The sequence below is a fragment of the Acomys minous genome (genome assembly GCF_964271855.1).
Source record: "Acomys minous genome assembly, chromosome: 2".
In the NCBI taxonomy this organism is placed as follows: Eukaryota; Metazoa; Chordata; class Mammalia; order Rodentia; family Muridae; genus Acomys; species Acomys minous.
In genome coordinates, this window is record NC_140484.1 from 102,649,977 (window position 1) to 102,792,994 (window position 143,018).

The following is a 143,018-nucleotide window of genomic DNA, read 5'->3' on the forward strand; positions in this document are numbered from 1 at the left end:
AGCTTAAAATCTGTTACATTGGGAAAGATTAAAAACAGTTGAGAAGATCCCATATGGGCTAGAATGGGGACAAGAGAGATCCTTCCTAAGCCACTGCTGGGAGGGTGGGACACAGACCTGTTCTGGACTCGGCTCTCTGACTCAGCAATCCCACGGTTCGGAAAGCCGCGGATCTAAATCCCTTCCCATGCTTCAAGGTAGGTGTTCGGGGACAGGACATTCTCCTTGTCATTGCTAGTCATAGGTCAGCTGGGGAAGTGCGTTTGTTAGGATGAAATTGGCAACACAAACGACGATGAAGTGTGCCTACTATGAAGGGGAGGGGCAGGGCGGGGAGAACCGGAGCCTCAAAACAATGCAGCCATTACAATTCATTCCCGCAGGTGCCGGAAATGAAACTGCACATCACAAAACAAAAATCAGAATGATCTTCAGCGCATGTTCTTGTAAGAGGGATGAGCTCATGAGTGCGGCAGGGAGAGAAGATCTACAAGGAAGAACTTTTTTAAACCATTGCGATCTGTGTTGTCTTTGATTTTAAGAAACTCATACTAAGCCAAGTATGGTGGCACACCCCTGCAACCCCGGCACTCAGGGAAGCAGAGGCAGGCAGATCTCTGTGAGTTCGAGGCCAGCCCGGTCTACAAAATAAGTGCGGGCCAGCCTTGGCTACACACACACACACACACACACACACACACACACACACACACACACACACACCCTGTCTCACAAAACAAAAAACCAAACCAAAACAAAAAACTCATATTAAAAAGTTTAAATCTGGAGAGTGACAAGTAAAGAGGACTGCATTAAAAAAAAAAAAAAAACTTTAAGGAAAATTCTTAAATACATATACAGTTGCCTTAAAGTGTGAGATCATAAAAAGGTAATCTGATACTGTGAGTGGAAAGGGAGGGTCAACTCTGAATGTCGTCTCGGGAGGGAGCAAGCACTGGGTCTTGAAGACAGACTTGGTTGTTGAATGCTAATAGTGAACATCTCTTTATAAAATGGAAGAAAACCGTGCACAAGAAAGGGAACATATCGAACAAAAACGTTTTTCTAAGAACACGTTTAAACACATACAAATAAGAATATTTCATTAGAGTGTCAATTATTTTTATTAGGCTTTTAAAAATAATTATGAAGTAATACACGCCCATGACAAGGGAAACAAGCCAAAGATGATGAAGGAAACATAAGCACCCCTGGCTTCACTCTGGTCAGTGACATGCGAAGGTTTTTATGCCAATGCCATTTTTCTGTGCAGATGCCTCTTGCTGTTTTGTTAAAACAATCTTAAGGAAGCTTATGATGTTGGCTGGGGCAAACCACTCCCCTACATCATTATTTCCCCAAGTGCTCTGGGCTAGTCTCAGACTTTATTATTTTACATTACCATTAAAAGATATTTAGTTCAGCATAGGCCATTGGGATTCTGTTTAGAGTGGCATTTCACTTTTGTTTTTACACAGTTTTAAAAATATTTATCTATTTTTATGTGCCTGGGTGTTTTGTGTGTCTGTATGTCCGTGTCACATGTCTGTGCCTAGTGCCCTCAGAGACCAGAAGAGAAAGTCAGATCCCCCGAAACTGGAATTACAGCTCGTTTGAGCTGCCATATGGGTGCTGGGACTCTTACTGGGGCCGGCTGCAAGAACAGCCCATGCTCTTAAGTGCTGGGCCATCTCTCAAGCCCACTGATTTGTCTTTACATGCCTCTTCATTTTAATTTCTTTTAATAAACTTATTTGCTTTTCTCTAATGGGCACTATAATATTTTTGCTGGGTTTATGCACATGAATATTGTAGAATTATCTTCACTTACATGAGTAGGACCTTTCTGTTTTCATTTCTAAGTTTTGTTAATATAAAGAAAAGCACATCGTTTTTGTATCCTTACTTTGTGTCTAGCAAGCTGGCTAAGATTTCTTGATCAATACTAATTAGTGTTCAGTTTTTGGAGCTTTTAAGATATGCAATCAATCATGGCCATTGAATACCAAGGTAATTTTGTATTTGTTTCAAATATTTTCTATTTTTAAGTTTAATTTTTATCTTGATAATAAAAGCAAAGCTTTGAAAACAAACAGGACTAAACGACATAATTGATAACAGCAGATCTTTGCTTTGCTCACTCGTTTTTAACTGAGGATTAAGTCCAAGGACTGTACCTACAAGGCAAGTGTTCTACCACTGAGCTCCGAGCTCTACCCGAGGCAGACACTCCTGGTTTTTGTCACATTCACCTCTGACTCAAAATCCTCAGACGTAAACATTTTGATCTCTTTTGACTATATCTTCTGACCATTTATTTCACAAGGCTATTATTTCTTTTTTGTATATGTGTGAAAGTGAATGAGTGTGCAGTATATGTGCGTGCTGTATGCATGCATGCGTGCATGCATGTGTGTGTGTGTGTGTGTGTGTGTGTGTGTGTGTGTGCATGCTCCTGTGTGTGCATGCAGAGGCTAGAAGAGGACAACAGGTGTCCTCTGTGGCTCTCCAACTTATTCCTTTGAAGCAGGACCTGTCCCTGAACTTAGAGCTTACGCTTTTCAGTGGGGCTGGTGACCTGCAATCCCTGGCCATCCTCCTGTCTCCACCCCCAGCAGCACTGGGCTTACAGGTGTGCAGACCACACCCAGTTTGTTTTATCTCAGTTATCAGGGTTGGGCAGCAAATACTCCTAAGCACTGAGTTACACATCCAACCCTCAAATACTTAGCGCCTGTGTTTCATGCTTTCTAAATTTTAGGTTTAAACATTGTGTGCTGACCTCCTACAACAAGAATTTCGTTCTCTTATACTATCCCTCACCCATGTGCATATTCTATTTCCCCTAACATGGTTTTATCATGTTAAAACAATTTTTATAATCACTTAGTCATGCCTGTGTAACCAGTATCTGTAGCCAAATCATCTGCGAGATGACTAAACGTCTTTCGTTTGCTATTTAGCTTCTCCTTTTGCTGGAATTGAGAGTGGCTATAATCCTTTTGTTTGCCTTGTTCTGTATATGGGTAGATATATGTTAGTGTTGTTGTTTGGTTTTCTTATTCGTCATCATCTCGGAGAACATGCCTAAAGCATCAAAGCACAGGTACCACCTGGTGATTTTCTTTGGTTTTCTGGAGTTCCCTTTCCTGTGGCCATGCATCTTCTTGCTCCAAATGGGACCATCTGTTCTGAGGGAACAGGCTTGTTATCCTGTGCTTCTTTCCATGAGCATCCTCAGACACATCCCTATGGCCTGCATTGTGTCTTCTCATTCACTTAGTTCCTGTCCCTTATAGCCTTTCTCTTTCCTGAATTATTCCTTGCAGTAGAGGAAAGAGAAATGGTTAGAAGGAGAAGGTTATTCTCCACACTTGCTGCAGACATTTTCCAGTGGGGGAAAATAACACACAAATGATTAAACCCAGAGAGCGAGGGAGAGAAACTGTGGTCACTCAAGATGATGTGGGAGGATCCCAGAGTCAGCAGCAGCAAGGAAAGCCTGAGAGACAGTCTCCATCTCTGGACCCCAGCAGATAGACACACCATTTGGGGCAGCTGTAGGTTTACAGACAGTTAACTATGACAGATAAGGTAGAGGCTGGCTGGCTGAAGGTTTGATTTATTAGTTTTGTCTTTGTACGTTTTTTCTTAAAGGCCCATCATTAATAATTTAACTCAAGGATCTAGTAGGACAAAAAAAAAAAAGTAGGTGAAATAAGGACCCTATCCACCTTACCTGAGAGGTCAGATAAGTCCTGAGGTTGATTTTGAGGGCACTTGATCATCCAACAGATTTGCATGTTGGTCTCCAATAGGAAGAGAGTGGGCAAACATTTACAGTGGCATGCACAGTGAGTCCTACATCACACCACAAGCCTTGTTATAGTTTGGATATGAACTCTCGCCAGGAAGGTTCGTGCTGTGAAGATTTGGTCCTCAGGATCCAATGCTTGAGAGGTAAGTAGAACACGAGGGTTCTGACCTAATTTATGGATTATGGATTAATCCATTGATGGGTTGTTGGATAATATTGGACGTATTATTCATTTTCTATCTCCCTCTACTTGTCTCTCTTGGCTGTCATGAAGTGAGCAAGTCCCAGAAAAATGGAGCCCACCAACTAGGCTGTAATCTCTGAAACTATGAGCCAAAATAAGGCCTTCCTCCTTCAGCTGTTTATTCCGGATATGTTTTCACCCCTACAGTGATGACAGAGTGACTAACACAAGCCTAAGGAGCTGTGCCCTCAGAACCTGAGTGAGTAAGATGTCACCTCCCATCCAGAGCAGGAATGTAACAGAAACTTGTGTGCTGCTCTGCAGAGCAGGAACTGGGCCACGGGGCCACACTCCCACTCAGACTATGGAATGGTATTTGAAGCTCTAAAAACTAGCTCCCGTGAAGAGTAAACTATTAAAGTGGCATAGAAAGCTAGATAAAACCAAACGGAATTGCTAGGAAATAAAAATCATAACCAAAATTTGTATCTCATTCAACAAGTTTTTTAAAAAGGCAAGAAAAGGTTGAAGAAAAAGGTGGGTCCTTAGAAATCATATAGAATGAAGCAGAGATAAAAAAACAACAACAAAAACAAACAAACAAACAAACCAGCACTGGAGAGATGGCTCAGAGGTTAGGAGCACTGACTGCTCTTCAGAGGTCTTGAGTTTAATTTCCAGCAACCACATGGCGCCTCACAACCATCTACAATGAGGTCTGATGCCCTCTTCTGGCCTGCAGGTGTACATACAGGCAGAGCACTGTATACATAATAAATAAATAAATAAATACATCCAAAACAACACAACACAACAAAACAACAACAAACAAAACAAAACCAAGCAGACAGACAACAAAACCATCCAGTGTAAAAGAGCTGAAAAGCTATGGAGCATAGAGTTTGGAATGAAAACGCCCAGCACATATTTAGTGAGAGTCAGAAGAGGGGAACAGAATGGGACAAAGTCAGTATTTGAAGGGACAATGGCCAAACCTTTTCAGCACTGGTGGAAGCTTGGAATATGTTTGAGGACAGTGCTCTCTAATAAATCTATAACAAAAGTTCTGCTTTCATATCATGTGGGTGTTAGGAAGACATAAGAAATTAAAAAATTGTATTAAACAAGATCTACCCCACCCCTCCCTGGAGTGAAAATCCAATGCCAATGTGATAAGGCACTTCAAGATCAGCCTGCACTCCGGGTGGGAGGCCATAACCTGCAGCTCAGCTGACAGGGTGTGGACAGTATTCTTGAATTAGAATTCCTTCCAATCTTCCCCAAAGAGCCATAACTGGTTTCCTTCCCTCCTTCCTTCCCTTCTTCCCTCCTTCCTTCCTTCCTTCCTTCCTTTCTCTCTCTCTCATCTCATCATCATCTCTCTTCTCTCTTCTCTCTCTCTCTCTCTCTCTCTCTCTCTCTCTCTCTCTCTCTCTCATAAGGCTTTTGGTAAAAATGTGTAACTTCCTCAGAGGATGAGAAAGAAAATCCCACCCAGTCCTATATCAACAACCCCAACCAAGGCGCCAGAAAAACGTCACATACTGTGCCTCTCATGAATTACAATCATTTTTCTGGGAATTTTCTCAAGGCTTGGCTTCCTTCCTTATAAACAAAGCTACATATCACTTTTGAAGCTGTCTCATCACTGGGATCCAAGCAGTTGCAGCATTTTTTTTTCAGGCCAAAGAGTGATGACCAGTGGTCCCCAATAGATCTATCCTCATCCAAGACCCATAGAGACACAGATATTTCACATGTGGTATTCAGAGGGCTTCCTTCTCTACCCCACACTTTTGTCTGCCTAAACATATCACAACCACACAGCTAAGACTTCCACAAGCTCTTGAGTGGGGACTAAGCTCCTTGAGATGTCTGGCTCAAGGACCAATAGCTGGTACAGTATGTTCCTTGTTTGCAAGTTAGTCCTGCAATGAAGTTTACAAGATAAAGTTTAATGACCTCTTGGATAAAGAGATGGAGGCTCCAGAGGCGGATTAAACAAACTGGACTCAAAAACAAAGGAAATAATTGTTGGCAACTCTGTGAGTCATCTTGTCCCCTGCTTCCCTCCTCCCCTCCCTTCCTTGCTGTTAGTGATGGTCTCAGTGCTATGGTGGACATATATGGCTTAGGTGTGTTCCCCAGGGGCATGTGTGCTGAGAACTCATGTCTCCTCAGTGTGGGGATATTACCAGATCACTAGACAATTCAGAATTGGGGCCTAGCGGGAAGGTCTAGATCTTTGAAAGCATGCTTTGGGGGAAGGGTTGGGGGAAGGGGAGGGTAGTTACCTTGAATCCTCAGTTCTCAGTCTCTAGAACTGACCCCCCTCCTCCTTTTTGCCTTGTGATCTCTCCCTCTTTCATGAGCTCCACAATGATGCCATCTGTCATGTTGTGATATAGCCAGAGAGGCCCCGGCCAGAGCTCACACTATGCTGTTTGGACATTCAGCATGCAAAAGGAACTAAATAAACATCATTTCTTTGTATACTACAGTAACAGAAAATGGACTAAAACTGAGACCTGAGCAGAGTCCCCGGTTCTTTTAGAACTTGGTAAGGGAGTTCCATCCCCTTCTGTTTCATGACCAGTTCTGCTGCTGGTAGTGGCACTGAGTTATTTTCTCCCACGAACACAAGACTGACCACAGGAGATAAACAGTAGATGACTCACAGGGCTTCTCAGCCACCTTGAGAGTCTACTGTCTACAGTGTCTGGGCTCTCCCCTTTTCTTGCCCTTCCCACCACACACTCTGCCTTGCTCATCAACCTTCTGTGCCTTCTCATTGTTTCCAGGCCCAAGGCCAGACTTGTTTGTCTAGTTTTCAAGGCCTTTCTTAATCTAATCCCAATAACAGTCCAACTGGACTCTTCAATATTCTTTTTCTCTTTTGGTCCTGAGCCTGGGGTGCCCTAGAGGGTGTTTGGGAATGCGTGCAAGCATTTGAGTTGACACAAGGATGGAGGTGGCATCTGGCATTTAGTGGGCAGGGTCCAGGTATGAGAATTACCCTCTGGGGCCTGAGACAATCCCACACACTGAGCCATCCCATCCCAGAGCCAGCGCTACTCCTGCTGAGGAATGCTGCTTGATGCCGGCCAGTCTTGGTAACTCTTCAGCCATTTTATAAGCTTTTCGCTGCCATCCCACCCTACCTGGGAGCTCCCTCTCCCCATCCCTATTTCTCTGTGCTCCATCAATTGTAAAGATCTGGTTGCTGGGTGTGCATCCGAAACCATTTCCTTGAACCCTCAAGCCACTGTTGAGAGGCCTAGTGGGCGAACAAGAAGGCTATGGAATTACACAAACCCACGTTTGAGTCTCATACTGCCAATTTACCCATGTTATCCAGGGAGAGAGCCACTTGCTCCAGCCAATCCTCACCTTTAAAGTAGCTATGGTGACAGTACCTACCCTAGAAGATTCTGTGAGAGTTAAATGTTACGAGGTCAGGCAAAGTGTTCAGTGTTATCAGCGTGTGGTCAGGATTCCAATGAAGCCATTATCCAAAAGACTCTAGTCAAATGGGGTTCTTCATTAATAAGCCCTTGTGGAGTTGATGTTTACCCCTCTATTCTGGACAGGGACTGCACAGGCAGAGTTGTTTGCTTGTCATTGTCGTTGTTGTTTTGTTTTGTTTTGTTTGTTTCTTTTTGACCACAGAAACCGTTATCAGATATGAGCTACTGAGAAATTGTAAAAAAGAGAGTTCTCTATCAGGCATGGCCCCCTGGAATCCATCTTTTCACAGGTCCTGAAGTGCATCTTGATTATGCTCCATGTGTATACAGCTCCCAGGAGACCAAAGAGGAGAAAGGTGGCTCTTTAATATCTTCTTGAGGGCATAGACTCCCTCTGAGAAATGGTCACTGAGGTGCTGCCCTGTGACACGGAATGCCCCTGCTGAGGCACTCACAGCTTCTGTTCCCTCAGCTCTTCCCATTCCACTTCCTTGCTGATGGTGTTTTGTTTTCCTGGAGTAATGCAGGGCTTTTCTCCATGTCTTCAGAAAGGTTGCTGTCTCGGCAAGGAATGGCTCCAAGGCTATTTGGTGTCACAAATATTAGAGGATGTGTGTGAGAGTGTAAGACACGCTGGCCTGAGCCTGGCTCTCTCCCTTGAGCTGGATCTTAGCCAGTGTTGAGAGGTTGGCTGATGAAAGCGAAGGGAGTGCTCTTTCTCAGCAATCCTTAAAAGATGAAAGTTGAGGAAATCTCTAGTAAGGGATGACCAAAATTCATACAGTAAGGCAGGGGGCCCAGTAAACCCATCCTTATGGTATCCTCAAAGTCTAAGAATATCCTTAATAGATGAAAGTTGAGGAAATCCCCAGTAAGAGATGACTAAAAATGACACAGTAAGGCAGAGGGCCCAGCAAACCCATCCTTATGATATCCCTAAAGTCTAAGAAGATCCTTAATTGATGAAAATTGAGGAAATCCCCAGTAAGGGATGACCAAGAATGATACAGTAAGCAGGGGGCCCAGCAAACCCATCCTTATGATATCCCCAAAGTCTAAAAAGATCCTTAGGGAGGACATCCTACTTCAAAACTCAGGTTGAAACTGAACAGGCCCCATGACCAGACTGAGAAGCGTGTAGGTCATGTGGCCCTTCTGTCAGAGTAGAACTGTTATCACGGAGCTGGGCTAGTTAATAGAGTGAGTTATTACTTTTGTTTTCCACCATATTGTACTTTCTGCCATAAGATGAGGTAGCAACTCCCAGGACACTTTCAAAGAAAGTTTCCAATCCCAATTGGTCCAGCATTTCAGCTTCTCCCATACCCGACTCTAATTAAGCCTGGTATTTCTCACCATTTAGAACTTGGACCACAAATGCTACTTTCTCAATTTTATTTGGGCAAAGGTATTAGTCATCCCAAATCAGCCAGAAGAAACCTTAAGAGAATGACGCCCTATTTCCTTTAAGGGGGTTTGGTTAGGTTTATGGTTGCTTTCTTGGGCTATAGAGGGTTATTATCAATGGGTGTTGGTTACAAGTTGTTACTGGTCTTATTTAGAGAGAAAACAAGGTTAGACTCAGTGATGTCTCTCTTTTCCTTTATCTTATATTCTTAGGTTTGGAGATGGGGTTGAAAAGTAAGAAGGGAGAATATAGAAGTATATAGGGAAGATAGAACAAAAAGTATATTAGTGAATCTCCTTAACTTAATGCCTCAATTGTCACTCACTAGTTTATTTTTAATTCACTGGTATAGAATTTTATATAGAGACACAAAATAAGTTTAATTCTAGATACAGTGGTATAGAATTCAAATGTAAGATTATTCTTCTTACATATTATATATATATATAACATATATTATATATACATATAAATATATATTTCTACTCTAATATGAGGTCTTGTACCCATATAACTCAATTATAAATCAAAGTTTACTTCCAATATTTTGAAAGTGCTATTGCAGGCTGTTTAGGAAAAATAAGTTATACAAGTTAATTGTTAGTCGATCAAACCATGGTTATGTCAATTACTAGTCTACTTTTATTACAAGAATATACATCTTAGCTGTGGCTGATGGATATGATTCTACAGAAAGATAAGGTACCCAGCCTACCACAAAGAGAATGATGAGCATCAAAGAACTTCCTTATTGAGATGGCTTGACTGTGGCAAAGAAGCCACTGGGAAAAATTTCCTTGTTTCTACCACAGACAGAATTCTGCCTAAAAAAGGGCAAGCTTGGATACAGGCACAGTTGATGGCCAAATTCTGCCAAGACAGGGTAAGCAAGTCCTCAATAGTTCCTGCCTCACAAATATGTCTGTCAGATATATTGGGTCAGAAGGCTGAAGGTGATGCTCTAACATTATAGAGAGTTTGGGTGACTGTTCAGGCAGCAAACTGTCTCTGTCATCTTCTCATTTGGAAAGCCACTAACATGCACCCCAGAAGACTCAGATAATCAAGTTTATTCCTTCTCAAGTCTCTGACGGAGTTGAAGACCAGGTAGCTTAATTTTATACTGAAGCTTAGTTGTTTAGGAGTTAAAATGCTTTTAGGTCTAGATAGATGTTTTAAGTTGATAATGACAAGATGTGATGGAGATTGATTTATATTCAGAATTTTAGACTCACCAAGATAGGAAACATGAAGGCTGTCAAATACAAATAGCCAAAACACTAGGAATGTAACATTTATATAATCCCTGATTGTGTCATGGTTCTTCTTGCTAAAGGTAGTTTATTGTATATATGTATAATAATATAAATGTATATGTAAAAAATGTTTAATTAATTAAAAAAAAACCAGATGAGGTAGCAAAAAACCAATGAGAGCCCTTGCCAGATGCTAGTGCCTTGATCTTGGATTTTCAAATCTCTAGGACCATAGGAAAAATTTTATTTTCTTTATAAATGGCCCAGTCCTTGGTATTCTGTTAAAGTGACAGAAGAGAAACAAAGACAAGAGTACTCTAAATACCCTAGAGAAATAGCTTACAATCAAGTCATTGTGTTTCCTGTGTTAGAAGCAAAGAAGTGGCACAACCAGACTCAGGATGATGAACTGAAGGAGCATCCTGCACCATCGTGGTCCAGCTCTGGCTCTGGCACTGAGTGGCCAGAGGAGTCTGAGTGTCTCACACAGTTCTCTGGTCATCTGCCTTTTAACTTATCCATTGACTATTGGTCTATAAAAGCTAATTCAATGAGTACGATGATCCAGTTAGAAACTCAGTCGCCTTACCCAAACAATTGATAAGTATTTAAGATGTTTATGCTGTTCATTTTTCTGCTAGCCCTTTCTATGGAAGACCTTTCATCCACCACCCACAAAGTCATCTCGAGGCTATCCAGCACCCCAGGGTTACCTTAGATCCACAAAGGGCTTCCATCTGCTCAGACATTTATGGCCCTGGCCCTAGGCTCTAAGCCCTGCTCCTGACTCCTTGCCTCCTCTGGCTCATTCCAAACCCCAGAGCAGGGGCACCTCTATCAAGGCTGAGGGTCAGAGGCACTTGTGCCCCTAAGCCAGGATCATGAAGCTACAATGCTGTTTACTTCTCTCATTCCTCTAGAGAAGTGGTTCTCAACCTTCCAGTTCCTAGTGTTGTGACGACCTCCCAACCATAAAATTATTTTCATTGCTACTTCGTAATTGTCACTTTGCTAGTTATGAATTGTAATGTAAACACATCTGTGTTTTCTGATGGTCTTAGGTGAGTCCCAAGATTGAGAACCACTGGTCTGGGTAATGCCTGCTGTTCAGATGGAGAAGGAAGATGCCACTGACCAGGACCACCTGGGATTCCTCTTCTCTGGATGGGAGGTAGCTGTGATGACACTGAACCTAAGAGTTGCAAACAGACCTGCATGTGAGCCTACAGGTGGCACACCCCACAAAGCACTATCTCAATAAGAGCCCTGATCTAAGCTCATGAACACTAGGGCGAATATTCCAGAGAAAAAGGCTGCAGAGACTTCCCTCCCAAGGCCAAACTTAACCTCCCTCCCCAGAGCTAGAGAAGGCCGGCTTCAGTGAGGAACAACACATGTCCTTCCCCAGCCATGTCCAGCCCTTGAAGGTGAGAACCCCTGCCAGGCATCAGCTGGATGCTCTCTGCAAGCCATTACTCTGGTATCTTCTACTCAGAGGTTTTACTACGGCCCAAAAATCTTAACACACCAGAAAGCTGTCAAAACTTGAAATGTATTATCCAGTCATTCTAAGACCGAAACACCTAGGAATAAAAAGAAGCCACGGTAATACAACAGCCCCAATTGCCACAAATCAGTATGGCCTCCATCTCAGCACTGACAAAGAAGCAGCCTTAGGATGGTGGCCCTAAGGCCACTAATTCCCAAAGGAATCATCCTAACCACCCCCATGAAAGTGTCAGCTCTGGAGAGGTGTACTGTTTCCAAGGCAGAAGACAGACCCACTCACTGAGGATTGTAATCGATGAAGTAACTGGGAACATGTCTTCTGTCAGCCTCTGGGAAATGAGATGATGTAATTCCAACTGGTTCTTGAGCATCTTGGGCCCTGCTTGAACATTCTAGTGAAGCGACATTTGTACCACACACAAAGTATCCATGACCCTGCATCACGGCAAAACCAGACACTTCAGATCCTCTTTAGGGATGTGGTACCAGATAAAATAAAATTTGAACGAAAATCAGTAAAAATCCTTGAAATCACATGGAAAGGTAGGGTTGGGGAGACTCTTCTGTGGATGGCCCTTTGGAGGCTTGGAGCTGGCATGTGTGTTCCCAAGTCCTGGCACTGGCCACCTTCCCAAATTTGAGTGGCACCTGAAGATATTTGGAGGAAAAAGCCAGTTGGCTAGGGCAAGTGGTAATAAGGGAGGATTTGGGGCCAGGCACTCTGAGGAAAGTAACGGTAATGTTAATCAAATGACTAGAACTGGTTTCCCACAGGCTGTCACAGAAACAATTGGCAAAGATTCTCTTTCTGTTTTTAAGCCCTGTTGACCAAAATCCATCTTCCCCAGAATTCATTAACTCCTCATCTAACTTGCTCTTAAAAATCTGGAGGTTTTGGAAGGAGTAAAGCAGTATACCCTGTTTCTCTGAAATTTCCTGCAGGCACAGTTTACAACGGATTTGAAAGGAACTGAAGCCAAGCCACAGGCCCTGGCTTGGGATGTCTGTGACGGAGTGTGCTCACTGTGCTTGGTACACACACTGATGGGAACAGGTCTACACCCAATGCCAGGGGTCTGTCCACCGAAAACACTGATGGAAATAGTCTAATCATAGACTAATCAGGACACCTTCATGGTTCCCAGCTTTTCCCAGGTGAAACACCTACTCTGCAGAGACAGACAGCCTTCCCAGGGTGGACTCTCTCAAGGGTCTTCAGGCATTGGTGGGGCACATGTATAATTCGGGTCTTGGAAGGTTGAGGCAGGAAAATCTTGGGTTTAAGGCAAGCCTGTGCACTATATTGAAAGATCACATCCTCCTCTCTCCCAGCATATACATTCTATTATATCTGCTGACATGACCAGTTAGGACAATCGGCCGTGCGCAACTTAGGGACTGTCTCACTTAGGTTCCGTCCTATAACTGGTGTTTATGTCTAAGCATGAACTTGTGGGATGGGGAACCTCTAGGCTCATCTGAACCAAATCTTTATGTCCCACAATTTATTCAAAGGAAGTGGTGTGTGTGTGTGTGTGTGTGTGTGTGTGTGTGTGTGTGTGTGTATGTGTGTTGGGGGGCAACCAACAAACACTATGATGACTTCACTCAGCGGTGATCCATGCACTCTGCCCCCATGACCCCTTACCTCCTAACAGCCCTAGTGCCTCCATTAAGAAGGCAAGAAAACGCAACCTGGCGTTTGACCAAAAGAGCAGAGAGTGAATGTGCGGGGAGCTCTCTTCCACACACCACCAACACAGGTCTGAGATCAGGAGCGGTAAACGTTAGTCTGAAGGCCACAGATTAGGCAGGGCTGGGGCGAGACTCCAGCCTGGGTCTGTGGAAGTTAATGTCAGTCTCCAGGCCACGGTGAGAATAGAAGAGAGGAAAACCCATCCCTCCTGTTTCCAGTGCATGTGGGGATCACAAGGCACTGCCCGCTTACTGAGGACACTGTCCCATCTCACTCCTGGGTCGGGCATACATTCACTGCAAAGCCTTGTCTGACGTTAACAATGACGGGGGTGGGGTTTCATCTGACCTCTGACTGGGTAATTATCCTCAGCCTCCTGATGCACTTAGGTTCCTAGGGTCCCAGTGTCCCTGAAGCACAAAACAAGGTGTTTCGGCTACTCTCAAACTAGCTCTGACTCCAGACTCCCCCAGCTGGGTTTCTTTACCCACAGGAGTCAGCAGGTAAAAGGAGGCTCCATTCACTTTTCCTGTCGCCCATAGGGAGAAACCAGGAGGGCGTAAGGCAGTGGGTCTCACCCTGTGAGTTGCCACTCCTTGGGGTCAAACGGCCCCTTCCCAGGTGTCACATGGCAGATAATCTGCACATCAGATGTTTACATTACAATTCATAACAGTAGAAAAATCCCAGTTACAAAGCAGCAATAAGAATTCTTTTATGGCTGGGGGTCACCCCAACACGCGGAACTGTAGTAAAGGGTCGTAGCATTAGGAAGGTTGAGCAACTCTGCCGTGGAGGCTGGCTGAGCCCTGCGGGGAGACTTATTGCGGTTTTCTGGTCTCTGGCACAGACCCTCCTCCCTTGCTGGACGATGCCAAGGATTGCCGGGCTCTGGCTTGCTCAGCCCTCAGGCTCTGAGCCAAAGAGCAAAGTGGGGACTGTTTAGGGGCATGGAAAGGTCTACCCTTTCTTTATCAGAACCGCGGTTTGTGCCCATAGCAATAGCTGAGTTAGGCCCTGGACCCCCGAGGGGACCCCGTAGTACTAGCCCACTAAGAAGGGCTTCGGTTAGGGCTGTCTGGCTGCTCAGATTCTTGACTGCTCTTCTGTACCTGTTTTGTGGTCTGGGGTACAATAACTTGAGAAGGTCCCAGCCCCTCAACACCCTAGGGGTTTCCTTAGCTTCTCTGGTATCCCCCCTCCCCTATATAGTCTTTCTTACTACCGGTGTGATATCAACTGGACAGAACCAGCCCTGGTAAACTGGTGTCCTGGCTTGTGGGGACAGCGAGGGAGCAGGCTGAGTAAAACGCCTTTCCTGGAATCTCCTCCTCCCACTCTTGAAAGCCAGGCTGAGCGGTACGATCAGCGCCCCTGCCCACTGCGTCCGCTCAGAATTTCTTTGGCTGTCCTCACGGAAGCAGTTTCTGTTCTGTTACTTCCAGTACTCCCTTTCCATCACCCTGCCACTCCATTTCTTCTGAACTAGGGAGTTCTGCGCCGGGGCTGCCTGAGAAACTCACCCAGATGATTAGAGCGTTGCTAAACTTTTGGCAGAGCACATGTTTGCCCACTTAAGTATCATTAGTAAGTTTTTCTCCCACTCAGATTGTCAGCCTTGCATAGTATATTGTTTTTGGCTCTCTCTCGCACGTGCTCTGTCTCTCTATCTCTGTCTCTTTCTCTCTTTCTGTCTCTCTGTCTCTCTCTCTCTCTGTCTCTCTCTCTCTCTCTCTCTCTCTCTCGTAAGGAAGGGAAAATGCCATTTTCTGTGTACTTAAAATTTGAACTTTTCTTTCAAGGACAACTATCTAAGAACAACCCATAACTGTAAGTAAATGTGCCCTTTCTAAAACTGGTTTTCTGAAAAAGTCCTTTCCCTTGGTTCTGCCTTATCTTTCTCATGCTTCTGCCATTCCTTTCTTGAATTTAGATAGCTCTTTTTTATGAGTGATCTGGCATGGCTTTTGCACATTCAAGGAGCTGAATGGACCTCAGAAAGATTAACCCTCAGCTCTGCAAAGTGCCAGTCATTGGCTTTACTTCTGTAATATGGAATGGGTTGACATCTAAACCATAAATCTGAATTTCCAAAGCTCTTCTCATCCCACTTAGTTTGGCGAGTCCAGCTCTAGACCCATCTTCGCCTGCTTCATAGGAGCCATCTTTTCTTGGAGGATCTGTCTGTTCCCTTGCCAGGGAAGACAATGGAGCAACTGTGACAAGTGCTCAGGAAGAATCCCAGACCCATCTACGTCTCACCAGGCTTCACAGGCCCAGTTGTCTCCAAGAGAGGAGTCATGGAGCGACTGTTGAGGACCCTCTGAGTTCTGGGGTGCCCTGGCCTGAAAGCCTTGATGTTTCTAAGCAGAATTACACTTTATTTTCCTGTGACTACCATTCCCTAATGGCACGAGTCTCCTTAGGGGGCTGACATTTTTACTCAGCCCCCTACTCTGTTCCCTAGGACAGAGGTGTCAGCCCAGACAACTGGATCTGAGAGACAGCCTATGTGCCTCATGCGACAGAAGCCATGTTCTTGCCCACCCTGGGCTATTGCAGCTGATACATATCTCAGATTAGAATGTGATGGTCTCTTTATGCCCCAGAAAATGACCTTTGGGGAGCAGCCTTCTCTCACAGTCTTGTGCTTCCCTCTTTACCCACCCCTCCCCATGTGAGGATGGGGTACTCCCTGGAAAGCAGTCCTCCCCAAGGAGACACCCCCTCCATGGACTACATCCCCCATCTTCCTCACATTTGGCTAGAATGAGACTATCTCTTGCCAATAGGCAGACACTCTGAGTCTCACTTGGGCTGAGGACCTTAAGAAGAAGATGTGACTGACTTGTCCATTCCACTCACCAGCTGGATAAAGGGCCCATGGGATAGCAAAGATGCAAAATGGAAGAGCCAGGTTCCTTCCATGACACACATGGAAGACAGCTCTCTGTTAAGAAACCACCACTGCTTTATGCTCTGGCAAGTAACACTGGCATTCTAGAAGCAAAGAGAGAACTGGGCGTAGGGCCAAGCAATAAACTCCCAAGTCCCACCTCTACTGATGTACTTCCTCCAGGCAGGCTCCATCTCCTCAAAGTCCCACTGCCTTCTCAAACAAGCACCATTGTCTGGGGGAACCAAGTGTTCAAACTCATAAGCCAATGGGGGAACATTCTCCATTTAAATTATAGTGTAAATCAAATATCAACCAAACTAGCTTCTTCCTTGAGCTGCTTTTCTGTCAGATCTTTTGTCACAGCCACGGGGAGAGCAGCCAACACACAGACCGAACTTGTGTATTCTTATTGCTGGAATTCCAGCTGGAGCTTTCCCAAGGCTGCTGCTGCTGCTCTACCTCCCACCATGAGGAAATACTAAATCAGTTCTTGAAGGCAGAGTGGGTGTTTGAATGCCTTGAGTCAAACATAAGATTTGCACCTTAGAAAAACTCCCATTGTCTCACCCATATGTAAGATTTGTACATGTATGCCTGATCTCCCGATTTGAACATGACGTACAGAAGACATTCCGAATGGATGCAACATGCGGCTGGCATGTGAAAGGGGCTGGCATAGTGGGACATGTGTGCTGTATAAGGAGCAGTAGTTAGGAGAAAAGCACACCATTCTCTGTGCCTGGCACTCTCCTCCTGCCCACCCCCTAGGGACTCTTTTCTTCTTTTCCCCCTAACCTGTTGTGTGAGGGATTCTGGGCAACTAAACACCTTTCCCAAGTCGTAATATCAGCATCGTCCATCCTTCTAGAATGCCTACATTAAGAACTAGGTAAGGGTGGATGTGGGGATGGTTCAGTGGGTGGGAGCCCTTGTGTGGCAAAAGCACGAGGGCCTGAGTTTGAATCCTTAGTACTCACATACAAAATCCAGCCACCATCACATTTATTCATAACACCAGGATTGGGATGACGAAGTTAGCCTGGTCAGGCATGGCCACATGTGTCCAGAACCCCAGACTGGGATGGTGGTGATAGTCCAGCTGAAACAGTAAATGCATGGCTCATACATTGAGACTCTGTCTCAAATGAGTATGGTGGAGAGAGATAAAGACATCACACCTTCTGCTCTGCTTTCTCCCATGTATAAGCCACACACTACACAACATACTCACACTTACTGCAACACACACACACACACACACACACACACACACACACACACACAGAGAGAGAGAGAGAGAGAGAGAGAGAGAGAGAGAGAGAGAAGTAGAAAACTAGATGCATTAATGGTTTCTACACTAATGAAACTTGCAGTCCTGTAGGAATAGATACTTCACAAGAGATGACATAAGGCAGATGATATTGATTGCCTTGCCTAGGTGGAGTGGTCAGAGAAAGTTTCTCTCTGAGAACAGGTGAATTTCTCAGCTAAGACCTACAAGATGCCCAAGATTCAGCTACTAGGAGGGAGAGTCTAAATGAAGTGATGACCCAGGTCACACCCATGTGAGAGAGGCAGTGAATGCAGAGAAAGAGTGGGGTGAGCGAGGGTTTATGGCTGAGGAAGTAGATGAAATGTCAAGTGAAGTGAATAGGGCTTATGGGCCAACAAAGAGGTGAGCTTCACCACAGGGGCAACGTCAGGAAACAATCCTGGCATGGACCCACAGGGTGGGTTGGCCACCATACATCAGAGGCTTTAACACATTATCAAGTTTAAGCTACTACCTGTTTCAGAAATGTTAAAGTATGGAAAATCAAATATTAGACTATGAGAGATGAAAGCTCAGCCTGTTGAATTGGGGGGGGGGGAGAATCAACTCAAAGCAACAACCCCCTCAAACACCTCCCAAAGAATGAGGCAGTCCTCTAAGAGGTTCATGAAAAAATACAGCTCTCTGGGATAGCCAAGGCTACACAGAGAAACCCTGTCTCAAAACAAAACAAAACAAAACAAAACAAACAACAAAAAAAAAACCACCCAAAAAACAGCAACAAAAAAACAAACAAACTAGAGAAGAAGGAGGAGGAGGAGGAGGAGGAGGAGAAGAAGGAGAAGGAGAAGGAGAAAGCTCAAAAACCTCTGATTGAGTAAAATGGAAAACTTCTTAAAGGCAGAACAGAAAACTACAAAGGAGTTGGTGTGATCTTGAGAGTCCTTTCCTCTCAAGGACAGTGAACAACTATAGCCACACTCAAGACAGAGATCCTGATAAGATCCTCCTCCTCCTCCTCTTCCTCCTCTTCCTCTTCCTCCTCCTCCCAGTAGCAAATATTTTAAAAAGAGAAGTGGTGGGACACAGACAAAAGTTAGATGAAGTAGCATCAGGGGGGGAAAGACCCTGGGAAGACTGATTTTTGGGAACATGACTGAAACAGCAGTGACATGTCACTTTAAAAAAAACCTCTGATGACCCAGCAGATAGGTGGCTCTAAACCTTTGGTGAACCCAAAGGAAGTGTCACAGCACAGTAGTCTAAAACCTAACCAGCAGGATTCCTCTAGTCTACAGGGAAGACATTCAGTTGAGTGGAAACCTGATCAGACAGCATCAACAGTAGAACACAGATACAAGTTACAAGTGGCATAGCTGGTATCTGAAAGGATCACACATGGGTAGGCCCATCACTTGTAATTGGATCTGGAGGACCACCCAGAGGTATGACTGAATCTGAGAAGGACCACTTGTTGGTGGAACCAGCTGACCTCAGCCTTGCAAAGGACAGCCCAGAGGTGGGAAGGACATTGACAGCCCAACCTCTAAAGAACCATCAAGATGAGTCACCAGAATCCATTAACCAATCTACAAAAGGACTACCCATTGACAGGAGCAGCATCTGTGACCTGACCTTGTAAAGGAACATCCAGAGTGTGACAGGCATCAAGGAGCATGGGTAGCAACACCAAGAGAGGTGAGATGGGGCCAGCTATCAGGCAAGCTCACTCTCACACTCTACCTCTACCCAGCTCTCTCATTTCATGTGTATTCCTCCTTTATTTAATCCAGTGTCAGTTGACTAACAGGCTCTGTCCTCTTAAGTTCTCATTCTGCCTCTCTTTTTACTTAGTTTTTCCTCTATTCTTTCCATTTTCATTTATTTTAGAAGGTTTTCCCAAAGAAAAATAGGTTTGTCTAGTCTGCAGGGTCTCTATGGCTCAGCTTCCTGAGAGCTGTGACTATTTAGATTATCTGATTACCATTTATTTACCTCTCTTGTTTCATTCTACCATTATCCAAAAAGGCCCCATCCCCATCTTTGTCCCTACTATTCCTTATATTTATTTTCCTTCCTCTACTTTTTCTCTGTCAACCCAATACAAATCACTTACCTTACTTATTTTCTCCTTTCCACTCATATTCACAGTAACTAATATCTTAGTATACTCTGTATAATCGGTGTTTTTTTACTCCCTAAAATGGTTGAAGCTTAAGGGTTGGTTAGATGCCATTTCTATTTTCAAGGAAGTCATGGGGACTGAGTGTGATATTCTGTTTGATTTTTTGTTTGTTTGTTTTGTTTTGTTTGTCAAGAAAGGGTCTCTCTGTGTAGACTTGGCTGCCCTGGACTTGCTTTGTAGGCCAGGCTGGCCTCGGACTCACAGCAATCCACCTGCCTCTGCCTCCCTCCTGAGTGCTGGGATTAAAGGTGTGCACCCCATGCCCGGCTCGAGCCTGATATTCTGAACACAATCTAGCCAAAAACAAAGCAAAACAAAACAACAAAATCAAAACCCAAGACAAACAAAACAAAAAACAAACAAAACCCTACTATTTACCCTTACTTCAACCTCATGTCTTTCAGTGATAGTAAGCTGGGTGAAATTCCAGACAAAGAATTCAAAAGAAAAATTACTAAGAATGTTCATAGAAATCAAAGGGAACACAAATATACTTGTGAATCAATTACAAAAGAACATAAACGGCTAACTGAAACAAGGACATCAATATGGAATATGCAAGTGGGCTTCAGTAAAGAAAGAGAAATACTAAAGCAAATGAACTGAAATACTGAAAATAAAAAATTCAACATATCAAATACAAACTTCTGTGGATGATCTTGCCAATGAATAGACCCTGTGGAGGATAGAATATCAAAGCTTGAACATAAAGGTAGAACGTACAAACAATGGCAAAGGTAAGTTAATAAGAAGATACCAACAGAACAGTTGAGACCTATGGGGCACTATAAAAAATAACTAAAATTCATGAGCATACAAGATGGAGAAGATTTTTTATGCCAAAGACATAGAAGCATTTTCAACAAAGTCATAATAGAAACATTCTGAAGTCAGAGAAAGAGATACTCATCCAACTATGGGAAGTATTGAGAATCCCAAACATAAAATAAGAAGAAGAATGAAAAGAAGGAAAGAAGGAAGGAAGGGAAAAGGAAGATTTATGCACGATATCTAAAAATGCCACCAGAAAACTCTTAGCTTTGATAAATATTTTCAGAAAAAATGTCAATATACAAATTTAACATAAAAAATCAGCCCTCTTCCTAAGACTTCAACACCATATTGAATAAGAGCGTCTTGTTCATGGCTTCAGTGTCTTGAGTCTGTCCCACTTTACATAATGCTGGATATAAGCTTGCAACATATACCCTTTATTAAGTTGAGATATGTTTTTTCTATGCTTCTTCAGAGCTAAAACAATAAAGAGAAGAAAATGAACAAGAACAGGGAAAGAAATCAGAGTACTCCATGTACAGGTGATATGGTTCTAAACATAGGAAAACCCAAGACTGACTCCACCACAAAAACTTTCAAATCTGGTTAAACACCTTTGGCAAAAAGACAGAATGAAAATTTAGTCTGCTCTATCAATAGTCTTCTTACATGCCAATGACAAACACTGAAGAAAAATAGTAATACAAGCCCATTCAGAATTGCCTGAGAAGAAACCTAAGCAAGGAAGTCAAGAGACTTTACAATGAAAACAAAGTATTGAAGAAGGAAATCTCCCAATGTCCATGACCAATTCCCACTTCTGTGAGTATTCTAACTTAAGCACACACATTTAAAAATTCAAAGCTAATATGTACATGAGGACATGTAGTGCTTGTCTTTGTAGATCAGGCTTCCTTCACTCAGAATTATTGCTTCCAGCTCCATCTCTTTCTTTTTCCTTACAGCTAAATAATATTCTGCCTTATATAAGTACAATACTACAATATGCAAAGAGCTTTAGAAACTAAATGATAAACCAACACAGTCAGTAATTGGGCTCATGAAGTGAAGACAATTCTCAAACTATGAAACACGAATAGCCAACAAACATATGAAAGAATTCTCAACCTCCCCAGCTGCTGGAGAACTGCAACTCAAAGTCGCATTGAAGTTTGAGGCCAAGCAGAATAATTCAGTCAGAAGCTGAGAGAAGCCAGTTTGAGTCAGTCAGCTTGGAGAGGTGTTTGAGCCAGACAGCTGAGTTGAACCAGCCAACTTGAGCTCAGAAAGAATAAGAAAGAGTGAGCTTATTCAGCAGCAAGTCTCAGAGGCTGAAAACACTCTAGGCCTAGGTTAGATTGTATGGAGCCTAGAAGCTTCCAGACTAGGCCTAGGTTAGGAGACAGGCAGTAAACCTCCAAGCCTACAATTACACTAGGCAAATAAAAGTTACTTTAACACCAATGTGTTAGCATCTAAATCTGGCACTGGAGCACTGGAGGACTCCTGGGAGTCTGCTGGTCTTCAGTCTGTGATGGAATCCTGAAGAAGTTAGGCTTAATACTAGCTACAGCAACAGGATAAATGGACTTGCAAGCTAGCGTAAGGGCAAAGCTTCCTTCTTCAGTGTCCTTTTATGTAGGCTGCCACCAGAAGATGTGGCCTAGATTCAGCTTTGGGTCTTCTTGATTTAAATGATCAGGTCAAGAAAATCTCTCACAGGATTACCTGGCACCTTGGGAGTGAATTCCAGATGTAGTCTAGTTGACAACCGAGCTTAGCTCTTATGAGCTATGTATGTATTCAATGTACTGCAAGTTTTCCCTCATGAAAAGCTAGGAATTAAATGGTTCCCTGACAACCATTTCGCTGTCAAATTATAGATTTTTGAATATTCAGAAGTCAGTAATCCACATGACCATCATACTGTTGTGACTGTGACTCATTTTACACACACACACACACACACACACACACACACACACACACACAATTCTCTTAAACATCCCTCCCTTTTTGCAGATGTGCCCAATAACCACTATGAACAATTCCAACCTCCACTGGGTAATTTCTGTTAAAGGGGTAGGGGTGGGGGGCAGGACAGGGAAGGGTAAGGAGAATGTGGATGATTATGGTATCTGGAGTGACCATATGTCAGGGAGGGCCTTCTGTCGTGCAGTGTGATAGCGTACAGATGCTTCAGGGGGTCAGGGAAGGCCCCAAAGAGGAGAGGCTGATGCTTCGATGGCTGTCACTGGCTGGGCTCACCAGCTGTCACTTGACAGTGCCCATTGACACATCTCATTTTGGTAACCACCATAGAAGACCTGTGAGCACAGTCTGAATGTGGGAACTGAGACTCTGGCACATTAGTGGGCACATGTGTGGCCGTACAAGGATGTCTGTCACAATAAATTGTATCTGTTCAGCCTAGGGTGTCGATAACTGACACAAAGACACTGAAACGTAATTCAAAGCTGCAAGCACTAAGCTGGGCAGAATCTAAACTGCTACTAATCTAACAATAAATTAAGATAAACTACTCTAATCCTCATAACCTACATATATCCCAAGCACTTGCCAATCTGGTACTTCTCAGGCGGCTTCTCTCCTCCAATTCCCTCTGTCCACTGTCAACTTTCAACCTTTAACTGTCAACTCCCGGCTCCTCCCCCTCTCCAGGAAGTCCCGCTTTCCACTTCCTGTCCTTCTGCCCAGCTTATTGGCTAAACAGCACTTTATTGACAGTTGTTACACCCACTCAAGACATTCCTCCACAGATGTCAGTACTGAACACAGTTGCATCTAGTTGCACAGATCCCCAGAGACTCCCAGAGAAGAGCATGGATGGCGCCCACAGAACATAAGCCAGCACACACACCAGCTTTCTTGAGAGTTTTCTCTAGTAGAAGCCACCATGTGGGATTCAGTCCCCTGTTCCACAAACACCCTGTTTTAAAAAACGTTATTGGGAGTGAGGGGAAGGAGCCATGATACTAGCCAATCTTTCTATCTGAGGCCCAACTCTGTTGGGAATGACCCCTTGTCGAGATGGTGGCGCATGCCTTTAATCCCAGCACTTGGGAGGCAGAGGCAGGCGGATCTCTGTGAGTTCAAGGCCAGCCTGGTCTACAAATCGAGTCCAGGTCAGCCAAGGCTACACAGAGAAACAATGTCCCACTGCCCCCACAACCCCACCCCCACAAAAAAGTACTAGCTAGCAGGCTCAGAGTTTCTGGTGGATTTTCCCCCAAATTATCACTGAAATAATTTTAAAATAGTGTAGTCCAGATTGACATAACTACTTCCTCCTGCCCTGCTCACCTGGAAGCTCTCAAGGTATCTTGCAAGGAGAGGGATCCCTTTCTAACACAGAAAAACCATCCCTTCTTTTAATGTGGGCCTTAGTGCCAGATCCCAGCTGGGCACTATACAGAATGCTTAGTATGCTCTGCTGCTGTCACAGACTAGGTAATTTGTTTTAAAAAGCAATTTATGGCCCACAGATCAAAAGACTGACAAGCCCACTAAGTAGGTGTTGGTTTCTTGTAAGGACCCCCAGGCGGAGAGCATCATTAGAGAGAACGCTCATGTCCGAGCTTTATAGCAATCCCCACGCCACAGGGAATGCATTGACTCATACGTGAGGGTGAAGCCCTCAGGATCAATCAGCTCTCCAAGGTTCCACGTCCTTGAATTAACACAAGAGCAATTAAGCATTAGGAATTCTGGATCGAATATTCAAAGTGTAACATGCCCTGAACATCCTGCTACTCAGGCTGGGGTTGACTGGCTGCTTGGACATGTCTCAAACCTACTGGCTGCTGGATCACAGTGACTAGTTTTCCCTGAAGGGACAAAAGTAGGTGGAAGGGCCCCCCTCCAGGACATATGACATGGCCTTCTGGCTTCAGCCGGGTCTCTCAAGGAAAAAGAGCATGGTGGGTTTTCTTGGCTTGTGTGGCTCAAGTTAGCTTTGGCACTGGGCTTTCCAGCAGAAATCTGTCTCTTTCTTGGCACTGCTGGCAGTGACCCAAACACCACACATAGCACTGGGAGTGATGCCAGAGTTGACCAGAAGGCCCACAAGCAGATGTGGTTCAGTTCCCTCAAAATCAAACTGTGATGGTCAGCACCTTGGAATCCCATCCCTGGGTCACAGGTGAACAGCTTAGTGATGTCCAGAGACCTTAAACAGTGTTCCTCCTGCCGAGGAGCCCGAGAGTGGCTAGGACAGATGGACTGGGGCCACTGTCCCACCTCCACTGCTTCTGTGTGCCTCAGTTTCTTTTTTAGGGCTAAACAAAACAGAGTAACACTGACCGTGTTCATGGTCAACACCTCCCCTGCGCAGCACTGTAGGAGTTTTCCATAGTCAGTTTCTAGGGTCTTAGGACCAGATGAGGAAATCATGGTTGCCCCATTAAGACAGAGGCAGAACCAAAAGTGGTCTTCAGGCCTCATCACTCCCAAGAGAGCTCTGGGCATCCCCAGCCCCATGTTTCTTTCTTTTAGTATTGGAGCCTCTATAGCAGTGGTTCTCAACCTTCCTAACGCTAAGACCCTTTAATGCAGTCCCTCATGTTGTGTTGACCCCCAACCATAAAATCATTTTTGTTGGTACCTCATAACTGTAGTGCTGCTACTGCTATGAATCCCATCTGACACTTGGACCCCCCAAAAGGGGCATGACCCACAGGTTGAGAACCGCCACTCTACAGGAAGGCAACAATGTTAAAATGGCTTAGTTCCAAACTGATCATCAGTCCTCCATGTCCCAGCCGATTCTCCGTGAAGAGTGTGCATGCACGCACGTGTATATACGCTTAACACAAGCAAGGCTGTGTCACAGCTAGTAAGAGCTAAGGAAAGGAATTTTCAAGTGTGTCTCATCAGCTTCCACTTTGTCAACCAGCCAGCTTGGGCCATCTATTTATTTTGTTATTGCGTTGTTGGCCTGAGGGAAGAGGAAGAAAAGGAAGCAGAAAAGGAGGGAGGGAAGTGGGGAAAGAAAAAGAAATGAGGAAAATCCTTTTACGCAACTTCTTTGGCCTTTCCTGGAGACGCCAAGATTTCCCCTCACTGCAGCTCAAGTCCACATCAGAAGTAGGAAAAGGTGAGTCAGATAAAGTGCCACTGCACTTGGCCCCACCTTTAGTTTCTGGAAGGGACGACACATTTCCCAGCCTCTGCAAATGGGCCAGATGTTTTCCCCATTAGGGCCTTCCTGGGGCAGGCATGACCCTTGCCTGCTTAGGGTTCAATTACACTAGTAATCGTTTTGGAAGCCTGGGGCTGTCTGATTTCAATTGCCTTTTGAGACAGAGCTCTTACTATGTGTACTTGGACAATGCGTCAGCTGGGATACATAATGGCCAAGAATGTTTGACCCAACCAGCTTTGCTGCCACTAACCTCTAGTTCATAGGAAATACCGAAGGGAGAGACGCAAGCTAACTACACCAGGAATAAACACAAACCCAGAGTGGGGGACATTCTCCAACACAACTCCTCTGGACTCTTCAATGATCTCCTAAGTCTTCTGGGGCTGAGGGGGTCTTGTTATAGGACTTAAGAGATCAAAGGGGCGTAGCTATGCACAGTATATACATTGAAATGAGACCCTGGTTTGATTAATAATAACAAAGCAGTATTACTAGCATCAAAACAAAAAAATTTTAAGTCAGCTGGAGAAATCTAAATATGGGCCATATATTAGATTATGAAATTACCATTATTTTCTTAGGATTGATGTTGGTGCCATACCTAGACCGAAGGTTGTCTTTGTTCTTTGATTGCAGTGAAGTCTATGACTTTTAAATAACACAAGTAGGCTGGGGATACAGTTTGGTGGTAAAGGACTTGCCTAGAAAATGCCAAATGTGGGTTCAATCCCCAAATCTTTAGTACTGTAAACAGACAAAGTTGCCCAGAAAAGGTACATTACATACATATGGAGATGAGGCAACAATGTGAAAATCTTAGACTATTGAACTGCATGAAGGTATTTGCTGCGCATGGAGTTCATATTTAAAAGCAAGAAAAAGAAAAACAAGGGTCACAAAATGAATAGAAAGATTATAAGCTAAAGGTAACATTTCAGGATTTGGGAAAAGTTTATTCCAATCCAGGCCATTCACCTCATTACTTTGTTGTCGGAAGAAACATAATGGAGAAAAGGCCACCAGAATGCCCCTAGGAATGAGAAGAGAAAACAAGAGTGTGTCAAAGTGAAACTGCACAGTATGGCTGCCTTTCAGGAACAGGAGAAGCACACGGTGCCAATGGAGACACTCCCTGTATCCCAACTTGAGGGTTGTGTGGAAGCTTCATGCGCACAGTGCAGTATTAATAAATGAAAAAAAGTGAACAACATGTGGGCCACAAAGGGGGCTCACAAGCCAAGTAAAAGAGGAGACATCCTATTTATTGCCTATTGTTTGTGGCAATGATGTGACAGACTTCTCGTGTGAGTCATTATGGGATGTTTGTACTACCTTTTAATTCAGTCCACATATCCTTGTTGAGGGCTTGCTACAGTTTAAGCATATAAACTAGACAGATAGATGAACAGATACACATCGGGAAGTAGATGGTAGATTCAGAAACAGAGTAGACAATCGATGCTAACTTTTTATGCCAACTTGACATAGGCTAGAGTCATTTGGGAAGGGGAAACTTCAATTGAAACAAAACCTCTTTACAATTTACCTATAGGCAATTCCGTAGTGCATTTTCTTGACTAACAATTAATGTGGGAGGGTCCAGGTCACTGAGAGGGCTGCCGCCCCTGGGAACGTGGTCCTGGATGGCACAAGAAAGCGAGCTGAGAAAGTTATGCAGAACAAGCCAGTAAGTAGCCCTCCTCCATGGCTTCTGCTCAGGGCTTGACTGGAGTTTACGCCCAGACTTCCCTCAGTAGTAGAGTGTGACCTGGGAGTCGTAAAGATGAAACAAACTCTTTCTTCCCCAGACTGCTTTTGGTCCTGGTATTTTATCCCAGCAATAGAAATTCAACGAAGACATCAATGTAGATAAAGAGGTAGACAGACAATAGATACAGGTAGAAAAAAAAAATACTGATGTATGACAGAAAGTAGATACACAAAGATGAAAGGTGATGGATGAGCAAGTGGTAGCAGAGAGATGACTAACAGGCATATTTATCTTCATATAAATATATAGAACGGATACAGAAGGACAGTTTTTATTTCTGTGCTAAAACACCATGACCAAAAGTAACTCGGGGAGGAAAAAGTTAATTTCAAGCTTACAGTTCCTTATCACAGTTCATCATCAGAGGAAGTCAGGGCAGGGACTCAAGGCCGAAGCCTAGAGGGCAGGGACTAAAGCAGACTCTATGGAGGAGTGCTGCGTGATTATTGGCTCCGCTCTTCTTATAGCATACAGGACCACCAGCCCAGGGGTTGATGCCATAGTAGGCTGAGTCCTCCCACAACAATCATAAATCATGAAAATACCCTGACAGATTTGCATATAGACATTCTGATGGGAGAATTTTCTCAATCAAGATTCCTTCCCAGACAACCATAGCTTGTACCAAAGTTGATGCACAATTGACTCCTTGCCACCTTGACACACAAACACATCATGATTAAACCATAACCTTTCCTTCCTTGTTATCCCTAAGATGTCCTATTAATGTCAACATCATGATATAAAACATATTCTGAACTTTAAACGTTCCAGTCTTTAATAATTCAAATGCTTTAGCAGTTCGGCCTCTTTAAAACAGGCAAAAACATTTCAAAAGCACCAAAGTTCATTTAATACTCTAAAGTCTCCTTAAAATATCTAAAGTTTCTCTAAAATACCAGAGTCTCATAAGTGTGGGTTTTTGTAAAAATTTAAAGTAAGTTAGATGCTTTTCTACTATGAGAGGGAAGAGCCAAGGCACAGTTACAGTCACATGAGAGCAAAACCAGAGTCTAACACTGTAAGGCTCAGTGCCAGGCTTCTGGGGCCGGTGATCTTCCAAGCTCCATAGGACTTGCCATAGGGCACATATCATAGGCTCAGGCCAGCTTTGCACCACAGCCACTGCTGTTCTTGGTGATTATACATGGTCCTGTCATCCCCAGAATGCTAGGCTCTCTGTTGCAACAGGTCAGCACCTTCACCAATAACCTTTCTCACTCTCTTCAGGGACTCTCACGCTGTCACATGGTGTCAAGTCTCAACTTTTCCCATGAGCCGTCAATCCCGAGGCTTGAACTGAGTGAGGTCGCACATTCACCGGTGTACTCCTGTGGCCACTCTCAGTTTCTCTCCATGACTCCTCCGTGCCTTTGAAGCCAGGACAACTGGATGATTCTTTCACATCATCAAGTTCAGCTACCAGCATGAGAGGCAGCCTCGGCCCTCTCTGGACCACAGCTCTGTGTGCTGACTCCGAGAAAACACTTGCCAGAAGATTTAAACTCCGTGATGCGGGTCCCTTCTCAATCACCACTCGCTTTTCAACTCTAGATGATCCACACTGATTTTCCCAGGAAAACAAATGTTTTGCTGTCATGGTTTTGGTCTCATCTTAATCACAGATGATTCTTTAGCTCCAGCCCACCAGAACCACAGATTTTAAATTCAAAATATAGATGGTCCCAATAGAGTCTTTAAGTCTCTCAAACTTCCCTCTGAATTTTCACAAGCGAGGCATCCAACACCTGCACTGCTCTCAGCATAATTTTCTGAGTTTCTACAGCGGCTCAGTAAGCCCTGATCACTTCCAGACCAAAGTTCAAATGCCATCACAATACTCCCCCAAACATGATAAGCTTTGTCACATCAATACCTCCACAAACCTGGTACCAGTTTCTGTCTTAGGGTTTCTATTTCTGTGATAAGACATCATGACTGAAAGCAAGTTGGGGAGGCAAAGGTTTATTTCAAGCTATAGTTTCATATCACAGTCCTCATTAAAGGATGTCAGGACAGGAACTCAAGGCGGGAACCAGGAGGCAAGAACTGAGACAGAGACCAAGGAAGGGGTACTGTTGACTGGATTGTTCCCCATGGCTTGCTTGATCTGCTTTCATATAGCACACAGGACAACCTACAGTGAGCTGGGCTCTCCCACACCAATCATGAATAAAAAACATGCAGTACCAACTTGACCACAGGCAATCTGATAAAAGTATTTTCTCAGTTAAGATTCCTCCTTCTCAATGATCCTTGTGTCAATTCGTCATAGAACTAGCCAGCACAGTCATTTGTACAGAAGGTCTCCTACCCTCTAGGAACACGAACACCACACACACACACACACACACACACACACACACACACACACACACACACACACACACACCAAATACTGTGGGAAAATATGTAAAACATAAGGCTTGGGAGCAGAGAGTCTGACTTTAGGCCAGTGGGGCAGGGGATAATCTACCTCTCCAGTAAGGTGTCCTCAGTACCAGGGTTTTAATATCCCCTACCTGCAGCAGGTGTGTTCTTAATGAGGACCCTAAAGGCCAGTCACATCTGTCCCATTATTTTTTTTGTAAAGAGGTGAATTATCATGTACGTGATCAGTGCTCTGACAGAGAAACAAACCATGCAGAGCTTTCAAGGAAGGAGTGCACTGAGCATGTGCGAACTCATGAGCTCAGAGCACTCTAGTCACGCTATGGGTCAGAAAGAGTTTTGACACGAATGTAAACATGTCAGATTGGGTGTGTCAGGAGCATTCTGTGGGTTTTGAGTGGAGTGGTTGCATATAATACCTGTTTGTGTGTGTGTGTGTGTGTGTGTGTGTGTGTGTGTGTGTGTGTTTTATTGTCTTTTGAAACGTGGACCAGAACATGCCCATGCCTATGAAGGACAGGCACTATTCCAAACACTGAACAACTTGTGAGGCAAGGGTTGGGCCAGTCAGAACTGGTGCTGGTCCTGGAAGACAGCTAAGGAGGAGCCCAGCCCCAAAGCTGGTGAGTTTGACTAAGGTCTCTGAAGGGCAGGTGGTTGGAAGAGAGGAGGCAAGGACTGTTGGAAGGCTCAGGGCATGACTGACTTCCTTGTAAAACGAGTCCATACCGTAACAAAAATAGGTTTAGATGTCAGTCTACAGTGACCATAAGAAGAAGCCACGATTCCACCGAAGTGTCTAAATCAGTTCAGGTTGAGCTGGAAGTCTAAAGAAGCACAAGCAAGGACATCAGTGAAGACTTCTGTATCTTCCACAGCTGCTCTCATCCATGGAGGCATCTACTCATTGACCTCTCCGTCCATCCACCCCCCCCCCCCAGTCCTTCATCTGTCCATTTAGCTGGGCATAGATGAAATAGACAGCATTACTGTGTGTTTTTTAAAAGTCCTAAAAATTCGATGTGTATGAGGCTTTTGCCCACATGGATGTATGATGCCTGCTAAGGTAAAAAGGGGATCCCTTGGAACTGGAGTTGTAGATGGCTGTGAGCTGCCACGGAGGTGCTGAGAATCAAGCTCCTCTTCAAGAATGACTTTGCACTTCAAGGATGAGCTGTCCCCAGCCCATTAAAAAATCATTCTCGTTCACTTTTTAAAAATCTTTTTATTTCTTTAAAGATCCATACAATGATATACACATCTGGCAGTGTGGCCTGAGGGTGAAGCACAAGTGCTGGCCACGAAGGCTGCCCAAGACAAAGATGACACCTCAGGCGTCCAGGGACGGTCAGCTTAGGACACACAGTCCTGTCACCCAGTCTCCCAGACCCTCCTCCCGAAGCCTCCTGCATCCAAGGGAACAGCAGTACCAGGCACAGCAGACTCTAATGCAGCGGTGTTTACTTAAGTAACGCAAGGCAGAAGGCAGAGGAGAGAAGAAAGAACTGCAAGTTTCCTAACCTGAGCGTCTGGGTAGCATCATGTGGTCATTTAATAAGCCAGGTCAGTACCACAGGCGGAGGCAACTGACGCTGACCCCCGGACGCAATCCTACTATGTTCTGTGACCTCTTTACAACAAAAATAATGGGACAGATATGACTGGCCTTTGGGGGTCCTCATTAAGAAGACACCTGCTGCAGGTAGGGGATATTAAAACCCTGGGCACAGGGCGCTTTGCCGTGCCTAGAGAGGAACAAGGAGGCACGTAGAGGAGTATTGATAGCAAGCATACCTTGTAAAGTTCAAAAAAGATAGATCTTTGAAAGATTTCATCATAAAGAAATACTAAGTGTTTGGGAATATGAATATGCTAACACTGGTTAGGACCGTTAATGTATGTATGTACATATCAAAACACAGAACTTCCAATATGACTCACAGCACTTTATAAAAATTTTAAGTCAACAGGCATCAAAAAATTGTCATTTCCTCGAACCTGGAGACAATGACATTCCGAGCACATTTTTGTGAAGGTAGGAAACAAGGCATTGGCCTCCCTAAATGGTCCCAGGCCCAGGGTTCATCTAAGAACCCCCTCCAAGGGACAGTTGCACACCAAAGCTGGTGGGTGGGATGCTGGCCGGAGAGTACCGGGAAAAGCTCTGACCCCAGAGGCCAAGCAGGCAACTCAGGTGACTAGAACTCCTCAAAGGCCCTGGAATTTTCAGGTGACTAAACGGGGGTGGGGGTGGGGGTGGGGGGAGAGAGAATCAGCGTGTGAATCACCTTTCAAGTATTTAATTTAATTAGACAGGGAAAACGAGGCTCCTTGGAAATCCAGACTCGGCATTAACTCCTGTCACAAAGCAGCCCAAGGTAATTGGTGAAAGTGAAAAAGTGATTACCAAGGCTTAAGCTTATTTATCACAGCGGCTGCACTTTCACAAAGTGAGGCTTCTGGTGCTAAACCCTCTGCCAGAGCCACAGGGCACCGTCCCGTCCCGTCCCCCACCTCCCGCCCCCACCCCACCCCACCCCCCGAGCCCCCAGCGTGGATTCTACTGTTTAAACCATCTCTAATAAGCCATTGTACTAGGGAGAGCACATGGGTGGGGGGATGTGAACATGCTGACCAGATGCTCGCAGCTTGCACTTCTGTCCTGAGTAACTGTCCACCTCTCTTCTGACTCCACCCCCCCCCCCAAATGTTAGATTCATACAGTACAAGGCTGGTTGCAGAGTCCTTAGTGTCTCCTGCCTACCAATAAGCAGAAAAGCTGAATTTTAGCCCCCAAGACCTAGGCTATCCTTATCGTGGACCCTTTCTGTTTTTAGCAGAGGAACCAGGGCACGATGTGGCTCTGTGCGAATGCTGAGGCAGCCCTTCACCTGCATCCCTCGTGGAACTGGTCCTCCCCCCCCCCCTTTTTTTTTTCTCCCAAGGACTGACACTCAGAAGGCAGGCTCCTGATCACATCCCTCTCCAGGGTCAGCTGTAGCACATGGGCTACAACTGTGTGGAAAGCGGTAGGAATCTCGCCAGGTAATTAAGCAGCCTAAACAATACGCCAGAGCTTGTTTCTTTGACCGCAGCCCAGGAAACATCTAGTACAGCCTAGATATTTGCAACGTGCTGCACTCTGTGCCAGGACCAAAAACTGAAGAGAAAATACAGCCAAGTAGGTACGATGCCTGCGCTCCTGAGTATACAGTGTGCTCCCAGGGTTCATGCGTTCAATGTTTGGTTTCCAAATGATAGTGCATTTGGAAGCCTCTGGAAGTAACAGGGGGTGGGACTTAATTGGAGGAAGTAGGTCACTCAGGGTGTGTCCCCGGTCTGTATTTTTCATATATGCCAGTCTCTGCTTCCTGTTTATCATGAAGTAAATTGTTTCTGCCACACCCTCTCCTCCTCAATGGACAAGACCCCTGAAGCCATGAACAAAATACATACCTCTTCTTTTTATGCCGTTCACACTGGTATTTTATCACAGTCACACAATTTTTCATTTGGGGATGTTTTGGTTCGTTTTTTGTCGACTTGACACAAACCAGAGTCAAGAAGAGGGGCCCTCAATTGAGGAATTTGTTTCCATCAGCTTGGTCCATGGACAAGTTTGTCCGTCATTTTCTTGGTTAATGACTGAAGTGGGAGGGCCCAGTTCACTGTGGGCAGTGCCACCTCTGGGCAGGTGGTCCTGAATCCCCTAAGGGAGCAGGTTGAGCGAGCCATGGGGAGCAAGCCAGGAAGCATCGTTCCTCGCTGGTCTCTGCTTCAAGCTCCTGGCTTAACTTCCTACAACGACGGACTGTACAGTGTGAGCTGAAGTAAGTGCTCTCTTCTCTGAGTTGCTTTTGGCCATGGTGTTTATCATAGCATCAGAAATCGAACCAGGGGGCTGAAGCGATGGCTCAGAGGTTAAGAGAACTGGCTGCTCTTTCAAAGGTCCTGAGTTCAATTCCCAGCTACCGCATGGTGGCTCACAGCCATCTATAATGAGATCTGGTGCCCTCTTCTGTTGTGCATGTGTACATGCAGGCAGAACACTGTATACATAATAAATAAATCTAAATAAATAAGTAAAACCAGAGCAGCAGTGGGTAGTGTTAAAATGAATGTTCACAAGATCGCACAGACATCCACAACTTTAATTCACACACACTCAATAATGTAATAAGCCAGAAATTGTCTGTGATCCTCAACTAGCAGGTTAGGGATTTGACTATATTTCTCTTTAGGAAATTGTCTTATTATGCATGTTGGGAGATACAGGGATTAGGAGCTATGAACTGCTGAAATCCTAAAGATGCAAAGACCGTAAATATTTACTCGTGTTCAATAAAGGATATATTCTCTCTTCTCCCATCTTTCCTCACCCCACCCCCCAGCTGTCCCTGCTGTATGGGAGGAGATGGGTCTGGTGGGCCAGACACCACCCAACCTAAGAACCAGGGGTCAGCTGGCCTAGGCCCTGAGTTGTATGGGGTGGATTTTGAAGAGGGACTTTGGGCATCCTCTTTCATTCAAAGTTCTGTTTTCCCACTTCAAGAGAGAACGATCAACTCATCAACTGGCACACATTAAACATATGATTTAAAAAAACAGCCCACAGCAATTATGTCTGAATAGGGAAAGGTTCTTCATTTTAGCAGGCCGACTTCATGCAGAGGTTCCTCTGTGTTGGTGGCTCTCAACAAGGGCTTCCGCAGCTGGATGTGGTGGCGCATGCCTTTAATCCCAGCACTCATGGAGGCACAGGCAGGCGGATCACTGTGAGTTCGAGGCCAGCCTGGTCTACAAATCTAGCCCAGGACAGCCAAAGCCACACAAAGAAACTCTATCTTGGAAAAAAAATCCTCAAGAATGAGTGGCAACAGACCTCATAGCTGATATGTGTTTTAAAGCAGGAAATACCAATCTAGTCCCCACGAAGCCCAGGGTGTCAGATGCTATGATTCCCAACTGCACCGGCTTTAGCCTGATGAATGCATGCAGCAAGGTGGTTTCCATCTGCTGCCAGCACTGGGAACAATACTGACAGTTTCCCTCCTAGGGACATGCCGCTGGCAGCCTGCCTCCTGGGCAGAGCCAGAGCCCATGCTGGCTGATGAGAGTCTCCTGCCCACCAGCAGGCTAGGGCTGTCATTATTAATGCTTGGCACACATATTTATTTACAAGTGACTAAACTAGGCTAAAGAACAATAATAGCAGGATAGCAGAACTGCATGCTCCTGGTTTTGCCTGTGCCCAACTTATTAAGTAGTTGCAAAAGATAATTGCATAAAGGTCTAGACGTGGAGTCAGCTTTTAACGCAGCAGCAGAGATCTGTAGTCTTTGTTAACATAACACATAGAACTATTCCAGCCTGGCGCATAAAATAAGGAGGCTCACTTTACATGGGAGCTCTGGGCATCCCTGGAAGTATCGCTGTCCACACCTCATGGCCAAGCACGCAGATCACACCTCATGGCCAAGCACGCAGATCACACCTCATGGCCAAGCACGCAGATCACACCTCATGGCCAAGCACGCAGATCACACCTCATGGCCAAGCACGCAGATCACACCTCATGGCCAAGCACGCAGATCACACCTCATGGCCAAGCACGCAGATCACACCTCATGGCCAAGCACGCAGATCATATCTCATGGCCAAGCATGCAGATCACACCTCATGGCCAAGCATGTAGATAGACAGTTTCTCTAAGTCTTTAATAGATCACTGGACTTGACCCTTTTCTTTCCTCTTCACTATGTATGAGTACAAATGACCCAATGCACTGATTCTAAGTACAGACCCTGGGCCACTAGTATCTAGATCACCCTAAGAACTGAACTGATATGTGTCCTGTGCTATAGCCCAGTGTTCGAGCACTTGCCTAGCAAGCATAAGGCACCAAGCTTGGTTCCTGCATTGACAAAGCAAACTGGAACCCAAATCAACAAAGACTGATTACTGGGCATTGCCCAGGACTGCTGCACGATCTAGAGGTAGTCACCAGCAATATTTTCATATTTTGTCAAGGGCTCCAGGGGATTCTGTGGCTCATTCACCTGCATTCCTGTGTACAATCCACATTCTACCTGGAACTTGGAAAACAGAAGTTCCTTGGCTGGCCATGTGTGGCCCTTCCTGTCCTACGTAACAACCCAGCTCTTCTCTTGGCCATTAGTTGGGTCCCTGTGAATGCTGCTCCTATTCTGTCCTTCAGCCCTGACACTAAAAAACTACATACTGAGTGAGCAACTGGACCGTTTCTGCATCCTCTCAGGATCTGGCAAACATTGTCAGGAGAAAACACAATCTCCTACTCACCCTCGAAGTGCACCAGAGACTCCTCCGAGGCCCCCCTCTATCATTTCCAGGGGATATACTCTGATTTGAGTAGTGTGAACCCACGATCCCACAAAGACAGGCTTCTGCTCAGCAGGCATCTTGTTACTTCCCGTTAAAACAGAAGGCGATTAAAGCACTTTTTAATTTAAAACAATTATTAAATGGAGCAGGAAGCAATGGTATCAGTTAATCTCAGGGTAGAGCTCGCTCTCTCTCTCCCTCTTAAACACCCTAATAGCTTCCTAAACATCAAGCATTTCCATGAAGCTAGCCAAAGTTACTTAATTATAGGCTCTGTGAGTGTTTCTATGAATTCTCAAAGGAGTCACGAGGACCCTTGTATAATACAGGGTTTAGATGTTCCACATTGGAGCCTATATACTAGCTCTTTTATCTTACTGCAGAAAGGTGTCCAGAAGAGGTTGCAACGAGGAATTAATCACCCAGGGGAGCCAGCCTGGCTCAGGGATGAGGCAACAGCTGAACGTGTGAACTCAGTGTCAACATTCCCACCGCCTTGCCTGTCCATGCACCACTGTAGCTCCACGCTGGCTACACTACTGGCCCTCAAGGGGACCCGGTGAGCCCCTCAAAAACGACATCATCTCCTCATCTAAGATACATAGCTGTGCTATTGCATCTCCTCAGAGCCTGAATGCCTTCTGCAGAGGAAGACTATGCCACACAGGACTCCAGGAGAACAGGACAGAGAAGAACCAGAGAGCACGAGACAGATGGCACTGTGGGACTGCAGAATCTGGCCAGTTGTCATCACCAGACCTTTGCAGGGCACGTGGACAAGCCCTCTGGCCTCTTCCAGTCTCAGGGTTGTCTCCTTCCCATTAGACTTTGGGCTTTTTTGAGTTTATATACTCTTTCTGCTTCCTAAGACCTTTGTGTTTAAGAGAGGATGCATGAGGAAAACTGGGGAGATGAGAAGAAAGCTGGCTGAGCGCGATCGTTCAAGTGTGAAATGGTTCCCGTCCACCCCTGACATGGCATGCTCTGGGGAGGTAGGGTACCTGTAGGGGCTGGAGCCCAGTGAGAGGTCCTCCAGGCACTGGAAATGCACCTTCAAAGGGAATTGAAAGACCTCGGTCCCCATTTCTCTACTCCGATCCCCACGCATGGGTGAATTTTGTTCCCACTATGATGTACTTTTCCATAGGCCCATAACAGGATCAACCAATCAGGGATTGGAAACTCTATAATCAGGAGCCCAAAGAATCTTTGTTCATCTATGAGTTGGTTGTCATAGGCAAAGCCAACACCGGAGAATTGGGAAGCAAGCATGCTCTGTGTAACAGCAAGCCTGAGTGTCAACCAGGTGGGGACTCAGGAGGCCCCAGTGGCAGGAGACGATGTACAGTCCACCTTCGTCATTCAACTCAGAGTAACACAGACAGGACTAGATCCCCAAAGAGGTTGGAGAGCTACAGGGTCACTCAAATGTGCTACATCTTCACACTGCGAAGGTTCTGGACTCCTCTGAGGGCTTGGCCATGTCACAGATCCTCTACTTAGGAAAGGCCATCTGTGCACATGCACCCCCCTACCCCTCTCACCCCCCCCCCCCCGTCGCTTCCCCCTCCTCCCTGTGGTGGTGTTTAGAGTCCCTGAGGAGCACAAGCACACAAGAGCAAGGTAGTGAGGGCATGTGGAATGGAGCACATCTGTGGGAGCCCTGGTCAACGTGAACAAGGCCAGAACAGAAGTTTGCTGAAGCCTTTCTGGTAAGATGGCAGCTATGGGGAGGGGCCAGGGGTCTTGCTTCAGCTTCTTTTGTGGAGATGATAAAAACTACCTCACTGGGCAGGAGGTGGCCCTAAAAGGAATGCACAGCAGCTTTACGGGGGGAGGGGGAGGGGGGATGTGAGAAGCTCAGAGAATGAGAGAAAGAATGCAACGTGCTTTTACACAGTAGGTACTGGGGCCAGTCAAACTCTGGTTCCCTCTGGCTCTTACCTGCTCTTAACACTACAGCAGAGCCACACTCACTCCCCATTCACCAAACACCTTCTGCCACTGACAATAAATCAGGGTTGTTTAGTTGTTGGGCACAAGGTCCACAGCTGAATAGATCTTGTCTTCTAGAACCTTCTGGTGGAGATGACAGGTGGAAACAAAACAAATGGGATTTCCACTTAGATAGAAGTTCAGAGTGATCCCTCTAGCCAGACTTTCCCAAAGCCACAGCTTGGGCCCAAGAATGGGAAGCTGAAGGCCAACTGTGCTTGGAGAAACAGCCCGGGGCAGCCCTGGCTGCCATCTTGGGTAGTGGCGCTGGGTCTAGGAGGATGGGGTCTCAGAACTAGCGAGTGCCTCATGAGCAAAAGTGTGCGTACCCTCCACGATCTCCTCAGTCTTCCTTTTCTAGAATGGCTGAGCCCAAACGTCTGCAAACCTGCAGGCCTTCAGATCACACCAAATGATGGAAGGCTGGAGGTACAGCAACTTCTTAGCTGCTATGAAAGTAAAAGGGTGGGGAGGGGATAAGGGTGGACTGCACGTCACGGGGCTCTTCGTGCAAGCTCCCAGATGCCATAATCTAATCCACCTTTAAAACAGTGTACAACAGAACTACACAATGGCAGTAAGTAATCCTCACTGCCAGGCTCACTGGCTGGCAAAAGGCTGGTATAGTTGTTTCCTTCCTGCAACCCAAGATGCTTGCCGCCTCCTGCGCCCCTCCCGCCACCCCTGCTCTGGTTGAAAGTGGTGGTGACCCTTGTTATCCCTGCACCAGGGATTTATAAGACTCCATCTCAAAAATTAAAAGAATTAAAAAAAAAAAAGATAAGATCTTACTATGTAGTGCTAGCGGGCCTAGAACTTGCAATGTAGACTAGGATGGCCTTGAAATAACAGAGACCTGCCTGCTCTTCTCTCAAGTCTCTCAAGTACTGGGCTTAAAGATGCGTGTCACAACACCTGGCTAAAATAAAATCTAAAAACTTAAAAAATAGCTATGACAAAGGTCAAGACTGTCAGGATAGGCACTTTTTACGGACCTAAATCAAGGAAGTGTACTGAGGAAATGTTAAGCTCTAAACTCTTGCCAATACATACACCGTTCTATTATTGCTTTCTAGACTCTGGCTTGTTCCCTATTTCATGGCAAATAACTGGCTTCTTGGTTCTACATCCGACCAGTGATTAAAATGACAAGCCAGAGCTACAGAATTTTAACTCACAATTATTCATCTTACCAACACTGCAGAGATTGCACATACACACACACACACACACACACACACACACACACACATGTGCACACACACACACACGTGCACACACACTCATACGCACATGTGCGCACACATACACACACCACATCCCATCTATGCAATAACCAACCAAACAAAAATACAGGAAGAACTCACGAGGTGGTGATGGACAGGGCTCCACCAAAGTGCTCGTTCAGATGCCTTGAAAACTGAGAGCCCTGGGACCTGGAAGGACATCCCAGTTAACCTAAGAGCCATGAGGGTCACTCTGAGCTGGACTGTCACAGCTTGTACCCTGCATGCTCCAGAGACATAAAGTGCTAGGAAAGCTCAGAGAGGGAGATGTCCAGTACAACTCACTCACCGCAACCAGGGTTCTGTGGTCACCAGTAGGCTTACCACCTCCAACTATGACAGAGGGAAAACCAAACAAAGGCAGCAGGGGCCAGGAGGAACAAAGCCAGTATTGCAGGAGTCAGGAGGAAATCCGCATGAGATTTGGAGAGCATGTGAATGCTGTCACCTACTTGTCCTGTTTTCTTTGTAGAAATGAAGACCACACGTGGGCTAAGAGGCAGTGAATGACCACCACAGCGGAATAAAATATGGGGAAATGGAAAAACAGGCAGCTGAGACCCAGGGCCGCTCTCTCATCAGTGACTCGGAGGAAATGGCTTCATAAAAGCATCAGCAGTCAGCTAGGAAGACATGGTATCTGTTCCTCTCAAGATGGAAGACACCGCTTATTAGTCATTCTTTCCAAATAAGATTGAGCTGTATTTTTATTTTGGTAAGGGAGGGAACCAAGCAGGTTGGGACTTTACAACCGACACCTTAGCGCAGTTCGTTGAGGGTGAGTCCATCCCTTGTGGACACTGCTTCAACTCGCTGAAGGCTTAAGTGACTGGAAATGAGAAGGAAATCCTGAGGTGCTGTAGTGCAGGGGCCCTCAATCTTCTCTGCGCTGACCCTTTAAGACACATCGTCGGGTTGTGGTGACCCCCAACCCTAAAGCCACTTTCGTTGCTACTTCATAATCGTAATTTCGCTGTTATGAATCACAATGCAAATCTCTCAGGAGATAAGAGTTTGCCAAAGGGGTCGAGACCCACAGGTTGAGAACCATTGCTCTAGAGGCAGCAGTAAGAGTCATGTACAGTAAGTCAATAGTCCTCAAGTGCCCTTTGTTTGGGGGAAGAAAGAGGGAACCAAGCAACAACCTGACCCGGAACTACGAGCGAGCGGAAGGAGAGGAACATCAAGGTCAAAGGTGAGCAGCGGGACAACAAGCACACTGTTTGCCAGAGAAAACAGGAAGTGTCCAGTGTCAGTTGGGAGGTTTATTCTACTCATGACGTAGCCAGTTTCTCCACCTAAACAGACGGACTGCCACACACAGCCAGCCCACCTGATCTGTAAGACTTGATTTCACAGAGAAGTGTGTCACTTCACTGTTCTCAGCATGACTTAAACTACATGGAAATTAACTTAAAAGTTCCCTAAGAAAAAGGAAAGATAAAGAGAAAACCTACATACATACCCAGATGAGATGGCTTGCATCTGGAACCCAGCGCCGCAGAGGCAGAGACAAGTGGACCCCCGGGGCTGGATGGCTAGCCAGTCTACCCAGACTTCACCCTCAAGGTTTCATGAGAGACCCTGTCTCATAAACAAAGTAGACTGTGACGGAGGACAGCACAATGCCAATCTCTGGCCCGCATGGATGAGCATATCTGCATACACACTTACACACTTACACACACACACTCCCAATGAGATTTTTGAAGATCCTAGAACAAGCCAAGATTTTATATTATTTATAATCATTACAAATGACTACCACCACCTCCTCTTTTGTTCTTGTTTTAATATTTGGTTTTACCTAGATCCTGGGCTATCCAGTTTCAGGTTCCTGGTCACCTCTAGAGAATGAGAACTCTTCCAGAACACAGTCAATATGGAAACATCTATAGAGCGAATGCACAACAGCCTTCAGCATGGAGCCAGAGCTGCACAGAAAATCATTTGACCCAGCTGGCACCCTAACACTTACCAGGCAGGTAGGAGTTGAAGGAGTTGATGTCGGTTTGTGTGGGAGGGGGCTATGGCAGCTGCCTTGTAATCCTAGGATCTGGAAGAGGATGCTCAACATCTCGATTGCCTTTTAATGACAACACTAACACTGTAGCCAGGCATGGGAGCTCATTTCTTTAACCCTGTACTCAGCAGACTAAAGGCAGGAGCATCAAGAGTTAGGACCTGGGCCATACACTGTCTCAAAAATACCAAAATGTATAAAGTATTATTGCTCACAGAAATAGAGGGAGGTGACACCGAACCACATGCGGTGTGGAAATATTTCTTTTATCAAGCAGATGCTATGTTCTATCGCTAGCTTGTAAGCCACTTTTGTAATCTGTCTTTCAGCTGAGAAAACAATGCACTCCTTACATCGTATCTGAGAAGGGATGACCCCACGATCGCCAGGCAACGTAGCTATCTTTCAAATTCAAACTCCCCTGTTAGCCATTATAAATAATTTCAAATGTCTCACTCTTGGCTTTGATTTGCACCAAACCCTGGACAAGCATGCAGCAAAGCTGCAATTCCGGCATATCGCTGTCCCACATGAGGTACTTCAACAGTCTATCCTCCCTTTCCTTCAGGACACCATCATCCACAGGAGCTAGGTCTCCCCCAAATCAAGCTGCGTTTATGCTATGCGGAGGAAGTGCAAACTCTAGGCTATGTCACTACCTCCTGCAGGCTCTGCTGGGCCTGTGCTCAGTGATCTGCTCTGTGTGCTGTGCTCTGTAGCCAGTCTAGTGGTCTGACTGAAAAGATTTCCTCCACAGTTTATCGATTGTTTAAAGTACACCCTGTGTACCCCCGCCACCCGCCCCAATGGTGCTGTTTGGAGAAACTTGGGAGGTGAAGCGGCCTTGTTGGAAGCAGAGTGTCACTGGAGGTGGGCTTTGGGAGCTTTGGGGGTGTGTCCTACTCCCAGTTCTCTCCCTCAGCTTCCTGTTTGTGGGTCAAGGTGTGAGCTCTCAGCTTGTTGCTCCAGCCACGTACATGCCTGCCGTTTGCCCTCCCATGATGAACGCTCACCCCTCTGGAAACACAGCCTGAATAACAGTGAAGCACTGGTAAGTTGCCTTGGTCGTGTTGTTTCATCACAGCACTAGCAGAGCAGCCAAGCACCTGTCTTCTTGGTCGAGATGTGGCAGATAATGAATCTGACCCATGAAGGCTTTGCGCTGGACAGACACACTCAAGGCCTCCCCGGCTTGTATTCCCAGGGTGGACTTTAGAGTGGTGGGGCAGTGAGAGGCTCGGCACACAACCTAAGCTGTCTGTAGAAGGAGAGAATAGAGTCCTGCAGGTTGTTCTCTGATAGCTTACAAAATAAGAAGGTAAATAAGTAAATATGATTAAATAAATAAATAAGTAAATAAAAAAAAAAGGAGGAAAAGAAATGGCTTGAAATGTAGAGTTGTTTTTGAAATCATTTTCTTACTCAGTCACCACTGACCTAACATGCTGATGAAAACTACAGCTTTATTTCTTTTGACCAAACACCTGGAGTTGTTAAGAAGTTAAGGCAGAGAAGAAAGAAAACACAAATCCAATATGTTTTTTTAAACCAGATTTAAGATTTTTTTTTTTAATTCAAATTGACCCAAAGCAAAACTTACATTACAAAGAAAGAACAGAATATGATACAACACACTGGGAGTTACATGAAAGCTAAATTTGTGGGCAAACAGACTCATCCCAATCCCACCCTGGGCTAATGAGTGCTTCAGTAGGGAAGTTAGGAACTTTCACATGGTCCACTCTGGTCATTAAGCCACGCGTTTCTGGTGTCTTATGAGGGTGTGAGTCTGACAGGTCATGCTAGACTCATCCCGCCGCCCCCCATGCTCCAAAAAGTGCCTCTTGCCACTGCCAGGATGCTGACTTCTCCAGAGGAAACACTGTTCCAAGCATGACTGATGGAGAATTAAAAACAAAAAATGAAAAAGCAAAAAGCCCAAACAATCAAGTCATCCAGACTAATGAGTGGGGGTTGTTCTGCAGTAAATAGTTTAGAAATATGGGAATTAAATAATCTAACAAGACATTCTTCCTCTGCTGTACATTTATAAACACAAATATTTACAAAGAAACACCCTTGTTTTCAAAAGATGAGGTTTGCAGTTCATTAATGATCATAATCTTTTATGACGGGTTTCTTTGGTGTAGTTGCCAAATGCATTTTATAAAGTTTTAGTGATAGGCTTAAATTAAAAAAAAAAAAAACCCACAAAAGAATCAATGGCGAATTCTGAGTCAAGATTCTGGAAAAGCCAATAGGCTAAGTTTTTGAAAACCTTGTTTTTCTCTTCTCATGGGCACAAAATGCTTCTCTGATAATCAAAGTCAAGCGGAGACCTGCATGTTCATCATGATCACATTAGCGGCTGTACAGCATTTCAGTTACCACTAGATACAGTATATGACTGGGGCTCAATTAATAAACAAAGGACATTCATGTAAGCTTCCAGATAAATCAAACCTCAAACAATAAATAATGGAATTATACACGTCTTCATTAAATAGAATTTTCAATTCCAGGAAGAGCGCTCATAATTCTTTTTTTCCCCCCTCTGAAGTCACAGCAGCACACAGCACAAAAAATTTGCCTTAATATGATCTTTTTACTTGGAATTCCCTGATTCAATTTCAGTGGCTTAGTTCAGAACCCTCTGAATGGCTGGGGAATGAATGTCGTTTTAAACTTACTAAATAAATTAATACACACACATGAGTCCTGTGCAATTGGACACTAACATGGCAGCTCAGAGTGCAGGCTCCAGGCTCCTTCCCACCACGTCCCATGCTGGGCTTGGGGTTCCCACAGAAGTTATACTTAAGTAATTTCTGGTCACTTTTGTATCCTTAAGGCTGTTAAGGAGTCTCCAGCCTTGACCTGGGTCCTGAATAAAGAATGAGAGCACAGCTCTGCAGCTGTTTTCCCAGGGCACTCTCCATGGAGATTACCTTTCAGACAAGGTCACCACACCCATCCCCGTCATCTGGGCTCCCGGCTGCTCCGGGATCAGGGGGAGGCCTGGCTACATGCTCCCATGCTTGCTGAAGGAGTCTATGGGCCGCATCAGTGAGTCCCTGAATCATCCCTCTTGCTGAAGTCGCCTGTTTCGGAATCCATCCATGTGCCAGGTAGGCACATACAGATCCCATGCTCTCATGTCACAGCGACTCTGCAGCCAAGAGGACAAACTCTGGGCTTAAGAAAACATTACTGCTGGCTTGAACTTGGTGAGCCTAATTCTGCTTAATTACGCTTTGAGGTAAAAGCGTTTATGCACTATGCCCTCAAACTGACAATTCTGACAAGAAAGGAGAAGGAAGCCCTTACCTTGCAAACTTCTGGTAGCAAATTTAGTAACAGTTTATAAATGTTTAAAGATTTTGTTGTAGCACTAAGGATGGCATTGGGGCACCTGAAAAGGCTCTCCTCAAACTAACCAGATGACGAAGGGAGCAGTGATCCTAGTGCCTACGGACCTTCCCCCTTGCTCCGCACACCAACCTCACCACAGCCGGGCCTATCTTGCACATACTTGTCAAATCAACTCAGAAAATAAAATATTTGTCTTGAAGAGCTTTACTACCCTTCAAAATAGACAGGAGATATTTAATTAGCATATTAGCAATTAGCCAGGCTCACGAAAGAGTGCCCATTAGAAACTTTACCCTTTAAAATATATATATATTAATTATCAGGAAGGAAAAAACCCACCATGAGACTACCCCAAATCAATCATTAAAATCAAATGCTTTAGCAAGAATGTGGGCTATTCCTAGGGAACACTGTATCACCAGGGTATGAAATTTGTTCTTTAAAGTGAAATAAAGTACAAAGCTTAAAACGGAAGTTGAGGTGACACACCGTTTGTCTGCAGTGGCAGTTACTGCTCTGAGGGGCATGAGGAAGCTGGCTGAGGAATGCGAAGAGTGAACCATTGAGAGACTACACCAAGAGGGAGTTGCACAAGAGGCACTGTTTTAAAAAACATATTACACTGGCTTTAAGAAGTTCATTCCCTTCCCCATTAATTTTGTTTTAAAATCACAATTCAATGAGAGAGAGAGAGAGAGAGAGAGAGAAAGAGAGAGAGAGAGAGAGAGAGAGGAGTTGAAACACAATGTCTCAGGGTAGTGTCCTACAGTTGTTAACAAAAATAATTTAAAAATAAGTGCACACCAAAAGGAAGCAGAGGTACTGGGTTTTTCTTCATTGGAAAGCTACATTAATTAGAAGGGAAAAAGAATTTTTAAACAGCTAATCTGTACTCATTAAAAATGAATGAGGTGACAGCATTACCATACATTTCTTCACAGGGAATTTTCCAGCGCCACCTGGGGTCTACTAGGGGAGCCTGAGACCGCCAAACGTCAACAAGTGTTCGTCCTACTGGTTTCTAGTACCTTGTTCACCAATGAAACCGGAGCATCAAAAGGGAAAATTCTCTGCTTCATACCTGCCTGTGTTTATGCATTTAGGAAAAACAATTTTTCTAAATGCAGTATTGTATAGAAAGGCTTGGACCTCATAGACTTGGACCAAGAAACCAAATTAAGACCTTCAAGCATGTGGTGTGTGTGTCTGTGTGTGTGTGTGTGTCTGTGTGTGTGTGTTCATATACATATATATATATATACTTATATATATATAAAATCCCTCCCTTAAAATGAAAACCAAACAAACAAAAAACCTAAAAGTGTATACCTGCTTTCTGACTTGACCACAAATCAGAAATTGCATAGGATATACTTTGGGCAAGGCCCGAAGCCTTTTAAGTATCTGGAATAACTCTTAATCGTGCTCACGGTCCAGGCGCATCAGATATCATCAAATCTGTGTTTTAAGTAGTCCTTCATGACCTTGGCAATCGGCAGTTCATCAAGCAGCTTCAGGTTTTGAAGGCCTATACATTGTCGAATTTTAATTCGGCACAGGTCCTGGAGGGTTCTGGGTTGTCCTAAAATGATAGGGGGGAAAAAGAAAGAAAGAAAAGGTTACAAAAGTGCAAAGTATTGAAGAGGGAGGGCCTTTGATGTCAAGGAAAACATTGTTTTCCGAGGAAGTGCCTGCTGTGGATTTGAACGTTGAACTGACTGAAACTCAAGCGTCCTTGGTATCTCGCTGTGGTGCCTCACCCACTCGGCCTTTTCCAAAGCCCTTGGCAAGGTGGTAGTGTAACGGTCTGCGTAGGGAGTGACCCTGTGAGGCACATGGTTAGGATGCTTCCTGCCTAGATGATGGTTCTGGTTTGGCTTTGGTGAATGCTGTGGCGGCTCCAGGAGGGGCCTAGCTACAAGTCAACAGCAGCAGGGCCTTGGGAGTTTATTATTCCTGGATCACTTCCTGTTTGCTCCTTATCTATGGTGATAGGAACAGCCTCCGCTGCCACAACTTGGCTTCCTGTCTTGTTTCCTCTTCTCTATCTACTACGACAGGAACAGCCTCCACTGCCATGACACTTGGGGCCAGTCAACTGTGGATGGAACCCTCTGAGACCATGGCCCAAAAGGATCTCTCTTCTTTTAAGTCATCTATGCCGGGTAATTGGGTCGCTCTGACAGACAAGCAACTAGATGCCTCCATCTCTGCTTTACAGATAATAAGGTCCTCAGGAGGAGAGGCGTAAGTATAGTGGCAGCTGTTGGGCAACCACTTGTTGCTTAGGATAAGACTAAAGAGTCTCTCTGATTCCAAGCCTGGATATTCTTTTCTACTATGAATCAACAAAGAACTGTGGGTCTGTCCTGATGACACTCTAACACAAAGGCCTGCTTCTATGAGCAAATGGTTTCTCTAGGCCTCAGTTTCTCTACAAAAGCAGCATGGACTGCATGAGATACTATCTATGGCAGACTGTTTTGACTCTGAGGCTGGGATACTGGAGCCCTGACACTTAGCGCCATTTCTACAGAGCTTTGCAAATGATGTCTGCTTGCCTAGTCATTGTTATTAACATTAACTGGCAGCCTCAGAGAGATTAAGTAAATGCTCCAACAGCCAAGGAGATAGCATAGTCCAGGGGCTAGCAAACATTTAGTTTCAAATCCTATAATGTTTTTAAAAATTACTGATATGAAAAAACGTTGATGTTGGAAGTATCTATGGTGATAAGCATATTAAACATTACAACAGAAACTTCATTTAAAAGTAATTAAAGCAGACCAATTACATACTAAGATGGACAACATACAACAGAAACTATGTTTTCCAAAATGAAGAAAGAAGGCGGGAGGGGACTAGTACCCCGCAACTGTTGGCCGCTCTCTCCCTGCACAGCTTTACAGAGGAGGGCTTTACAGTTGCATTCAGTCTGCTGAAATCAGAACCACACCACGTAGTCTTAAGAGAGAAGGAAAGGGAAGAGGGCTGATAACACCACACGCTATGAGATGACTCGAACCTCACAGCGTCCCTGGGAGGGCCGCAGGCTGACTTTGGATAAGCACTGCTGTCCCGAGTACTTTATCTCTTACTTGCGCTGTTTTCTTATAGTGATAATGCAAAATTAAGTAATTTTTCCTAAGTGAAAAGAGCATCATAAGACTTAGACCTCCTGGTCTAGCAATGGCATTCAGCAGTACACCATTTCCCTAGTGAGCGCAAGGCCTCCAGCTTCAATTCCCAGCGCTCCAAAATAGGAAGGAAAAATAAGACTTGAGACTTGCTGTGGAAGGCCTGGCTGAACACACGCTTTCCAAGGGTAGCGGCACAGCACACCAGTGGTTGGAGATGCCCTGATCGTTAGTACTGAACTGAGCTCCCCTAACATTTAACCATTTAAGACAACACTCCACTAAGTTATTTGTTTTCTCCACACTGTTTCTGGAGCAGTTTGACTGGGCATCACTTGCAGAACAGCTCATTAACTCAGTGGCTAGTGAGTTAGCATTGTGGGCACCAGGAGCTCAGTCAGGACCATCCAGGCCTAAGTAAATTGGAATGCTTTTCTGTTTGTTTTCTTCTTCTTCTTCTTCTTAAGCAATATGCCACACATGGAATCCTTTAATATTTTGGAAGAATGTGGTCTTTAAAAAAAAAATTTTTTTTTTAACCACATGTAACTCCTGACTACAAAATTACCTTGAGCGATAAGAGCATATTGAGGTGGTTAAAAATCAACGATCCTGGAGGCAGACTGTACAGGCCACTCACCACCCACACGGTCTATGGCAAGGTGTTTAGCCTGCTGCCTTAGTTTCCTCTTAAAAGAACCTGCCTAAAAGGTCTTATAAGAATTAAAAATATTCACTGTGGCAAAGTGTTGAGAAGAGTGCTAAGCAACATGGAAATAACTGGAAAGTAAATTCTAAACACTTGTAGGGATAATATTTCTTCTCATTTCCAGGAAACTAGAAGGCCATCTTTGGAATGTGGTCTTCATCTTCCTGGTGTGAAGATGGTAAAACCAAACCAAACCAAAAAATCCAAGATGGCTGGATAGGAACAAGCAGTGCCACTAGCAGGGGACAGTTGAGCTGATTGCTGGAGGTCACTGTATGACTTTAAAGGGCTTGACTACAGACTTTTACTGTGGAAATACATGTGTATGGGGGGGAGGTGCTCACACTAAGAAACGAACTTGGCTGGCTCACCAGCGTAGGGCGCCAACAGCAGGCTGCTACTGAAGCCGGCAGGGGCGGCTCAGGGTTACTGTTGCTCCACAGACATCTTGGGAGTCACTCTTCAGGAGCATCATCTTGGGACTAGGGGACTATGACTACAAGATGAATTCTTATTTCTTGTCCATGGCCCACATTAAAGCACCTAAGCATCCTGAGCACCTAAGGTATACTTAGCAACGCAGGGTCCAAAGACTAGAGGGACAAAGAAGAGAAGGAAGGAAGAGCAGAGGGAAAAAGGGAAGAAAAGAGCTGGGGTGGGGTGGGGGGAATCAACAGAAATGCACACACACCAGGCACAGCAGGAAATGAGTAAGTGCTGCTCTGCTCCGCTGCTGGGTTGTTTTTTTTTTTTTTTTTTTTTTTTTCCTATTGTAATAAATAAATATTTTATTTTTTTTTTAATTAATTTATTCATATTACATCTTGATTGTTAGCCCTTCCCCTGTTTCCTTCCATTCCTCCCTCCCTCCCACTTCCCCCCTTCTCCCCTCCCCTATGTCTGTGATTGAGGGAGACTTCTTCCCCCTATGTATACTCTAAGATTATTGAGTCTCTTCTTGGTAACTTGCTATCCTTCTTCTGAGTGCCACCAGGCCTCCCCATCCAGGGGACATGGTCAGAAAAGGGGCACCAGAGTTCACGTGAGAATCAGATCTCACTCTCCACTCAACAGTGGAGAATATCGTGTTCGTCGGCTAGGTCTTGGTAGGGGTTCGAAGTTTACTGCCTATTTCTCCTTGGCTGGTGCTTTAGTTTGAGGAGGACCCCAGGACCCAGATCTGCCTGTCATAAAGTTCTTCTTGTAGGTTTCCAGGACCCTGTGGGTCCTGTTATTTCCCCATTCTTCCATGCTACTCTCGCCTAAAGTCTCAATAGGATGTCCTCTCCTCTGACCCACTTTCTTGGTAAGTAAGGTTTTTCATGGGACGTATCCCTTGGACTAGTGTTTTGATATAAGTGAGTATATACTGTTTGTCTCTTTTTGCTTCTGGGTGAACTCATTCATTATGATGACACCACATGTTGGCGAGGATGTGGAGAGAGAGGAACACTCCTTCACTGCTGGTGGGAATGCAAACTAGTACAACCACTTTGGAAAGCTATCTGGCGTTTTCTCAGAAAAATGGGAATAGGGCTTCCTCAAGACCCAGCTATCCCACTCCTTGGAATATACCCAGAAAATGCTCGAACACACAACAGGGACATATGCTCAACCATGTTCATAGCTGCTTTATACACAATAGCCAGAACATGGAAACAGCCTAAGTGTCCCTCAGTAGAAGAATGGACTAAGAAACTATGGTACATTTACACTATGGAGTATTACTCAGCTATTAAAAACGAGGAATTCCCGAAATTTGTGGACAAATGGATTGACCGCTGCTGGGTTGTAACAGGGAGGCTGGAAGGACAGCTCCCCACAGACTGCCAGGTATGGAGTTATAGACCCTGGTCGATGCAGCCAGAACTTCGAGGGGCTCGGGCTAACACACTACAATGGGATTACTCAATAGTTCAAAGGGTCAATCTTTCCAGGCTATGGAGAAGCCTATCATTACTAATAACTGGGTTGGCACAAAATAGGAAATCTGCATAAATAAAAAGCCCTGGCAAAGGTGTAACTTAGAAAATTTACTGTCCCAAAGCACCCCTCCTCTCTTGTGCCTTTTGTGAGGGGGGCCTAATTAATTTCTTGGGATAAAGATATCTGGACTTGGGGACAAGAGAGGTGGTTCTGCTGTTAAAAAGCATGAAATAGTCTTCCTGAAGACCTGAGTTCAACTCCTAGCACCTGTATCGGCTGCTCACATCCATCTGCCACCCTCCAGAGTTCCTGACGACGCCTACACTCGTGGTAGACAGACACCCATACATCATTATGAATAAATCTTTAAAGTGTACTCATAAAGTCAGACACAGACCAAACAACCGACAGCCATAGCTAACCACACAGAAGATGAAGTCTAAGGCTTCTCTGTAGTGGCAGGCACAGTGGCATGGAGGGGAGTGGGCCAAGAGATAAAGAGGGTGTCCTCCTCCTCAGGACTGCTACACTGTCATTTCCTGACGAGCCTCTCCATTTCTGTTATAAAACTCTACCATAAGCATTTTAAAATTTTGCCTCATTATGTAGCCCCATCTGGCCTGGTACTTACTCTATGTACCAGGCTGCTCTAGAATTCAGAGAGATCCGCTTGCCTTTGCCTCCTGAGTACTCAGATTAAAGGTGTGTACCACCATGTCTGGCCAGTCATATATTACTCTTTTGCTCATGCGTCTAAGGTCCTCTGACTGGGACTAAGCATAAAGTGGGATGAAACCCCCTTGCTTTCCAGGCTGAGGCTGGCTCACAGGAGTCACTTACAGTTCAAGTGTACAGAGTAGCACCCTTCTGACAGAAGGCTATTGGCTTCATGTTTCCTTAAGCCACTGAGCCTTGGTGGTCTGAAGGAGTGCCCTCCATAATCTTGGGCATATCAATGCTTGGTCTCCAGTTGGGAGTACTCTTTGGGGTGGCTTACGAGGGGTGGCCTTGCTGGAGGAACTGAGAGCTTACAGACTGTTACCACTGCTAGTTCACTGTCTGGTGCTTGTGGCTGCCCCTTGCTGCTACCATCCCCTTGTCCTGCCATCATAGACGCTAATCTTCTGGAACTGTAAGCCCAAGCAACAAGCTCTGTCTTCTATCAGCTGCCTTGGTCACAGTATTCTATCACAGTGACAGAGAAGTAACAAAGTCAAGCAAAGTGACACACGGTTTGCTTACAAATATTAAGACATCTGTAGGTGCCAATGCTAACAGTTAAGGATTATAAAAGCACTACAAAAAGTATGGAATAAAATATTTTCTAGTTAGTTAGAAGACAGTGATTTATTTAAAAAGATGCTCTCTGTATTAAAGAATCTAAAATGTGGTGTTAGCTGAATGACAATAGTGCATTGTTCATTTCTGAAAAGGATTTTTAATAAAACTAGCTAAGACTCTAATGTAAATGGTCTAGTAAAAAATCTCTAATTCATTAGAAAAAAATTAAAAACCCTTAGTTAAAATGTGTGACATGAATTTCTCTATGGGCAGAAGTCACCTGACAGAATAACAGTGGAGGCACTGCGGAGGAGCATGGTAGGTCAGGGTAGTTGACACCCAAGCTGTCCGTGGGGTCAATCTGCTCACATACCTACTCTGTGCTGGATTTAGCTCAGAAAGCCGCAGCCTGTTTGACTTCCTTAAATTAAAAACAAAAAACAAAAAATGGAAACCATGCTTTTTATTAGCCTGTATTTTTTAAAGGGGATGTGTGTGTGTGCATACTTGCATTTGTATGATATGAGTGAGTGTGTGTGTGTGTTATGTGTATTGAGTGTGTGAGTGGTGTGTGTGTATTGGTGGTGCCAGGGATTGAATCCAGTGCTTCACACACACTAAGCATGTAGTGAATCACAACCCTCACAGGCCTCAACTTGTTGTTTTTTCTTCCTTTTTACTTTTACTCTCAACTTTTATTTCTGTAAATTTTGTGTGTGTGTGTGTGTGTGTTTTAATAACCTAGTACTTGGCTATTACTGAAATCTAAACAGAAACATATTTCTGGTTACTTCGATATTTATAAAACAGTATTTTTGAACATCTGTGATTAATGTTCCAGCAAGCAACTATCTTAAGTACTTGACGGATTAAGTCTCCTGTGAAATAGTTTACACAACGTGCTTCCCAGCCACTTCAATTCTTCCTCTTAGCATTATGAGCTATTTAATTCCTTAAACACACAGATCAAACCCCACCCCAGGCCTACCTTTTACACAGCACTGAAAGCACACTGATGGCCGAGCCTAGTCTTTGTGTGATGTTTCTGGAACACGGTCTCTGCCTCAGTTTAGACATCTCAGGATCCTACATAGAAACTCAACCAACCCAAGAGCAGCCTAGAGCAGAGCCACAGAACAGTGGGGTGCGAATCCGCTGGAGGCAGCCCAGACCAGCAAGGTGGACTGGGCCCGGCATTTTGACATGTTCTGTGCATGACTAGCGGCTGAGAACTGCCTCCAGGATCCAAGGTTCTAAAATCCCCAACTGACCACTCATCCTGAGTCAGCAAAGCCAAAAATTTTAAAACATTGTCTAGGAATGAAGGGTCTCTCCATAGCCTACACCATAAACACATGTGCATGAGGCAAGCTTTCAGCTTACCCTTACATTAAGGATTCTTCAAATCCCAGAACACGAGGCTGCAGGATGCCCTTAAATAACAAGCATGACTATAGGGCTGGGGACGCAGCCTGGTGACAGCAGACACTGCCTGGTATGCCACGGGGAGACACTGCCTGGTATGCCACGGGCCTGGCTTCGACCCTTGGCACTGAAAATGAAGAAGTACACATTGCTAGGTTTCCACTCTTAGCTGAAGGATGCCTTTGCACCTTTAAAATGGGAGACTCTCAGAGAATTCTGGCTTATACAGATTATATTTGTCCATATTTGGAAAACTAGAAATTTCAGAAACATTTTTGACTTGTTTGAACAAAACCATGATCAATTCATCAACTGAAATATTTTTTTATGAAAACAAATAAAACCCAGAGTCACTTTCCAGAACAAGACAGCTGTGAGGAGAGTGCTGTTTCTCTTTTCCTGCAAAGGCCTCTGGATGGCTGCCTTCTGTCTGCTCTAAAGTCCAGTCACTGTGCTAGCCTATAGAAAGGACCCGGAGGACCCTATGTTACTAGGAAAGCAAGCAATACTTATAAGAGCCTTATCCAGATAACCTTGGATCCTCTATGAAACCCTCTTAAAATGAGACATGGGGTTTTTCTTTTTCTTTCTTTCCATTTCAATTCAATGTGTGTGAGTGTTGCATATAAACACAAGTGCATGTGTGTGTAGAGGCCAGTGGTAAATACTGCCTTCTTAAATTGTCCCTTCACTTATTTCGGGCCTCGCACTAAACCTGTAGCTCACCAACTGCCTGGGAGCTGGCCAGGAAGCCCCATGGGTCCTCTGGTCCCCACTCCCCCAGTGCTGGGGTTACAAAAGCATGCTACCATGCCCAGCCTTTTGTTTGTGTGCTGGTTATCTAAACTGATGTCTCCATGCTTGGCAAACACTACCAGCTGAGCCATCTCCCCAGTCCCCAACAGTGACACAGAATCTGAAATTACATTGATGAACTTTTTGTACTTTTAGATTATAGTCCATTGGAATATCTTAAACTTTCAGTGGACCTTTGCCTATACACATAATAACATAAATTAGTCAACAGGGATAAATGGCACACTAGGTTATGTATGTCTTTAAAATTTTAGCCAATTTCACCCTATGATATCCTCAAAAATTATTTTTCTTAATATTTCTACTGATCTCAGAAAAATCATTACATAGGAGGACTGTCACAATTGTAAATACAAGTTTTCAAAACCCTTCTTTTCAAAGCTCACAGTCTGACTGGTCATCAATGCTGTGGTCATTTTCCTTAAAGTGACAAGTGAACTTTGTTCGTTTCTAAGAAAATGCCTGCTAAGTACCCATGATTAAACGGTACGGTTCGGCTGTCAGTCAGTCTTTCAAGGAAAAATGGTTCTCCAGGAAAAAAGCTGCTGGTGGAGCTCAGACAAACCTGTCACGCTTCCTCCACTCAGTCATTTTCATCTACAGAACACTTAAAAGGTATGTGCACAAAGGGACAAGACTTAATTCAATTATGTTTACTGCTTTGTCGAAGACATTTGTAAATGGATTGGAATACTCCTGACTGAGACTGCCTAGCAGTGAAGAAAACAGTGATTATCAGCACCACAGTAGCCAGGCTGTGTGCCATGCTAACCTGGAAGCAGTTTTCCCTCAGAGCTTATACATCCTCGGCACAAAGGTCATCACAGTGGAAGGGGCAAGCACTTTGGCTATGCAACCAGTTTGGACCTTATGGCCACCTAAAGCAACCTGAGGACTCCTAGAAACTCCTCCTTTGGGAAAATACAACAGAGAAAGAAAAACCAGTTCTGTGTGGTGCCCCCCCATCTTCTCTTTCCATCCACCCATCCATCCATCCTTATCAAGTGACAGAAAATCATTGCCTTTAAAAGTAGCTGTTGGCAGCAATTTGGTCCAGCCCCCCTAATCCCCATTTTTTGAGGAGGGCACTGAGCTCTTGGGGTGAGCCTGGGGGCTGAAGAGCTTGCTCAAGGTTATTAGGCGACACCTCATTCTGCTGGCTTGACAGCATCTCTGATACGGGCACAGTTGAGAGCCCTGATCCCACTGTACAAAACCCTCCTCAGCTCAAAGAACCACAGAAAAGATGCTGTCACACTTTAACAACAACACAGGTAAACTAGATGGACGGCCCGTTTCAACTCTCACATGCCACATGTGTCTCTACATCACTTCTGAGTCTTTAAGGAAGAAAAACCTGCTCAACCTTAAAAACTCGTTGGAATCAGAAAGACTGATGCTAAAGGCAGAGCACCTTTACCAACAGTTCTGGAGATTATGGCAAGCCCAGAGCGCCTAGGCTGAGGCATGCTTGCCTGAGCAGAAGCCACTGGGCCCATGAACAGAAACACTGGAGACTGTGGATGGACAGGAAATTAAAAGCCAGTTACAGGAAGCCCTGCCAGGTCCTCAGAGTGAAGACCAATAAAGCTCCCATGGCTGTAGCAGGGGAGGGTGTGTGCACATCGCACCCCAAACCTCTCTGTAACTAAGGCTGCTCTCCCCCAGGGAATGGATACCCCTCAGCCTTAGGCGCCTTAGCCTTCCTACCTCACCTTACAGAACTGGAGGGGAAAAGCTACATAAGAGAAAACATCACATGACTCTAGCCTGGGGACACCGGCCCACTTAAAAGACTAGAGACTAGAAGATCATGGGGATAGTGTCCCCCCACCCCCCCCGCACACCTAAAAACTACTCCAACAGGCCTCCAGTGTGCAGCAGCGGGTTAAAGCACACAGACCTGAGCATGAGTCAAGGGCATGAGGGGGAGAGTGGAGGAGGGGGAGACACAGGGGCACTGGAGAACTGCGCATTCCGCTAGCCGCAGTAACATTAACAGCCCCATGCCTCGCCACATGAACTAGAAGCCTGACGTGAAGACTATTAGAAGTGGGGTGTGGTGGCTCAAACCTACAATCCCAGCACAGGGGAGCCACAGGTGAAAGAATCTGCTGCAGGTTTGCAGGTAGCCTGGTCTGTACAGCAAGTCACAAGCCAGGCAGAGCTGTAGAGCCAAGACCATCTCAAAAGGGTGGAAACAGGAAGTTGGGGGTGGGGTGGGGGTGGGGGGACGACACACGCATTATTCACCTGAGTTCTTGCTGCTCTTCTCATCATGCCTAGTCTCATCTTTAAAGAATTACATGGCATGCTAGGCAAGATAAAAAGAAAAACAGCCGAAGAGATAAAGCTAGCGTCAGAACCAGACTTAGATGTGACACAGATGTTGCAATTACTGTTAAGCTAGAGAACTTACAGTAACTATGCTTGTTCATTTAAACCGAATGGAAACATCAGGGCAAGGGAAATCCTGGCTAATCCCCTGCTGAAGCAACTGATCTGCAGAGGTAAGGTTGCCACCCAGTACAGATGTGCAGGGCACTGGCAAAATGAAGACCCAGAGACCAGACGATCCAAGCATAGCCCTGACTCTGCTTCATCTTCTGGGCATGCCCCTCTCCTACCTCAGGGGAAACAGTTACAAGGCAAGGACACTTGAGGTCCCCAGCTTTGCTGTGCGCAGCTTACCAACCACATGCAGAGGTGGCATCCTTTCCAGGGCTGCAACCAGCTGGTTTCCATACTGTAAGTACAGGAGCTGCAGGCCACCAGCTATTTATTTTGCGTTTTGGAGGCGGGGTCTTGTGACTGTAGCCCATTCCTACATTGCCTGGCCTGGTCCGGAATCCCAAATCCTCCCGTCTCAGCCTCCCGAGTGCTAGGATTACAGGTGTGCACTGCCACGCTCAGCTCGCATCTTTTCAATCCTGCCTCTTTCCCCTACAGAAGTGGCTGGTGTGGCACAGGGCTGCCTTACCTAGTCATCGGGTCTATAACCCGAGCTTGAGCATTTCTAGATGGGTCACTGGCTGAAACTACAACTTCTCTGTGAATAAAATTCCAGGCATGAATTCATAAACATCTCATTTTTGAAATATCAAAGTCCTTGTTAGTCACTACCTGAGGTTAAGCTCTCTCATGACAGTTCTGTCATTCTGGGAGCCGGGTATGCAGCACAGATCTCGCGGGAGACCCAGGTTCAGTTCCCAGCATCCACATGACAGCCACCAACCCCTGTTAACGCTAGTTCCAGAGGACCCAATGCCTCTGGCTTCCTTGGATACTATACACACATGGGGCCCAGACATAGACAGGCAAAACACCCAAACACACTGAGTGAAAACAAATACGTTTCAAAAAACATATTCCAAACTCTAGTAACTTTTCAGCCTGTCACTATCGGTTAACTGGAGAACTTCACAGTGTGGTAAAGGAAGAGGCCGAGAACAAAAGTCTCAGCTGAATTATAGCCAGTTCCTCTGTGGGTTCCATTTTTAGTTAATCATCCCCTCAGGTTATGCTATACTAGATAGTCTCACAAAGTTATACAATTGTGCTCTTCAACAATATTTCTTCTGCTTTCCCTTGTTTGTTGTATAATAAGTTCCTCTTTTGGTTTAGGCAAGCATTTTCATAATTTGCTTTCTCCCTTAGACAGCTGTAACTCAACTCCAAAGGCCCTAACACCCAAGACCCTCCCGGCTCCACAGTGATCCCTGTGCGGGCACATGCACAGTCTGTCAGCCCACTCTAACGTGCTCTAGCCTGGCCACAGGGAAATGGCACTTCACCTCCTTAGGTTCTGCAGTGTCCACCCTTACTACCAAGCCAACCTGTCATTCGACACACCTCCAAGTCCTCTGGGCTCTACTGTTTTTTTTTTCCCTTGCTCTATCCCCTGACTTCCAAATTTAAAAACTCAAAACTAAAATTGGCCTTTCATAAATGCCGTATGACCAGAAGCAGGCTTTTCTTCTGTCACCAGGATCGTGTGGGGAGAGGCAGCTAGGCACTGGACAGTACAGCAGGGAGCTATCAATGGTGCTCACAGACTCCAGCTTCCTGGGTCACACATTAGCCTCTGAAACATGCACGTGGGTGGTCTCGGGAAGCGGGACAAGCGAAGGTTCCGGAGTGCACGCAAACTAACACTCCCCTAGGAAAGCAATATGGATACCGACTGCTGCCACACTAGGTGTAAATAAAGTGTCTCTCGGAAACTGGGCGGACACCGATGGAAGCCGTGTGGCCTGGGGACCTAGTGCTTAATTAGTGTTTTCTCACAACGTCTAGTATCCTTAACCTCTATTCCTGGGACATCTAAATAAGCCAGAGTGGCATTCCTTCCACGTGGAACTCAGTGAGAAAGCACAAAACTGTCCCCATAGCTAAGGAATCTAAAACTCCAATGCGCCCCTAATTCTTTCATCTGAACCCCAGTCTAAGCAGGCGCCGAGGGAACTGCCTTGCTCTAACACCTACCTCTGTTCATTCAGGAAAAACGTCTGTCATTTCCTCTAAACTACTGTCCACGCTTAGTAACACCACTGCGTTTTGGGTAATGAGTACTACTTACCGAGCAGGACTTAAAAGAATGATTAAACTTCTAGTCATCTCACATGACAAGACTATCTCAAGCCCCTCACAAAGTGCGAATTAAGAGGAAAATATGCAATAATAGTAGTAATTATATTACATACTTGTGACTTCTTGTAAGAAATCCAAACACGGCCGACTACTTCCTGAAATACTTATTGAAACGGCCAGTGGGGTCTGACCTTCATAGTTCCTTGTGTTGGTGTCAGCTCCGTAGTTATACAACATCCGTGCACACAGCACGTCATCGCGAAGGGCAGACAAGTGCAAAGGAGTCTGTCCATCTTCTAAGCGCCCCAAGTTTGTGTCTGCCCCTCTCTGAAGGAACATGCGGCAGTAAGAGTGATTGCTTTTGATCACAGCATAGCGCAACAGGAATCCATTCTGAATGTCGATGTTGGCGTTGTGGTCCAGGAGGATTTTCACACAGCTTGACCTCTCTCGGATGATGGCGAGCTGAAGTGGCGTTGTACCTTTATCACTGAGCGGGTCGACCTCAGCCTTGAACTCCAGGAGGAGCCGGACAAATGAGTCCCTACCGTAGTGGGCAGCCACGTGGAGGGGAGTCCAGCCGTCGTTGCTTTTTGCGTTAATGATGTCACTCCTGTACTCCGACTCTAACATCAGGCGTGCAATCCGGGCCCGGCCGTGCATGGCAGCGTAATGCAGAGCAGTGAAGCCTCCGATTAAATCCTTAACTGTGGGATCCGCTAGGGTTTAACCAAAACGAAAACATCAGTGGCTGTTCAGACAAAGCAACTCTATCAGGGTGGAGTGTGGCTCAGCCAGCTACCATAGATGTCGAAGGGTTAAACAAAATGCAGGACACTAAGGCCTTTCCCCAAGTTACCAAGCTCAAGTCACTGGGAGAAGAGAGAAGACCAACAATGCTTAAAGACAGACTGGGCAGCAGCTCACCCGCCCTGCTGACTGAACTGCACCTGTTCAGCCCTCTTACCTCAGCATTACTTTGCTTTCAGTTATTTGCTGTATTTTTTTTTCTTTTGCTTTTCCTTGGCCTAAAGAGAGGCATGCATGTATAGCAACCCTGTTATTCTGAATTACAGTGTCTAAGGTCAGCCAGACTTGGTTTAAAATGTACTAGGGTTGGGGGGTTGGGGGGGGGAAGGCAAAGAGGAAGGCAGTGCCTCTGTGATCCATGGAAGAGGCAGGTGAGACACAAGGTCATGAGGAAACATGTTTGCATGAGTAAGACAGGATGCAGATAGTCCTGCAAATTTCTAAGAATTAGCTAGCACTGTATTTGAAGAAATTGGGAAAAAACTCTCAGAACTATATAAACATTGATTTGCTTTTTAAAAAAGTTTTTAAAACTCTCCTAAACTAACATGTTTCTGGGGAGAAAATTTTGCAAGAATTATCTGCAGAATCCCTCTTCAAGCTAGAGACTTGCCACCTGCTTTGGCCTTTTCATGGCGCCGCAGGTAAGCACTTTCTAGCTCTTATCACACTGGTATCCCTGAGCAGTAGACAGGATAGAGAAAAGAGCTGCCGCACCACAGCATGGACGCCAACAAGGAAGCAAACCCAGGCGGACTTAATGATCAGCCTAAAACTGCTTCTTACACAACTCAGCTTTTGGTTTGTTTATAAAAGAAAAAAATTCATGTTTTTCACAGGCACAAAATGCCCTCAAAGCTATGTGATTACATACTTATGTACTATTTAATAAGATCTTCTTTAGTTCCAGACTACAACAGCTGGATTCTCTTACAAGAGGCTGTGAGGCAGAAAACGGTATGTTGAAATATTAATAATACTGTAGTGGGTGAAAATTGCAGTTAAAGAGTTGTTAGCAAATAAAACCTATACAAAGTAAACTATTATTTTAGCTCCTCATAACATCTGATGTAAAGTGACAGCTAACAACCACAGTATCACTTTGATCCGCCTACAAACAACAACAACAACAAACCAAAAAACGAAGGCATCAACAATGGCCTTAACTAAAATATTCAGTACCTAGGACTGTGCAACAGGCAAGCTAGAACACTGACACAAAGCACTCTGCTGCCATCTACTGGAAGAGCCTGGACATGCACTAGTCATCGTTCCCTTTGATAGGAGACTGATCTCTCAGACCAAACTGAGAGATGGCTCAGAGGTTAGGAGTTCTTGCTATTCTTTCAGAGAACCTGGGTTCAGTTCCCAGCACCCACAAACCCATATCAGGCAGTTCATACCTACCTGCTTTTTCAGCTTCAGGGGTTCCAACGCCCTCTTCTGGCCTCTGCAGGCACTGCATGCACACACATAATCCCAGGTTTCCCCACCTGGTCCCACTTGTGTACACACACACATACACACACACACATACACACACTATATATATATATATATAATTTAAAAACAAATAAAATAAGTAGAATAGATGAAATATAAAATAAGTAGAATAGATGAAATGAAGATAGGCAGGAAAGATAAATGTTCATATGGAAAAACATCCCTTTCTAAAACCAGTATCTCTAAACTATACCTAGCCATGAGTTTCCAGATAATCCCTCTTGATCTGTCAGTGAACACTGGGAACACCTTCCTCCACTCCTCCCGTATGTGGTCCCCCAGGGAGACCTTTGAAGATGCCAGCATCCTTACCTACACCCTGCAGTTGCCGCATTTGACAAGTCAAGTTACAATACTGCTCTGAAGTGGCTCTTGCACGTCTGGCCTTCACTGTCCATCTATGTAAAGTTCCATGTGCATTCCAATGCTACACTGAAGCAGGAAAACACAGGTTCACCGCCAGAGCAGTGGCCCGTCTCATAAGGCGCTAATCGTTCAAGTGAACTAACTGACTGCATCCTTCCAGCAAAGCCCAGGACCAAGACAGAGGGGACTGTGGCTACCGTGCCCAGGAGGTGACGGGATGAAATGGAAGAACAGAGCACAGGAAGACGTTGGTGAGACGCACTTCCGGAGCTGGGGCGGTCAACACAGTATGACTGAAGTTCCCTTGTAGTGCCAGGAAATCTACAGGACGCCGTCAAGTTTGCGGAGAAATGTGTAACACACATGCAGAACCCACTTGGCTAACTTTCCCCAACTTTTTTCACTGGCATCAGCAATGTCTCTTCATTAGATTTTAACACCCCAACAAGCCTCTTCCGCCTCCTTGCCAGAGACTCCACCTTAAACAAACTCATCTCAGCGTATGAAAACATAGTTGACCGTAAAAACAAAGGTGCATTACTATGCCGCATGCGGTTCTTTCCTAAAAGCTTTACCAAGTGGAAGTGAAGTCAGCTCAAGCGCACAGATGGATAAGCTGCAAGACTCCATACAAACAGTCACATTACCTAAAAGCACTCGGCATCCAGAACACTTTTGTCACCTCAAAGTTCCTTCATGTTTCTTTACAATCAATTTCCTACCTAGGTTCTGGGACCCAGGCAAACACAGCACTGATCAAAGCGGAAGCTTTGCTCTTCCCAGGCCTTCATGACAGTGGGGTGGCCTGCAGCTGTGTGCCTGCCTAACTCCGCCTAGCATGGCCTTCCGACTCACCTGCAACGTGAGGCTCTCTGAGCGATGCTATCGCATTTGTATTTATTTTCATTCACCTCTCTTTGGACAGGAGAGAGCTGTGGCTCTGAGGTCAGTCTCATGGCCTGCTGCCGGTGGCACCCTGCCTTCTGTCCTCACCAGCAACGCACCACAGGGAGGGCTGCTCCCATATGTGTCATCACTTTTGGTTTTCCCATAAAAAGAGTAAGTGATGACCTCCTGTCTGTCACTTTACATTTCAGAGAACCAGAGGTCTGGCTGATTTGTACACTTTCTCTATTTTTTCTCTATTTTCTCTATTTGTACAGATGTCCAGTGTTTCCTCATTTTTGCCAGGCTGCCCTATGAAGGAGTTGTAAAAGTTCCTTGCACATTCTGAGTACGGGCCACACTGGGTGTGCTTATTCACTCACTTACTTTTGCAGTGCTGGAGGCTGAACACAGAGCAAGCACTCCGCCACTGACCTGCACTCAGCTCTTTATTCTTGAGTTCATCGATGCCACTCTCTTCTTGTAAGTGTTTACAAGATGTCTGCTCTGCTGAAGAACACTTGGCCCAAGCCAACAGGACTCCTTTTCTTTTCTTCTAGATAGTTTGCACTCTAAACCCTTACATTTAGGTCCATGATCTCCTCCCAGGTCACACTTGTGTGTGTTGTACAGGAAATCAAAGCCTCATCATTTGCTATACGGCTATCTACTTTGTCTTGGTTCCGTTTGTTAAAGTAATTTCTTTGCAAAATAGACAGAGAGATGCTTCAGCAGGTAAAGGTGCTTGTCAAGAGTGCCGATGATCTGCATTCCAGTCCCAGACCCCAGTGAGGAAGAAGGAAAAAGGACACCCAGGGCTGTCCTCTCATCACACGCACACTGCCCCACATATATACACTCGCTCCTTATAAACACGCACAAGTATTTTTTCACAATGATTTATCCTACTGCCTTTGCTGAAATTCATTTTACCAGCTAAGTGTAATTTTATTTCTGAACTTTTCCATTTATCTAAAAGCACTTCCTAGCTGGTATGGTGGCACACACTCAGGAGGTGAAGACAGAAGGACGGTGAGTTTGGGGCCAGCCTGGGAACGGGTTCAAGGCCAGAATAAGCTGTGTAGCAAAAGTTTACCCAGCATACACATGGCCCTCAGTCCAACCCTAGCACCCAGAAAGCCGATGCAATAATACAACAACAACAGTTTCCCCACTTGCCAATTCCAGACTGTTTTAAATATTATAGCTTTATAGTATGTTTGACATCAGGTAGTGTCAACTCTTCCAACCTTTAAAAAAATTATTTTAGTTAATAAACTTTTAAATTAGGTTGTTAGTTTCTCCATACAAGCCTGGCCTAATTTTTTAAATGTTTTTTTATTGAAAAATAAAATCATTCATATTACATTTCAATTGCTATCCCATCCCGTGCATCCTCCCATTCCTCCCTCCCTCCCGCTTTCACCCCATTCCCCTTCCCAGTGACTGTGACTGATGGGAACTTTCTCCTCCTGAATATGATGCTAGGGTATCAAGTCTCTTCCTGGTAGTCTGCTATCTTTCCTCCGAGTGCCATCGGGCCTCCCCATCAAGGGGACATGGTCAAATAAGGGGCACCAGAGTTAGTGTGAAAGTCAGTCCCCAGTCTCCACTTAACTGTGGAGAATGTCCTGTCCCTTGGCTAGGTCTGGGTAGGGGTTTGATGATGACTACACGTATTGTCCTTGGTTGGTGCCATAGATCGAGCAGAACCCCTGGGCCCAGATCTGCCCATCATAGTGTTCTTCTTGTAGGTTTCTAGGACCCTCTGGATCCATCTATTTCCCTATCTCCTATATTTCTCCCACCTTAGGGTGTCCTCACCACTATCTCATTTTCCTGGGAAGTGAAGACTTTTATGAGATATACCTCTTGGGCTAGTGTCCAGATATAAGTGAGTATATACTATTTGAGTCTTTCTGCTTCTGGGTTAGCTCACTCATTATGATCATTTCTAGTTCAATCCATTTGTCCACAAATTTCGGGAATTCTTTGTTTGTAATAGCTGAGTAGTATTCCATAGTGTAAATGTACCACAGTTTCTTTATCCATTCTTCTACTGTGGGACATTTAGGCTGTTTCCATGTTCTGCCTATTATGAATAAGGCTGCTATGAACATGGTTGAGCAAATTTTGTGTGCTAGAGCATCTTCTGGGTATATTCCAAGGAGTGGAATAGCTGGGTCTTGAGGAAGCCCTATTCCCAGTTTCCTGAGATAGCGCCAGATAGCTTTCCAAAGTGGCTGCACTAGACTGCATTCCCACCGGAAATGAAGGAGTGTTCCTCTTTCTCCACATCCTCGCCAGCATGTGGTGTTGCTTGAATTTTTGATCTTGGCCATTTTGATGGGAGTAAGATGGAATCTCAGAGTTGTTTTGATTTGCATTTCTCTGATGACTAAAGACATTGAACATTTCTTTAAGTGTTTCTCAGCCATTTGATATTCCTCTGTTGAGAATTCTCTGTTTAATTCTGAGCCCCATTTCTCAATTGGATTATTTGGTTTGGTGGTGTTTAATTTCTTGAGTTCTTTATATATTTTGGATATTAGACCTTTGTCAGATGAAGAGTTGGTGAAGATCTTTTCCCAGTCCGTAGGCTGTCGCTTTGTTCTCTTGACAGTGTCTCCTGCCTTACAGAAGCTTCTCAGCCTCATGAGGTCCCATTTATTAATTGTTGACATTAAGGCCTGGGCTGTTGGTGTTCTGTTCAGGAAGTTGTTTCCTGTGGCCTGGCCTAATTTTTACAGTTCTAATTCCACCAACTTTACAGATGGCAAACTCCCCCCAATGATCTAAATAATACCAATTTTACCATGTAGTGAACATGGAAAACTTCTCTACCTATTTAGAATTTCATTAATCCACTCCAGCAATGTTTCAGTATACACTGTATATTTATTTAATTAAAATTATTACTAAAAAACTTTAAATTGTTGCTATTGTGAGCTACTACTTCATGCTCCAGATCTTAACTGTTAGTAGAACTTGAGTTTTGTAATAATGATCTACAATCTAGCTCAACTTGCTTTTTAGCTTTAGTCCATCTTGTTTATACATCATATATACACACACACACAAATATATACATATTTACACATATATGTACATTGAAGATAGTTGTTACTTACATTTTTGTTACTATTAGTGTGTATGATACTGAGGCAGGGCACATATGCCAAGATATGCCTATGGAGGCCAACTTTTAGGAGTCAGTTCTCTCCTTCCAGGCATCGAACTCAGGCTGTCATGCTTGTGCAGCAAGTGTTTTTTATCTGCTGCGCCATCTCACTGGCCCATAACAGTCTTACTTGTTCCTTTCCAATGGTGTACTGTTCTTTTACTCCAATGACAAGAATACAAGAGCAAGCTGTATAATATAGTGAAAGCACACACACCCTCTTATACCTGTTTGTTCAGAAGCATTCAGTTCAACACAGTGCAAATGTAGCTGCAGCTTTTCCTAGGTCTTGAGTTGCTTGGCCTTGAACTCATAGAGATTCAGCAGCCACTACCTCTTGGGTAGTAGGATTAAAGGTGTGCACCACCACACCCGGCCAGGTGATTGTTTCTCTAGCTGTGCAGAACTCTTTAGTTTTATAAAATCGCATGTACACTGTCGGCCTCTGTGGTTGGGCAAAGGGAATCCTATTCACACCATCCTCTCTTACACCTATATAATGCAGGGTAATACCAATGTTTTCTTCTAGCTGCTTCAGTGTTTAGGTCTTTGACCATTTGGAGTTAGTTTTTGTGTAGGTGACAGACACAGGTCTAAATGAATTCTTCTGCATATGGACATATAGTATCCCCAAAACTATTTGTTGAAAAGTCTTTCTCTGGTTTATGTTTTTTACATCTCTGTTAAACATTGAATGGCTGAAGTTAAATATACTAATCTTAGAGGTCTTTGATTTTGTTCCACTGGTTTTCATGTGTTTTGTCCCAATACCACATTGTTTTTATTATTATGGCTCTGTAATATAGTCTTAAGATCTGGAATGGTCATCACTTGTGCTTCCTGTCCCCAGAATTGTTTTGGCTAAATGGTTTGATATGAATTTTTTGGGTAGTTTTCCCTACTTCTGTGAAGAATGCAATGAGGATTTTGATTGAGACTACATTGAATCTGAAAATAGCTTTTGGAAAAAGTCATTTCACAGTATTAATTTTACTAATCCATGGGCATGAGGTGTCTTTCAAGTTTCTAGTCTGGTATCTCTTCAGAGCTGTAAAGTTTTCATTGTTACAGGTCCTCCACATCCTTGGTTAATTTTATTCCTAGATATTTTATTTTCTTAGAGACTATTGTGAATCAAAGTGTGTCCATGATCTCTTTATGTTTGTTGGTGGTGTATGGAAACAGCTATTCATTTGTGCAGTTTGATTCTGTATCTTATCACATTGGTGAATTTGTTCATCATTTCTAGAAGCTTTCTGGTAGAATTTTTGGGCTAATATATAGCATCATGTCATCTGCAAATTGGGATAATCAGACTACTTCTTTCCCTGTTTGTACCCCTTTAGTTTTCTTCTCTTGCCTTATTGCTTGGTACCAGCTGTAGTACTTCAAGCATAATGTTGAAGGGATTAAAGACAGGGTGCATCTGTGTCTCATTACTGATTTGGATTGCTCCAATCTTTTCTCTATTTATAATGTTGCTCACTCTAGGTTTCTCTTATATAGGTTTGTGTTGAGGCATGTTCCCTCTAGCCCTACAATCTCTATAACTTTTAACAAAAAGCATATTAGATTTTGTCAAAGACATTTCTGTCTCTTGAGATAATCATGTGATTTTTGTCTTTAAATCCGTTTATATAATTTATTACACTTACTGACTTGGCTTATGTTGAATCATCCTTGCATTTTAGGATAAATTTAGTTTTGTCAAGGCAGATAATCTTTGATGTGTGTCTGTACTCTGGTTTCAAATATTTTATTGACCTTTATTCAGCCTATGCTCATCAGGGCTTTGGGTCTGTAGTTGTTTTTGTTGCATCTTTCCCTGGTTTTGGTGTTAGAATAATACTGGCTTTATAGGAGGAGTTTGGGAGTGTTCCTTCTATTTTGAATGGTTTAAAAGGGACTGGCTGTAGATGTACTTTGAATGTCTGGTAGACTTCTGCTGTGAATCCATCTGACTCCAGATTTTATCTTTTTTTTTTATTACTATTTCAATCTCCACATCTGTTATAGGTCTGTTATAGGTTGCTGTCTTCTTGGCTTAATTTTGGTGGTTTAGTTAAATCTAGAAATCTAACTATGTCATTTAGATTTTCCAGTTTAATGGAGTCCAGTTTTAAAAAATACTCTTTTTTCTTTTGGTATATTCTGTAATGTTTCCCATTCACTTCTGACTCTGTTCATATGGTTAGCTGGGCCACGGGCTTGTCAATCTCAAAGAACCAACTCTTTGAGAAGATAAGCTGATTATCTCCATCTCATTGATTTCTGCTCTGATTACTATTATTTCTTGCCGATGACTGGGTTTCAATTTGGTTGTTTCCCTAAATTCTTGAGTTGGAACATTATTTGTGCTCAGATTATTTTGATGTAGGCACATAGAACTACAAATTTCTCTTGGAGGGCTGCTTTGAATATCCCCCAGAAGTTTTGTTGTATTGTTTCCATTTTCATTTAGTTCCAGATAGTTTTTGTTTCTCTGTGTAGCCTTCGCTGTCCTGGACTTGCTTTGTAGACCAGGCTAACTTTGAACTCACAGATCTGCTTGCCTCTGCTTCTCCGAGTGCTCAGATTACAGGCGTGTGACCAGCTTAGTTCCAGATACTTCTTAAATTGTTCTTGATTTATTTTTTGACATTCATCACTCAGTAATAAGTGGTTCAATCTCCATGACTTTGAGTATTTACAAAAGATTTATTTGCTGTCAATTTCAAGATTTATTGCATTGTGACCAGACAGGATACAAGGACTTATTTCATTCTTTTTGGATTTGTAAAGATTTGTTTTGTGTTGCAGTACATGGTCTATTTTAGGAAAGCTTCCACATGCTGTTGAGTAAAATGTGTATTCTTTGGTGTTTAGGTGGAATATCCTGTAGGTGTCTGCTAAGTTCATTTGATGTATGATGTCAATTAATTCTGATGTTTCTGTTTATTTTCTGTCCAGATGACCCACCCATTTTGTTGGTAAAAATGAGGTACTAAAATCACTATTAATGGGTTGATCTTAATTTTGGCTTTATATCTAGTAGTATTTTTAAAAAAATAAATGTGGGTACACCAGAATTTGATGCATTTATATTTACAATAGTTGACTATTCCCTTGATTAGAATGAAATATCTCTATCTCTTCTGATTCATTTTTGATTATGGACTTTTTGTCAGAGATTAGGATAACACTGCCTGTTTTGTTCCTGGTCCCCTTTGATGGAGTCCTTTTGTGTGTTCTTTTACTGTAAGGTGATGCCAATCTTAAAAGCTAAGATGTACTTTGTAGAGAATGAACTGATAGCTTTTGTTTCCAGATCCATTTCATAAGCCTGTGTCTTTTGATTGAAGAACTGAGGCCATTCATATTTAAAGTTATTATTAAAATGTGATCATTTTGGCCATTGTGTTGTTGATTTTGGTGTTGTGTTTTCATACAGTAGTGATTTATGGCTTTGTACTTCTTTCTACAATCTACTAAGCTCATCCCTCTCTTTGATCTAAAGAGTGTTTCCTGGATTTTCTTTGGTTCATTGGATATTAATTTTGGGAGATTGTTTATATTGCAGGACTTTTTCTTTCTCCTTCATTTATGGTAGATACGTGTTGCCTATTAGTCTAAATTGGCAGTCATAGTCTTTTAGGATTTGGAATACACTGCTTCAGGCTCTTTTGGCTTTTAAAGTTCCCATTGAGAAATAAGCTGTTATTCTGGGTTTTCCTTTATATATGACTTGAGTTTTAATCTTGAAGCTTTCAATATACTTTCTTTGTATATGACTTGAGTTTTCTCTTAAAGCTTTCAATACACTATCTTTGTTATGCATGCTTATTAAGTGTTTTAACTATGACATGCTATGGAAATTTTCTTTTCTGGTCTTGTTTATTTGGTCTTCTGTGTGCTTTTTGAATTTGGGTGTGTCTTTTCCTTAGTTTGGGTAAGTTTTCTTTTATGATCTTGTTGAAGGTTTTCTCTTTCATCTATGTCTACAATTCAAAGGCTTGGTCTTTGTTTTTATTTTTGTTTTTCATGGTGTTCCACATTTTCCGTAGGTTCTTTTTCTGGCTTTTGTTTGTTTTATTTTCATAACCCTTGCTTATTTGGTATAGATTCTCTACTTTACCTTCAAGTCTTGGTATTTTATCTTCTGCTTGATTCATTCTACTTGCAAGGCTTTCCTTTGAGTTTCTTAGTTTAGTCATTTGGGTTATTCAGTTTCATCATCATTTCAGCTTGAGTTCTCTTCCTATTTCCTCACTGAATTTTGTTCTCAAGTCCTGGATTATACTTGTCATTTCCATCAGTTTTATGTTGGGTTTTCTTGGGCATCACTCAGGTATTTATTTCCCTTCAGGTTTCTTCCTCCTCCTCCTCCTTCTTTTTCTTTCTCCCCCTCTTCCTCCTCCCCCTCCTCTTCTTCCTCCTTCTTCTTTGTGGCTTTTTAAAATCCTTGTATTTTTTGATGGAGGCTTTGGCTCTTAAGTTCTGTGTTCTGGTGTTCATCTAGGTAATTCTCACCGGCAAACATTTCTATAAGACTGGTAGGTTTAGGAAAGAAGACACTGGCTTGATTTTTCATTGTTGGTATTTATGAGATGAGAACTGGGCATGCAGGCTTCCAAGTTTGATATGGATAGACAAGCTGGGAAAAAGGAGAGGATGTTTGGGCCATGGGGCTGGAAATGGCTTGGGAGAAAAATAGTCAGGTGGACAGAAGAGACTGGATGGTGTTCAGGATGTACCTCCTAGTCCAGTGAGTGTGGGGGTCAATCTGCCTGGGTGGAAAGGCTGGATATGGTGTAGGAGGGGTCTGTGGGATGGGGGTTAGGTACATTAAGGTCCTAGTAGAAAACTAGACATTGGTTATGGCACACTAGGCTGTAGAACTGGATGTAAGTCCTAGGCTAGATATGACAGGTTGGTGACACAATGGAATGGATGGGAGGATGGCATAGAAGGGAAGAGGGCATGGATGGGAACGTGGCATGGATGGGAAGGGAACATGGATGGGAAGAGGGCATGGATGGCAAGGTGACATGGATGGGAAGAGGGCATGGATGGCAAGGTGACACGGATGGGAAGAGGGCATGGATGGCAAGGTGACATGGATGGGAAGAGGGCATGGATGGCAAGGTGACATGGATGGGAAGAGGGCATGGATGGGAAGGTGACATGGATGGCAAGGTGACATGGATGGGAAGAGGGCATGGATGGGAAGGTGACATGGATGGGAAGAGGGCATGGATGGGAAGGTGACATGGATGGGAAGAGGACATGGATGGCAAGGTGACATGGATGCGAAGAGGGCATGGATGGCAAGGTGGCAAGGATGAGAAGAGGGCATGGATGGGAAGAGGCCATGGATGGGAAGGTCAAAGAAAATTTCCAGGATAACCCTGGAGAAGGATGTTGCTGGATGGAGAGGTTTTGTATTTTGTTGTTCTTTTCAGTCTTACTTTCACTCTAGGTTTAATTCTAATAGCTTAAAAATTATTTTAATATAACCTCCTTCCCCCGTGCTTTGCTATCAGACAGACAGACACACTCCCCTACCCCCAGAACCAAATAGCTTCAAACATCTTGTTTTATGCCATTGCCAATGATGAAATGAGCAAAACCAAGAAAGAAAACAAAGAGTGTTGTACAACATGTTTATGTAGACAATTATTTCCTGCTTGTAAAACTCTACCCTTAGCATAAATTAATAAAGTTTAGTTATTATACAATAGAGTTTAAACCAAAAGGTTTTCTGGGCAAAAGTATCTACCACTTTTAAAGCCCTAATAGATACTACCAAGCTGCTTTTCAAAAATATCTCCACAAATTCCAATCATATGCTTATTTTTACCACACCTGGGACTACCTTGCAAACCCTCTCATTCCTACAGAGCTACAAACAGTTCTTCCCACTGTACCCTAGGTGTCCGGGAATGCTACCTCCCCTCTCATTTATAGCCAAGTGTCTATTAAGAGGATGCTGCCTGCTTTCTGAGAGGGCCTGGCAATGCCCGCTACATACTTTGACTTTAACATTAAACAATGGTTAAATGATTTACTTTAATTCACTATTAAAGGATGTCTCCTTTCCTAAAGAGCTGTCCCTCTTTTGGCTATATTTTAAGCTTACATTTGGATTGTGAGTTCTTATGGTAAACTTAAAGTTGCACTAGAATTCATTACTGTGTAACTAGCTATCACTAAGCTTGTGAGGCTGTTCTCCTCTACTTTAAAAGCTTCCCACTAGTTTGCTACAAAGTTCTACTGCTTCGGTCAAAGGCCCCAGGTCATTTCACAAAATCACTGCATCTAAACAAACGTGCGATCCAGTTTCTTCCTCATATGATTTGAAAAGTCCAACATGGTGTTGGAACTTTTAGAAAGATTTCAATAGGATACGAAGAGTGTAACAATGGCTTTCTTATAACTCTGGCCTTTCTGAGAGACTCTTAATCCAGGAGCTCACTAGCCTCAGAAGACTCCAACAATGTCTCGTTGATGGTCAGTGTGGCTGTGCACACAACACACTCCTGCCACATGGGGGAGGCATGAGAGCACAACCCTGTGGGGTCACTCCTCCTTCCACACTCACATGGGTTCTGAGGGCTAAACTCAGGCCACAGGTTTTCATGGCAAGCGCCTTTCCTGAGCTACCTCAGCGGCCCCGCTACCAGGATCTGTAAGAGGTATGCTAACATATGATCATCTGGGTTGAAAATGTCAAGGTTTCAGACACTGGAAAACCCAAAGTTTTCATTATTTTGAAGCAGTTGTGTGGGGCAACAAAATGTCATTTACCCGTACAGTGGCACTCAGCACATGTGACTACCATGCACATAAAGTGTGGCCAACCCTCACACCAAGGACCGAGTCTGCCTAGGTTCTCTGAAATGCAGTAGCTTCTCATACTATGGAAAGCACAGGCTGAGTTAAGTAAAGAGTGGGTCCCTCCACCCGACCCCATCCCACCCCAGCCCGCTTTTGTATTATACAACTCAAAACACAGTCTGTTGTTGTTTTAAGCACACTTGGATTCCCTGGTTGCAGCGCAGCTGTTTCTCAGCAGGCTCCTTCCCAGGGTCACGGCACTCCCCTCACTCTTGGTCCTGAGCTCACTAGCTCTGGGTGGCCATTCATTGGTTGGTATTAGCAACCTGTATTTTCTTTTAATTGTATCCCTCCATGTATGGAAACCTAGATAACAATTCCTGGTTGTATGAGTGGCGTAGATTCCTACATCATCCTTATACTCTGTCTGGCTACCCCTTCCGCCTGCTTCATGGTGTAGCTTTGCTGTTTCAGTGAATGGCGACAGTTCTTCCTTGTTCTCAGCCTAAGACATCAGTTGTTCTTGGTTTTTCTCACTGCACAACCCACCTGCTCTTCCTGTCTTAGGTCTTGGCCCCTTCTGATGAGCTCATAAACAATAACTAGAGAGCTTCCCTGAGCCCTATCTGCTTCTCCCTGTCTCCTCCATCAAGCCCCAACCTCCCTGAAATAAACTGCTGGGCATGAGCCAATCACACTCAACTATTCCAGGCCTTAAAAATCACACATTCTCCTCTCCTTCAACCCCACTGTCAGCGTCACATGCCACCATGTTTCCAGCCCTCCTTTCTGCTTCACAACTTTCAAAGACTCTCCCTGCGTCCTGCATTCTGGAGATCCTGGACACGCTTGCCACACCTTGCATACAAGGGGTCCTCGTTGCACATGGAACTTAGCTCTCTGGAAATGTTTTGCTTCTTGTCTGGACATTATATAGAGAGAGCAGCACAGTTTGGAGGACGGTTTGGAGCCTCGCTCCACTGTCATCGAGGTGGAAGACGTGGGGTATTTGAGTTACATTTGCTTCCGTGGCCCGTTTTCCAATGGGAAAACTAAACATCACCTTTTTGAGAGCTGTGAAGCGTTGTACACTCTCAGTCATCAGGAAACATTGCTACCAATCTAGCCATGTGGGGGGCTGTGAAATGCGAGCCCTTTACCACTGTGGCACGCTTTACCACTATGGCACTTTACCACTGTGGCTGTGCCAAAAGCAGGGCCTGGCATACACTGGGTGCTCGGCAGCATTTTCTGACTATGAATAAATAGTTTATCAGGAACCAAATAGCTACCTTATACATCTCAGTGTCCTGTCATACACACAGAGCAAGGAGAGAAAGAACCTTCAGAGAGGGGAGGGGTACAGAGCGCAACAGGAACTAACCTGTTTCTTCTAAGTTCTTTCCCTCGCTTCCCCATTTGATGATTTGGAAGTGCATCAATCATGAATTCAGGGAGCTTCTAATCCTAGCCCAATTTTTTTAATCTTTAAAGACAGTGCAGTCCTATCTCATGAGGTCAGGAAACAATCATTCTGGATGACTGGTGTTTGTTCTCTTTCTCCCTGGGAGCATGCATGTGGCTCTTCCTTCTGGTGAATGGGAGCTACAGGCACTGAAGAGGGATCTAAAATCCTTCCCCATGCTGTGATTGGTGCTGCAGTAAGGCCCAGGGGACAATATTAAACAAGGGGGTTGGGGGTGCATCATACAGGGCCCGGCAGGGGCAAAAATAAAGTTCTCACCTGACCTGGTCTAGCGGAAGGAGGCAGCAGCTCTGAGAAAGCACTAGGAAGGCTTAAAGGAGAAGCGGGCATGTGCAGGGAAAAGAAGACCATGACGGGAGGAGCTTTAGAGTGACCTCTGTGGCTCTAAGCCTCTAAGCTCAGAGGACTCAAGAAGGTGGAGAGGCTGCTGCAGGGCTGCAGCTGCAGGGGTCAGAGGGCCAGCTATTGTGCTAAGCACGTGACGGACGGAGAATATTCTGTGCAAGAAAGTAAGAAGCCCCTACTGGATCTAATTTCCATTTCTACTTGAAGTGTCACATTATTTGGAGGCCAGGTAGAGACTGGGCAATATAGCATGAGGGATGAAGGAGACGGATGCACAGTCTTGGCGGGGAAAGCAGTTTCCTGATGTGAGTGGAACGAAGAAAAGGGACAGCTAAGCAAGAGAGGAAGGATCCAGATGAAGCAACTGGTCACATCCCAGGTGAGGACAAGGGTGCCCAGCACCGTGTGCAGACGCCCTGCATGGCATTCCTAGGCCGCGGAGCCATTTACAGATATGCCAGGGCAGTATGTGGAAGACGTGCTGCAGCCTCATGCACATGGGGGTGGGGCAGGGCCAAGAGTTTCCTTCTTAACTAACCTTTGCAAACTTGTTTCACAATTTGCCACAAGGGGGATGAGGGAGCGCTTTCCCCAAATCTCTTTTCACTAGAGTAAAGCTCTCACAGAACAGTGCAGACAGCACCACACTGGTCCTGGAGCAGTGAGTGAGAGCTCAGAAGTCAAATCACAGTGGGAAAGCGGTGCATGTAACTCAGCAGCGCTCAGAGGAAAGAAGGGAACTTTAGGCGACCTTTGTGGGGAAGAGCAATGACCCCTGGGCCCTCTCACGCACAAACGCCAAGTACCATGAAATCTTGAGAAGAAAATTCAGGTAACAACCCTGCAGCATGAAATATTTACTAACCAAGACCCAACACACACAACTCAGGAGCCAAAGGCAAAATAGAATGTGCCCAGTTTACTTACAGTGAGAGCAATAGGATCCTGCAAACGAGCTAGGGGGAAGGTTTCCACCCAGAACTAACAAAGGAGGGCACTTGAACAAGCCTACAAGTGAGGAAGACAAGGACAAGCTCAGTCTTGTCATAGTTTGATACTCATGTCACTTGGGAGGGGGCAAGCACAGCACACAAGAAGAGGCAGCCACCTGGCAATATGCTGCTGGGAGAAGTGGAGGGGAGGGACCTAGGGACCCACCCAGGCCGGTCAGGGGAGGGCACAAGAGGGGACTACAGGCTCTTTGGAGGAAAATGTGTTAGCACCCATAAAATGCTGTTTGACTTGGCAAGTACTTATAGCAATTAAGAAACTCTGACAAAGGTAACAAAAGACTAGTCAAGGACACTCCCTGCTATACTGGGCCTGGCAGAAAAATGCAAACAATTTCAAATGCCCCACAATGCGAGTTGAGTGTAAATCAATTGCACCCCAACAGTGGAATCTGACACTCAACTATGTACTGATAAGGAACTACCAGGACAAAGCTGTTATGTGACGAAAGTCAAGATACTGACATTAAAGAGGAGTGGGCTAGAAGGTAGAGGCTGGAAGCCACTTAGGCCTCGGTGCACAGGCTGTTTCTGTAGCTGCAGAAGAAGCCAGTGGAAGCCAGTTTCTGTAAGGAGAGTCTAGTACTAAAGACCAGCTAGCGGCTGCCTCCCTGCACTGCCAAGAACATCTGGTGGGGCTCTTAAGCAGGTACATTCTGCAATACCTTCCCAAGAGTCTCCTGAGACAGTCCCATGCTTTCTAAAAAAACAAAAAGACACCCAAATGGTGGTTGGTATGTATCTATGTATATGTATATTTATGTATGTGTGTGTGTGTATGTGTGTGTGTGTGTGTGTGTGTGTGCGCGTGTGTGTGTGTATGAATGCATACTATACTGAAGAGAACAGGCTAAGACTGAATGAACTAACAGAACTCACTGAGGTTTCTTTCTGTAGTAACAATTACTCTAGAAATTAACTGTGGTCCTGGAACCCAACTCTACAAATGCACTAAGCTGTAATACTCTGTGCAGTGTGGGTTCATGAATCATCGTCTCCTCTCCCCTCCCCTGCCTCATCTCCCCCCATGGGGCAGAGAGAGATACTCAGGAACTGTGGCCCTCTAAGTCAAATGTGTCTCATCAATGGGTTTTCCTTTTCTTCCTCATCACTCACTGATTTATACAAAAGTCCAACAGGGGCACAGCCACAGCTGTGACCTGTATTCTATGACTGCCCACACATTCCAGCTTACAGCTAAGACAAAAATGTGTCATAAAATTGAATGAAAAGCCCACAGACTGGGAAAAGATCTTCACTAACTACCTCCAACAGAAGGCTAATATCCAAAATATATAAAGAATTCAAGAAATTAAACATCAACAAACCAAACCACCCAATTAAGGAATGGGTACAGAGCTAAACAGAGGAATACTGAATGGCCGAGAAACACCTAAAGAAATGTTCAACATCCTTAATCATGAGGGAAATGCAAATCAAAATTACTCTGAGATTCCATCTTATACCTACCAGAATGGCTAAGATCAGAAACTCAAGTGATAGCACACGCTGGCAAGGATGTGGAGAAAAGGGAACACTCCTCCATTGCTGGTGGAAGTGCAAACTTGTACGACCACTTTGGAAATCAATCTGGTGTTTTCTCAGAAAATTGGAAATAGTGCTACCTCAATACCCAGCTTGCCACTCCTGGGTATATACCAGAATGGTGCTTCAACACACAAGGACATTTGCTCAATTATGTTCATAGCAACTTTTTTCATAATAGCCACAAGCTGGAAACAACCTAGATGTCCCTCAGGCAAAGAACGGATAAAGAAACTGTGGTACATTTACACAATGAAATACTACTCAGCTATTAAAACAAGGAAATCTTGAAATTTGCAGGAAATGGATGGAATTAGAAATGATCATCCTGAGTGAGGTAACTCAGACCCAGAAAGACATAGATTGTATATACTCAGGTATGAGTGGGTATTTATTAGCTATATAATACAGGATAAACAATCCATAGGCCTAAAGAAACTAAATAATAAGGAGGACCCTAGGGAGGATGCTTAATGTTCATTCAAAAGGGCAAGTAGAATAGGCACTGGAAGCAGTTGAAGAGAGGGAACAGGACAGGAGCCTTCCATAGATGTCCTCTGAAAGACTCCACGCAGCAGGGGATCGGAGCAGATGCTGAGACTCACAAACTTTGGGGCAGAGTGCAGGGCAGGGTGACTTAGGGAAGAGTTGGGAGGTGGGGGCAGAAGGACCTGGAAGGGACAGAAGCTCCACAAGGAGAACAAGAGAGCCAACAAATCTGGGCCCAGGGAAACCTACAGAGACTGATGCACCAACCAACGACCATGCATGGAGACGATCTAGACCCCCTGCTCAGATGTAGTCCATAGGCAGCACAGTCTCCATGTGAGCCCCATAATATGGGAGTGGGGGCTGCCTCTGACATGGCTGTTGCCTGCTCATTGATCACTTCCCCCTGGTGGGGTAGCCATGCCGGCCCACAGAGGAAGAGGATGTAGGCAGCCCTGATGAGACTCAATAGGCTGGGGTCAGATGGTAGGGAGGAGGGCTCCCTTTTCTGAGGACTAGGGTAAGTGGGGGAGGAGGGGAAGAGGGAGGGAGGGTGGGTCTGGGAGGAGATAAGGGAGGAGCTAAAATTAGGATGTAAAGTGAATAAATTAAAAAAATAAACTTAAGAAAAAACAGTCCAGTGAAAAACTGCTGTGGCAGAGCCTTAAGTCAATGTGAAATGTGGTTTAAAAACTCTGTGAGGCACAATTTCTACAAGTGTGCTACAAGTGCCCAGAGGACTAAGCGCCCAGACTCTCTCATGCCCAGGGACGTGTCTCAGTAGCGGCAGGCAAGAGCTGGGCAGGATTTGGTTTCTGTCAACAAAGTATCTGAAGATGTACTTTGTTTTAAGGAGATAATATTCATGCATTAACTGAGTATCTGAACTTATTTTTTATTAAGACAGACAGAACTGGAAGGCAACAGGATTTGGTGAAATAAGCAAATACTAGTTTTGATCTTAGTCTTTTTTACCAGGGATGGACAGAATTTGTTCTGGTCCTCTTTTTCCAGGCAGTCTACTCACAGCCCCTTCATTAACTTCTGTAGGTTAGAGGGGAAATGACGTGGAAGAGAGCCAGCGGCAGGCGCAGGCCTGGGACCTTCTGGACTCTGACCACAGACATGACGAGGGGCATATAGTCCGCATTTCAGGCCACCGGGACACGATTACCCCTGGGCTTACATTCTGCCTTATCTTGGAGTCAGTCAGCCTATGCTCATAGCCTTAGCATCCATACAGTCATACAGTTTATATGGCAACCAACTCTGGCCAGTCTTTTACCAAAGGACACGCTTGGAATGAAACAATTAACTGATGAGCAAGCCAGAGCCTCGAGTGGCCCAAACAAGCTGATTTACACCCTAATACATATACCCATGTATATATGTGTATAATACATATATAGGCCACCAACATATATGTACACATATATATTATAGATATAATATAGACGTAAATGATACCTATGAACAGACATGCATATACCCACTTCCTATCTTCAGGACAAGAATGAAGTTAAAATTCACTGGAGAGAGGACTCAATTGAGAGGATTCATTTCAATGCCTTGTAGAAATGGACAGTTTGCTGAAATATGAAGTGGCAGATACAGTCACCGACCACATCTGCCCATAGACTCAGGCCGCAGAGAAGCAGCCTGCTAGCAATCCTAGACACCCTGTAAGTTCTGGCAAGAAGGGAAACCATCCAAAGGAAAAGAATGGGGCGGGGGGCTGAGATGTTTAAGGGGACCTGTGCTAGGTTCCTCTGCTCGAGCAATTTCCAAAAGGGGTGAAGCCTAGGGAACTCCTGAGTGGCAGACGCCACAACACTTCCGCTTCTGAAACCCAAGTGGCAAGCAGCCCTAATAAAGGCTTGAGAGGAGATGACCTGGGATGGCCTGACGGCCTTCAGAAGTGACACATGCCAGGGTAAAGCCCACTCAACAGCCTGGTCGGAAACACAACTGAGCGTTTTGTTCACAAAAAGAATCTTTGCAATGAGGAGAAAATAAGACACTGAATATCAATGCAAGTAGAGCACTAAAACCCACATGCAAACGTGCATGAGTGTGCTTTCCACTCCACACAATCACACAGTTCTCCTCACATCCAGGAAACTCACCTCCATGTTCTAGAAATACTCGAACACATCTCTCCTTTCCTCTTGCTGCAGAGAAATGGAGCAAAGTCCAGCCATTGGCATCTCGGCCATTTGGGGAATAACCCTGCTCCAACATCTTTCGTACTGTGTGAACATCCCCGGCGGCCACTGCAGCCTGAATCTGCAGTTCTTCCTGGAGCTCAGGGTTCCTCCGGCAGTGGTGGTGTAACATCCTAGCAGAGTCCGCTTTTCACCAACCAGACATTAGGTCACAGGAGTCAGCCTTTCGGGAAGGTAGAACACGTGCACTTTAGAATATGTGGCTCTGCACACTGTGCCCACTGACCACTACAGAACCGTTGTTTCCAAAATCAATACGGTATGTAACGGCACTTTAACAGTACTGGCTAACATGCATATGCTAAGACCAAAACTTTCAAGAGTTGCATTCAGGTTACAAATTAGTCAAAAGAGAAAGCCAGGCAGAAACCTCTGTCTTAAAAGAAAAGTCTCTTCCTGTGTCCTTTTGAAAACTACATTATATCACAATGGCTGTTTTAGGTAAAGTAAAATGAGAGGCACCACCAGAAAGCTAAGGTGGTGGCAGCAGAGGGACCAGCTTGGTACCAGCCTTGGGAAGTCTGACTTAAGTCACAAACTACTCACAGACTCTATCACAAGGCAGAGTTGATGCGACGGAGCACCAGCAAGCAGCCCATTACACTGTGGAGCCCAGAACCCGTGAGGAGGAACTGGGAAGGAAGGCTGTCTTTAGGCTGAGTCCACATCTTATTTGTAATGCACGCTAACAAAGCTTGGGGGAAGCAGGCTGAGCCAAGCAGCAGGAGTAAAATAGATATTTACGTGTGTGTGTGTGTGTGTGTGTGTGTGTGTGTGTGTGTGTGTGTGTGTGCGCGCGCGCGCGCACTTCTTTCTCTCAGTTTTCCTACCTTGGGCTATTTCACCATATTGTTGGCCCTCTTGTTTGCTGTTAATATTCTTTTTAAACATATCCCCCTTAATTTCAGTACCAGAAGTTTTATTTCATAAATACTCAAAGTGGCAGGATAAAAAACCTGTTGATTAACCACATGACGAAATGACTTCAAAGAACAACAGTGCTGAGGATTCCGCAGCCTCTGCAGGTCATGGAGAAGTGTGTCCTCAAGCCCAGCTGAGGAGCTCATGCATGCACACGGGGAAGTCTGCACTAAAACGGCTGCTTCACGTGTGTCAGTACCACCCTGCTTTGAAGCACTGAAATAGACAGAAACCTAGACTGGCAAGCTCCTAGAAGACATCCCAACTGGGCTGATTTGAAAGAAGCAATTGGCCTAATCTCCTGGTTTCTAACCTCCATTTCTGTAAGTAAATTGCTTGAAAGAAAAACAATGTGATAATGGCCTTTGAAGACATTCTGTTCTCTTATGTAGGTTAGACATTATCAGGATAATTTTGCAACCAGTACTTTTTCTTGCAAAATTTCTCATCATGGAGTGAGAATACATAGGTAAAGTAAGCCAACAGGTGAGAAACACAAACATCTGATGTGCTTTTACACATAAAAATGACATCATGACAGCCTCAGGAATATCACTAAGTGATGTAAATTTTAAAAGATCAAGCTATTACCTCAAATAGCTGTTTCCTCAGAGAAAATTGGGAAATGGGAATTTCTTGATAATTTCTCTAAATAATCAAGTTTCCTTTTGATTCTTCACTTAATTATTTCCTTGAAATTCAGTCTCTTGGCTTAGAAATTTAACATAAAAAATAGCTTTCAGAATAGGTTTCATTAGTTTCAGTGCTACAAGAGACATTATCAGAACTCATCAGAATCTATTAATGGAAGCATTCCCTGTCCACTCTGACCATCATCTTTAACAAAATGCTTTTGAAATTTTTATTTACCTTACTATTCTTTTTGAGTCAGTTTTATTTAGACAGGCTGACCTCCCAACTTGCCATGCAGCCTAGGATGCCCTTGAGCTGTTGATCCTCCAAGCTCTATGGGCCCAGTGTTGAGATTACAGGTGTGTGTCACCATATTGGCTCAGAGTGAATTTTGTGGGTATATGTGTGTGGTATATGTATATACAGATACACTTAGGGTGTCTTCCTCTACAGCTCTCACCTCTGACCCTTGACCTCACCATTTCTGCTACAGTGGCTGACCATTTAGCCCCCAGGATCCTCATTGTCTCTGTACTCTGGGGCTGGAGTTATCCATAGGTTAATGGGGACCCCAACCTCAGTCTTCATGCTTTACTCTCTAATCTCTTTGCCCGCCTCTACAGCGTGTTTTTAAATAGGAGATTATTTTGGCACTTGAAAGAGGTCTACTAAGTAGGAAAAAGATTGAAACAATGTCAAAATAAACAGGTTTTTCTTTCAGTGCCTGCCACAGTGTGAATACACTAGTTTTACCTATTCATTTCTGTTCAGCTTTATTCTGATAGTGCCAGGGACCGAACCCAGAGCCTTAAGCCTGTTAAACACATACTCTATTACTGAGCTACAGCCCCAACCAACTCATTATCAGAGCTTAAGAAGAAAGGAAAAAGTTAAAACAGCATAGGAGGCTCATGCCCTCAAGTTATCTTACCTTACAGAAGAATGTTTCTCCTCTCGGTAGACAGGCCGTCTAATAACCATTGTGTACATGCAGCATTGTGGGAAAGGGGTTCCCAGCGTGTCCAGGCCCCAGAGCAGCAGGTTTCTTCACCTACAAAGAAATCCAACCACAGTCACGGAGAGTTTCCTAAAATAACAAAGACCACAGCTGTCGCCAGTCAACTTTCTGATGACTTTAAATTTCAGGAGTTCCCAACAAATCGACAGTGATGTCAGAGCAGGATTTAGAGAAAATGATCTTGCTGCTTACAACTATCTCCAAGATGCAATCTAATATGATTTATTTTTGAGATTCTATGCCCTTCTCCCCCAGCACCATCCAAACTTTTTGAAAAGGAGTAAATAAATAAAATAACAACACATTTGGAATTTGGATACAAGCTGAGAGTCTTGTTTTTTCTATTGAGAATGCATCTTCAGGCCTGCTTGCTTTGAATTACTTTTTAAGGGCACCATCAGTCACCTGCTCTTTTTAAAGAGGACAAAAAGGACAAAATGTGTGTATTCAATACAACAGCTGCCCAGAGCCAAATGTAAACTACAGTAAGTAGAAGATTATGCCTTTCAATGGTGGCTCTTCATGTGCCTTAAAGGCATCTGGTCAATAGTATTTTCATGCACACAACAAACTAGTTCAAACATTAACTAGCCAGAGTTATTGCTACCTTCTTTACATGGATTCTTAAAAAACAAAACAGTAAAAACCCAATCTTTCTCTCTCTACAATTCAAATAAAAAAAAGCTTTTCCCATTCCAACTGAATCCCAGCTGTGTACATTCCATTCAGGTTAAGGATACAAGAGATGCCTCCTACAATACCACAAGAAGTCACTCTAGGCATTAACCTATTGGGAGACCTGCCATCCCTTCTGGAGGTGGGGGTGCTGAGCCATTAGCACTTAACCTTTCAGTCAAAGAAAGGGACAGGGGCTCTGCCAGCCTAACCTGTGGAGGGTCAGAGTGGCAGTGGTAGAGCTTCGCTAGCAACGCAAGGGGACATTCAGTTGTCTTAAGAGCGACTCATGGCTTCCTTTTTTCCTCATGTTTTATCCCCCGCCCCCCCCCCCCAAGTCTTTAAGGTAGGCAAACTGTTAGCCCGCACACGGAGCTAAAATGTGAGTGCAAACTGTGCCTATTATTTCCAAATAAATGACATAGACACGGTCAGAACAACTCCTTCAAAGCAAAGCACAAATACCACGGAAGAATCCTTGCAGAAACTCAGACTGTGGTGGGAAGTCTACAGCAGGAGCCAGGAGCATCTTACACTGCCCGAAGGCAAGGAAGTATTCAAAGAAAGCCACAACCACGGGGACAAAGGAGCCAGCTTCAGAGCTCTCAGGGATCAGAGGCCACGGACAGCTTTTCACTACGATGGCATCTACATATCAAGAATGAACAGCCCAAAATAGTTTAGTTTTACAATTAAGCTTGGTTGTTTAGGGTTAAGAAGTTTTTAGGTCTACATAGTTGTTTTAGGTTGATAACGCCAAGATATGATAGATATTGATTTACATTCAGAATTTTACATGCACCAAGACAGGAAAGACATTTTCTTCAAGGCTGCCAAATACAAATAGCCAAAACACTAAGAATGTAACTTTTATATAATTCCTGATTGTTTCATGGTTCTTCTTGCTATAGGTAGTTAATTGTATATATGTTAGTTAATTGTATATAGGTAGTTAATTGTATATATGTGTATTGTATAAATGTATGTGTAAAAATTTTTTTAAAAAATGATCAGCGTCAGTTGGTACCCAACACTAAGCCCACCCCAGTGGATTGTAATGAACCTGGCTGGGGTCACACAGACATCCCTAGGCAAAACCAGTGTGGGGGAAGAAAGTGATAGGCAGGAGCAGGAGCAGGAGGAGAATGAGGAGGAGGAGGAGGAGGAGGAGGAGGAGGAGGAGAAGAATGAATGAATGAATGAATGAACGAACGAACATTATCAAACATCTTACTTCTAAGCGTGTCTTCAGTATTCTCTGTCTCCCTACGGACATGAAAATGTCCCAATGTGGCTTCAAGCCTTTAAGAGTCCTTGCAGATTTTTAGTGGTCTCCAAATGCCCATCACCACGTCCACCACAGAGACAGCTGGGCACGACAGAGAGGAAACATGAGAGGTGGGAGTTGACAAAAACATGAGACAGTATTCAGTGATAACAGGAAAAGGCAGGGTGCTAAAAGATAGAGGGATCAAACTTTTTCTCCCTGCAAGAAAGGTGATAATGTAACAATTTTCTATGGCTTTAATGGAACAAGGAGATGGTCACCAGTGCCTGGTGTGTACGTTCAACACAGCTCAAGGCTTCCTAAAACAAACAGTGCTGTACAGTTAAAATGACATTAAAAAAATATGTATATATATTTTTTCCTTATGTGTAAGTGCCTAAGTGTAAGTGCACGCACCACATGCATGCCTGGTGCCCAAGGAAACCAGAATAAGGCTTCAGATCCCTGAAACTGGAGTTGCAGGCAGTTGTGAGTAACCCTGTGGGTGCTGGGAACTGAACCTGGGTCCTCTGCAGGAGAAAGAACTCTTAATCTCTGAAATTCTCTGAGAGCCCCTTAAAATGACACTGATAAGATCATTTTAGGATTTTTCCCCTCTTCTGATAATACCAAGGACTTACAAATAACCATCGACTTTTTTTTTTTTAATGAAAAGACACTCCTTGCATGTGTGTGCTGCGACAGCATTACAGGGGTAACATACACATGTGTAGTGTACCACGTACACATAATCTCTGCTGTCTGCACCACAGTGAAGTATAAAGGGTAATGGTTCAGTACCAAAGCAGCCCCAAAGTCCATGGTATCAGACCAGTATTAATTTTCTCTTGGTGTTATTGTATGAGCTCTCAGGAATGTATGAAATGAAGAGAAAAAGGCACTGTGGACGTTAAGAACAAATACAACTTCAGATGCCTATAAAAAAGAAAGGAAGGAAGGAAGGCAGGAAGGCAGGCAGGCAGGCAGGCAGGAAGGAAGGCAGGAAGGCAGGAAGGCAGGAAGGAAGGCAGGAAGGCAGGAAGGAAGGAAGGCAGGAAGGAAGGCAGGAAGGCAGGAAGAAAGGCAGGAAGGAAGGCAGGAAGGCAGGAAGGCAGGAAGGCAGGAAGGAAGGCAGTAAGGCAGGAAGGCAGGAAGGCAGGAAGGCAGGAAGGCAGGAAGGCAGGCAGGAAGGCAGGAAGGAAGGCAGGAAGGCAGGAAGGAAGGCAGGCAGGCCACAGATGGGAATGGAAAAACCTCGTTTCCTGTAGGGAGTACAAGCTAAAGCAATCTGATGGCTCACAGAAATCACCCATAAAACAGGACTCATGACAAAGGAGCAACTTTCTAAATAATACACATTCAATGGAGGGTTCTCTTAAACTAATGGTGGCCGTAGACTCTAGCAACTACTTAAACTAGACTCACCTCTAGATATTAATTCTAGTTTTCAGTCAGAAAAAAAGTAAACAATAAACAAATATGAGAGACTTTGGAAGTATCAAAAGGAATCAATTTTCCCAATGTGTATCATTTTTAAAAAGTGGTCTTAGTACTTGAAGTAAATACTACGTTTACATGTTGCTAAATCATCCTTTTTATTACAACAACCTAGGTCTCTAAGCTTTCATACAGTTGACCACATTGGATACTAGATATTTATTCCTGCTTAATTTCTTTACAGGTGGACAAGTGAAATCCATTCAGTTAAGACCAAATTTTCCTTCATATAGTTAAGAGAAAACCCATATTGAGATAACAGACTGATGGAGAATGAATTCATAAATCATGGCATGCTTGAAATTTGCCCAAGAATACACAGCCTTCAACAAGTCTGACATCTTTACATTTTCCTTTGGCACAAGATTAGGTATTAATGACTTTTACATATTATTTTCTTCTGTGTGTTTGTGTGTGTGGTTTTTTGTTTTGTTTTGTTTTGGTTGGTTTTTTTTTTGGATTGAGACACGGAACCTCCTATGCAGTGCAAGCTGACTGGCAACCACAGCTCCTCCTGCCTCAGCCTCTCAAGTGTTAGGGCTGCAAGCCGGCTGTCTACTTTTTCAACTGTTCATGAAGCCACACAAATGAGAGCTCTGCTTCCTGGTCCCAGACCAACAAGAAGCAAAGGAACACTTACCGACTTAAGAAAAGACAAGTGCATTTCTCTGTAAAGTAAACCAGGATATGGAAAGAGAATCAGCAACTGACTCTGAGGACAGAAACTAAAAATCCACTAATGGCTCACAGGACCCCAGAGGGAAGCCAAATACAGAAACATACTCTGCTGGATCAAAGTACACACCAGGGCCAACAGGCATGCTGCCGAGCTCCACTTATACAATCAAGAGCCTGACACCCAAAATAAAGCAGGTGTTACTTTGGTGTCCCTCAACATACCATAGTGTTTATGTCCCTACAGGAGGATGTCGTATTTCTTCCAAGTGACTGGACCTCTGTGTGACATACAGATTTATTATCGCGTATAACTTACCTGTGACTCACATAAATTCTAGTAGAAAATCCAATGATTTTCACCGAATGTGGATGAGGTGATAGAGAAAAGTTTAGAATCTATTATCCAGAGCCAACTCAAAGCTTAAACCACAGGTATTAGAAATGCTTTGTCAATAGTGTCCTACTAACATGAGCATACCAGTTAGCAGCCTCAGGCCAGTGCCTGAGAAATTTGCAAGAAGCATTCAAATGAAAATGAAAAGACTAAAGGTCAGGTTTGAGGTATACAAACTGTAACTGACTGTATTTACCCGTTTTAAGAATGGTATTAGTAATGCTAAATGTGAACAAACTAAAAGTTGCACACACACACAAACAAAAAAATTATGTATTTAGCTTATATATAATGTACACATATAGAATTAACTTGAAAGACATCACTTTGGGTATAAAGGTCAAAAATGATATACTAAAGATGTAGCACGGTAGCATCCACTATTTTCCTTTTGTGATATAAATCTGTATTTGGTTACCAAATAATCAGGTAAGTGCCCTTCCATGTCACTCAAAATAAAATTAATACTAAATTGACTGCCAGATATAAAAATACATACTATCTAGCTGGTCATGTTGTTAAGTAAACGTCGAGATTAAATAAAATTTCAAATATTTGACATAGCCTAGACCAAACATTCGCAACTATGCGAATTATTTCAATCTCTCCCCTGCCTGTGTGTGTGTGTTTGGGGGGGCACACACACAAATATCTCTTAATCTTAGAAAAGCCACTGCCAGCTGAACAGATCCATATGCTGGAGCAATGTCCTGTCCTTACAAGTGTGACTCCTGCTCCCCATTTTTAATCTCAGGCAAAAATATCCTTCACTTAGGAACAAATATATCCTAAGGTTAATGCTAAAGCAGAAAAATGGCCCCCCAATGCCCACTGAGGCTAGACTATAAAATATATACTGCATTTAATCTTTGAAATACACTTCAAATATTTTATTACCATTTTTAAAAAAGTTATAAAGTACTCAGAAGGTACCACACTGCTGAGTTCCACATTTAACTGCTGAGCCAGCACTCCAGCCCTGAGTTCTGTATTTAAATAATAATCACCTTTAACTTGAGAGACTTTTCCTTGGTTCTCAGATATATATGAATGATACCCTAAATTTTCTCCATAGGATAGTCACTGATGACTATTAGGGTGTTTTTCCCCCCACTTTCTTTTATTTGGTTCTTTAAAACTGTGTCTCACTCTGCAGCCAGCCCAGGCTGGCTTCAAAATATCAATCCTCCTGCCTCAGCCTTGAAAAGTATAGAGATTACAGGCAGGCATGATGGCGCATTCCTTTAATCCTTACACCCAGGAGGCAGAGAGAAGCAATCAGATCTGAGTTCAAGGCCAGCCTGGTCTACAAAGAGAGTTCCCAGACAGCTAGGGCTACACAGAGAAACCTATGAAAGCAAGTAAGAAAAGCAATTACAGAGAGGGCTCCATCACACAGAGCTAATATACTACTTTTAAATTCCATTGAGAACACACTCTTTCTTTGGCATCTAGTTACAAGTCTTAAAAATATGCAAGCCCTCAGAGATCCTTAAAAATTATCTTTATGACTTAAGGATCAGTAGACTCAAAAGGTATTATTTTGTGTATGTGTGCAACACAGGGAATCTAAAGGACCAGATCAAAAAGCCTACCATTTTAAATACTTCATTGTACTGAAGATTAATAAAAAAAAAATTGAGATATTAAAATAAATGAGTCATTTTTTAACTTGTGATAACAAATGCTATAAGCATTCATTAGGCAGCCTCTGGGTTGTCCTTTGTATAGTTTCTGTCTATATGGCTTGTTTATATATATTCTCTCTTTATATATAAACTTACCTTTAGGGCATTTTTGAAGGCATCAACAAAATAGGTAGCAGAAATCAGAGCACATGAGCTAGGTGCTTATATTTCAATCTAGCAAATTCTCTGGAAAGGTTTTAAAATGAGAAATCAAAAATGACCACAGCCAAAACGAAGCGGCAGATAGCTAAACATACCAAAACATTACTTTGCACTATTGTCAAGGAGATACAACGCAAATTTTTATAAGCTCACCTAGAATACCAGAGATGTAACAAATATTACGTATCCCTTTGTAACAACTCCAGTGTCCATTCACCGCAGGTGCGCGCGCGCGCACACACACACGCACACACACACACACACACACACACACACACACACACACACACCACACACAGGGAGAGAGAAAACTCTATACTTTGCCTCAGGGGCTAATATTGCTTTTATACAGTTCCTATACAGTTCCCGTTCCTAAGCTGGACACATTCACTTTTTCCAGGAAAAACCAATCAAATTACTTTCTTGAAAACCGCTAAGTTTCAACCCTCCAGTTCTACTACTAAAGTCATTCATTATCAGGTAGGTAACTCTGAAGCGTTCCTGATCGGTGGTAGAGAAAAAAAAATACATGGGAGAAAACAGTAAATTGTGGTTTAATTAAAAGCAGTATCATTCAGAATTAACAAGCAATTAACATGGAATTGAGGAATTCCTATGAGAGTAAGGAAGGTGGGGAACTACAAAAAGGTCTCAAAGCCTCAGAGCAGAGTAAATGACACAGTGTACCAAAAGATAACTGCAAAACACAGTAACACTCTGAACAGAAACCAGAAGACGTTTCTGGGGTAGAGAAGTTATGGAGATGTTAAGGATCGAGCATGGGCAGTGTTTCTGCTTTTGCTAGGAAACTAGGGTCTAGGAGAGCTTGCATTCCCAGGCAACCACCCTGAAAATAAAGCGTTGCTTAATGAGGTAGGGGCCAGGAATAAACAATGGGGGAAGGGAGGTCTGGCTTTTTTACCTTTAGAGAGGATGCTGGTCCAAAGCACTCTGTTTATTGCTTCTCTGGTAGGTGGCCAGACCCCCTTCTGCTAGAGCGTGTCCTCGGGCCAGCTCACACCTGGAAAACAGAAACCAATGAGTGGTGCAGTGATCCAGGGGCGAGGAGTGGGCTCTGAGGATGGGGGTGCTAAGGAAAGGCTAGAGAGTGCAGGCAAGGGCAGGAAGGCTAGAGCAGGGCTTCTCCTCCCGCCGCCCTCTCCCCGCCCCCCCCCCACCAGCCCCTTCCCCTCCGGGGAGGGAAAGGGGGAAGAAACTGACTTTACCTGTCTCCTCAGCGGCAGCTTCCTCTCCCTCCTTTCAGCCTCCTCCACATTCACCAACTTCTCCATTGAAGAAACACCCCAGGCAGGGCCGGACACCGTGTTCCTGAGCCTCCCCGGTGCTTCACGGCCCCAGCACGGAGAGCATCCAGATAGCAGATCAGGCTCGGGGGTGGCGGTCTTGGCCTCTGAGCAGTCTCCGGGAAGGGGTGCTTGGAGGAAGTGCCGGCTTGGGTTGGGGGCGGGGAGGGGGGGGAGCAGTCCCGGTCCAGGGGCTCGGACCAGGGGTCTGGCGCGCGCCGGGCCGGAGGCTTCCAGCTACCGAGGGACTCAAGAGGTCTGGGGACAGAAAGACCCCAAGTCGTACCTCGTCCGAAGTGTCAGCAGCAGGGTGTCCCGACAGGGGGCTTTCGGGATGCACTTTGCACTGGGCCACCCCCGCCCCCTCCTTCTAGCACTTTGGGGTCACTGGGATGGGACCAAGCCTTCGGCAACCAATCAGCAGCCGCACTGGAGCCTGCGCTCCAAGCCGTAAACCAGGTCCGCGGTGGGTGGGGGTGGAGGGGTAGGGGGTGGGGGCAACTTGGTTGGTTGGTTGCTTCCTTCTCCTCACCCAGAGGCCCCCACCCCCTGGCTGCCGTAAAGCTGCCCGCGGATTCGCGACAGTTAAAGGAGGCGGGCTGGTAGGGGCTGGGACTCGTCTCCGATTGGTCGCTCTTACTTTGTCCCCGCGGTGGTTTCCGAGGCTCCGCCCCCGGCCTGGAGACTCGAAGCGGTTGCTAAGAGACACTGTACTACGAATGGGGCGTCTACGCGTGCTGAGGGAGGGGCCGGCGGAGCCTTCCGCGGAGTACGGTGGCCCGGAGTGGGCAGCTCGGGACGCGAGTGGCAGGGTGATAGTGGCGCGGCCCGGCCGGTGGGCAGCCAGGTAACTACGAGCCCAGGTTGAGCTGGGCGGCGGGAGCGGCGTATGCGTGGCACTCATAGCGACCGGCAAGGCGACAGGGCTGAGGGCAGGCGAGGAGGACGCTAATTAGCCACCGTTCCGCCGCGCTCCTTGGAAACTAGCGGCGGGTCCGCGGTGGATCTGTCGGTCTCTGAGACCCGGTTAGCTTCCAGGCTGCCCGCGCCTCGCCCAGCCTGCGAGAGAGCACGTTCTTAGGGATCGCGATGCGAGTTCAAGGGCTTTCCTGCGAGGATAGGATCCTCGCGCTTTCCTGTGAATGAACCCAGCAGGGGAGAAATGCAAAGTGGACACATTGATACATTCTTCAAGTGCACGGATTCGTTTAGCAAGTGTTGACTGGCTTGACACTGCTCTAGTTGTTGAGACTTTGTGAACTTTTTTTTTCTTTTATCTTAACGAGAAAAGATGAAACTGCAAAATGATTAGGTAAAAGGGGAAAAAAGTAGTGGAATCCAGTTTGACTAGGATGCAATGGACACTAACGGTTGTCAGGGGAGATCTCCCAGAGAATGGCTTTTGCGCGATGTGAGTGACAAAAAGGCCAACAAAGATCTAAGTAAGGGGAGACCTTTGCAGGCAGAGTTAATCAGAAGTGCAAAGCCTTCGGTACTGGAATAAGTTTTATTTTTATTTACGTTTATGTTTACAGTAACGGAAGGAGAGCCCTGTGGCTGAAACAGAGTCAAGGGGAGAAAGAGGGAAATGAGATTAATAAGGGGGCTGGGCAGGCTGTAGATTTTGTAGGAATTTATAGGTCATGCCAGGATTATAGTCTCTTTATGTTTTGAAACAATCACTCAATAGAGAAAGCTGTTATGGGGAACGGGCTTTCTGCAGATGATGTAAGTTATTGAGATATTTTGTTGTAGGTGAGAGTCAACTATTCAGTTTGCCTCAGGTTCTTTTCTTCTAGGCTGATACTCACTTATTCAAAATTATTCCTTTGGTGTCCTCCTCGGGAGTTATCTCTTATGTGGACAAGCTTAGTTCACTCATTCCCAGGAAAGATCATAGTCAGAGTGGTAGTGGGGGACCAAAACTGAAATATCTGAGGACAATACTACTGTGGTTTTTTTTGACAGGGATCATTGGGACAGACTGTCTTGTCCTGACTTGAATATATACATTGTTTCTAGGGCCTAGTAGATTCCCAGGTTCAGAGGTACATGGCAGACTGCTGAATATGTTTTCACAGAAAAGGGGTTTAGTGAAAGCCTGACTATCTCCCAATTGCTGAGTCTTCGGGAACCTCAGAGAAAGCCTACAAATTAGTTTGAGGGTACAGAAGTGAAGGGACCCCAATAGGCAGATCTTAAAGACCCCGCTAAGCCATGTGTTTTTGGAATGTAGGACATCATCCTAAGAAAAATGGAATTTTCAGATTGTGGGTGTTATGTAGTGTGAGCCAAGATACTACTTAGGAAGGAATCTGTCGTCTGTGTCAGAGGTAGAACTGAGTCACTGTAGCGGTGGCAGTGAGGACAGGGAGAAATGGGGCAAGGAAGGCTTCCAAAATGCGAGGCTTTTAGCCCCCATAAGTAGCTGATATGGACTCCATACATTGAGCTGAGAAGGGATACAGGGAAAAGTGAGTTCAAAGGGCATGGCATGAGTTGTTTGTGTTCAGGGTACATGTGGGATCTCCTCTACAGGAGGCACTCGGGTACTTACATACAGGGCCATAGTATTTTTCCTGGAGTAATGAGTCCTATAGCCTCTTTCTCAAGATGCTGGCCAGTGGCAGCTAGCCATGGCTCCCAGGCAGCTGCACCATCACCAGCCACTGCTCCAGAGTGTGCTGTGTTGCCAGGACTGTTTTTTTTTACATCCTCTCATGCTTATAGAAGGCCTCGCTGTGGCTCCTATACAGTACAGTTATGGTTTCTCTCAGCATTTAACAAAGGACATGGGAGATGCAGTTCTTTTATAAAATGAGATTTGCACACCTGTAAGCTAATGTGAGTGTTGTGTACATGGTAAGTTAGGTTATAGTAAATGAGTTTTCTGTTTATGGTGTGTTTATTTGGAATGTAGTCACATGATAAGGCAATGAGTATCTGTATGTAGCCTAGAAAGGAGCTAAACTTTAACTTGTAGAAGTAAAATTGAAGACATAAAAGTCTGTGCCATAATTCTGAGAGAGGGTATGGGGAAGGCTGAACTCTGAAAGGTTCTGACAGTGAGAGACCAGGAGAGGGAGAGGATCCAGAGAGGGTGATGGAAAAGCCTTGTCAGGAGTTGATGTGCTTTTAGAAATGACAGCACGCCCCGCCCCCCACCCCCAAGGGTTTCTCTGTGTAGCCTTGGCTCTCCTGGACTCAGGTTATAGACCAGACTAGCCTTGAACTCACGGAGATCCTCCACCTCTGCCTCCCTGTGTGTTGGTGTATGCCACTGCACCCAGGTAGGCTTTTTTTTTTTTTAGTGGAAAAACTGCACAGTTGTTGGCTATGTGAATATAGACCTACGTTTCTTTTAGAGAGTCTGCTCCATTGGCCAGGAGACCAACTGATAAATTTTTAAGTGGAGAGAATGTATGAAAACTATAGGGAAGAGTAGTAGGTTTGTTCTAAAATCAGCATCCCAGGCATGAGGGCACATGACCTATATGGGTTAATGAGGAAGTTCCTGTTGGCTGTAGTGAGCCCTCTTTCTTGCCCTCTTTCAGTGTAAAGCCTTCATAGTAAAGAAGTTCTTAGGGCATCTTTACCTTTTTTTTACACTTACTTATTGTGTAGGTAGGTAGGTGGAGGTCAGAAGACGCTTGCAGGATGTTCTCTCCTTCCATTCTGTGGCTCCAGGGGTTGAGCTCTTGGCAGCAAAGCTCCTTTACCCACTGAGCCATCTCGTCAGCCTAGGAGAGCATCTTTAATAAGCCCTAATGGACATTGGGAAATGTGTACGTTCAGTTTCAGTAAGAACCAGGTTGTCAGAGGGCTAGAGAGATGGTTCAGTGGGTAAGGGCACTGGCTGTTCTTCCGGAGGACCCAGGTTTAATTCCCAGCACCCACATGGTCATCTGTAACCCCAGTTCCAGGGGATCTGACACCTTCATAGACATACATGCAGGCAGAACACCAATGCACATAAAATAAAAATAAATAAATCTTAAAAAAAAAAAAAAAAAAAAAGAACCAGGTTGTCATACGAGAAGTTTTCAATCACTTCCGGCTATGGATTTACATCAAATAGATGGAGAACTGAGAGCTACGTAACTGCATATTCAAAGGGACATGTGCTGTTCAGCAAGCATATTCAGAATTCCAACAACACATGCACGCACACACGCGTGCACTTACACACACGCACACGCATGCACAGCAACAAGGCAACAAGGACACAAACTTTTGAAGGAGTCCACATATTTTCCAAAGCTTTTTAGTCAGTGCTATCCTTGGTGCTTCCTATCAGTCATCTTTTTGTAATTTCAAATCTTGAAGTTTCTCTTTCAAGTGGATGCCTAACTCACAATTAGAAACCAGCTGTAGCTGGGCGGCGGTGGCGCACGCCTTTAGTCCCAGCGCTTGGGAGGCAGAGGCAGGTGGATCGCGGTCTACAAAGCAAGTCCAGGATAGTCAAGTCTACACAGAGATACCCTGTCTCAAAAAACAAAAACAAAAAAAAAAGAAATGAGCTGTATTAGGGACTGATGCCTGCTATGTTTTGGTAGCTTGGTCTTCTCACTCTACAGTGATTTACTGTAGAAACAAAGGGCTGTCCCAGACAGGCTGGAGAACAGTACACCTGTAGCCTCGCTCCTTTGCCTTCCAACACACTTATAAATTAGCCTAGGCTTAGTCGGTAATTTCTGCCTAAAGTGATTATAACGGAAGTCATTTCCATAAGGCCTTGTACGAGGCGGTGCTCTCATGGTTTTGGGATTTGAAAATTAAAAGAAATTGTCTTGTCTGGGGCTTTGAAGATTTTCTTGCAGTAGTATGCCACTGTTTTATAATAATGTGAGAGAAACCTGTTGGAGGCCTTTGCTTTGCACCAGGCCCATCCGACCAACCAGACCAAACCAGAACAGCTATTTGTGCTAAGTATAGGTAATCAGAATCAATAAGCTAGTTGTCTTGTTTTGTTGTAAGGTTTTTTTGAGACAGGGTTTCTCTGTATTATTTTGGCTGTCCTGGACTTGCTTTTGTACATGAGGCTGGCCTCGAACTCACAGCAATCTGCCTGCCTCTGCCTTCACAGTGCTGGTACTACAGGCATGTGCCACCATGCCCGGTTCTTGTTTTGCCTTTTAAATAAATAAATAAATAAATAAATAAATAAGAAGAAGAAGAAGTATACGCTCACAGGGGCTGCACAGCAGGGCCCAGTGTGCTTGAGCCAGCATGGATGTCCCCTGTCATTCGTAGAAAGAGAGCATCTTTCTGTACTCTTCTTGCTTTTCTTTCTTTTTTCTTTTTCTTTTTTCTTTCTTTCTTTCTTTCTTTTTTTTTTTTTTCCTGCCTGTAGAGCACAGCTCCACTACCCATCTCTGGAGTGACTTTTCTGCATCTTTATATGGTGTCTGGTGTGTGGCTCCGGAGTCGAGTATTTGCCTGGCATGTGCAGGGCATTGGGCTTAATCCTGAGTACTAAGAAGAAAGAAAGAAAGAAAACAACCATTAAGTGAGGTGCTGCCTATTTTTTGAGTCATTGATTTAAAAAACAAAACAAAACCTATTATATCTTCACATGTGTTAAAGTGTTATTTTTTTTTTAACAGTTCAGATGTAATTTACTAGTTAGTTTTAGAACATTTGCATAGAACCAGGCAGTTTCAAAGTCCACAAAGAAGGGAGCTGGAGAGAGGGAGGAAATGAGTCTGTGTGTAAGAAAGGCAGAGCTCCCACAGCTCGGGCCAAATGCTGCTGCTGCTGCTGCTTCAGAGACTGGAAGGTCTGGCAGCGCCTTTGTGAGGGTCACTGTGCTCTCTCTCCGCGTGGCCAACTCCGGTATCTTCCAGTTAAAACCCCACATTTTGAGTTGCAACAATATTTCAAGCCATGTAGAGAGGGAGGAACATCAGATAGCCAGAATTTCAGAGTGTGCTACTGGAGAGCCCCAGCTTGCTTTATTGAAATTGGCTACCAGATTTTAATTCTTAGATTATGATTCTTTGACTTGAAAGCCGTTTAGATTGGAAGTCTTTGGAGCTATCAGAGGTTGCTTTCTCTTTGGTTTCCTTTTTGGAGGTGTTTGAGGATCAAACTCAGGGACTCATACCTGCTGGGCAGAAACTGTGTCACTGAGTCACATCCCAGCCTTAGACTTCAGATTATTATTTATTTTAGAAATATTTAGGATATCTGTTCAAATGGCAAAAGGTTAAATGTTACAAAAATATTAGCACTCTGTAAAAAAAAGAGTGGATTTAAATTAGCCAACTCCATTCATATTTCCAGTTAGGCATCTATAGAGATAACCTATTTACCATTCATTTTTATGAGGATGAGGGCAGTATTTGCATACAAACACAGTCCAAAGATTCTGACCCCAAAAGTCAAGCAACAAATAATTTCAAATTTAAAAAATAGTAAACATATTTCAACAACAACAAAAACCCCTGATTAATTTTGTGATTTTTATCTTACTATAGCGTGGTTGGTTTTTAGTTTTTATGTTTTAGCTTTTTATGTTTATCTTTTGTGTGTGTGTGCATGCCTATGGAGGTCAGAGGACAACTTTTGGTAGTTGATTCTCTTTCCACCTGGTAGGTCCCAGAGACCAAACTCAGGTAGTCAGCCTTTGTAGGAAAGTACCTTTATCCACTGAACTGTCTTGCCAGCCCATTTTAATTTTTTGTTTTGTTTTTTCAGACAGGTTTTCTCTCTGTAGCCTTTGCTGTCCTGAACTCACTTTGTAGACCAGGCTGGCCTCAAACATACAGAGATCTGCCTGCCTTTGCCTTGGAGAGCACTGGGATTACAGGCATGTGCCACTGTACCCAGCTAATATTTTTAATACAAAAAATATTGGTATTATTACACATTGACTTATTAATATTAAGACATTTTGTATTTACAGTATCAATGTGGGCAAAATACTTGAATGTTATTATTTACTGTGTTTTAAACTAAAGATTTTTTCCAACATTCTCTAGCTACATATATTTAAACTTTTGGGTTTTTTCATTTTAATTTTATGTGCATTGGTGTGAAGGTGTCAGATCAACCTGGAACTGGAGTTACAGTTGTGAGCTGCCATGCGGGTGCTGGGAATTGAACCTGGGTCCTTCGGAAGAATAAACAGTGCTCTTAACCACGGAGCCATCTCTCCAGCCCTTATTTAAGTTTTTTTTTTAAAGATGTATTTATTTTATGTATATGAGTACTCTCTTTTCATGAACACCTGAAAGTAAGATTGCATTAAAGATAGTTGTGAGCCACCATGTGGTTGCTGGAAATTGAACTCTTAACTGCTGAGCCATCTCTCCACCCCATAAGTTTTATTTTAAAAATAAAAATTAATGATTGGACTTTCTAGTTCCTAGTAGTAAGTAAGTAAGCCAATCTTAATTTTTAGTATAAGTGATATTCTTATACAGGATCATGTTAGACCCAGATCTTAAATAATGCTCCCAAAAAGCTGTATGCTTCCTGAATGCGGCAAAGGCAGGTGGCCTTCCTGGTGCACTTTGACCTCACCAAGATGGAAGCCACTTTATTATTATGATGTGAAAAGTAGGCACTTGGGGTTTTAGTCTGGTACTTTTTTGTCTAAGATTAGTTTCTGTTTTATGGAAGGAGTGTTTGAAGGAGAGATAAACATGTTTTTGTTATGATCCCAAGTGTGGGATGGGGAACGGTCTTGTGAGAGAACAGGTGATGTTAATCCACTAGAAGGCAAACCACCTTGTGCGGGAGCTTGATTGTTGCCAGCTGAAAAGATCCGTGAACAGACTGAGAGGAGATAAATAAGTGAGCCAGAGGCTTTTGGAGACTTGGCATAGTTTTGGCTGTAAATTGCTTCACTTCGAGACGCCCCTAGAGAGAACCGCTCAAGGGAAGGCTTCGGGGCTCCGGGCTCCTGCTGAGGTTCTGGGTTCTGGTTATTCCAGGTTCCAGCAGAAGAAATCCTGCTGAATATGCCCGCAGAATCGTTCCTTGGAACTGATATCCTTACGGTTTTGTTATTGTATTCTTTAATCTCCTTTTCCTGTCGTTTAGGTTAGTCGGGTTATAAGTGACATACTCTTGGCTAATAAGTTAGTAATAAAATATATTTGTTAAGAAAATTGAGCCTACAAGTGTTTGTCTAATTGTATGGCCATGCACCACATGTATTGCTGGTGCCTGAGGAGGCCACAGAGGGCGTCAGATTCCCTGGAACTGGAGTTAAAGAGGGAGCCATAAACCCCAGTGCAGATGCTGGCAGCTGGATTCACTGAGACATCTCTCCAGCCTGGATTATTATATGGCTTTTAGTAGGAGGAACTGGTTGTCATTCTTTCTTCCATCACCCACAGTTCTCAGAAGAGACTTATTTTTGTGACTCTAACAGTCCAGGGATGTGTGAGGAACACATGCTCTTTAGCAGTTGACGTCTCCTGGTTCGGGTGTGATAAAGACACTTCCGCATCCTTAGCTATGTTACCTGTAAGCTGGCTTTCCTGTTTCTGTAGTCCATCTAGTTGTTGCTTTAAAATCCTGTTTGGGTGATTGTTTTGACCACCGCTCATCTTTCAGTACTCAAAGCCAATTTAAACAAGATTACATATTTTAGATTTTTTAAAGTAATGACTTCACTAGGGATAGCACATCTATACAGCAGCCAAGTCAGGCATGCTGTTCTTTCTGTAAACTGTTGGCTAACATAGGGAGGCAACCCCAGGATCTGTTTTCACCAGATAAGCATCCAGTCCACTGCACTGATCTCCAGCTCCTTCTGGACAAAACCTGAGCTGTTGTTTCTTCATCTTGAAAAACCTCACCAGTCACAGGACCTAACCAGGTTTTTTTTAATTTTGTTTGTTTGTTTTTTTGGCTATCCTGGTATAATTTTTCAGAAAGGTGGCCTGCAGGAGCCAGTTCCAGGGTGTGTGTGTGTGTACATATATGTGTATTTGGTTACACGTGTGTGGGTTTATACATGTGCTCCTGTGGATGAAGGCCACAGGACAACCTTGGGTTCCAGAAACAATAATAACTTTCTTTGAGTCAGGATCCTTCATTGGCTTGGAGCTTGCTGGTTAGGCAAGGCTGCCTGGCCAGCATACCTCAGAGATTCTCCTCTGTCTCTCCAGTGCTGGGATTACACACATATGCACGCCACCCCCATGCCCAGCTTTCTCCTCCAGTGCACATAGTGTTCCTTCAACGGCATCCTTGTAGCTGGAGTCCAGCCGTACCTGGCGCACAGACTGGATAGGGCTGCGTAGGGAACCCGCACTGTAGATGCTGGTCTCACTGGCCCAGCAAGCACGATGCTGAAATGAGGGGCACGTACAGAACATGGGGTGGCAGAGAGCAGTGAACCCTTCTCAGGAAGACTCCTTAATCATTTTAGTAACTAAGAGGAGACAACGGCCACTTTTAAAGTTAATACGATGTTCCCCTTTTAGAAAACGCTCAGCACAGTGTGGTAGGAAGCATGGGAGCTCACCAGTAAAATCAGGTGGACTGAGCAGAGACGTTCAGCGTCATCTTAGATCCGGTTCTTGGGCCCTTCCCATGCCCACAGAACCAGAATCTGGGGTGGAGGCGCGAACGTGTTGCCCACAGTCTAACAAGCCTTCCAGAGAATTCTGATGCTAGAGCTTGAGAACATTGTCTAGATCATATTCAAGATTCTTGTTCTAGAATGAGGAATGGTGGGGTGGGCGTGGGGCTAGAACCCAGGAGCTCACGCAGACTAGACAAATGCTCAACCCCCATCTGTATTCCAGCTCACAGCTATTTTAATGTCTAAGTCTGTGGTGCAGTAGAAAAGTTACACTTTGGAAAGGTCCAATGACAGCTTTCCAGGAAAGGTCAAACCTGAATTGAATGCTGCAGTCCCTTTGACTCCAGCTCCAAAGAACAAAACTGTCATTCAAGGCTCTTCCATAGAAAAGGAAAACCTGGGAGTCAGTATAGCCTCCGGGCCCTGTCAGCAAAGCTCAAGATGGCTCCTTTCCACAGTGGGCTTATTAGAAGGGAACAGAGTCAGACGTTAACTGTCGGTCCTCCTGGCCCAAGTGCTGTGGACTTCTGTCATTGAGATGACCCTCCTCCTGAGCAAGAAAAGGGCAGTCCCTTTTTCACTGTCCCACATTTCCAGTTATGGGCAATGTGGTGGCCACATGGATTTTGAGAATTTTGAACGACATGTTCTACTTGGCAGCAGTTGTAACAGCCCAGTGAGGGTCCTTATGAGTCAGGAGAGAAAGTTTTAATGAACTCGGGCTTTGGCGTACAGGATTGGACCATGCCAGGAGGGTCCCTGGGGCTGCCCTGGCACGAGCATAGCCTATGACTGCTCTGTGTACTGGACCTGTTGCTTGTCACATAGCCTTTCCTTCTCCTCCTAATCGGATATCTTACAGGCTACCCCTACTAAAGTGAGACAAGGGGACTGGCATCTTCTAGTCTCTGAAGCTAAGCTTGGCTAATGAAATGGACCTGGGAGTGATAAGGCCTTTGGGATTGTCTCCATCCAAGTTAGTATGCATATGTGTACTCATGGCCAGCCTGAGTTCTCAGTAAGCCTGTTCTGCTTCTTTCAATTGGGTGTAATTAATAGGTTTCCTTGTGGCCTTTCTCATCTCTTCTATTAAGCATGGGCACAGGTAATTACGACTCCCCACCTAGATCCTTATCTTGGTAAGTTCACATAGGCTTCTGTTTGGAAAGGGCATCTTCCCCAGGAGGGGCTTCCATGGTGTCTTTGTTTGGTTTCTATTGCTGTGGTAAAATACCAGGACCAAAAGCATCTTGGAGAGGAGAGGGTTGATTTCAGGCTCTTAAACCTGGCAGACTATCATGAATGAAGGGCGTCAGGACAGGAAGCGGGAGGTGGGAATTGAAGCAGAGACCACAGAGCAATGCTGCTTCCTGGCCTGTTTTCCATGGGTGGCTCAACCTGCCCTGTTTTACACTCCAGGACCACCTTCCCAGGGCAACATCCGCCACACTCAGCTGAGCCCTCTCGCGTTAATCATTAATCAGTGTCGTAACCTACAGACTTGCTTACAAGGCCATCCTGATAGAGGTGTTTTCTTAATTGAGATTCCCTTTCCCAGGTGACTCTAGCCTGTATCCAGTTGACAGAAAATGTAACCTGTGCACAAGGGTTATAGGTATGAGCCTCATGGACTCATTTCTTGGCTGTGACCAAATTCCTCATGTATAGAGAGGGCCGTTTATATATTATATGAAATTCTTTAATGAAGTGCAGGGGTCTTTTGTTGTTGTTGTTGTTTTGTTTTTTCAAGACAGGGTCTCTCTGTGTTAGCCTTGGCTGTTTTGGACTCTCTTTGTACACCAGGCTGGCCTTGAACCCACAGAGATCCGCCTCCTGAGTGCTGGGATTAAAGGCGTGCGCCACCACCACCCAGTTTGAAACGCAGGGGTCTTGATGAAAAGAGCTGTTCAGTGTCTATGTGGGTAAGGCCAGGCGTGGGACTTTGATGGTTCCCAGTTTCTCTGTGGGCACTTCACAGAAGGGGTATGGCTTTTTCTGTCCAGCAGGAAGTATTTATTCCTTAAAGGTAGACCTCAAATAGGTGTATTGGGGGGGAGCTCGGGATATGGGGGAGAGCCTCTTGGGAAGGTGGGTGTGGAGAGTGATCAGTAGGTTACAGTAGGACAACACCAGAACTGGCCCAGACACCCACAGCGGACTTGTCACAGATTTGGAGCTGGCCATGCAGACATCGCTTCAGGTTGTAAGGGAACAGGGCAAACTGGCGAACAGGACTGCAGTTAAGGGTCCTGAGTAGGGGCCCTGCCGCTCCTCCATCTCAGGGCTAAACCAGGAGTCAAAGCAACACCTAGTTTCAGAGTCTGGGGATCAAAAATTTCTCCTGCTTTTTTCAGATGTCCCTCACCACCCCACCCCCACCCCCAGGGTGAGTCTGAAGGGAAAGGAGGTGACTCTCATGCTGAGACTGAAGATCAGCTCCCCAGTCTTTAGCAGACGCCTTCCAGGGGACAAAGGGCCCTAGGTTCAAGGCACATGATGTACAACTTTCAAAAAGGGATATCTCACCTTACTGAAGGACTTCCTGAGAAGATGCCCTCAAGGAACCTGAGGTGCAGATGTCAAAGAGAGCATTTACTTTACTAAAAGGACACCTTGGTACCGGAACCAACAGCTAGAGGTCAGGGACCTTGGGTACCTGGTCCAGGATTTGCATTCTGATGTCACAGAGAACCCTCAGATCAATAGAGTCATTTTTTGGTGGGGCTGTGGGGGCAGGGGACAAGGGGATTACATAGGACTATTGGGCTTGAGAAGTGATGACCACAATGTATGCAGAGCATTGAAGACAGGTTGTGAGGAGAGACAGAAAACAGTCCTGTCTTCCCTATAGACCAAGCACTTGACCACCCTGTCCCAAGTCTTCAGATTCCCACCAGAGTTGTCCTTAGTTGGAGACTGTCAGTCACTGAGGGAGGAGAGATATATGACACAGCTCTTGATCCCCGGGGTCATGGAGTATGGAGAGGAGACAGGCCTTTGTTCCACAAGGGACTAAGAATTCTTAGCTGCTCTCTTTCTACAGTGGAGTAATTCAAGGGCCCTGAGGCACAGAGAAATTCCCAAAAGAAATCTATTCTCTCACCCCCAAGGACAGAGATGAGCATGCCCCGATCATGGAAGCCTGGCCCCACTGGGGTGTTGTCTTTCAGCAGTCTCCAAGCTCTTACATAGCATATGGGAGATCATAAGAAACTGACACAGGTGGTTGATGTACCCCGGGGTCCATGCAGACAAGTGATGGGGGTCAGATTCACTGGCGGTCAGAGTTCTATATCAGTCTATAGCAGAATAAAAAAGACAACCTTACAAACACTTCAAGGGAGCAGCGGGCAGAGCAAGGACAGAGCTGCCCACAGCAAGATGGTGTATGCAAATGAGGGAAGTTCTGATTGGTTGTTGACCCTTCTTTTGTGGGGTTAGGGTTAGGGTTAGGGGTTAGGGTTAGGGTTAGCCTTGCTTGTTCCCCACAGTTTATGATGTCTTGATGGGTTCAGAGCTGGGATCCTGGAGGACAGCCTTTGGAGTGCTTCAGCCTCCACATGAGTTTCATAGACAGCATCTGAGCTGCGTAGCTGCTTGGGCTGTAATTAATGTTGAACCATTGATGACTTAAGCTGAGACTCAATCCTGAATCTCTTGTCAAACTCCAGTGGCCAGTTTGTATAAAGAAAACCAGTGTTTTAATAATGGGTTTGGGGTGGAAGCCAAGAAGACTTACTCCAGAGACTTAAGTTTTAAAATGAGAGGTTTATTTTCTGCGCACGCGCAGGGAAGTGGCCAGTTCAGGATGTGAACCTGCTCCCCAAGGGAGACTACTGCATTTTTAAAGCAAGGGAACACAAAGCAAGGGGGAGTAGGGCGAGCAAGGGGGAGTGGGACCAATCATGTTTTGACACAAGGGATTGAGCAAGGAAGTAAATGGGTGACTGGGCCTTATCTAGATCACCTGCTTTCAAGACCCTTGACTCAGCTTTTTGCAGTCAGGTCCCCTCCTGGACTTTGGCCTGGAATTTAACATGATAAGGGAACAAAGGAGGTTTCAAGACCCTTGACTCAGCTTTTTGCAGTCAGGTCCCCCTCCTGGACTTAGGCCTGGAATTTAGCATGATAAGGGAACAAAGGAGTGGGCAAGCTTTAAGTGAAGACAGGCGACACATTTATGGCCTGTGTACCTTAGTTTAGATAGTGGGACTAGGGCAACTTCCCTCTTCCTTTGCTGGTTAACAAACAAACACAAACATCTGAAGAAGCAGGACAGGAGTCTGGGGACAAACACTCAGTTTTGTCCCTATCTGTAAGATGGTAAGATAAAGGTTGTTCCTAAGATAGCTGAACTCAGGCAGCTGTCTCCTAACAGTTAAGAGTGACTGCGGAAATAGAAGAAGGGCCAATTCTTTGATAATTCTGAAGTTAAGTGATTTCTAACAAAAGCTTCAAAATTCTATCATCTCCTAGAAAAAAACTCTCAGTTGACAGCAACTCACTGGGTACCAAAGATGATCTTTGTGTCATTTTTATTAAAATACTCATCTAGAGTCAGGGTTTGGCTGTTTTAAAAGCCCAGGCTGACCTTGAATGATGTTTTTTACATTCATTTGATTGTGAGTACATACTTGCACATGTGGAGATCAGAGGAGACCTGTGGGAGCTGGTTCTTTCCCACCGTGAGGCTCAGGGATCAAGAACCGTCATGCTCAGCTTCTAGATTTATTTAAGTTTGAGACAGGGTCGCACTAGTAGCTCTGGCTCATCTGAAACTCGCAGTGTGGACAGGCCAGGCAGGCCTCAGACTTGCAGAGTCCTCCTCCTACCTCCCAAATGCTAGAATAGAAGCATGCACCACTGTGCCCAGCCAGGTTCTAGAAATATTTTAAGAAAATACTTTAAATGTACCTTCGGGTACTTTTCTATTCAGTTTTTGGTGTGAGACTTTAAGAATCAGGATCGTAGTGTAAGTTGGGCATGGTGACATAATCCTATACTGCAGCATTCAGGAGCTTTAACAAGAGAACTGCGAGTTCAAGGCTGTCCTCGGCTACAAGGTGAAATGCTATTTTTTTAAAAAGCATGATATATGTATGTATGTATATATATATATATATATATATATATATATATATATATATATATGAATGAATATATGCATGCTTTGTGTGTCTGGGTGTGTGTGTGTGTGTGTGTGTGTGGCTTCATGGCACGTGCCCGGGCTACCTGAGCCATTTTTCTGGCCCCTAAGGCTGTTCTAGTATATATGTATGTAGCTTTTTCTTGATTTATCTCAAGGGCAGCATGTTGCTCAACAGAGCACAGGATCTTGATTGACACGACCCATCAGCCTCCCTTGGATTTCCCTCTTTAATCTATATGCATTTATTTGAATGTGTGCTCAGTTCTGTGTGATTTGTTTTTCCCTCATAGCCCCACCCACTAAGGAAGTGGAGCCCTCAGCTGGTGTCTGACTTCCATCCTGTTATATTGCCCGTTTGCTCTTCAGGAATAAGAGTAATATGCAGTCTCTAAGATTGCCTTTTTCCCTCAGCATAATCACTTACAGCGACACCGAAGTCATCTCAGGTAGCACGAGGGTTTTTTGTTGTTGTTGATGATGATGAAAAGTGTTTCATGGTGTGGCTGAGCCCCTTTGTTTAACCACACGCACGGCGCAGGACATCTTGTACAAGTTTTTGTATGAATGACTTTATTTTTCTGGCATGGATGCCAGCTTCACGGCTGCTGGGTCATCTGGTGACTAGATGTTCAGCTTTTTAAGAAGCGGCCAGATTAATTTGCAGAGTAGCCGTTTGAACGGGGTCTGGTTTCTGCACATCTTTGCCAGCATTTGGTGTCTCTGGCTGATACTGCAGCTGTTCTGAGAGTGGTACTCTTTACAGTTATTTTTGTTGTTCTTTCGTGTTTTGGTTCGCCTCCTCTTGTGGTAGGAGAAAAGTCACTTGCCATTGGTAGTTGGGGACAGAGGACACTTAAAAGTGACAGCACTGGTTTGTATAGGGCTCAGCCTTTTTAAAACACTGTCTCACCTTAGATGACATTTTCTGTAATTGCTCCTACCTGTTCGGGGAGCACTCAGTGACTCAGATATGAGTGCAGGTGAAACAGCTATGGGTGACAACCGTGCTGACCAGCAAGGGCATTGGTGTGCATTGCTGTCCTCCAGGAGGGCTTCCCCCATGCTTCCTGAAGCTTCTTGCTCAGAGATCGTCCCCTTGTCTGGTCAGGTTACAACCTGCATGGGGTTCCCACGGATTGTCTTCAATACCAAAGTCAGCTTCTGCCTGCCTCTCCTCTCCTGCGTCACAGTTGACTCTTTTTTTCTGTTCTGCTCTGCAGAGGCAGACTGCAGGCCAGTCGATGACTGGTGTGGGCCCGGAAGAAGCAGATGGTGGCAGAGGCCAGACAGTGCACTCCACAGTGGGCTTGACGCAGCCCCCGGCAAAGCAGCAGATCCCAGCCCTGCACTCACGGTTAGGACCATGGGCAGCAGCCTCCACTTGAGACCTTTCTGAGCCTTACAGCAGGGCCGTGCAGTGTCCTTCCTCAGCTGCAGAGGCAGCGTGTTATTAAACTGCTTTCACCCTCTGGCTCCTGCAGATTCCAGGACAGGTGAGCATCAGCGAATTTCTGATCTCTATTTGCTGGGGACCTGGTTCTGGTTCTAGATAACTGTGTCACTCTCTTTAAGAACTGTTAGTTATGCGCTGACTTCATGAAGTCAGTTCTCAGTTCATCAGAGCCATCTGGTTGCTTTTAAAGAATTGACGTTCCAAGCAGAGCCTTACAGCATCACGGAATCAGTCCTGGTTTTTGAGTTGTTATAGTATTAACTCTTTGTACCATTTCATCTCTTTCTTTTTCCCCTTCTACCAGGGATTGAACCTAGAACTTCATGGATGTTGGTCACGGACTCTGCCACTGAGCTGTGTCCATAAGCAATCTTTTCAGCTTCTTTATAGTTTCTAGAAAGAAAATATTTTATTTTTGTTGGTGTCCAGCATTTCAATTTTTGCTTTATGTACCATGCTTTTGGAAGGGATCAAGGCTTTGTTAGTCTTTGATCCCAAAGATTTTGAATTACATTTTTTGAAAAGAATACATTTTTTTTAACATCAGAACAAATGTGCCATGTAAGGAATAATTTCTAGTTTTATGAGACATCTCCAAATATTTTTTTCCCAGAGTGGGTGGCTCCCTTGTGGGCTCTGGATAGGTGTTTCAAAGCCTCCCCACATAAAGAGGGCACCATACTAGACAGCTAGCTTTGACCACATTTTGACAGGCATGGCTTTGGAATTGTACCTCTCTTTCCAGGCCAGCATGGCATTTCAGTTTTCAGGGAACAAACCCATGAGCAACCACTTGAGGGACACAGTGTGGCCAGTTGATTCCCTAGTCTACTTTTTCAGATTTTCTTTTTCTTTAGTGTAGCATTTTTTTTTTTTCTGGAGCAGGGCAGAGCATTTTTCTTTAGGAGTTTTCAGTTTTTATTGCAGTATTGTTTGTTTGTTTGACATGAATCATGTTTTAATTGCAGTTGAAGGGCTTTATGCCGGGCCACAATAGAATCACCCCAGCACTTACTCTCCCTTATTCACTTGTTTCCTGCTTGGTCCCTGAGCATGTGTTACGCCTTTGTTATGTCTTGTTGTTTTCTGTCTGTAAAAGGCTCATCTCAATATTTATTAATTTATGTATCAGGACTTCACTCATACGTAGTAAATGCTCTGCTTGAACTTCATTTCCCAGCCTACTATGTATTATTGTTGTATGTATTTGTGTGTGTTTATGTACATTCTCACACACATGGAGTCAGTTCTCTCCTTCCACATGTAGGACCGCGGGACTGACTTCTAGCATAAGGCTGGGCCACAGGCACCATTCTACCGGATGCTCGAATGCGTAGTCTACAGTTTTGGGATGTTTAGCCTTCTTGATGGGAGTGTGTTGTCACTAGGGGCAAACTCTGAAAGTTTAAAGACTTGTGCCATTTTGAGTTTGCTCCCTCTGGTTCCTGCTTGGCATTCCAGATGTGAGCCTTTGCTTCTGCTCCGGCTGCCATGTTGGCTGCCTGCTGCCAAGCTTTCTTGTCGTGAAGGACTGCTGTCCCTCTGGAACTGTAAACCCAAGTAAACTCCTGTATTCTAGAAGTCTTCTTGATCATGGTGTTTTATCACAAGCAGTAGAAAAGTAGCTAATACAATGCCTTTACCCACTGAGCCATCTAACTGGTCCCTGAATATATATATTTCTTAATTCAAAATGTACAAAGTCTTCGTCTGACTTCTTAGAACCGTTGCTACCAAAGAGGCTGGGTCTTTACCATGAGAAAATAGGCTGCCCCTCCCCCTCACACTGATGCTCGCTGCCATTGACTTTAACCTGAGCGCTGAGGTGATGGTAACGAAGAATGGCCACGTAGAGGCTTCTTCTCATGTAGTAAAATTTGCGGTGGCAGGAGTATTGTTTGATTAAAAATGCATTTGTTGCTGAAATTTTTAATGATAAAGGATGAGCATATGATAATAGTTAAAGCCTGAAATATTGTAAGCGTCAGTACTACTAAGAAAAATAAGTTAGGAAAAAGGATTTAGACTTTGAAGTAGAATATGAAAGCCAGTCTCTGACATGTCACTGGAAAAGCATGCCAGCAGCTGATTTCATTCAGCCCACTGCCGTTGGGAGAGTGCTCTCTCCTGGGAGGCCTCTCAAAGAGGATGGCCAAGGAAAGAAGGCGTGACGTGACCCTCTAGTTCCAGCTGACTTTGCGGCTGAGCCATGAAGATAAAACTCAAGGCCAGCCCATGCAACTTAGCCAGATCCTGTCTCAAAAGTGGGGAAAAGGCATGGGCAGTGGGGGGCAGTCCCATCTGGACACACAGACACAGGACAGGCCTTTCTGGGTAGCTGTGTGTTAGCACACAGAGGATTATAGCACTTCTTAACTGTTGCTGTTCATGTGAGTGCAGAAAAGTTCAGCAGTGTCAGATGGAACAAAGCTGCCACCATCTAGATTACTGAATTGTGCAGAATACACACTACAGCTTGCATACAGTGCCCACAGGCTGGAAGACTGCGCTGTAGTTAAGAAAATGCTTGCTCCTCTTACAGGTTCAGCTCCCAGTACCTACTTCCAATCTCTCATAACCACCCTAGTATCTACAGCGCCAGGGGATCTGATGCACTCTTCTGGCATCTGCTGGTACTGCAGAGATGTAGTGCAAATAACCCACACAGACACACTCCCGTATACATAAATAAAGATAAAAATAAACCTTAAAATAGCATTCAGAGAAAACTTAACCAAAAGTTTTGTTCATAAATGTAAAATCTCTAGGTTTGTTAACACTTAGCTTCTCTATGTTGGTTTTCTACTGCAAAACTGTGGGTAGAACCAGTCTTTTACATGGTAGATGTAACTCTGTATGTCCGAGACTAGCCTGGTCTCCATAGTGAGTTCCAGACCAGCCAGGGTTACGTAGTGAGACTCTGCTGCAAAAAAATCAAGCAAGCGAAGTAAAAAGAAAAGCAAACCAATCAAAAGAGCAAAAAAGGTATGTATATGGTGCACAGACATACATGCAAGCAAAATGCCCATACATACAAAACCTCATAAAGAAGATGACCCATGAAAGGGTCACACCATAGAAGGGGGCCAGTGTGAGTGGTCACCTCATAACCTTTGCTCTGGGCAGCGGGACATGAGTTATGGTAGGGAAGGGGAGTCCATGGGTTTTGTTAAGGAAGTGGGGCCTATAGTGATGGCTCACTGGGCACTGGAGAGATGCCTCAGTGGTAAAGAGCACTGGCTGCTCTTCCAGAAGACCTAGGTTTGATTCACAGCACCCACATGGCAGCTGTCTCACTTACTTTCCTATTGCCGTGAAGAGACACCATGACCAAGGCAACTTATAAAAGAAAGCATTTAATTTGGGAGCTCATGATTGCAAAAGGCTAGAGTTGTGACTGTCACGGTGGGGATCCTGGCAGCAGGCAGGCATGGCACTGGAGTGGTAGCCGAGACCTTACATCTGATCCACAAGCATGCGGCAGAGAGAGAGCTAACTGACAATGGCTTGGGCCTTTGAAACCTCGAAGCCCACCTCCAGTGACACACTTCCTCCAACAAGTCCATGCCGCCTAATTCTTCTCCAGACAGTTCCGCCATCTGCTGACCAGGCATTCAAGTACGTGAGTCCTGGGTCCCATTCTCATTCAAAGTACCGTAGCAACTAACATGCATTTGTAACTTCTGTTCCAGAGGCTCTGACCCTCTCTTCTGACCCATATGAGCACTAGCATGCAATGGTACATAAACATATTTTCAGGCAAAGCATACATACACATAAAAGTAACCTTTTACTAAAGAAAACAAAGTCAGGACCTATGGAGAATGCATGTTGGAAAAGGTTGTTGTGGAGTTTTGGTTGTCACAAAAACCTCATGAACTGATGAGGGAATCAGGCAGCTGTTACAGCTCATTTAAAGTAAGAGAGCTATGACTTTATATGGAAAATGGGAAAGTTAAAAGTTTATAAAAAGCAGCAAAAACCCCCTTTCCCCACTGTGAGAGGATCTTCATTTGTCTGTACATAAGGGGTGTGTGTGTGTGTGTGTGTGTGTGTGTGTGTGTGTGTGTGTGTGTAAGGGGAGGGGGCATCTAAGCTCTCTATATTTAGGAGGTTTAAGGTAGCCCAGTAGATTCCCAGGGGCCCCAGGATTCTACTGAAAGAATTTCCAGTTCTTTTTTTGCTTACGCCAGTGACAGCATTGACCGACCACCCAGATCGTCTGCTTCAGTAGCTGTGTCTGTCTTAAATGTGTCATGTGAATCAAACCCCTGGGTCTCCTTCATGCTAGAGAATATTGGAACAACCTGAATGGCTAAATTTGTTTCCAGCTGTGAATTTAATTTGCTTATTTATGTGGACATAGTCCCCTCTCCTCCTGACTCTTCTTGGGATAGCACTTAAAACTGTTTTTACTTATAGAGGTCATGACCAAGGATCTTAATATTATTGTTATGTAATATGATATTCTGTAATTTTACATTAGAACTTAATAGTCAGTAGCTATATAGCAGGGTAACTTCAGGTTTTAATCTATAAATCAGAAGTGAAGGTTAAAAAATTTGATTTATCCCAGTGGTTTTGAACTGTGACATCTGACAATATGTACTGACATTTCTAGTCATCAGAATCTGGTGGGTGATTGCTGGGAATGTTTGGCTGGGAAAGGGTGGAGGTTTGGGAGGGGGGTGGCAGCTGGGAGGGGTTGCTTACCAGACAGCAGTGTGCTTGCAGCACCCCATACAGAAGCATCTAGCTTTTCTTTCTTCCTCTCTCGTTTTCTTTCTTTCTTTCTTCCTTCTGAGACAGGGTTTCTCTGTGTAGCCTTGTCTGTTCTGGACTCAACTTTGTAGGCCAGGCTAGCCTCAAACTCACTGCCCCTACCTCCCTGAGTGCTAGGATTACAGGCGTGCACCACTATGTCTGGCGAATCAGGTGTTCTTTCACTTGCAAATATAGCTTTAACATTCATAATTATACATTACCTTTTCTGTTTCAGGCTTCGCTGAGGAAATATCTTAGAAACTCTAAACCTCCAATATTTACACCTTGTGGTTACTGATCCTCTTATGAGATGCATTTTTGAAATCACAATGGAAGGTGTCCAAGAAATTTTGGACCGGTTATACAAAAAAGTACTCCTTGGAGCCACCCTGGAAGATGACATCCATGATTACATCTTTTATCTCAACCCAGATCTCTCAGAACAAGCTGGCTGTACCACATCCTTTTTCGATCAGTCAGGTGTCAGTGGTGTGCTTGCTAATATGCCAGGGCACCATGGGCCATCCTCTGATGAGGGGACCACCCTTCCGGAAGCAGAGGAGTGTGCGAAGACACAGGGTCATATGAACAAGGCCTGGGAGGTGAAGCTCCTTCAGTTGACAGTGATAGATGTGATATTGAGCCGTGTGCTGTCTGCCGAAACTGACACCCACACAAAGAAGGGGTACAGAGAGCTGATTGAAGCCCTTTTTCAGTCGGCTGAAGTTGATTCCAAATTGGTAAGGTATTTTTAAAAAGATTTTGATACTAAGTAAAAAATGTTAAGGCTTCACCAGTGTGATGAACTGTGTCTGTTTTGCTGTAGATCTGCATGCTCCAGAATTCGGATAAGTTGCTGTCTCACTCAGCTGCCAAGTGCCTTGCATCCTTCCTTTATTTCCAGCTGAGAGAGAAGGTCAGTAAGCCATTACATTTCTTATTTCTCTTATGCTGTCTTAAAGTTGCTCGTTGGCACTCCAGGGAGTGGACCCTACAACTCGCCTGAGCAACAAAAGATGGCCCTGGTTGCAGGTGAGCCATCCCTGAGGGCAGGAGAGCAGGAGAGCTGTCCCAGCCTCTCACCTGCTGCAGCAGTCGGGAGATTGGACCCTGCACCTCAACTCCAAAGCATAGTAGAGCTTGCCCTGGATGAGCCAGCTGGAGCACATGAGAGCGGGAAAGATGGCTTTGCCCCTTGCTAGCTGCAGCATTGGATGAGATAGCTAGAGCAGGGCTGGAGAGCTTATCCTGGTGGTGTGGGCGCAGGAGAGCTGGCTGGCCAACCAGCTCAAATTCCACACAGGCCCAGGGCCAGGGCTTTGAGTTGTCTCACCTCAGTATCTACCCCATTGATGAGCTGTTGGAGCACATGAAGGGGCCGGCCCTACAGATCCAAAACGACAGCATCTCCATGACACAGGGCAACAACAGGATATACAAGAGGTGACCCAGTGAGGTTCCAGTATTGATAGTGTAGCAGAAGCCAGAGACCTTGAACCAGACCAATGATTCATTACAATGAGCAATGATATATAGACAAAAAGATATACTGTGTGACACACTGTCACACATAACAGCTTCCACAATGAGATTTTTTTTCTTTTGTTGGGAAGGTTGCAAGTGTGGTGGGTAGGTACACGGGGAAGGGAGATGAATGAAATTGGGGTATGTGATGTGAAATTCACAAAGAACCAATAAAAAGTTTTTTAAAAATTTGCTCCTTGGTACTGACTTCTTCAAATATTTCATTTAATGAGATATTTGCACCCATACTAATGTACAAATTTAAAAACAGTGAAATAAGATCCTACCTCAAAAAATAAGGAGGAAAGTGATCAAGGAGGCCACCTGAGGCCACCTCTTACCCTGGCACACGTGTGTATACACATGCCTGCAAACGCACAGATTCAAGCGTCTATTGACTTTCTGCTCCGATTGCTTGTTTCTTAAAATAACACTTTGAATACTCAAGATGTTTATGGTAGAATATTTAGAAAGTATAATAGAGTATAAAGAAAAGAAAGACTTGTATATTAATGCACCGTGTATAAATAACGGATATTTTCATGGTTCTTTTTGACTCTTTATTTCTATGTTGTGTTGACTTTCCTACCTTAAAGACTATTAGAACATTTTCTTTTTTTGTTTTGTCAAATATTAGCATACTTTTTCATGTAAACAAGAAAACAACATTTTATATGTTGTATTGTGTGATAGGTAATTTTTAAGTACAACAGTAATTTTAACTACCCTTGTGGGTTTTTTTAAACTTAATTTAATTTTTTATTTTATTTATTTTTGTAGAGAATGTTAAGTAACTCCTGGATTGCTTTTTGCCGGAAGCATCTCTCTGACCCCTCTGAGAGTGGTGAAGCAGGTCATTGCCTCTGGATTCTTACAGCTGTGATGAAAGCAATCTTTAAAGATGCACATTCACAGAGAACAGGTAGAACGGCGTTGTCCATAAATGACCGTCGCCTCTCTCAGGGGCCTTGTGTTTGTAATGAAGAGTAAAATGTACGTCATACCTCACCTCTCTGCAAGTATGGAAAAATTCAGGAGCCTAGCCCCCGATTCTTTTATTGAACATAACTTGGCGTGTGTGTGGTGTTCAGTATGTGGACATGTGCGTGTGGATGTGTGTGTGTGCGTGTTTGCTTGTGGAGGCCAGAAATCAGTGCGGGGTGTTGTCCTTATTTGTTGAGATAAGAGCTCCTCGCCTGGGCTAGCGTGGCTGGCCAGTGAGCTCTTATCTCTGCCTCCCAGCCCTGGGGCTACGCATGCGTGCCACCATCTTACATGGCTCTTACACGGCTGCTAGCAATCCTAATTCAGGACTTCATGTTTAAGCAGCAAGCACTTTACTGAAAACATTCTTTCCCTAGCACTGAAGATAACCTTGTAAAAAAAGAAATTAAAACTTCTTCATTAAATATCTTTTGTATAATCTGATGCTGTCTATATTTATAAAGCATGAGTTAACTTTTAGTAATTAACTTTTAATCTGGGTATCCTCATTTGGTCTTATTAGAAGTAACTATTCTTTGTTTTTCAAAGAGAGGCTTCTCTGCGTTGCCCTGACTGGCCTGAAACTCACTCTGTAGACCAGGCTGGCGTCCTACTTGTAGAGATCCGCCTGCCTCTGCCTCCCAAGTGCTGGAATTAAAGGCGTGCGCCACCACTACTCAGCTAGAAGTAACTATTCTTAAACCGTTTTTTACTATCTTACAAAGTAATGCATCTACAAATTAAGTTGTAAAATTTCGTTTAAAGAAAGCTTTTGTTTTTCCTGCCACTTATAACTACTGTTTTATAATTACAGAAATTCTAAAGCAGCTCCTGACTCCTTTGGACGAAACTTTAGAGGTGTTCTACACTTCCTTATTCTCCCGGCACTTTGGAGACGTCCGGAATCCCTCTGACAGAGTCAGCAGCCTCATGTGCTTCCTGGAGCTGCTGGAGCTGCTCGCAGCCTCCCGAGTCCACCTGCAGCTGCACTGCCGGAGCCAGAGGGTCTTATTTCTGAAACCCTGTGCTCCGGCTGTTCTTGCCTGGCCCGTTCCGGCTTTTGTTAAGAGGAAATTGGTTATAGTCATCAAGAAGTGCCTTCTCTGTAAAGTGGGGGAAGACCTCTGCCAAGGCTCTGTGCCCACCCTGATGTCCCCAGACCATCTTCTGGACGGTGACATGCTGGCTTTAGCTGAAGCACTTCTGAGCGCTGTGCAGCTGGGGTTGTGGAAGGCATTGCCTGTTCCTGGAAAGCCTTCCTTCTTCGGAGGGGATGAAGTTCAACCAGGCTGCAGACCCAGGTCTGGTCCTGATCACGTGACCCTAAGAGCAGCAAGCTTAATTACAGTGAAGTCCTTAGAAATCAAGTTCCAGAATTGTACCTCAGCAACCAAAATGCAAGGTAATTGTCCAGATTCATGTTTTATTTAAAATACTGTGCAATTATTAATTGTTCATTTAAGAAAAGTGAATCATGATTATTGAGTGCTGGGGCTAGTGTCATTTCACTATTTAACTATATTTTCCTGATGTGATTTAGTAAAGACTTTTTTAAAGGGAGAGGGGATTATGGGGAATTAAAATTTTAATAAGCATGTAGCTAATTTTTTTTTGCACAATAATATGCATAGGATAATGAATACAAAAAAAATAATTGCATTTTGAGTCAGTCAAAGCAAGTGGAAGTCAATTCGGACTTAATTATATTATTCATAAAAGCAGTCCGACTCCTCATGTTCATTACTGATAATTAGAGGTTTTGTTGAAAGCACTATGCGAAGTTCTGTCGATAAAGGAATTGTTGCACCTAACTTGAAGGTGACAAGTCCAGGTTGAGAGTGCCCGATTTTCAGTGTGGGTATTGTAGAGGACATGCCTTCCATTTCATAGGAAAAGAAGAGCAGTAGATGTCTCCAGGCAAGCGGCCTGCGCTTTCTAGGAGAGCCTGACTCCTTGGGGTGACCTCTCAGGCTGGTCTGGGTATCACTTTTTAAGGGTGTTCTAATTATCGCGATTACAGTTTATGACACTAGGTGGCATCTGTTACATAATTCAGAGCGTTGACTTGCAATTAAGCTCCCAGGAGTCAGCAATTTCATAGTACTTTCTTATGGCGCTTTAACTAGCAAAGGGAAGGCTTTTCTGTTACCTTGAAGCCTTTTCTTTTTATGGCTTAGTGGTTGTAGTTAACCAGAAGCATAGTTGCCGATGAGGAGACCATGGTTGCCCACTTGATTTCTTAACATGCTTTCATCATGAAATCACATCGCTATTTCTTAGACAAACTGACTAGTATTTTTGGCAGGCAGACAACCGGATTATATGCCTTAAACAAGGGCTCTTCTGCGAGTCACCTTTGCTTTCCTCAGTTCTCCATTCGTAAGACAGATGATGCCGACTCTAGGACTGTCTGAGTGAGGATTACGATCACTGCTCTTAAAAATTTGGAAACAGACGAGTAACTTCGTGTGTCTACAAACATTAGCTATACTTTGAAATTTCTCTTTGAAGTTGACTTGCAGAAGTTCATGTCCGAGTTACTGGCCTTTCTGAAGCCTCACCTTCAGCCCTCTGTACAGTTGCACAACCCATGTGAATGGCTGTCCAGGGTCTTCATCGAGCAGGACGATGACATGCTGGAGGCTGCCAAAGCATCCCTGAGCATCTACCTCCAGCTGACCAGGTTTGTGTAGCTCAAATAACCTGCACTGCCTACAAGCCAGGACATGCACGCAGACCGGAAAATGTGTTTCTGCTGGTGCAGTGCTTCTTTTCCCGACTTGCGTAAGACTATCCTGTGGTTTCCTCCTGTCTTACCTCTGCTGTACATGAAAATGGATGCTACTTACACTATACTGAGAAGTTGGTTGGCTGAGCAGACCAGGGGTTCCAGTGTGATTCCAACTGTGTGTTGCCCAGGTGATCGGGGAAGCCAATACCTTCTGAACTTCAACTGCTGGCTGAGAGCCTTGTTTAAACCTCCAGGACTTGCTTGTCTGAATTAAGTTTCTTTAAGGTGACCTTTGCCTGGTCAAGGTTAATACAGGTGGCAGTAATCAAAGGAACCTTTCCAAACTCTCACTTTGGTACACACACACTGGGCTGTTCCTTCTGGGGGTACAGACCCAAGTTGAGTGCAGGATGCACATTGCTGGGCACTGCTGCCCCAATTCCATTTCTGCGTGGTGCCTTTAGTGATGTGGTAATTGCTCCTGATGCTGACGACCACTGACCCTTCCCATTATTTCTGCTCTGCTTTATTACAACCTCTTTACTACCTGCTCCATTTCCTTCTCCCTCGGCCTAGGAGGAGGGCTTTCTCCCAGTGATTGGCAGTGCAGCCTTGTGCTTACTATGTTAGGACCCAGCTGGCAATGGCCCCTTTCCACATCTAAGCTCTTGGGGCCAGTTTTCAAAAGGTTCTCCTCAAAAACAGAATTCCTGCATGTGATTTGAGTTAGGCTCAAAGAGAGCGTAATGCAGATTTAGACTAAAAAATGTTGATTTCATTCAGTGTTGCCTTGTACCTCCTCTGTTCTGTGTGAAGTCTCGCTGCCCTTGCTTCAATTCACTGTGTTCACAGACATAGATTTTTGTGCTATGGGTGGCTAAAAAAAATACCACCATGTTAAGGTTTTCTTATTAATAAAGGACAAAAAGCATTTCAAAGTGGATTAAGCAAAAACAGAAATTTTTGTGGCCTGGTTGAGAGTTTTAAGGGCATCAAATTGGCATTAGATATAAGTGTGTGCCTATCTATGTGTATGTCCCTGTTTATCTTTGTGTGTCTATGTGTGTGTGTGTCTCCCTCTCCCTCCCCACCCCCCCTCTTTCTCATGAGACAAAGTTTCTCTGTGTAACAGCCCTGGCTGTCCTGGAACCCACTCTCTGTACACCAGGCTGGCCCCAAACTCACAGAGATCCACTTGCCTCTGGGATTAAAGGCATGTGCCACCACACTCTTGAGCCCTTCTCGAGAAGAGGATTCTGATGTAGAAGACAGGACACAAGACTTCTGTGCAGACTGGTCAGGGGTGAGCAGATTCAGGCTTGGTTTGTTTCCTTGTAAGGTGATGTGAGTGAGAGAACATGTTTGTACAGGCCTGGCACCCTGAGCTCTCCCTTATCTGCATTTTCAGGGAATGGGACACTTGTGCCAGTCTGACCCAGGAACAAGAAGCGTGGATCCACTGCACACACGGAAGCGGCTGCAATCCTCACTGCATCTTCTTATTCTTCTTAAAAACTGTAGCCTTCGATTCTACGGTTCTTCTTGACTTCTTGATTTCCTCAGAAACCTGTTTCCTTGAATATTTTGTTAAATATTTAAAATTACTGCAGAAAGACTGGGGCCACTTTCTGTCCATCTGCAAGTTTTTTGCTGCAGCAGAATCACAGTGTGGAGTAAATGTTCGGGATCCTGTCACCTTACTTAGCCATGACAGAAACACCAGCCACGCACTACCTCATGCTCCGGTGTCTCCTGTTGGCTGCAGAAACTCCTCTGACCCGGAGAACCAGGTTGCAATGCCCAAGGAAAGTCACACAGTGCCAGCTCACGGCCCACCTTCCCGGACACCACAGAGTCTGGTAGACTACGACAGCTCAGGAGGTTCTGATGAGGAAGCCACAAGTGAGCACTTAGCAGATAGCCAACAGTCGTCCTTATGTCAAGAAATGACTGGGGAGATTCAAGGCCCACCCAGGACATGTAAGGGTCAAAAAGAACTTAGCCGGGCGCCTCAGTCCAGGCCTGTGCTTCCCAAAGACGCCACCCCTCCCTTCTCTGCCAGGAGTGGAGTTGCTCCAGATAGGACTGGCTGCGAAGCGGGACCATTTTTCAGAACAGTGAAATGCCTTCAAGAGCTACATGGTGCTATTTATCGTCTGCAGGAGAAAAATCTCTTTCCCTATAACCCAGCAGCACTTCTGAGGTTGTTGAAAGGGGTGGAGGCAAAGTGTCGTACAGTGTGAGGCCTGGGTAACAACACAGCAGCATTTGTCCAAGGCATGTGTTTTCCTCTATATTAATTGCATATCTAAGATAAATAAAAACAAACAAAAATGTCTTTCTGAGGCTTTGCCTAATGTTTGCGAGCAGTACATCCTATGGCAGGCCGTCTGGAACAGTGGTGTAACAGCTGAAAGTTTATACTAGTTCAGACTACACAGAATTGGCCGTGACAAATGACTGCACTTTCCATAGCCTAAAACAGAGGAGATTTACCCTCTTATCTCTGGGGGCTAGAAGCCTGAATTCAAGATGTCTGCGGGATGGGATGTCTTTCCTTTTGGTCATAGCATTGCCGAGTATCCCTTGCCTGGTAGCTGTGTCACCTCAGTCACTGCTTCATACAGTGTGCATGTCTGTCCACTCCCTGTCAGAATTAAGTATGACATCATCTTTACACCTGCACAGACCTTGTGCCCCAGTACAGCCACATTCACGGCTGGGCATGAATCCAGGGAGACACTGGGCCAGTACAGTTCTTATTTCTCTGAAGTACTTACATATAGTGACATATAAGAGAAAAAGTTTGAGTCAGGGTCTCTGTATGTAGCCCAGGGTAGCCCTGAACTTGCTGTGTAGCCCAGGGTGGCCCTGAGCTTACCTTCCTTCTGCCTTCACCTCCGAAGTGCTGGCATTAGAGTTGTGTACCCTGATGGCCACATCAGAAACAACTGAAGGGGATAATTAGTTCCATCTGCTTCACCTGCACTGTGGACGTGATTCTTCAGAAAGAAACAAGTGAACAAGATGGTGAGGGTCTATACTCTCAGCATTTGGAGGACAGAGGTGGCAGGTGGTGAACTTAAGGCTGTCCTGGGCTGAAAGCTTAGACCATGCCTTGTAGTGCTTATATATTTTAAATCTATTTTATTTGGGTTTCTTATGCCTCTATCTCCCTTCCAACCCCCAGCACGAGGTAGGAGAGAAAGAAGGTTAGAGGGGAGAGGGGACCTAGGCCTCTTTAGGCTGAGTTCCTGGGGGCAAGGCCAGTCTTCATAGCATATCTGTCAGTCCGGCTAACCACCAACAGCAAACGCAGCAGCAGGATGAACCAGCAGCAGCCTTCTTCCTCCTCGGACTTTCCTCTCAGGTCTCTGGCATTTAAACCCTCTCAGAGTCTTCAGATTTAAACTCTCTGCCGCTGGCAAAGATCACACCCCTCTCGGAGCCCACGTGTGGCAATCATAGTTAACAGCTGTGGACAAACTCAAAGGAGCCCCATATCTCATACTTGGGACTAAAGCAGAAACATATTTACATAACATAATTGAGTTTATAAAGAAACCAAACTTCCACTACGGTACCTCAAATATAAAATCAATTGACATAATATCGGTACTTGTTTGTGTGATCTAGTGTTATATTGATACATGTATTTAATATGCAGTGTCCAGATTGGGGTAATTATCATGCCTAACTCCTCAGAAGTTTACCAGCGTCTTTCTCAGGTGTTTACTCGGTGAATGGGGTTTCTGGAGCATATGGCCATTCTCTTCTCTTTTTGGGAGACAGCTCCATAGTTTGCCCCATGACATTACCACTGTACATCCTACCCATGATGCCATTGCATTTCTGCATCCTATGCACCGTTCACTACTTTGGTTATATCTTCTTTTCAGCCTTCCAGTTAGAGTAACATCATCTCATTGCAGTTTTGATTTGCATTGCCCTGATTCAAAACGTTGAACACTTAGACTTGTGAGTTGTTTGCCTGGCCAAGGAGCCAGTTTCCAATTTGGGGAGAAACTCTCAAGACAAAAAAAGCAAAGAGTGATGGAGGAAGATGACAGATGTCCTGCTCTGGCCTCCATGTGCAATTGCACAGGGGCACACACCTACACACTCACATACCACACACACACACACACACACACACACACACACACACACACACGATACAAATATCTGATTGCTTGTACTAATTAAAACAACTCGCTACTTATTCAGGGAGAAATGTTAGTTTTTAAAAACAGGTACTACTTATAGACGTGTGGACATCAAAATTTTGGTGAGACACGTTGGTTACGATGTGTGTTGCAGTGTCTACCATAATGCCATTTGTTTGTTCTCAAGCTCCCGGGTGCAACCCTCTTGCCTCAGCTTCGCCAGGAGCTTCGGCTACAGGCAAGTACCACTTAAGCCTAGCCCTGTCATAACTAGTGAAGCATATCAAAACACGTAGTTAAGGGTTATACATTGTCAAAGGCAAGGCTAGGCATCACTGGAATGTCACAGGCTTGTGAGTGAATGCACTGTATCCGTATTGTAGATGTGAACCTTCTCCAGAAAACACAGGATAGAGTACTCTGGCTCTCCATTTGCTTGAGAAAAGTACCAGGGCAAGAGCAACAGACATTGGCATCTTCGTGTACTTACATCTGTGGTTCTCCTTTGATATGCAAAGGCATGCCTTCTGGGATCCTGTGCTGTCCTTACCACAAAGCTAAAAGTTCATGGAGAGTCCCTTAGTATAAAGCAGCATGCTACATTCGTATAACCTATGTGCGTCCACCTAGATCACTCAGACCTCACACGGTGTAAGTACTTGATGCACGGTAATGTTTACCTTGTACAATATATATGGGGCTAGGCAACGGCTTGGTGGCTGAGGGTATGTACTGTCAGGCAAGTGTGTGAGCTCACCGAGAAGGTTGCCTCCTCCATCCCCAAACCCAGGCGTGTTTGTCTCAAAATGTCTCCTAATACTCCCGACAGGGAGGGCCAACCAGCCCAAGAGTGAGGGCAGCTAGAAGATGACCCGTTCCCAACAGAGCTTACTATTGTTTATCCCGTGGTATAAACATGCCTGCGGTGGGGCAAGAGGTGCCCAACATTAGGCCATGGCGGGGAGGCCCAGGGCGGAGCTCCAGCTGACTGCCCCAGCTTTTCCAGCCTCTGCCGGGTGACTGCATGACTGACTCCCAGCGTGGCTGGTGTCATCTGTACCGCTGGTTGGTTCTTTGCCTTAGAGGCACCACTGAAGGAGACATTCTGTCTGGACTCTAAATCAAGACCTCCAGCTTGTGCTGCCCAGCTTCCCCAGACACTACCTTTTGTCTGCGCTCTCAGTTGGACCATCCCACCCCACTGGTGTCTGCTGGTTATTTTTTATGTCTGACTGATGTGTTGCTTTTTGTTCCACCTCTCTGCTGCCCTCTGTTTATTCTTTTGCTTGCTGATTTTTTATTTTATTTTATTTTTACAGTCTAGTACCTTTATTTATCTTCGTACATCGGGCCATGAATTCGTATAGAACGGGCTCCAGCAGCTCAGGCTCCTTCCCATCAGTCCTCACAAACTGAGCTTCTCTGGGTTGCACAGGCTGGCACTGCAGCTGAACCCAGGTGCCCTTCTCTTTGCCTTCCATCTTCTTCTAGTCATTCTAAACTGCTTCAGGAAGCTGTCCCTGCTCTTAGAGTGCTTGGTGTGCTCAGTGCGCACATTGATGCTCATGGCGAGAATCTTGCTCTTAACCTGTGTGTTCACAATGATGCCCACAGTATGCTGGGTTACACTGTAGACTCTTCCGGTTTTGCTACAGTAGCACTTATGGGACATTCCTTTTTTGAACAATGCCTATTCCCTTGATGTCTAAATATCACTCTTTCTGTAGATTTGCATGAATGCGGCCAAAGGAACGTACATGTTTCCTAAAAGGCCCAAAGAGCATACAGAGAGTCCCTCTCTTCCCGTTGTGTTTGTCATTTGGGTGAGTTACTGGAAGATGGCTGCTATGGCCGAAAGGCACTTGCTGTACTTTTTTTTTCTTAAGATTTATTTATTATGTATACAACATGCTGCCTGTGTGTGTGCCTATCCACTGGAAGAGGGCACCAGATCCTAGTATAGATGGTTGTGAGGCACCATGTTGTTGCTGGGAATTGAACTCAGGACCTCTGGAAGAGCAGACAGTGCTCTGAACCTCTGAGCCATCTCTTCAGCCCTACTTGCTGTATTGTTAACAGGCTCTTTCAGAAACAAAAACATGGGCACTGTAGACCATTCTCTGGACCATGCAGGACAGATAGGATTTTTGTTTCTGACATCATTTGCCCAAATAAGAAGTATATTCTTATTTGTTTGTAGAATACCAAGTTGCCACATTTCAGCTATGTTTAGTAACAGCTGCTCTGGTGCCTCATGGTTATCTATACACCTAGCATGCTAGGTTGATCAGCTTGGTCAACAGTGGCCACACAGTAAAGCACTGAGTCCAGGCAGGTGTTTCAAGGCCTTGCGGGAAGGGCCCAACCTCTCCACTGCTCCGATTCAGCTGCTTGCCCTTACAAGTGTTTCTGTCAAGGGCCTGTCAGGCATCAGGTTTGGGAAGCTGTCCTGATTGGTTCTAGACCATTAGTTTTGAGCGGCCCTGTGTTCTCCCCTAGTGTAGCGTCTGTCACATCATGCGTGAATCATCAGTAGGAGATCTGTCCATTTGTCAGCTTCTTTCACATTGTCCGTCCCCAGTGGATATGAACTATGACTTCATAGACAACACAAACAGGAGGCTCCTCTCCAGGAACTGAAGATGCTGTGGGGAAGACAGATATGTGGGTGAGCAGAAAATAAAGCCCTTTAAAACAGTGACAACAGAAACTGAAAATTTCAGGAGAAAGGTGTAAGATCTTCATTTGAAAGCTTAACAGAGGGCAAAGAAATTGGAAACCAGGAAGAAACATGATTGCAATCTGAAGACTGGTTCACAACATCCAGTAGTTGAATTAAAAGGAGTGAAACGTTGAGAAAGGGAGAGAAAACAGGTGTGAAGCGAGATAGAGCAAAAGTGCATTATGTGGGTGTCCAAAGTGCACTCATGAAATCCAGTGCAGTATACAATGAGCATGCCAGCAAGGAAGCACAAACTGAGGCCACTTCGCAGTGAAGCAAGGGGATGAAAAAGAACTGGGGTAGAACAGTGTTAAGAATGGAGGGAAGTGTGTTAGACTGAGTCAGAGGCAAGTGTGGCTGAAAAGAGGGTCCACCTACAACAAGGAGCCCTCCAGTTCATAAACAGTGCTGCTGCTGCTGCTGCTGCTGCTGCTGCTGCTACGATTTAAATGAAGTACATGTCCTGTGAAGAAAAAAAATAAGCTGTATTTTCACCTAGTGGCTTTCACCAGCACTGTCATCAGCACAAGATGGTGGCCAGTAGACAGAAAACCTCTGCTGAAAATAGAAGGGCACCATCAGCAAGGTATAGGAGCTGTTAGCATACAGATACGACATGCAGAAGATGTGGTGGCCCCGAGGACAGACATAAAAGAAAGGGGTAAACAGAAAGTGAAAGGGAGACAGGCAAAGGAAATGCAAGATAAGGACAAGAGCTTGGGCAGGGCCTCGGGAAGGAAACACATGAAGTTCAGGGCGCGGGTGAACAGTCTCAGCAGAGGCTAGCGCTGCCGAGATTATTTGGATCACTAAGAACCTAATGGGATGTTGGAGAATCTGCTCAGTACAGTGCTTGCCCTGCAAGCTCGAGAACCTGAGTCCAGCTCCCAGCACCCACATAAGAAGCTAGGCACCGTGCTCCAAGCCTGTAACCCCAGTGCTTGGCAGGGAGAGGCAGGAGCATCCCTGGGCTGCACTGTCCAGCCAGGTTCAGTGAGAGCCCTTATCTCAGAACGTGGGAAGCTGGCAAGAATGATGTCTGAAGCGGTCCTCTGTCCTCAGATTCACACAAGCATTCAAGTACGCGTACACACACAGGCACACAGTACACACTAGGAAGAGAGGTTAACAAAAGTCCCACCCTGAGAATCTGTAGTCAGTTACTGGTTTCTGCGGGGAGCGGTAGACATTTTCTTTCCAGTGCTATAGCCACTGATAAAGTTGTCTGTGTGCCTAAGTAAACATAATTCATTTCATTGAGCACATACATGCACACATGCAAAAGGGGGGAGGAATGAAAGTAGAAGGGAAGCTAAATGAAGAAGAGGCAGATATGTAGGAGACTAAGGGTAGGAAAGCAGGACTAACATTTAATTTAATACCATTTAAAGTTATTGGTGCATTTGTTGAAGCCAGTTTAGTCAGACCCAAGTATGCAGGGAAAGGGAGAAGGCAGGCCACACAAGGCAGTGTGTGTGTGTGTTTCAACCTATTTGTGTTTTCTGTGCCATCTGAATACTGGGATTTTTGAGTGGCAAGTTTAGAATAATAGGCTCAGAGCATGCCGTCCAATCAGAAACGGTTTAACTCCGTCATCGAAAGGGGCCATTCCCATCCATTGACGTCACCCCAGGCCCTGACTTTTCCTGTCACCCATCCTCCCACCTCTTCCTCTGACATGAGAGATCCACATGTCGTATGTGTGACACAACCTACTAGGGCTCCATTTGGCAGACCTGCAAGGCACAGGTATTTGGAAATGTGACCTACATACTGAGCTACAGCTGGCTTCGTTGTTCGCAACAACAAGCGAAGTTCCTTTGCTTTACTGAAGTGGCCATTTGTGAAGCGTAGCTGGGGAAAAAAAAAAAACCAAACATTTGATTCTGTTGTCATAGATCAGAATAGCAAAGAAAATTTTAATGTTCCGTTTAGGGTGATGGAGATGAACTCAGACCAAGGCCTTGAGGGTTGAAGCCATGTATCCCCTACTTGATTACTGGGCTCATGGGTGTATTTACTGTTTAAGTACAATAAAAGCCAATAGTGGCCCCTGTTGAAATTTGAAGTTGATGTTGAGCTTTATGAAGTCGTTGGACTTAACTGTTTGTTTCCCAGTTACCATGTGGGGATAGATGGATGTTTATGGAGACCCTGGATTGTGTGTGTGTTACTTTTTTCAGGAATATTGATTGACTTTCAAACTTCATGTCTCTGGTGTTTAAACAGAAGCATTAAAAATAATGTGTGCTCTGTGTAGGATTTTTTTAAGATTTATTTTTATTGCTGTGTATGTGTATCATCTATCTATGTGCACTGTTGGGTGACTATGTGTTTACATATTTTAATCTCTCTTGAAGCCCAGCAGATTTGTGATTGCTAGTAAGATTTTTAAAAGTTATCCAAAGTTATCCAATAAATTACAAGAAGAGACAGGGTTCTCTGTCTCTGAATCTTTGCATATTTATTTGTTTAATTGCTTATATAGCTACAATAAATGCTTGTATAAAGTTTATTCCTAATTTTATTCATTTTGGTGTTTTCTGCATAATAAAAAAAGGGTTCTTAGTAGATTACCAGCAGGTTGGCTGACTTCTGTTGTCACGTAGTAGTCTTTGCTTGAGTGTGACATATATTATTTTTTCTTGGAATGGACATGCTACATATTGAGCCCAAGGATTTGTACCTTGCAGACAGCTGCTCTCTTTAAGCCACACCACAGGCTCTGGCAGATGACCTCCTGTGTTTCACTTTTATATGCTCAGTGGATGATGTGATACGTATACAGAGAGGAAAATGGGCAGTAAACTGGAAAAGTAAAACCGTACAGCAACACCTTCTTCCTCTTCATTGGTGACTTTTTATCACAGATTAATAATTGAGTTTAGGGGGGTGTTTGTAAGTGGTCACAAGTAGCCTCTGAAGAGTCTGTGTGAGCCATAGAGGCTACTTTTGGTTTTAGGTTAGGAACCATCTGAAAAGAGCGCCGAGTTTCTGGATAGGCTACCAGGAGTCCATGTCCAAAGCAAATAGACAAGTATTGCTTATTTCATTCTTTAATGGTCTGCTATGGTGGCCCAGGGCCACCTCCAGAGATAATCTGTCAGATGAGTAGGATGACACATCTACTATGGGAGGCTGGCTTCATCAGCATGCCAGCATGCCAGCATGCCAGCATGCCAGCATGCCATTTGGAGTAGTGGCATGCAGAACAGGTGGTGCTGGAAACCCAGCCTGACATTCTGGATGGATACAGGCTGTGCAGCTTGGGCTGTGGGGTCATCTTTGGGCTTGTGGCAGAGCCCAGGTGCTGTGATAGCTAGAGAAGGCCTTGAAATAATAATCCAGGGTAAGGCTTTGAGGCTTTCTGCAATACATCACACCACAGTTATCTATTTAATGAATTTGTAGCACAGTTTCAACTCCTGGCCCTGTGCGTGTGAGGCAAGCACTTTGCCACTGACCTACACCCCTGGCATAGCGCTTCGATATAAATATCTTGATATAGGTTTCTTCAGTCTGATCATTTAGAAGAAGTAGATGATAAACCCATTTTATATAATAAGCCAATCTTATATTACAATCAAAAACATTGAATTATTATTTATCTGCACATGTTTAGAATTAATTGTTTTTCTTGTACATTTTGTGCTTGCTGCAAAAAGGAAAACTATTATCATGAAGCATTTTGTAAATACATCCTGATATGGAATACATTAAGTGACTTTTATTCCAAGGCTGATCTGTTAGCTGAAATGAAAGTTGAATGTGAGCTGTCACTCTTCCATACCCTCTACCTTGACGCGTAAGGAGCTGCGGAAGCTGGCTCAGGGCAGCTACATGGGGAATATATTTAACTATTTTGAACTGTATAAATAATTGCTTTCCTGTACTTAAAAAAAGACTTGAGGCAGGTGGTATATCTCAGTGGTAGAATGCTTGCTTATTTAGCATGTATAAAACCTGAGTTCAACCCCCAGTATTCAAACAGCAACAAAGGAAGCTTAAATTTCATTCTCACAGCCAAGGGTTCTTAAACTTAAGCTCTTTCTACTCCTAACACCTCTTTTCACCCAAGAAATGTTTTTGCAATTCTGAATATATAGGTATATAAAAAGGTATACAATTAAAATATTTACTGATAATCATAAATTTATTTTTAAAGAATTCTTTGGCGTGGATATATTTTTACAACTTATTAAAGAGAGAAGTAAATGAAATGACTGTGTGTATTTATTTTGGTATAAGTAATTAATGACTGCTGGGGATATGGCTCAGTTAGTAAGGTGCTGGTCCTGCAGCATGAGAAAGCCTCCGTTCTATCCTAGGCACCCGTGGAAAAGCCGGGCATGCTGAGCTATGCATAGAATCCCAGGGCTGAGGCCATAAAGACACATGGATTCTAGGAGCTTGCTGGCCAGACAGGCTTGCCAACCCTGGGACCTTCATGTTCAATGAAAGGCCCTGGCCCCTGGAATAGGATGACGAATGATTGAGGAAGATACCCAGCGTCCACCTCTGTCCTCCTTGTGCACTTACATGCATGTGCCCTAACACATGGCAGCACATGCATTGCAGCTGACCCATATTTTATTTTTATAATCATCAGTGCTGAGAATGCCATCTCATGCAAACACACAGACAAAAAACAGTCGAACCATTTCAAAAACCAAACAATACCAAAACTCGTTTAGCAATTTTTCAATAAAAATTTAGCAATACAAACAGCAATTTTGGAAATCAAGCATCTCAACACAATACAATTCAGAGTTATGCTAATTTGGCACATACTAAGAAACGATAGGGCTGGGCAGCCAGGAGTCAGAGGCAGGCAGAATTCTGAGTTTAAGGCCAGCCTGGTGTACAGAGCAAGTTTCAGGATAAGGCTGCAATGGAGTCTCACAGTGCAACACAGGGAGGCTCTGCCAGAAACATCTGAATTCATTTCTTTTTTATTAGTTTCTAGTCACTTCATTCAGAAACCTTTTTGTTGCTGTCCAAATTGCACAACCTTACACGACCCCCAGTTTAAGAAGCAAGTCAAGGCTGAAGATATTGACTTTTTTGTGTGCAACACTCAGTAACTACCACTTACCTGCCTCCTCCTGTTTTGTGGCCATTTTTATTTTCATCAAAATTCATAAACCAAATTGCTATTTCTACAAATGTTTATAGTCTATATCTTTTCTTTAAGCCCCCCTTTTTACATTTATTTAACTTTTTGTCATCATTATGATATTACTATGTAATCTTAGCTCATAATATATCCAAAGAGCTAATCTTAATTTCGACTTTTCTCTTGAGTGATGTTTTCATAATGTTAGAGTGTTCCCTGCCAGCTTTCCCAGGAAAGAAGAATAGGTTTGCTGATTTTGTACATCTGAATGTATGTTAGGTTTGTCATTTGCTCATCGCAATGACAGTGCTGTCTGAAGTCAAATATGTGCGTGTACATTTATATGTGTTGATGAGTGTGTTAGAGTACACACACACACACACACAGAGGGAGAGAGGTATGTATGTGGAAGGCAGACTTTGACATCAGATGTCTTCCTCTAGCACTGTCAATCCTAATTTTTGCCTGGAGCTTGCCAATTCAGCCAGATTACTGGCAAGGACCACCCCAGGACCAGCCTGTTGCAGCCTCACCAGTGTTGAGGTGATGGGTGGGTGTGTGCTACCTTGCCTGTCTTTCTTGACATAGGTGCTGGGGATCTGACCTGGCCCCCTCCTGTCTGCACAGCAAGCACTTCACACACTGAGCCGTCTTCCTGGCCCTGGGTCTGTTTTTCTCCGCTCTTCTCTAGCAGCTGGCATTTTCTTGTGTTACAGTTTTGTACTTCATTGTTTTTAACGAAAGGAAGATGGAGCCCAGCCTCTTGTGCATATTTTAAGTTTGCTGTGCCTTCATGCTTCCTAACTTCTGGTTCTTGAAATTCAAATTGTCCTGAGGTCATATCTAAACCTGGGTCTCTTGCCCTTAATACAGTTCCTCATGGTGTGGTGACCCCAACCATAAAGTTATTTTGTGGCTACTTCACTACTGTAGTTTTGCAACTGTGGTGAATCATACTGTAAATGTTTGGGGTATGTGACCCCTGTGAAAAGGTGGTTCAACCCACCACACACACACACACACACACACACACACACACACACACACACACACACAGAGGTTGAGAACCACTGCCTTACATGGTGAGCCTTTTGTGAATCGTGCCAGATTGCTTGTCCGCTTTCCTATCCTCTCAGTCGTGTTTTTATCTCATTGCTCTTTTTTTTCCCCCTGAGACAGGGTTTCTCTGTGTAGCCTTGATTGTCCTGGACTCACTTTGTAGACCAGGCTGGCCTCGAACTCACAGCGATCCACCTGCCTCTGCCTCCCAAGTACTAGGATTAAAGGCGTGCGCTACCACGCAGGGTGTGTTTCTGCTTTCTAACCTCCATGGTTTCCCCCCTACTCCCACCTTTAAAACGGATTTTCATCTTTGACCTTTCTCCTGTGTGTTTTGGGAGGCTATAATGAATTCTACACTGCCGTTTCTAAGTTGGATCTTCGGGGTCAACCCAGTGTCCTTTGATTTTCTCCAGTGTCTAACTTTTTGTTGTCTCCAAAGCAGGTTCATCTTACATATTTTTGGAGATATGGCTTCATGCACCCCTGGCTCACCTTGAACTCACTATGTACGCAATGATGACGCTAACCTTTCTGATCTTCCAGCTTCTACTGGGGTTCCCGGCATGCACTGCCACACCCCATTTGATTTAGTGTTGAGGATGGAACCCAGGACTTCATGACCACCAGGCAAGCACTCCACCAACCGCCCTACATTCCCCAGCTCAGCGTGTTTTAAATCTATAATTTTTCTACTTCCTGATAATTTCTTTTCAGACACATCTGTCCTATTACCAAGCTCCTTGTCTTTTTTGTCACTTCCTAAGCTCCTTTTAATGCTCTATTTTTATTTCATGGAGGACTTAAGATGAGATTTATATAAAACATCATAGTTTGGCTACTTACTAACAATAAGAGAAAGCATATTTTTGCACACTGTTAATATAAAAATATAGCTATCTTCTGGGCACTCAATTTTATCAGCTATTATTCTTAAGGCTTTCTAGCCATTATTTTATTTAACGCTTCAGACATAGAAGGTCTAGTTGCTCTCATTTTACTAAGGAAATCAATATTTTAAAGGGATGTAAAGAAAGCTGGAGGTCAACACATTCCAAAGTTAGTGTCAAGTCAGAATGTAGCTGTTCTAACCCCTGATTTCCCATTACGCTTTCTAGCTCTTGCATAAATAGCTTGAGATTTTTATTTTTAACCTAATATGCAGAGAAATGGCACTCTCCCCTTTGCTACTGACATTTATCATGGCTTCTTTTAGTCCAATTTCTATTTATCTGCATCTCTATTAATTCAACCTTTTAATCAGAAATTAGCGGGTTTGTCAGGTAAGAGAGCACACAGATGCTTATGGAATTATTCTAGCCTGCTCTCTCTTCCTCTCCTCACCAACATGTCGGTCTGTAGACCAGTTACAATATTATTTATCGCAACGTAATGGCATTGGGTTAAACCCAGCTGAATCCCCTCCTACGTGGGCCGCTCTTGCGAGGGCTTCCACTCCACTGAAACTCTCAATGATGCCAGACATCTAGTCAGGTGCCCAGTGGGTTGATCACAGTTCAGGGAAAGTAACCGAAACCCGGGAATACCCACAAACCAAGCTGTTACCTTTAAACTCATCGCAGACACTCGCCCTCCAGGCTGAGGACTCGTGGGCCTTCCCAGAATGCATCGCTGCACAGCCTGCCTCGCGGCTTTGAAGACGCATCTCCTCAGGGCGCAGGAAAGAGGTGAAGAGAGCGAGGGAGTAAGAACAGGTGAGGAGTCCCCGCAGGGGCTGCCCACATGTCCTCCCAGTCATGTGTGTGCAGCGCAGACCCACACAGGACTGGTATTTCCCAGGCCCCACACCTGGTCAGGTCAAGTTGGGTCCCATGTTCCCTAGAGGCCCAGAAGCCCCTGAGGCCCATACTGGCCAGGTGGATTTCTAGCCCTGCACAGGCCAAAGCGAGGTGCCTGTTCTCATAAAGGCCCAGGTAACTTTGGGCTCGTGATGGCTAGGCAGATTCCTGACTCTGCACAGGACAAACTTGTGTCCCCAATCCTTAGAGATGCAGGGATTCTTGGGCCCACACATACCACACAGGATCTCTGTACCCTACAAGCCTAGGCCCTGTATCTATGCTGCCAAAGAAGGGCTCCTGTTCTCCGTACAGGTGGGAGCTATACCTCTGGCGTCTCACAAGCTAAATCTAGCACCCCGCAACCCCTTCCACTCCCCGACCCCCTCAGCCCCCCAAGACTAAAAGTCCTTGTGGTTGCACAAGTGGAACTAGGGTCCAGTCTCAGGCCCCAAGTAGGGTCAGAGACAGTATAGCCTCCTCTCTCTGTAGCCACTGTGCACTCAACCTTCCAAAGGTCCATTAGAGATGTCCCGGGCTACAGTGTCTAGGGGTCTGTGTCCTTGCCTGCACATGCCTTGGTTTTTGTGATGTGAAATGTTATTGAGTCGCTTGTCTTCATCTAGGTCAGTGGATCTTACTCAGCTTTCTCCTGAGTGCTAAGACAGAGACTTTAGCGGGAAGCCTTGGAGACTGGCTGGGGGTGGACCAGATTTAGCTTTGCCTTTACATGCCATGTCAATGTCTTTGTGCTTCCAGCCCTAAAGGCTCTTTCAGGGAGCTCTGCTTTCCTCAGTTCATATTCTCCCTGTGCCACAACTCCACACACACTACAGTTAAACCTTTTGTTGAAATGTATCAAGATCTAGTATGTATGTTCCAGGGCCAAACCACAATTCTAAGTGCTGGTACCTTTGAGGTAAGCAAGACACCCACACTCTTGCTTGGAGTCCCAGTGTAGCGGCCTAAATCATTCTGACACTTGCTGTTAGCCCTATCTTGTCTTTCATCTCATCAGAATGGTTTGAGGATGGGAGATGTAGCTCAGTGGTGTAGACCCTAGATATAATCCCCCAGGGCCTCATCCCATTTGTGTTCCCTAAAAGAAAGAAAGCAAAATGTTTTCAACTCATCTGAAATCACTGAGGAAAAGTCTAGGTGGCTTATAGAGTTGTAGAAATGGTCATTTAAGCCATTGTAAATCAACAGTGGGTAAGAAAATCAACTTAGTATATTTAGACTTTTTTTTTTTTCAAACTAAAGCATCCAGAATTGCCACTTGACCAGGATAAATATATTGCGTGTGCAGAAAATACCTCTACAATAGTAACAATCTACCTTCTTTACATGATTGCGACAGTGGTGTTTTGCCTCTAAGTAACTCTGTGTTTTACATTGGATTTTCATGGTGAAGGCATGCATGTGTTTGCTTATCTGACCCATGATGACCAGCACAGAGCATTTCTGACAAGTAAGGAATGGCAGAGCTGCTTGAATGTGTGAGTCACTGTGCTGGTTGGCAACTCCGGAAGCTATGAGCCATCTTTGTTACTATGAAAGTGTAAGTATGTGTGACCTACCTCTTTTGCAGCCATGTGTGGAGCACACGGCTCTCTTTACTCTGCTTTGTCTCCACTGAAACCCAGTAAAGACATTCAGTACTAATTTTCTGGCTTTCTAGTTATTACTTTCTCGGGAAGCTTTGAGGATAAAGGGATTTCATTAGTGACAGTCTAGGAGTTTTTGTTTGGTTGCTTTGGTTTGATGCTAAGGATTGAATCCCTGGGCCCTGCACACTCGAGGCAAGGCTCACTATGTCACTCCGGCTGCCCTTGAACTCAAGATCTTCCTGCCCTCACCTTCCGAGTATATGGCTTATTTAAGTACTGATGAAAGAGGGCTCTAATTTTAACCCAAGTTTAAAGTATTTAAAGCTTATTGCTATAATTATTTTCACATATTATATTCTTATTTATTAATAGACTGGCTGATCAATTTTGATTTTTAAGGATTTTAAATAGCTAAAACTTTGTACCATATTTCTAGAAGAAAATTTCCCAATGTATTTATCCTATTCAATAAATGGCTAGGATGCTGTGTTGTATATGGGCCTGATAGACAATTTAACATCGTCAAGCAAACTACTTTTATATTTTCCATACTTGCTAATGCCATAACTGCTGTGACACAAGTGCAGTAAGTGTATAAATTAGTAAATATTATAAGTATTTATTTAAACACTTTATAACACTCATTTTTCATAAGCTTTGGTTTTGCATCAGGTTTCTTTTTATAAAGGCAAGATTATTTCATGGAAACATCTAAAATGAGATAAGCAAATATATATCATCCTACCCTGAAGAACACTTCCCACCACTGCTCAAAGGAAAACAGATGAGATGACATGAGTATTTCTACGTCAAAACCAGTGTCATGAAACAGATTTTCCTTATTGAAGGTTCCATGAAAGGCAATAAAGAACCCTTCATAATCAACGTGCAATGTAGAGTTCTGTTGACATACCTTAGAGCCTTCCAAAGCAGCGGGCCCTACCTTACTGTAGTCATTTGGCCCGTTGATAGGCTCAAGCAAAGGTTTCCTTCGAGAAACAAAGCTGCAGCTCAAAGTAAGCAGAGAGCAGGGACTTGCTCTGTGTGTGGCCTGGAACTTACCTACCCTCATACGCATAGGAAGCATTCAGAAAATAGACTCACAGAGGATAAAAACATAGTGGAAAGAGGGAAGCACAAAAGGAAGACTATAAAGCTTCAAACAGAGAGGGGAGTATGGGTACATGACATAAAGTAACAGATGATGCTGTCATAGGTAACAGTTTGTTTCTGTACTATAATCCTGTAATATTTCTTGAGGGAGATTTGAGCTCAGTATTGACAGCCTAGTAGAGGCAGGGCACATCATACACACACACACACACACACACACACACACACACACACACACACACTCACATCCATGTCCTCCAATCAACTTGTATTACAGCAGTAAGTCATGCTGTAGTATTCAAGAATGACACATCTAAAAATGTGGCTATTTTTAGGGAAGTGACAAAGAAGAGAAGGGTAATGAAAGAGACAAGTGTCCTAGAAGAAATGATAGGAGCTTGGATAAGGAGCCATCCGTGGGGGATGATGCCAAGTCAGAGTGAGTACTGTCCCTGAATCAAGTACAGGGGAGATTAGGAATGACATCTAGTGGGTAACACGGTGGGAATTACATTGAGTGGCAAGAAGTAAGCAATCATAGAGGTTCAGATGTGGTGCAGCTGGCATAGAGAATCAGTAATGTTGGGGGCTGGGCTATAGTTCAGTGGATGGAGCCTTGCCAGCATGTGCAAAGTGCTGGGTTCTATCCCCAGCACTAGACAGACAGACAGACAGACAGACAGACAGACAGACAGAGAACAGACGATAGGTAGATAGATTAGATGGATAGATAGATAGATAGATAGATAGATAGATAGATAGATAGATAGATAGATAGATACTCAACTTTAGAGCAGGTAGCTTTATAAAGGGCACAGCCTGTGTGTGTTGGAATCCATCTCAACACCATTTCCAGTCATGTTGGGGTGTTTGGCTTACCACAAATGCTTTAAAAGCTCCAATGCATCGGGAAGGGGAAGTTAGATCTCTCCACTAGGGTCTGGAGATTATCAAAGAGTGACATATCCCACTGAACAGCCACAGTCCTCAAGCTCCCTAGTGGCCTCTGGCATAACCACAGCCTTTGCTAGTAAGAAGTCAACAGATAGTGTATCATGTTCTTGGCAATAGTTCCTGGGCGTTTTGCATCATGACCCTTGGTATAATTTATGTTTTTCGTAGTGCTCTTTGTTTTTTGTTTTTAATCTCATCAGAGAATCTATATAGGCTGGAGAGAGGTATCCATTCTTAGGGATCTCTGATTTCTCAAACTGTGTGTGTGTGTGTGTGTGTGTGTGTGTGTGTGTGTGTGTGTGTGTGTGTGTAGGTAGCACAATAGGATATGGGATAGGAAGTGGAGTGAGAAGAGGGAGGAAGTAGATCATATTGCCTCAAGGTTAGGAACACTGTGTTAATCTCTGTACTCCAAACCTCTTGTGTTGGGTGAAAATGGGTCAGTCACTACAATGTGTTTTGTTTCCTCATCTTATTCACTCATGACATGGCATTGAGTACCCAAAACTATTTATTCAAGCACTAATCCCTCTTAGCCACCCTTCTCTCCTACTGGCAAGTGCTTATGCAATTCTCTTGAGCCCATCCAAAGCACACAGTGCTCCGGCACAAGTCAGGGAAAGGGACTGAAAACGCAAACCCTAACCAGCTCTATCTACAAAGTGAGAACAGGCATGGAATTGGTTATGTGAGGAGGAGAAACTTTATCTGCACTCTTTTATCTGTTTTTGATTCCATAGTAGGTTGTCTGAGTTCTTTCTTTAAAATCCATGTCTCGTACATCATGCTTTCATGTGGGATTTGAAGTGGTAAACGTTGAAGCGCCTGTCTTCTCAGATGTGTTGGAGCCTAAGAGTATATGCACCCCACAAATACATATGGATGTTTTCCCTTTATTCCTGAGATCTGTAACTCCTTCAAAACAGATGCTGCATCTGGCACATAGTATGAATCTAATAACAATTAGCCAAGGGAATAAGCTAGTGAATACGACATTCAGAGGCCAGAAGTGGGTGCAACACGGAGACTTTATACAGTTGTTACACTCGAGATGATAAACTAATTCTAGACACACAAACTAAAACCTGTTACAAAATAACATAAGCATAGAAGCCTCTACATTCGATGCATCAATCATGATGCTAGCTGTAATTACAGCTTCCATTCGTATAGTACCATTTAGGAGCTTATTTTATATAGGCTGACTAATATTTTGCAGCAGTAATGATATTGCTATTGAGACTGTTTTTCCATTCAGAAATGTGAAGGTCTGATGAGCTAAGTGATTTATCTTTAGTCACACAATTAATAAAAATAACATCCTCTTTTATGAGTACCAAGTAGGCCTTAGCAGCCAAACTTTTCTAGAGGAACCAAGTTAAACCATGCCTTCTTTAGTCATGGTGGCCACATCTGGCCAAGGGCTGTATGCACAAATGACTGTGACCATTTGGCCAAACACTGGCCATTAGAGATAGTTGTATTGACAAGATATTTACATGAAGATGTGGTCTGGCTTACATATAACAGCACAGACTTTAGTGGCCAGAGTGATGCTAAGAGTCATTTCTGTCAAGTCCTCGGTGCATGGCAGACTTAAGTCTTTGAGGGAAAATTTTCCCCACCTCTTGGCAAACCCCCAGAAGAACTGGTCGTCTTTGCAATCTGCAATCATCTCTTCATGTTTTAAGAGAGTCCAGCGGCTGCCTTTGGAAAAGTCAAATACTGTGGTAGAGAGGAAGAGGTGAGATGGAAAATATACAGAAAAATAAACTTCTCTGCTGCCATTACACTCCAACGCTGACAGGAACAGCTCGTCTTAGCCCCCGGGGGATTCAGCAGTGGGCAGGCCAGGCAGAAACCCCAGCCCTTCCGGAATTTACATAGGGAGTGCACAAATAAACCAGAAAGAGAGTAAGTTAGAGGAGAATAGGTAACTCAGGGGGAAAACGGTACAGGAGAGTGGGTGGGTTTGTGCCAAGGGATTAAAAAGGTTTGCCAGGGAGGGTAAGCGCGTAAGAACCATCTGTCCTGGTGAAGCTGAACACTTTATCACACTTTCTGTGACTGTGATCCCAGCACTCGAGGATGCAGAGGCAGGCAAATCTCTGGGGGTTCGAGACCAGCCTGGTCTACAAAGTGAGTCCAGGACAGCCGAGGCTGCACAGAGAAACTCTGTCTTGAGAAAACAAAAGTAAAAACAAAAAACCCCCCAAAACAAAAAACAAAAACAAAAAATGGGAAGATACAAGTGAGGGGATAACAATTTAGATGTAATATGAATAAATTATTAAAAAATAAAAAAAAAGAACCGTCTCTCCTGGGGCTCACTGACTGTAGACGGACCTCGTGGGTTATACACTAGACAGCCTTCTACCACCAGGCCCGGGTAAGTGTGGAAACTGGGTAGAGTGGGAGGAGAAAGATGACATCCAGGTCTTAGAATCCTTTAATTCACTTGAGGATTTGTGTGAGTCAAAATGGGAGAGGTGACTGGTTTTGACATATACGGTTTAGCTTTTCTATTCTTTTAGCATAGATGTTAATCTAGGGGCATAAATATCTGAGCTGTCCATTAGGAAATCCCATCGTCAGGTGAGATGATTCAGTGAGTAAAGGTGCTTGCAAGCAAGCTTGATGACCTAAGTTTTATCCTGGACCCCATGTGGGAGGGAGGGCGGAGAACTGACTTGTGCAAGTTTTCTTCTGACTTCCGCACATACACAGTGGCACAAGGACACACATATATTTGGGTTTGTTGTTGTTGTTGTTGTTTGGTTTTTCGACACAAGGTTTCTCTGTGCATCTTTGATTGTCCTTGGCTCATTTTGTAGACCAGGCTGACCTCGAACTCACAGCAATCCAACTGCCTTTGCCTCCCAAGTGCTGGGATTAAAGGCATGTGCCACCACGCCTGGCCTTATTTCGGATTTTGAGACAAGTTTCTCTGTGTAGCTTTGGCTGTCCTGGACTCACTTTGTAGGCCAGGCTGGCCTCAAACTCACAGAAATCTTCCTGCCTCTGCCTCTCTCTCCAGAGTGCTGGGATTAAAGGCGTGCACCACCACCACCTGGCTGTAAAAGTATTTTTTAAGTTGTAATGTAGCGGGAATCATGGTACAAATGTGCATTTCATTGCATCTTGCAGGGGTGGCACATATATGTGCACTGCAGGCTTCTGTCATTTTGGTTCAAAGCTTTGTCTATGCACAAACCTTAGTTTGCATCTGGAGAGTGTGAAAACATGACAAGACTATATGGAAATAAAGTTTGTTGACAGTGACACTCGAAAACATGTGCCCAGTTAGATTAGGAACATGGTGAAAGCTGCCTCTGTTGAGTTTCTTGGCAGGAGAACACGGGTCCCTTCTACCTCTCATGCTCTTTTCTGGGTTCAGAGCATCACGTGCAGCACAGCTTTCTCCTGCCCTTGGCTCCTGAGCAGAGCCTTTGGTGCAGTTCCCACTGGATCCCACCGTCCATCTTCTGTCCCCTGCTCTTCAGAGTTCATGGATGGCCCTCCAGAATCAGAACTGGGCTTGCCTCTGGTTCGCCTGTTTCATTCCCTACTTCACTATGTGAATAGATGAAGTAGGTAGTCAACACACTAAGAAACAAGTCAACATTTGACCACTGGCTTATTCTCTGTGTAAGAAGAACTAGGCAGCTTTGTAACATGTCTCCCTTTGGCTCCTGGAAAACTCCTCCACTAGAAACCTGCTTCGTTGTCTACATTTCATTTGTCAGAGGTGTGATAACCATTCTCTAAAATGCTCTCTACAATAATTAATATTCTGTTTGACTTCATGGCTTAATATCTATTACTAAAGGTTCAAAACATAACCTGGGTTTACTAGTGCCACTCACTCTTACAGTTCACTCATAAATGAAAGAGCTGAGTGTCACTCAGCCATGGCAGCCCCACAGGCAGCTTGTTCTGTCTGTCATTCTTTGGGGGTTTTCTCTTCTATTAATAGTAAACTATTAAATACACTGTAGTAAGGCACACATGAGAAATTAAAGAAAGAAAGGAAGTCCCCTGAGATACTTTCAGGGGCTCCTGTTCCCATTGGCGGAGCACCCCATGCTCTGGAGTCACCTTCCCGGAGGTGCACAGTGAAGGACACTGAAACATGGCTTTTCAGTTCCAGGGAGGCCAGAAGTGACAAATGCTCACTCTTCTTGTCCCCTCCCTCTAGTGTAGATTGTGCAGTGTGTCCCTGAAGAAGGCTGAGACTTCTCCTTCACAGTGACTCAAAAAAAATCAGAAAATGGTGCCGGGGCTGAGACTCGGTAGTAGACTACATACTTAGCTTATACAAGTCCCCAAGTTCAATCCTAAGTACTGTCCCAAAAGATAGTAGCTCCTAACAAATTATTTTCATTATATAGGATGTGTTAAAGTATGTATAGTAATCCCTGTATGATGCAAACATAATATTTCATTAGGAGATAATAAGAATTTTATTATACAAGGAACAAAAAAATGTGAGTCTGTAATATTCTTCTGGCTTATTTAACCAGGGCATGAAGGATCCAGAATATTATTTAGGAGAGTGGTCTTCTCTCTGATGTCTCCGGAGTGAAATGAGTGTGGAGTTGACTCCTCCTGGGGCTTTTGAGCAGATGGGCACTGTACTCAGCCCTGGGATAGAGGCGCTGAAGCCATGGCCCTTGAGGGTACAAGGCGAAGCAAACGCGGAAGCAGTTAAGCCAAGCAGCTGGTGTGGTAACACATGCCTAAGGACAGCAGGACTGCTGGCTAAGGGAGCCTGGGAGAGCAGCCAGCGCGGAGGGCACAAAGGGCAGCCCCGAACATTCATGTCACCTTGGTTTCTGGAGAGCGAAGGGCAGAGGACATCCTAGTGCAGGCTACTCTTGATCGCAAAGCGGGAAGGGCATGGCTTAGCAGCAAGAGCGAGGGATGAGAAAGAAAGAAAAAGACTTTAGCTAGGGAAGTGAGCAACAGAGCAGTGGGAAGTTGGACTAGATCTGAAAAGCCATGCCAGAGAGCCAAGTGATCCATGGCAGTCCCCAGAGAGCCAGCGAGAAGACCTTGACTGGCCACCTACCCTTCTAGTGACCTTCTGGAGTTCAGCCCTCATAACTAAAGATGCTTGTTTGCCTTGGCTTTGCGAGGCAGAGTCTCATTCTGTAGCACAGGCTGGCCTGGAACTTACTATGTAGCTCAGGCTGGCCTTAAACTTTGTTGATCCCCTTGCCCTTGATATGCTGGGGTTACAGGCGTAAGCCACACCCACTCCTAATAATGTGCCCACTTCACTAACTTTTCAATAGAAAACAGTCTGCAGAAAAAGAAAAGTGTAGGAAGAACTGACTGAGCAAACGTTGGATGAAAGGGCACAGTCAGTCCTCTTTCTGTGAACTAAATCCAGCAGGAAAATTTGAGAAGCTTCGGAGTTGCTGTTTGTTTGAAACTGGCATCTCCTTTTCCCCACTTCTGGCCCCTTTACGTTTTTCTGTCATTTATCAGCTGACAGAAAAAAAAAAGAAAGAAAGAAAGAAAGAAAAAAAAGAAAGGCTTCCCTCAGTTGGAGGCAGCTGTGGCGCTCTTGGGATCCAGTCTGAAGAAAACGTGGTGCTGCACAAGTGCCCAGGATTCCGTGTTTGGTTTACCAGCGTACATGAATCAACTTGTTGGAGCTTTCTTACTGTCAAAGCACCTTTAAATAACCTAAGCCTAGAGCCAGTTCATCTCCACAAGAGAAAGTGGAGCTGCCCCCTACAGTCCACCACCTCATTTAAACCCTAACCATGTGTGCACACCCCCTCTAGAAACAAGTGCTTCGAGCAGAGTGGCCCCGTCCTGATACCTACAAATAGGGTCGTTTTTCTTTTCGATGATTCTCTTTGAGACTGAAGCCAAAACAAGGAGAATTACATCTTCCTTCTCTAAGAAGAAAATATTGTCAGAGTATTTATTTGTTTATTTTGATTGCTATATATTTTTCTCTAAATAGATTTTGCCCCCCGTCACTGGAAAACAAGCAAAGAAACCACGTTCTGTGGTCTACGGCTCCTTCATGGATGAGTCTTACGGTGTAGTGGTAGTGTTAGTGATGACGGCTTAGTTAGCCAAAAGCCCTGCCGGCATTCGCAGCTACTAGAGTGTACTATAAGTTGTCGAACCAGCTCACAGCAGATCGCAACCTGTCGACAGTGTTTCGAGTCTCTCTGTGGCTGGCTAAGCCCCTTCCCTTTAAAGTGTAACAGCAAAACCATCTTGTTCCCAGGCCGACTAACACCTGTGTATACCAAAGGCAGTGACGATGAGGCAATGGATGCATTTGTAATTCAGTGTCTCACCAGACTCCAGGGTTTGCTTCTCCCAGTGGTTAAACAGGAAGTGGCATCCCGTCTGGAAGAACCTGAAGGTGCCATCCAGTAGCTTTGCCTCACGTGACTAAACTGCCCTCAGTCAGAAATCTTGACTTGCAACTTTCTAGGGTGGGTCTCTGCAAGAATGTCAGGGCTTACTTATAGATGAGGTGTGTTGCTTTCTGATGAGAACAAGGCGGACTGGAACAGGAAGGCTGTCTGCTCCTCACAGGCGAGGGGCATCTTGTGCAGACTGACGCTTTGGGAAGGTAGGTGCCAGCTCTGTGATGCTATTAGCGAACTTCCATACTTCTCTCTCTCTCTCTCTTCTTTCCTCTTTCTTCTCTCTCTCTCTCTCTCTCTCTCTCTCTCTCTCTCTCTCTCTCTCTCCCTCTCTCCCTCTTTCTCTCTCTCTCTTCCTTCCTCCCTCCCTCCCCCGTTCTCTCTCTCTCTCTCTGTCTCTGTGTGTGTGTTAGAAGAGAAGAAATGAAACTACTTGTTTTTGTTGTGGTGTTGTGGGAGAGATTCAAAAAGAGGGCTTTCAGCCGCCTGCCTGGAGGCTTTGAATTGAGCAGGACTCAGCAGATGTGAGGAAACGTGGAGTCCAGACTTCTGCTCGTGGCTCGCCCACTTTGCTGTTGGCTGATTCACAGCTGCTCCATTAAAGAGATGGTGAGAGTGGCTTAGGCACTGAACTCACACACAGCTGGGTTTTAGTTATTAGGAAAACCTGACTCAAGATGACATGAGCAGCGTGGCCTCTGTACTGGCTGGGTAGCCTGTCGAATCCATTTCAGATCATGTCACAGCACCTTCAGCTTAGAGCTGGCAAAACTTTCTCATCCTAGTGACAAACTTTTCTAAGTTAGTACTGTCATTAGGAACATAATACTCCTTGTCATGCCCCCAAAGAAACTAGCTGGTTTATTAAAGCAACTAGCCTCATGTAACAAAACAAAACTTTATTTCTCCTAAATTGAATAAAGCCTTAGAAAAGAAGTTCTTATAAAAATGATCAATTTCTGGAAAATCTTTACACAGCTCTAGGGAAAGAAACATTTGGGGCTCTCTAGGTGGTGGATATTAATTTACTCATTATTCATTGATGTTCAGTGTCCCTCTTCTGTCTCTGTCTCTGCTTCCCCGTCTTTCTCTGTGTGTCTCCCTTGGTCTACCTGTCTCGCTGAGGAAGGAACCCAGGCCCTTATATAAGCTGAGTAAATGATCTGTCACAGACCTACAGCCTCAGCTCTTTAGCTACTTTCTCCACCATGCCTGAGAGTCCACACTTTTAACTTTCTTACTTTTTGTCCTGCTATAAGCCTTCTCTTGTTTTGTTTTGTTTTGTTTTTTTTAACCTTAAGAGGGGAATTTCAATTCTAATGTCATCCATAGGATTACTGGGCAAAAGAAAAATACTTTGAGTTAATAGGCACATATATGGGTAATAACTGTATAAAAGATTTGTAAAATAGCAATCCGATTGATTAACATGGTTTTGAAGACAATTCTTGGTAGTGTATAAATTTGTTATTGATGATATATTAGTTCTAAGCACGGGTTAGTTGTATTGGCTACAATTTCTGTTATCCAGTCCTTACTGCGTGTATATGTATCTTCTCATGTAATTAATGGAGATAGGTGCTTATAATGAGCACCTTCCACATGAGAAATTTTAGTTTCAGGGCTGGAGAAATGGCTCAGTGATTAAGAACACTGGCTGCTTTTCCATAGGTCCTGGATTCAATTCCCAGCACTTATGTGGCAACTCACAACTGTCTGTCACTCTAGTGTGAGCCTAGGGGCTCTAGGGGAGCCAAACCTCTCACACAGATATACATACAGACAAAACACCAACCCATGTAAAATAAATAAATAAATCTTTTTTAAAATATAAGAAAGAAAGTTTAACTTCAGTGGGGTCTAGCCTGGTTTAACTCAGTGAGAGAGCAAAGCTTTGTTTCTTTATATACCAAAACACAGGCTTTGAACCTCTTCCATTCTCAGTTTCATTAGCCTTCCTGTGTTGTTAACATAGAGAGAAAATTTCAAAGCCTGTGATAACATTTAAACATTCTAACTTGAAATCATTACATTTTTTTTAAAAGTAGGGTGAAAAGCAAAACTTTGCCTTATGGTATTTGTATGCAGACCTAATTTTAGTTGGCTCCTCTCTGCCATCTCTCTGCCCACCCTCCCCACTGTCCCCTTCTGCCCTTCAATAATTCTGTCTTCGTATTCAATTGTCCTTATTCTGCCTTTAGTCCCTTTCCTCTCCATAGACCCCTCTTAACTCTCCGGCCGCCCAGTCCACACCCAGCCCCACACGAACACCCTATGTGAGTGAAAACTGAAACTAGCCTGTGCATCCGAGGGA

At 44.4% G+C, this 143,018-nt stretch overlaps 3 protein-coding genes and 1 long non-coding RNA gene across 6 annotated transcripts in view; 3 read left to right on the forward strand and 1 right to left on the reverse strand.

Annotated features, from left to right (window-relative positions):
* The first annotated feature begins 40,407 nt into the window (after positions 1 to 40,407).
* LOC311592662 lies at positions 40,408 to 42,596 on the forward strand. Its single transcript, XR_014777475.1, has 4 exons — positions 40,408 to 40,633; positions 41,266 to 41,423; positions 41,791 to 41,855; positions 42,384 to 42,596. It is a non-coding gene; the product is annotated as an uncharacterized lncRNA (long non-coding RNA).
* Positions 42,597 to 42,997: 401 nt separating this feature from the next.
* On the reverse strand, positions 42,998 to 89,354 carry ASB7 (ankyrin repeat and SOCS box containing 7). Its single transcript, XM_084773350.1, has 5 exons — positions 89,234 to 89,354; positions 81,864 to 81,983; positions 79,280 to 79,541; positions 58,831 to 59,436; positions 42,998 to 46,415 (listed from the first exon to the last, which is right to left on the reverse strand). Exons 3-5 carry the CDS (start codon positions 79,488 to 79,490, stop codon positions 46,276 to 46,278), a joined length of 957 nt encoding a protein of 318 aa, XP_084629476.1. The 5' UTR covers positions 79,491 to 79,541; positions 81,864 to 81,983; positions 89,234 to 89,354; the 3' UTR covers positions 42,998 to 46,275.
* Positions 89,355 to 90,331: 977 nt separating this feature from the next.
* On the forward strand, positions 90,332 to 118,103 carry LINS1 (lines homolog 1). Of its 2 annotated transcripts, XM_084773345.1 has the most exons (8): positions 90,333 to 90,462; positions 105,529 to 105,801; positions 110,761 to 111,265; positions 111,352 to 111,441; positions 112,830 to 112,971; positions 113,848 to 114,435; positions 115,545 to 115,716; positions 117,173 to 118,103. In XM_084773345.1, the coding sequence occupies exons 3-8, from the start codon at positions 110,831 to 110,833 to the stop codon at positions 118,005 to 118,007; spliced, it is 2,262 nt and encodes a 753-aa protein (XP_084629471.1). In that variant the 5' UTR covers positions 90,333 to 90,462; positions 105,529 to 105,801; positions 110,761 to 110,830; the 3' UTR covers positions 118,008 to 118,103. The 2 variants fall into 2 exon arrangements, with proteins under 2 accessions (XP_084629472.1, XP_084629471.1); XM_084773346.1 differs by lacking the exon at positions 105,529 to 105,801 and having other exon boundaries at positions 90,332 to 90,462.
* Positions 118,104 to 130,438: 12,335 nt separating this feature from the next.
* CERS3 (ceramide synthase 3) overlaps positions 130,439 to 143,018 on the forward strand; it is a 104,216-nt gene continuing 91,636 nt past the window's right edge. The window contains exon 1 of one of the 2 annotated variants that reach the window (XM_084773349.1): positions 130,439 to 130,542. The gene's annotated coding sequence lies outside the window, so the exon portion shown is untranslated. Of the gene's footprint in view, positions 130,543 to 140,748; positions 140,911 to 143,018 lie in introns of those variants that run through there. The other variant, XM_084773348.1, reaches the window with a different exon arrangement.

Excerpts from the sequence above, each read along its gene's own strand:
- ASB7 (XM_084773350.1), bottom strand. The coding sequence starts at position 79,490 with ATGTTACACCACCACTGCCGGAGGAACCCTGAGCTCCAGGAAGAACTG. Across the intron at positions 59,437-79,279 it reads AGTATTTCTAGAACATGGAG|CGGATCCCACAGTTAAGGAT; the intron begins GTGAGTTTCCTG and ends GTTAAACCCTAG. Across the intron at positions 46,416-58,830 it reads TTTCTTACAAGAAGTCACAA|GACAACCCAGAACCCTCCAG; the intron begins GTATGTAATATA and ends CTATCATTTTAG.
- LINS1 (XM_084773346.1), top strand. The coding sequence starts at position 110,831 with ATGAGATGCATTTTTGAAATCACAATGGAAGGTGTCCAAGAAATTTTG. Across the intron at positions 112,972-113,847 it reads TGCACATTCACAGAGAACAG|AAATTCTAAAGCAGCTCCTG; the intron begins GTAGAACGGCGT and ends TTATAATTACAG. Across the intron at positions 114,436-115,544 it reads CTCAGCAACCAAAATGCAAG|TTGACTTGCAGAAGTTCATG; the intron begins GTAATTGTCCAG and ends TTCTCTTTGAAG.